We start from the raw sequence: 143,712 nt of genomic DNA on the forward strand, positions 1-143,712 counted from the left end.
CTTCTTCTGGATCATCCAAATGCTCTCTAGCAAACTTCAGATGGGCCTGGACATGTACTGGCTTAAGCAAGGAGACCCGTCTGGCACTGCAGGATTTGAGTCCCTGGCGGCGTAGTGTGTTACTGATGGTAGGCTTTGTTACTTTGGTCCCAGCTCTCTGCAGGTCATTCACTAGGTCCCCCCGTGTGGTTCTGGGATTTTTGCTCACCGTTCTTGTGATCATTTTGACCCCACGGGGTGAGATCTTGCGTGGAGCCCCAGATCGAGGGAGATTATCAGTGGTCTTGTATGTCTTCCATTTCCTAATAATTGCTCCCACAGTTGATTTCTTCAAACCAAGCTGCTGACCTATTGCAGATTCAGTCTTCCCAGCCTGGTGCAGGTCTACAATTTTGATTCTGGTGTCCTTTGACAGCTCTTTGGTCTTGGCCATAGTGGAGTTTGGAGTGTGACTGTTTGAGGTTGTGGACAGGTGTCTTTTATATTGATAACAAGTTCAAACAGGTGCAGGTAACGAGTGGAGGACAGAGGAGCCTCTTAAAGTAGAAGTTACAGGTCTGTGAGAGGCAGAAATCTTGCTTGTTTGTAGGTGACCAAAGACTTATTTTCCACCACAATTTGCAAATAAATTCATTAAAAATCCTACAATGTGATTTTCTGGATTTTTTCCCCTCATTTTGTCTATCATAGTTGAAGTGTACCTATGATGAAAATGACAGGCTCTCTCATATTTTTACGTAGGAGAACTTGTACAATTGGTGGCTGACTAAATACTTTTTTGCCCCACTGTAGATACTTTTGTACCTGTTTCTTCCAGCATCTTCACAAGGTCCTTTGCTGTTGTTCTGGGATTGATTTACACTTTTCCCACCAAATTACGTTCATCTCTAGGAGACAGAATGTGTCTCCTTCCTGAGGGTATGACGGCTGCGTGGTCCCATGATGTTTATACTTGCTTATTGTTTGTACAGATGAACATGGAACCTTCGGACGTTGGATGAACCAGACTAGTGGAGGTCTACAATACATTTTTTTCTGAGGTTTTGGCTGATTTCTTTTGATTTCCCCATGATGTCAAGCAAAGAGGCATTGCGTTGGAAGGTAGGCCTTGAAATACATTCACAGGTATGAGTTTTGAGTTTTAATGACTCCAACCTAACTGTTTGTAAACTTTGACTTCAACTGTACTTAATGTAATCAGTTACAGAACTAATATTGTAAGTATAATTTGCTGAATTTACTCAGTATCGTAATTAATATTATGTGTTTTAGCTACAAATGTTTTTTACTTAGTTACTTATGTTACTCAGGTTAGTAAAATGTATTTAAATTGGGTTCCTACTTCTCAAATATATAATTACAACTATACTTAAAAAGCTGATGCAAATAGTTTCCTCATTATTCTTGGGATAAATAACAAAAAGTATTATTTCTGTACAAGGGAATATGCAAAAAGAAACAGTGTTCAATTTCAAACTTCAACACCTTTATTTAGAATAAAATGTTAACATTTCTTCAAACTTCAATCTCAAATTGCCCCTTAAACCCTACGCTTTGGGCATTTGTGGAGAGCTTATTATTTTGTAATCTGTAAGCATTCTGGGCATAACTACACCTTGCCTCCTTAGGTAAAGTTACATTCAGATAGCTTGCACCTGACAAATAATCCTGAAAGATATTAGTGCACTAGTGCATATGGAGTAAGTTTTAAAACAAAGCAGATTTTTAAACGGGAATTGACAATGTCTCTTATGACTTCATCTGACAAAGAGCATCATGTAAACTGTAGCTCCTATACCACCTAGCAATTAGCTTTTCAGCTTACTGAGTAGGGTTTAGACCACAGCTTCTGAGTGTATCTCTGAAAACAAGTAACTTCATCTTTAGAGCTTGGACCCGTGGAGAGGTCCTGAGATCATCAAGTTCCAAAAATACTTTTTGGAACACCGCAAAGGTTTATTTCAGTTCTTTAGGGTACTTTAGATTAAAGCCATAGATGAGACCCTTAACTTAAGCAATGTACAGCAAGGGCTGCCCCCAGGTGGTGAGGGTAGGTAACAACATCTCCACCCCGCTGATCCTCAACACTGGGGCCCCATAAGGGTGCGTTTTGAACCCTCTCCTGTACTCCCTGTTCACCCACGACTGCGTGGCCATGCACGCCTCCAACTCAATCATCAAGTTTGCGGACGACACTACAGTGGTAGGCTTGATTACCAACAACGACGAGATGGCCTACAGGGAGGAGGTGAGCGCCCTCCGAGTGTGGTGTCAGGAAAATAACCTCACACTCAACGTCAACAAAACAAAGGAGATGATTGTGGACTTCAGGAAACAGCAGAGGAAGCACCCCCTATCCACATCGACGGGACAGTAGTGGAGAGGGTAGTAAGTTTTAAGTTCCTCGGCGTACACATCACGGACAAACTGAATTGGTCCACCCACAGAGAAAGCGTCGTGAAGAAGGCGCAGCAGCGCCTCTTCAACCTCAGGAGGCTGAAGAAATTTGGCTTGTCACCAAAAGCACTCACAAACTTCTACAGATGCACAATCGAGAGCATCCTGTCGGGCTGTATCACCGCCTGGTACGGCAACTGCTCTGCCCACAACCGTAAGGCTCTCCAGAGGGTAGTGAGGTCTGCACAACGCATCACCAGGGGCAAACTACCTGCCCTCCAGGACACCTACACCACCCAATGTTACATGAAGGCCATAAAGATCATCAAGGACAACAACCACCCGAGCCACTGCCTGTTCACCCCGCTATCATCCAGAAGGCGAGGTCAGTACAGGTGCATCAAAGCTGGGACCGAGAGACTGAAAAACAGCTTCTATCTCAAGGTCATCAGACTGTTAAACAGCCACCACTAACATTGAGTGGCTGCTGCCAACACACTGACTCAACTCCAGCCACTTTATAATGGGAATTGATGGAAATTGATGTAAAATACATCACTAGCTACATTAAACAATGCTACTTAATATAATGTTTACATACCCTACATTACTCATCTCATATGTATATACTGTACTCTATATCATCTACTGTATCTTTATGTAATACATGTATCACTAGCCACTTTAAACTATGCCACTTTGTTTACATACCCTACATTACTTATCTCATATGTATATACTGTACTCGATACCATCTACTGCATCTTTCCTATGCCGTTCTGTACCATCACTCATTCATATATCTTTATGTACATATTCTTTATCCCTTTACACTTGTGTGTGTATAAGGTAGTAGTTTTGGAATTGTTAGGTTAGATTACTCGTTGGTTATTACTGCATTGTCGGAACAAGAAGCACAAGCATTTCGCTACACTCGCATTAACATTTGCTAACCATGTGTATGTGACAAATAAATTTGATTTAATTTTGACTGTGTAACACTGGGAATATCAGCCAGGACCTCTGCTCCTTCACACTCTATGTTCGATCCTGATCTGGCTATGCCAAATGTGACTTGGTTCGGGAAACTAGGCATATGTCAAGCGTCACAACTTCACAAGAGAGACACTTGAGCGTAAGCTTTTTTTTAAAAGATGTGTTTTTTGGCAGGAATGTCTTCTGGAACATGTGAACTTTCATGTGCCTTAATAGCAAACTTGTATGCCATCTGTAAATACAAATAAAATTGTTAAATTACGAACCTTGTTGGTTAAGGCACGGAAAAAGTTAGCAACCTTCCCACTAGCCATGATTGGATGGGATAATGACTGGGCTGGAAATACCGAGAGAGGAGTCGGGGTTGGTCTGCCATATTGAAGGCTGCTATCTATTTGAGTTTCTCAATCTGTGTTAGTAATCCTGTTGAACACGGCTTTTTAAAATATGTATTGTCTAGTGGAGCTGCATAAATCTTGCTCTTCATTTTCTGGAGGATCAAGTTTTGAAATAAGTGGAATTAGAGTATGATAGCTAAAGAGAGAGACCTATCTATCTCCGGATTACATCTTCAAATTAAGGGCAACCGTGTTATGGCATTCCGGACAGAGAGGCACTTGTTGATAGTCTAGTGTTTGCTAGCTACATTTTCACATATTACACATTTATGGTTTCATTTATAGTTAAGGTGTACTGTTAGCTAGCTAGCTGACGTTAGCTGGCTGCCTCCCTACCTGACGTTATTATTTGTTTCCCAGAGCCGTTTGCATTTCTAGTTAGAGCCTAATGTTAGCTAGCTGACATTGGACGTGGTTGGTTAGCTCCCAGCACTGTGGCATTGTTGCCACTTTGTTCATTGTTGTTAAACTAGCTAACATTAGCTGGCTGGCTCGTTAGCTAACGTTACGTGACGTGTGTGGTCTTAAACATTGTTTACCTAGCTAGGTTAATTGTTTACCTAGCAAGCTAGCTTTATGTCTTAAGCCTACGTGTACTGTTAGCTAGCTAGCTAACGTTAGCTGGCCGTCTCCCTAGCGGACATTATTATTTGTTTCCCAGAGCTGTTAGATAGATAGACTCTAATGTTAGACAGTGTTGGCACTTTGTTCATTGTTGTTTAACTAGCTAACGTTAGCTGGCTGGCTCATTAGCTGATGTTACGTCACGTGTGTACAACACCCGTTGAATATGGCCTGTGTCGGTAAACATCTGCAAAAAAGCGTAATGAAATTGAGACGAGATGGGTAGGACTAAACTTAAGAGGGCCTCTTCACTAGATACCAAAAGTCAAAGGAGATTTTCTCAAAAGTGAGTTTACAAGTTGGTCAACTTTCAAAGCAGAATTACTTTCCCATTGTTCCTCAAATGCAATGTATAATATACCATTTTCTACTTTTATCCAATGTAAAAAACACCATTTCACATTTTGCTACATAAGACCGAATCCAGGTGGTGAATCACATTTGTGGTTCTCACCTCTGCCTTTGACTTCAATTTGTTACAGTTTGTATCGTGTGTGTGGTTCACACCTTCTATGTGAGTCACTGTACAGATAACGTTTAGGTATGGTGTTTTTACTTTACAGTAATGTTGTTTTATAAATGTCTTAACAGTATACCTTTATATTATTCACCACAGAGTGGAGGATGCAGAGGATTTGGATGATAACGTTTGGGAGCCACCCCTCCCCAGCAAGCACCAAGGTCTTCAACCTCCACTATGTCAATAACCTTGTCTGATGCTTCTTCATCCACTTTTCATAGACCTCTTGGAAAAGAAAATAGGGGCTTGTGGCACCATTCGTCCTGACATAATCAGTTTCCCCAAAACCAAGGTAAACAACATGACAAAGACAGATGAGAGGGGGACCATACTTTGGATCAGGACTAGCAAGCTGCTTTTTGTGAAATGGAAGGACACTAGGGAAGTAATCATGCTCACCACACAGCATAAGGCATTCAATAACGATCATCTCAAGGAGTCTGAAAATTGGAAGAATGTCCCCGTTTCTGTGAAGGACTACAATGCCAGCATGGGGGGTGTTGACTTATCTGATGCTCTGATAGGCTAATACCAGGTCCTCCATAAGACCAGGAAGTGGTATAAGACTTTTGCTACAGTAAATGCTTTCATTCTCAACAAGTAAATGGCCAAAGCAAAAGGTCAAACCCCTCTCTCCCAGTTGGCCTTCCGAGAGCAGCTGGTGTTGTAAATGGCTGAATTGGGGCCCCAAAGCAACCTCACAACCATCACAAGAACCCCCACTCAAGGTGAGCACCACTATCCAACACACATGCCAAAAGACAAAAGGAAGAACTGCAAGTGTTGCACAAGACACAGTGGGGGAAAAAGGGGGAAATGACAGATCTTCTGTCCGAAATGCCAGATCACTTTTTGTTTCTGACTAAGAGGGAACTACTTCAAAGACTATCACGACATGCACAAGCTACACAAGAAAACAAGAATGCCATTTGTAAATAGTTCAGCATTTGTAAATAGTTCCTTTTTAGTGATGGACACTTGTGTAACCAAGTTTGTGTTTGATAAGACATTTTTATATGTTTTTAATTGACTCTACCAGTCAAAAGTTTGGATACACCTAGTCATTCAAGGGTTTTTCTTTATTATTTTACTATTGTCTACATTGCAGAATAATGGTGGAGACATCAAAACTATGAAATAACACATATGGAGTCATGTAGTAACCCAACAAGTTTTAAACAAATCAAAATATATTTCTGATTTTAGAGTATGTGTGCGATGGCGAATGCTGTGGTATCACTGCAGAATGCTGTGGTAGCCATGCTGGTTAAGTGTGCCTTGAATTCTAAATAAATCACTGACAGTGTCACCAGCAAAGCACCATCACCTCTCGTCCTCCTCCATGCTTCCCGGTGGGAACCACACATGCAGAGATCATCCGTTCACCTACTCTGTGTCTCACACAGACACAGGGTTGGAACCAAAAATGGCAAATTTGGACTCATCAGACCAAAGGACAGATTTCCAACAGTCTAATGTCCATTGCTCATGTTTCTTGGCCCAATCAAATCTCTTCTTCTTATTGGTGTCTTTTAGTCATGGTTTATTTGCAGAAATTTGACCATGAAGACCTGATTCACGCAGTCTCCTCTGAACAGTTGATGTTGAGATGTGTCTATTTGAAATCTGTGAAGCATTTATTTTGGGATGGTAACTCTAACTTTTCCTCTGCAGCAGAGGTAAATCTGGGTCTTCCTTTCCTGTGGCGGTCCTCATGAGAGCCAGTTTTATCATAGCGATTAATGTTTTTTTCGACTGCACTTGAAGAAACTTTCAAAGTTCTTGACTGATCTTCATGTCTTAAAGTAATGATAGACTGTCATTTCTCTTTGTTTATTTGAGCTGTTCTTGCCATAATATGGACTTGGTCTTTTACCAAATTGGGCTATCATCTGTATACCATCCCTACCTTGTCACAACCCAACTGATTGGCTCAAACGCATTAAGAAGGAAAGAAATTCCACAAATGTAACTTTTAACAAGGCACACCTGTTAATTTAATTGCATTCCTGGTGACTACCTCATGAAGCTGGTGGAGAGTGCCAAGAGTGTGCAAAGCTGAGATAAAGGCAAAGGGTTGCTATATATAGAAAATATATTTTTACCACATTCGGACACTTGAATGTACATTGGATACCCCATAACACCATTACAATGTTTCTGTGAGGTTGATATGGTTGATATGGTAGAAATTGTGTTTTTCTACAGAAAGAAATTGCATTTAGGAATTGCAAGTATGTACACTACCGTTCAAAGGTTTGGGGTCACTTAGAAACGGTCCTTGTTTTTAATAAATAAAAGTACTTTTTTTGTCCATTTAAAATAACTTCAATACAGTGTAGACATTGTTAATGTTGTAAATGTCTATTGTAGCAGGAAACGGTGCCACGACTCCCGCCGAAGTTGGTCCCTCTTCTTGTTCGGGCGGCGTTCGGCGGTCGACTTCACCGACCTTCTAGCCATCGCTGATCCACTTTTCATTTTCCATTGGTTTTGTCTTCCATCACACCTGGTTCCAATTCCATCAGTTACATGTTGTTTATTTAGCCCTCTGTCCCCCCCATGTCTGTCACGACTTCTGCCAAAGTCGTTGCCTCTCCTTGTTCGGGCGGTGCTCGGCGTTCGACGTCACCGGTCTTCTAGCCATCATCGATCCATTTTTCATTTTCCATTGGTTTTGTCTTGTCTTCCCACACACCTGTTTTCAATTCCATTCATTACCTGTTGTGTATTTAACCCTATGTTTCCCCTCATGTCTTTGTCAGAGATTGTTTTATTGTCAGTGTTGTTTATTTGTTGTGTTGTTGTCGCGACGGGTCCTCGTACCCATGTTTTTCCATGTCTGTACTGTTTAGTGTTATGGAGCATGTTCTGTGGACATTTATTAAAAGACTCCATTTACACTCCATTTTGACTCTCCTGCGCCTGACTTCCCTGCCACCTATACACAGCGCTGACATGTCCTTGTCCGTAATTGTTTGTTGTAGTGCTTGTTCACGGTATGTTGGTATTTACCGGGTTTTGTTTGACCCATTTATTGTATTATTCTGTTGACGGTGGTTTATGGTTATTAAACACAACCGTTGTAAATCAGTTTCCGCTCTCCTGCTCCTGACTTCTCTGCCGCCAGTAGCATCGCATTACAAACGGCTGATTTTGAATGGAATATCTACATAGGTGTACAGAGGCCCATTATCAGCAACCATCACTCCTGTGTTTCAATGGCACATTGTGTTAGCCTTTTAAAATGATAAACTTGGATTAGCTAATTGATCATTAGAAAACCCTTTTGCAATTATGTTAGCACAGCTGAAAACTGTTGTTCTGGTTTAAGAATGAATAAAACTGGCCTTTAGACTAGTTGAGTATCTGGAGCATCAGCATTTGTGGGTTTGATTACAGGCTCAAAATAGCCAGAAACAAATACATTTCTTCTCAAATTTGTCAGTCTATTCTTGTTCTGAGAAATGAAGCCCATTCCATGTGAGAAATTGCCAAGAAACTGAAGATCTCATACAGTGCTGTGTGCTACTCCCTTCACAGAACAGCGCAAACTGGCTCTAGCCAGAATAGAAAAAGGAGTGGGAGGCCCCGGTGCACAACTGAGCAAGAGGACAAGCACATTCGTGTCTAGTTTGAGAAACAGACACCTCACAAGTCCTCAACTGGCATCGTCATTAAATAGTACCCACAAAACACAAATCTCAATGTCTAAAGTGAAGAGGCGACTCCGGGACGCTGGCCTTCTAGTCAGTTCCTCTGTCCAGTGTCTGTGTTCTTTTGCCAAGCTTAATCTTTTCTTTTTATTGGCCAGTCTGTGATTTGGCTTTTTCTTTGCAACTCTGCTGAGTCGCCTCTTCACTGTTGACATTGAGACTGGTGTTTTAATGGATTTCTTTTGTTGCTTTTCTTTCAAAAACAAGGACATTTCTAAGTGACCCCAAACTTTTGAACAGTAGTGTAAATTTCTCCCATGGGCAAAGAAATTCAAAAGGGGTGATCATATTAATTAACAGTAATTTCGATCCAAATGTGCAAATTGTCCAAACATATCATCAAGTTAGATTAATTATTTTAAATATGTTATTGGACCATAAACAGATTTGGCTCATTAACCTAAACGGTCCAAGCTTCTTTGAAAATATATATAAGAATTGATCAACTCTACAAGCAACACTAGACTGTTATTATGGTGGGAGATAATAATAATATGGATTTAAACACCTCTATGGACCATAAAGGAAATAACACTACAAACTTTCACCCTCAGGCACTTAAGGAAATCATGAAAGTCATGGATATATTGGAATTACTGGATATAAGGAGGCTTAAATACCCCAACCTAGTGAGATATACATGGCAGAGGGGACAGAATGCGGTCGGATCATCACATAATTGACATACAGTTGAAGTCGGAATTCTACATACACTTAGGTTGGAGTCATTAAAACTAGTTTTTCAACTTGTCCACAAATTAGGGGGGGATACATCAGGATTATCTACTTCCCCAGAGTCAGATGAACTTCGGCGGTTTGATGGAAGTTGCTAAATAGCGCTAGCGCAATTGATAACTAGCGTTGACTGGAAGTCTATGGGTATTTGCTAGCATGCTAGCAAGTAGATGGACAAGGTAAGATAGCAATCCATGCTTTGATTTTGTTTAGCATTTTTAGCACTAAACCAATGCAAGTGGAAATCCGCAATATAAGCATTTCCATGTTCCGTTTCCTAATCATCCCAAAGTATAAAACAATTATTGTGTAGCTCAATAAAGTTACTTTAAGATGATTTGGAAATGAAATGCGAAAAATGCTAATATCAGGGATATTCACAAACAATGGTTTTGTGCTATACATGCTAAAAAGTTGGAGACAGTGACCAGGTAAACAAAACCCAAGCATAGATTGCGGTCTTATCTCGCTCATAGACTGTTTACAAGGTAAGGAAACCAATATGTAATTTTGTAATTTGTGCAAACTCTACCTTTAGCTCTAGAACCACCATAGGCCAAATGCCACTGATGTTTGATTTTGTAAATTTAAACAAATCTTCCCCCAAAGATTGCTATGTCCTGCGACTTCCCTGATTTTCCTGAATGTTTGTATTTTACACTGCTCATTTGTCAGAATTTTGAAATCACAAACAGAAAGTATTTAGAGCCTTGTTACGCAGGTTTTTTTCACACCTATTGCCGACTTAATATGCTAAGACAGCATTCCGTTGGTACCCAGCCAGGCTCTAATGGTTCTCTCTCTCCTCACTGAATGATTGGCACATTAATGATTTGGGATAATTGTGCACCTTACTTCACAATTGAATTTAAATTACAATTAACTGAATGATAAGGAGGATGAAGAGGTTGATTAATAATTTAGAAAGTCAATAGTGTAATTATGAGTTTGTTATGCCTATTTATCAGCAGCAACAACAAAAAAAATCACTGCACACCTTGCAGGTTTGTACCATTCTCTTTTCTTTATTTAACCTTTGTTTAACCAGGAAAGCCCACTGAGACACAGAGTCTCTTTTTCAAGGGAGACCTGGCCAAGAAGGCGGCAACAATCAATACATTACATTATTAAAACATACAACAATACAATACAACATGATCCAGCCTACAACAAGCATTTACACTCCTCTGTAACAGAGTGTCCCATCAATATTTGAAATTCATTCAGTGGCACTAACATATCTCGATGAAGCATGGATTGTAGACTATTCCATGTGTCTGGTGCACAAGAAGAGGAGGCAGTCTTGTCTAATACTGTGAATGTCCTGGGGACTTTGAGTAGCAACCACCTAGCAGACTGGGTATGGTAAATGCTGGTGGTGAAGGAGAGCAGACTACAGAGGTAAAGAGGGAGTTTACCAAAAAGGGCTTTGTAGATGAACTCATACAAATGTATCTTTCTGCACATATAAAGTGAGGTCCAATGTCCCATTTGGTACAAGGTGTAATGGTGGGTGAGTGACTTGAGTGAAATGAGTGATGAGTGATAAACAGAGTCCAGTCTCTGTAAGACAGAGGAGGCTGCATGCATATACAACAAGTCACCATAATCAATGACAGAGTGAAAAAGTGACCTGAACAAGCTTCTTTCTAGCCATAAGCGGGAAGCAAGCCTTATTACGAAAATAAAAACTCAATTTCAATTTAAGCTTTGTCACAAGATTATCCACATGAACTTTAAAGGATAACTTGTCATCCAACCAAATACCTAGATATTTGTAGGAGGACACTTTTTCAATGGATAAGCCACCAGATATGACAATGCTAACCTTCTTTGAGTTCTAACTGTTAAAGGTCATGAATTTAGTTTTTTGTACATTCAAGACCAGTTTGAGACCATAAAGGGAGGCCTGCAGTGACTGAAAAGCAGTCTGGAGCTCTTCAAAAGCCTGAACCAGAGAAGGAGCACATGTATATATGACTGTATCATCTGCATATAGATGTAATTTTGCCGGTTGCATCCCATTTCCCAAATCATTAATACAAATTTAGAACAACACTGGGGGCTAAAATGGAACCCTGGGGCACGCCTATATTAATCTCAAGAAAGCTAGACTTGTGATTGTCAGTATATACACATTGTGTTCTGTCAGAAAGATAGTTCCTAAACCAATTTACTGCCCCTTCACTGAGACCAATGTTTCTGAGTCTAGCTAGCAACAATTCATGGTCAACTGAATCAAAGGCCTTTGATAAATCCACAAACAAAGCAGCACAATGTTGCTTTTTATCAAGTGCATTAATGATGTAATTTTCCACGGCTATAGCTGCAGTTGTGGTGCTGTGCCCCGTTTATAAAGCCAGACTGAACCCCAGTCAGTATGTTCTTTTTTTTAACTGTGAGTTCATTATGGATTCATAGACTTTGGCCAGGATAGGGAGTTTGGCGATAGGACGATAGTTATTAACATTTGAGGGATCTTCACCCTTTAGCAGCGCTTTTATGTTTTACTTTGTAAAAATAAGATGTTATGTGACTGTTTTATTGACTATAACTCTATTACTAATCAAATATATTGTAAGGCAAACCAGCGCCTGTTTTTAATCAGGAAATGGAAGCGGTTTGGGGTCAGCCAGGATGTTCTGGAGATGGTGTACAGCAGCTTGATGGAGAGTATCCTCAAATTCAATATTGGTTTGTGTTTATTGTCTTATTTCACTGTAGAGCCTCTAACCCTGCTCAATATACCTTATCCAACCCTTCAGTTCCACCACCCACACATTCGATGACATCACCAGGTTTCAATGATGTTTCTAGAGACAATATCTCTCTCATCATCACTCATTGCTTAGGGTTACCTCCACTCTATTCACACCCTACCATACCTTTGTCTGTACATTATGCCTTGAATCTATTTAATCGCCCCCAGAAACATGCTCCTTTTACTCTCTGTTCCGGACGTCCTAGACGACCAGCCCTTATAGCTTTTAGCCGTACCCTTATCCTACTCCTCCTCTGTTCATCTGGCGATGTAGAGGTGAATCCAGGCCCTGGAGTGCCTAGCTCCACTCCTATTCCCGAGCCAGTCTCTTTTGATGACTTCTGTAAACGTACAAGCCTTGGTTTTATGCATGTTAACATTAGAAGCCTCCTCCCTAAGTTTGTTTTATTCACTGCTTTAGCACACTCTGCCAACCTGGATGTCCTAGCCATGTCTGAATCCTGGCTTAGGAAGACCACCAAAAACCCTGAAATCTCTATCCCTAACTACAACATTTTCAGACAAGATAGAACGGCCTAAGGGGGCAGTGTTGCAATCTACTGCAGAGATAGCCTGCAGGGAAGTCAGGAACTAATATACACAGGCAGTTAGGAAAGCCAAGGCTAGCTTTTTCAAGCAGAAATTTGCTTCCTGAAACACAAATACAAAGAATTTCTGGGACACTGTAAAGTCCATGGAGAATAAGAGCACCTCCTCCCAGCTGCCCACTGTACTGAGGCTAGGAAACACTGTCACCACCAATAAATCCGCTATAATTGATCATTTCAATAAGCATTTTTCTACAGCTGGCCATGCTTTCCACCTGGCTACCCCTACTCCGGTCAAACAGCCCTGCACCCCCCACAGCAACTCGCCCAAGCCTCCCCCATTATCCTTCCCCCAAATCTAGATAGCTGATGTTCTGAAAGAGCTGCAAAATCTGGACTACTACAAATCAGCCGGGCTAGACAATCTGGAACCTTTCCTTCTAAAATGATCTGCCAAAATTGTTGCAACCCCTTTTACTAGCCTGGTCAACCTCTATGTCGTGTCGTCTGAGATTCCCAAAGATTGGGAGCAGTTGCAGTCATCCCCCTCTTCAAAGGGGGTGGCAATCTTGACCCAAACTGCTACAGACCTATATCTATCCTACCCTGCCTTTCTAAGGTCTTCGAAAGCCAAGTTAACAAACAGATTACTGACCATTTTGAATCCCACCCTACCTTCACCGCTATGCAATCTGGTTTCAGAGTTGGTCATGGGTGCACCCCAGCCACGCTCATGGTCCTAAACTATTTCATAACCGCCATTGATAAGAAACAATACTGTGCAGCCGTTTTCATCTACCTGGCTAAGGCTTTCGACTCTGTCAATCACCACATTCTTATCGGCAGACTCAACAGCCTTGGTTTCTCAAATGATTGCCTCGCTTGGTTCACCACCTACTTCTCCGATAGAGTTCAGTGTTCAGACGACACCAGTGTTCATATCGGAGGGCCTGTTGTCCGGGCTTCTGGCAGTCTATGAGGGTGCCACAGGGTTCAATTCTTGGGCTGACTCTTTTCTCTGTTTACAACAATGATGTCGCTCTTGCTGCTGGTGAGTCTCTGATCCACCTCTACGCAGATGACACCATTCTGTATACTTCTGGCTCTTCTTTGGACACTGTGTTAACTACCCACCAGACCAGCTTCAATGCCATACAACTCTCCATCCGTGGCCTCCAACTGCTCTTAAATACAATTAAAAGTTTAATTAAATACAATTAAAAGTTGGAAGCACAGAATCATCTAGAATTTCATTGTATGTTGTAGCATTAAGATTTCCCTTCACTGGAACTAAGGGGCCTAGCCCGAACCATGAAACAAATCCCCAGACCATTATTACCCTCCACCAAACTTTACAGTTGGCACGATGTATTCGGGCAGGTAGTATTCTTCTGGCATCCACCAAACCCAGATTTTTCAGTTGGAGATGGTGCCAGATGATTCATTCATCCAGAGAACAGCACTTGGTGGTCCTGTTCTGTGAGCTTGTGTGGTCTATCACTTCGTGGCTGAGCTGTTGTTGCTCCTAGATGTTTCCACTTTCCACTTGCCTAGTTAAAAAAATATTAAATTAAGTAAAATACAATAACAGCAATTACAGTTGACCGGGGCAGCTCTAGCAGGGCAGAAAAGTGTTTTTGTCTGGGGTTACAAGAAAATGTGTGCTGTACTCTAAAACGGAGTTTGTGTCACGATTCCCGCCGAAGTCGGCGGTCGACGTCACCGGTCTTCTAGCCATCGCCGCTCTACCTTTCATTTTCCATTTGTTTTGTCTTGTTTTTCCGCACACCTGGTTTACATCCCCCATCATTCTACGTGTATATTATCCTCTGTTCCCCCCATGTCTGTGTGTGTAATTGTTCGTTACGTTTATTGTGTGACGTGGCAGTCTGGGTTTTTTCGGGTATTGTTTTGAACCTGTGTTATTGTATTGTTGTTCATTATTTGTGCTCTATTCGCTTTTGCCTTTGGCTGGAGTGTTGTGACGCTGTTGCGTCCAACTGATGTGCTTCTGCCAATTAAAGTGTGCCTGTTCACTCTTCTCTGCTCTCCTGCACCTGACTCCAGTTGACCAGTTGCACTCCCAGTCTGACGGTTTGGAACATCTGTGCTTCACCACGGGTAAATTAATAAAGGTTTGGTTTTGATTTGAAGATGTCAATTTACCCACTTACATGGGGTGAACAGCTGCGGTGATTGCTCTCTATACAATAGCATAGACTATGAGACAGATCTGCCCAGCTGCTCAGACTTTGTTTACACAAGACAACACGTTGCACATTTTTTTAAACTTGAGAAATACTGCACCAAACATCTTAGTTAGATGTAGAATTGCGCAACTAAATCATCCTTAGCAAAAATGTAAAAATGTATTACAGATTTCTTGAGTTATCTTAGATTTATTCTGGGGATTTTGAGGAAGTGAAATAGGTTTCCGCAGTGTGTCATGGGGGACAAACATCCTTAACCAAGTGCAGAATCGGTCAGGAAACGCACTTCCAAGACTGAAATCTAATTTTTCTAATGAGCAACAGAAAAACACACATGCCAATCAGCATGTTCAGTGGCTCTTTAAGTAGATCGCTAACTTGGTCCCAAATATGTTTAAGCTCTTGCCAACTCTATTGCTGTTATTGTCAAGCCATACATGTTTGGCATGACAATGAGTGACAAGGATGATGACACAAACAGACTGGCACTCAGGGTAGAGGATTGTAAGTGCAGCACAAATTAACCACTATTCAAACCTTATGAACTACTATTGAAAGCTTATGAACCACTATTAAATCTTATGAAACACTATTCAAATATTCTTCTGGAACAAGGTGACCAGACTTTTGCTGTTGCTTTGTGTGTCTGTGTTCATTTTGTTGTTGACAATGTGAGGCAGGAGCACACGCTCGGTCCTGGGCTCCATCTCGTAGTAAGGGCACACCTTCAGGTGGTCTGACATGGAGGGTACATTGTTGTCAAAACACCATGCTTCTACTGGAGAGAACAGAGTACTGAACTGCCACACCTGGGCGGAGGGGAGGAGTGGAGGGAGAGTACAGGGGAGGGGAGGAGAAGATGAGAGGAGGAAGGAATAGAGAGAAGAGGAGAACAAAGAGGAAAAAGCAAAAAAGAGGAGAGCAGAGAGGAGGAAGGAGAAGAGAGGAGAGGAAATCAACAAAGGAAAATCACCGTAAAAAACTAATTTAGGAACTTCTATCTCGGCTAACTCACCACCTTCTTGGCCTTCCACTTGGCCATGCCAGTCTTATAGGTCTTCTTCTCCCAGAGGAGGGAGACCATCCCCCTGTCGTGCAGCAGAGAGGAACACACCTCCCTCATGAGGTGGGACACCAGGGCCAGTTGGGACAGGGAAAGGCTGTCCAGGAAGCTGGCCATGTGGTACAGCACCTCGTAGGGCAGAGTGCTCAGAGAGTCCTGGTCCCCTCCATCTCCACCCCTCGACCTTCGCCTCCTGAGGTTTGAGACTGGTTCTGGAGCAGGCTGGGACTTGGAGCATTGGGGTTCCTCATTTAGAGAGGCAGGGACCGTGGGTCTCAGGCTGAAGCTACTAAGCTCTTTGCTGGAGGTACAGGTTAGATAAAGTTATTGTCAGGGTCAAGGTAATGGTAAGGGCTGTCTGTATGTTTCTATGAGGGAGCTTTCTTACTTGTAGGTGACGGTGGCAGTGTGTGTGGAGGGCTGGAACCTCCTCTGGCTGTAAGTGCAGCCCAGGTAGGCTAGGGGACACCTCTGCTCAAACCAGCCACTAGCACACATCTGTATGTCGGTGTGCACGTTCCTGAATAATAATGATGAGGAACATAAATTTTATTTGTTTAGAAAACATACTAAAGGATATCAAGCCATATCATATACTACACGACAGCGGGTCAGGTGCGTGAAATGTTTGGAGTACCTGAAGTGTTTGGGGAACTCTCTGCGTTGGAAGGTTTGTCCACAGAGAAAGGTGAAGGCGGAGCTAGACTTGTTGTGTCGGGCTGTCACACCCTTCGCCTGCAGCTGGAGGTGGAGCTGGAGGGGGCGGTCCTCCGTCAGACTGGCCAATGAAGTGTCACGACCGAATGGAGCTGACAGGAAGGCGTAGGTCTGCGTCCCTGTGTCGCTCAGGAGGGCGTCGCTGGACTGTGACTCAGCGATCAGGTGACCCCTCTGCTCCTTCTCCAGAGAACACAGCAGACTGGCCTGGAGGATACATGCAGGAAGGGTTTGGGAGTGATATGCACATCCTAGATTTTTACACTGTTGCTGGACAAGATTAAACGCTGACACCAGTAGAAATCCACTTTTTCGGGCTGAAAGACATTGGCCAGAGCTTACCCATGATGAAAGTCAATAAATCATTGTTTTAGTCAAAGTATGATGCATTTGTGCTTGAAGTGACAGAACCGAACTGTCTGCTTCGTGCATATTTGTGCCAATGACGTGTCTTTTCCTATGAAATGATGTGTAACATTTTTTTTGCCTACATTTAGTTTCAATGCTTGTTTTAATTTGAATGGTACTACCCACTAGCATTGAATTGTTTATTAATCAGAAACACCTGCAAAGTTTTTGTGTCACATCTGAGCTGAGCAATATAATAGATCATCTTTGGCTACTGCAAAGATGGGGGGGATAAATTAAGATAATTTACCATTTTGAAAAAATTGTCAGTTATGTAATTTTGACTGCTCATGAATTCATTTTATTACTATGCTATTTTTTAAGTCATGCCCTCCTCCATCCTTGGCTTTTCCTACATAAGTACATATATATCATGCTGTTGATATGATCTTAATATCACAAACAGAACTGGAGTTATAACCAGCTTTAGTAGGGAATGTTGTATTTGAATGGTTTTCCCCATTGCCCCTCTTCCCAACAGTAGGGCCTGCCACACTCATTCTCCCAACATTGGAATGTTCAGTGCCCAGTTGATAATCACCCCGATAATTGCTTCTAAACTTAACCTAAACTATACCAACACTAATTTCACACATATAACAACATATTTGATACTTTACTTAATGTATGATGGGGAGAAAGGGGGAAATGGGTGAGTTGATGAGCAAGGGGAAGCGAATTATGGATATTTATGTCATCACCAAATGTGAATGTACCCTATATCAGTCCACCAAACCCAAGCAGTTTTATCAGTGTACTCTGGCCTACTTGGAGTACACAGTGAGAGATTTAATGAATTTCTAAGAAGACCAAGAAGAATGGATGCACATGCTGCGTTATTGCTGCTAATAACAAAGGTATGTCAATATTACATAACACCTATTGCCATACATAAACTAATACAATGCTTGAAGTGACAGAACACATGTTTTTCCTATGGGAAAAAATTATCCTAATGTTTTCTACTCTACTGTGTTCCATAGGTTGGTGTGGATGTTTTGGAGGGACTTCATCATGAGTCTGGTATATGGGCTATGTTTGAGACCTATGAGGGCCAAGGCAGCAGCACAGATTCCATGGGAGCCTTTGCGTGAGATAAAATTGCTCACAGCTCCCGGGGAGGAGTCGGTGCCAGGTGGCTAGATGCACAAAGACAGAACCCAAGACACTTGTGTCACCTGCAAGTGATGTGTTTGTGGGAAGTGTGTCAAGCAATAGGTCCACAGACGATAGGTCCACAGACGATGCAGTCGCCATCACACTGCACTATCCCATCTGGACAAGAGGAACACCTTTGTAAGAATGCTGTTCATTGACTACAGCTCAGCCTTCAACACCATAGTGCCCTCCAAGCTCATCATTAAGATTGGGGCCCTGGGTCTGTGCAACTGGGTCCTGGACTTCCAGACGGGCCTCTCCCAGGTGGTGAAGGTAGGAAACAACATCTCCACCCTGCTGATCCTCAACACTGGGGCCTCACAAGGGTGCGTGCTCAGCCCCCTCCTGTACTCCCTATTCACAAATGACTGCGTGGCCAGGAGCATCAAAGCTGGGACCGAGAGACTGAAAAACAGCTTCTATCTCAAGGCCATCAGACTGTTAAACAGCCATCACTAACACAGAGAGGCTGCTGCCTACATACAGACTTGAAATCAGTGTCCAGATTAATAAATGGATCACTAGTCACTTTAATAATGCCACTTTAATAATGTTTACATATCTTACATTACTCATCTCATATGTATATACTGTATTTTATACCATCTATTGCATCTTGCCTATGCCACTCGATCATCGCTCATCCATATATTTATATGTATATTTTCTTATTCCATCCCTTTGCTTAGCTTTTTGTGTATTAGGTAGTTGTTGTGGAATTGTTAGATTACTGTTAGATATTACTGCACTGTGGAACTAGATACACAAGCATTTTGCTACCCACACAATAACATCAGCTAACCATGTGTATGTGACCCCCAAAAAATGTATTTAGCCATGCTGGTTAAGTGTGCCTTGAATTCTAAATAAATCACTGCCAGTGTCAACAGCAAAGCAACTCAACACCATCACACCTTCTCCTCCATGCTTCATGGTGGGAACCACACATGTGGAGGTCATCCGTTCACCTAATCTGCATCTCACACAGACACAGAGGTTGGAACCAAATATCATCAGACCAAAGGACTGATTTCCACTGGTCTAATGTCCATTGCTTGTGTTTCTTGGCCCAAGCCAGTCTCTTCTTATTATTGGTGTCCTTTAGTAGTGGTTTCTTGCAACAATTCGACCATTAAACCCTGATTCACACAGTCTCCTCCTCTCCTCTGAGTGCCTCGAACTCAGGCCCTGTGTGGAGCTAACTTAACCCTCTCTGCCTATTCATCGCCATTTACCCGTTGTTGCTGTCTTAGCTGTTTACCCATTGTTGTCTTAGCCCTCCCAATCAACACCTGTGATTGCTTTATGCCTCCCTCTAATGTCAATATGCCTTGTAAACTGTTGTTTAGGGTAGCTGTCATTGTTTTGTTTTACTGCAGAGCTCCTAGTCCCGCTCTACATGCCTCGGTTAGCTCCTTTGCCCCACCCCCCACATATACGGAGACTGCACCTAGTTTAACTGGTGTTTCCAGAGATGCCGCCTCTCTCATTGTCACTCAATGCCTAAGTTTACCTCCACTGTACTCGCACCCTACCATGCCCTTGTCTGTGCATTATGCCCTGAATCTATCCTACCACGCCCAGAAGTCTGCTCCTTTTACTCTTTGTTCCAAACGCACTAGACAACCAGTTCTTATAGCCTTTAGCCTTATCCTACTCCTCCTCTGTCCCTCTGGTGATGTTGAGGTTAACCCAGGTCCTGTGTGTCCCCAGACGCTCTCATTTGTTGACTTCTGTATACGCAAAAGCCTTGGGTTCATGCATGTTAACATCAGAAGCCTCCTCCCTAAATTTGCTTTATTCACTGCTTTAGCACACTACGCCAACCCAGATGTCCTAGCCGTGTCTGAATCCTGACTTAGGAAGGCTACCAAAAATTCTGAAATTTCCATCCCCAATTACAACATTTTCCATCAAGATAGAACTGCTAAAGGGGGCGGAGTTGCAACTACTGTCAGGAACCAATACACAGTCAGTTAGGAAAGAAAAGGCTAGCTTTTTCAAACAGAAATTTGCATCATGCAGCACTAGTTCCAAAACGTTCTGGGACATTGTAAAGTCCATGGAGAATAAGAGCAACTCCTGTCAGCTGCCAATTGCACTGAGGCTAGGAAACACTGTCACCACATATAAATACACAAAATCGAGAATTTCAATAAGCAGTTCTCTACGGCTGGCCATGCTATCCACCTGGCTACCCCTTCCCCAGCCAACAGTATTGCACACCCCGCAGCAACTGGCCCAAACCCCCCCGCTTCTCCTTCACCCAAATCCAGACAGCTGATGTTCTGAAAGAACTGCAAAATCAGGACCCCTACAAATCAGCTGGGCTAGACAATCTGGACCCTCTCTTCCTAAAATGTTCATATCGTCTGAGATTCCTAAAGATTGAAAAGCGGCCGCGGTCATCCACCTCTTCAAAGGGGGAGACACTCTAAACCCAAACTGTTACAGACCTATATCCATCCTGCCCTGCCTTGTTAAAGTCTTCAAATGCCAAGTGAACAAAGATCGCCAACCATCTCAAATCCCACCGTATCTTCTCCACTATGTAATCCAGTTTCCGAGCTGGTCGGGTGCACCTCAGCCACGCTCAAGGTCCTAAACGATGTCATAACCACCATCGATAAAAAACAGTACTGTGCAGCCATCTTCATCAACCTGACCAAGTTTTTTCGACTCTGTCAATCACTGCATTCTAAATCGGCAGACTCAACAGCCTTGGTTTCTCAAATGACTGCCTCGCCTGGTTCATTAACTACTTATCAAATAGAGTTCAGTGTATCAAATCGGAGGACCTGCTGTCTGGACCTCTGGCAGTCTCTAGGTTTCAATTCTCGGGCAGACTCTTTTCTCTGTATATATCAATGATGTTGCTCTTGCTGCTGGTGATTCTTTGATCTACCTCTACTCAGATGACACCATTCTGTATACATCTGGCCCTTCTTTGGACAATGTGTTAACAAACCTCCAAATGAGCTTCAATGCCATTTAACAATGCCATTTAACACTCCTTCCGTGGCTTCCAACTGCTCGTAAATGCAAGTAAAACTAAATGCATGCTCCTCAACCGATCGCTACCCGCCCGACTAGCATCACTACTCTGGACGGTTATGACTTAGAATATGTGGACAACTGTAAATACCTAGGTGTCTGGTTAGACTGTAAACTCTCCTTCCAGACTCACATTAAGCATCTCCAATCCAAAGTTAAATCTCGAATCGGCTTCCTATTTTGTAACAAAGCCTCCTTCACTCATGCTGCCAAACATACCCTCGTAAAATGGCATAGCAGCTTAGACGTCTTTTGTCCTCGTCTTGTCGTGTCCCGTATATATATATATATTTCCAACTTTTTTTCACATACCTTTTTATATATATATTTTTATTTTCCATAAACTCATCTTCAAAACACTCTCCTGCAACCCGCCTCACCAATTTATATTTATTTTTAAAAAGTATTATTTACCTCAAATCTGTAATCCTCCATAGAAGCTAGCCAGAAACTAGCCAGAAGCTAGCCAGAAGCTAGCCAGAAGCTAATCCAGAAGCTAATCAGAAGCTAATCAGAAGCTAGTTAGCTTCTTTACTGGCTAATCGTTAGTATTCAGCTAACCACGGTTTGTGGTCATCAGCTATCCTTTAGCTCGAAAATCTATCGGCAGTTTTGTACGGCACGGCTCGGAACGGAACATAGCGGACCTATTTTTCTCTCCATGTCCCTGGATTTCAACCGCTAACTCTGGACATTCATACCTGGATCTCACAGCTAGCTAGCTGCTATCCGTGTGACTATCAGCTTTCGTTGATTCCGGAGCAAACATCAATTATTCCGGAGCTAGCCAGCTGAAGAGTTCCATCACTCACTCCTGGGCTAAAATCACCTATCCGGACCCGTTTTACTGCCAACGCGGAGCCCCACCGGGCCTTCACAACTGGACTGCCGACGTTATCTACCCGAAGGAGTTTTCCGGCTGGCTCCTCCGTCGCGACGTTACCTGAACGCCCATCTGCGGTCCGCTAACTGTTAGCTGTCTTATCGGCTGCTATCTGAATAGACAATCGGACAATTTATTTATTTATTATTATTATTATTATATATATTTTTTTTCTTCTTGGGCCTCTATAACTATATCTATTGTTTTTTTTGTTGTTGTGTGATTTGGATTAATCCCCTCTACCACACAGAACCCCACTAATCTACCGACGGAACGCAAGAGGTGGCTAATAACAGACCTCCATCCTATGCTAGCTTGCTACCGATGGCCTGGCTAGCTGTCTAAATCGCTGTGACCCCCAACCAACCTCTCTACTCACTGGACCCTTTTGATCACTCGACTAAGCATGCCTCTCCTTAATGTCAATATGCCTTGTCCATTGCTGTTCTGCTTAGTGTTTATTGGCTTATTTCACTGTAGAGCCTCTAGTCCTGCTCACTATACCTTATCCAACCTATTAGTTCCACCACCCACACATGCAATGACATCTCCTGGTTTCAATGATGTTTCTAGAGACAATATCTCTCTCTTCATCACTCAATACCTAGGTTTACCTCCACTGTATTCACATCCTACCATACCTTTGTCTGTACATTATACCTTGAAGCTATTTTATCGCCCCCAGGAACCTCGTTTTACTCTCTGTTTCAGACGTTCTAGACGACCAATTCTTATTGCTTTTAGCCGTACCCTTATTCTACTCCTCCTCTGTTCCTCTGGCGATGTAGAGGTGAATCCAGGCCCTGCAGTGCCTAGCTCCACTCCTATTCCCCAGGCACTCTCTTTTGATGACTTCTGTAACCGTAATAGCCTTGGTTTCATGCATGTTAACATTAGAAGCCTCCTCCCTAAGTTTGTTCTATTCACTGCTTTAGTACACTCTGCCAACTCGGATGTTCTAGCTGTGTCTGAATCCTGGTTTAGGAAGACCACCAAAAATTCTGAAATTTTAATCCCAAACTACAACATTTTCAGACAAGATAGAACTGCCAAAGGGGGCGGTGTTGCAAACTACTGCAAAGATAGCCTGCAGAGTTCTGTCCTACTATCCAGGTCTGTACCCAAACAATTTGAACTTCTACTTTTAAAAATCCACCTCTCTAAAAACAAGTCTCTCACCGTTGCCGCCTGCTATAGACCACCCTCTGCCCCCAGCTGTGCTCTGGACACCATATGTGAACTGATTGCCCCCCATCTATCTTCAGAGCTCGTGCTGCTAGGCGACCTAAACTGGAACATGCTTAACACCCCAACCATCCTACAATCTAAACTTGATGCCCTCAATCTCACACAAATTATCAATGAACCTACCAGGTCCCTCCCCAAAGCCTTAAACACAGGCACCCTCATAGATATCATCCTAACCAACTTGCCCTCTAAATACACCTCTGCTGTCTTCAACCAAGTTCTCAGCGATCACTGCCTCATTGCCTGCATCCGTAATGCCGAAATTGTTGCCACCCCTATTACTAGCCTGTTCAACCTCTCTTTCGTGTCGTCTGAGATTCCCAAAGATTGGAAAGCAGCTGCAGTCATCCCCCTCTTCAAAGGGGGGGACACTCTTGACCCAAACAGCTACAGACCTATATCTATCCTACCATTCCTTTCTAAGGTCTTCGAAAGCCAAGTCAACAAACAGATTACCGACCATTTCGAATCTCACCATACCTTCTCTGCTATGCAATCTGGTTTCAGAGCTGGTCATGGGTGCACCTCAGCCACGCTCAAGGTCCTAAACGATATCTTAACCGCCATCGATAAGAAACATTACTGTGCAGCCGTATTCATTGATCTGGCCAAGGCTTTCGACACTGTCAATCACCACATCCTCATCGGCAGACTCGACAGCCTTGGTTTCTCAAATGATTGCCTCGCCTGGTTCACCAACTACTTCTCTGATAGAGTTCAGTGTGTCAAATCGGAGGATCCGCTGTCCGGACCTCTGGCAGTCTCTATGGGGGTGCCACAGGGTTCAATTCTTGGACCGACTCTCTTCTCTGTATACATCAATGAGGTCACTCTTGCTGCTGGTGAGTCTCTGATCCACCTCTACGCAGACAACACCATTCTGTATACTTCTGCCCCTTCTTTGGACACTGTGTTAACAATCCTCCAGGCAAGCTTCAATGCCATACAACTCTCCTTCCGTGGCCTCCAATTGCTCTTAAATACAAGTAAAACTAAATGCATGCTCTTCAACCGATCGCTACCTGCACCTGCCCGCCTGTCCAATATCACTACTCTGGACGACTCTGACTTAGAATACGTGGACAACTACAAATACTTAGGTGTCTGGTTAGACTTGGCTTCCTATTTCGCAACAAAGCATCCTTCACTCATGCTGCCAAACATACCCTTTTAAAACTGACCATCCTACCAATCCTCGACTTTGGCGATGTCATTTACAAAATAACCTCCAATACCCTACTCAACAAATTGGATGCAGTCTATCACAGTGCAATCCGTTTTGTCACCAAAGCCCCATATACTACCTACCATTGCGACCTGTACGCTCTCGTTGGCTGGCCCTCGCTTCATACTCGTCGCCAAACCCACTGGCTCCAGGTCATCTATAGGTCTTTGTTAGGTAAAGCTCCGCTTTATCTCAGCTCACTCGTCACCATAGCATCTCCCACCTGTAGCACGCACTCCAGCAGGTATATTTCAAATGTCATCCCCACAACCAACACGCCGCCTTTCCTTCCAGTTCTCTGCTGGCAATGACTGGAACGAATTGCAAAAATCACTGAAGTTGGAGACTTATATCTCCCTCACTAACTTCAAGCATTGTCTGCCAGAGCAGCTTTCCGATCGCTGCAGCTGTACACAGCCCATCTGTAGATAGCCCATCCAACCAACTACCTACCTCATCCCCATATCATTTTTTTCTGCTCTTTTGCACACCAGTATTTCTACTTGCACATCATAATCTGCACATCTATCACTTCAGTGTTAATTGCTAAATTGTAATTGTACTTCTCCACTCTATAGCCTATTTATTGCCTTACCTCCTTACTTCATTTGCACACACTGTATACAGATTTTCAATTGTGTTATTGACTGTTTGTTTATCCCGTGTGTAACTCTGTGTTGTTGTTTTTCTCGCACTGCTTTGCTTTATCTTGGCCAGGTCGCAGTTGTAAGTTAGACTTGTTCTCAACTAGCCTACCTGGTTAAATAAAGGTGAATTAAAAAAAAAAAAAAAAAAAACTGATGTGTCTGTTACTTGAACTCTGTGAAGCATTTATTTGGGCTGCAATTTCTGAGTCTGGTAACTCTAATGAACTTATCCTCTGCAGCAGAGGTAACTCTGGGTCTTTCTTTCCCTATAATGAAACTGGCTCTCATCAGGGCCGCCCTGATGAGAGCCAGTTTCATTATAGCGAATGATCGTTTTTGCGACTGCACTTGAAGAAACTTTCAAAATCCTTGAAATGTTCCGTATTGACTTAACGTAATGATGGACTGTTGTTTCTCTTTGCTTCTTTGAGCTGTTCTTGCCATAATATGGACTTGGTCTTTTCCCAAATTGGACTATCTTCTATATACCACCACTATCTTGTCTCAACACAACTGATTGGCTCAAATGCATTAAGAAGGAAAGAAATTCCACAAATGAACTTTTAAGAAGCCACACCTGCTAATTTAAATGCATTCCAGGTGATGACCTCATGAAGCTGGTTGAGAGAATGCCAAGAGTTTGCAAAGCTGTCAACAAGGCAAAGGAATGGTACTTTGAAGAATCGCAAGTATAAAATATGAACACTTTTTTTGGTTACTACATGATTCCATATTTGTTATGTCATAGTTTTGATGTCTTCACTATTATTCTACAATGTAGAAAATAGTAAAAAATAAAGAAAAACCCTTGAATGAGTAGGTGTGTCCAAACTTTTTACTGGCACTGTACACTCTACAGTAACATAAACTATTGAAAATGCTATTTTGTTATTTGAAATTAGAAAATAAATCTTATTTTAATGCTACCTAAAACCTTCATGAAAACAACCAAATTGTTATTTTAGCAATAGCATATATGAAATATATGAATTACACTGTTAGAATTCTACAGTCCCTCAAGGCCCAGTGGTTCTAGTGTTAATGGGGTGGGTCTCCCATAGACTCAAATGCAATAGCAGATGGGTCTGGTCTACTTAGTTCATTGACTTTAATTGATCCAGAGAAGAACAGCAAGTGGGCTCTCGCTTCCTTTGCTGTAGCCTGCACTTGGCTGCCTGAGCCATGGAGCAAATTAAAATAAGGGGTGTAAACTAATGTTTTTGCACCTCCCTATTTTCAACCATTCCATTGATCCTAAAGAGAAATCTCCACCCACCCGGGGCACCAGTACATGCAAAATGAACTCGCCAATTGTCTCAAGAGTTAGGCTATCCATATTACCAGAGCTTATATTCTTTCTATTTCTATGGCATAATCACAGCCGCAATTTAGATAATGCACTGATATATAGCTTGCTCAATGACATCTGGAATATGACACAGTTTCACTGGAATGATCAAATGGGAAGAGTCAGACAAACGTCAACATGTCAACAGCTTGTTTAGGCATGGTTTAGCTGAGACTCATTTCTTGACAGGTAGGCTGGTAGTCTTTTTAAGAAATTAATGATTTTCAACCGTCTTAAACTGAAATAGTGCTCACATAACTTTCATTGGCCAGCTAAGGTTAGCATACTAGCTGGTTACTCTGACAGCTGTCAGTCAGTATGTTATTTGTCATTATTTCTCTGCTACACATGGAAATCACCACAACGCTCACACCCCCAATTCCTGAATATGTATTAGCTTAAATGAGAATTTCCGCTCTAGGAAAGGAATTACTCTAAATAGGTGCGGCAACTTCCTCTGAGGTGGGCCCAAATTTTCAGTTAGGCATGAATTGATGCTAATAGGAGACTAATAAACTATAATGGGAGACTATTGGTCTGCAACTACTTTGACTGGAGATATCCAAAGAGTTCACCTTGAACTCTCACCTGCACCTCCTCCCAGATAGGCATGTCCTGTGGCTCCACCCCCAGGTCGCTGGTGTCCACGGCCGTATCCACCCTCTTCCGGTGTCCTGGGTTCCTGATGCGTGTGTGTTTGGCCGTGAAGCTGGTGGGAATCTTAAAGGTCCTCACTGTGTTGATTTTCATGGGCTCCAGCTGGCTGTAGTAATACATCTGCTTCTTCTTAGTGCCGGCCAGACAGGCCACACACTGGGGGTTGGGGCGTTTGTCTGTGTGTGTGTGTGTGTCATTAAGTGCTTGTGTCCCTGTGGTGGTCAGGGTCTGTGATTGATGTGACTCCATCTCTTGACCTCTAACTCCTGATGCTTGACCCTGACCTCTGCCCCTTGCCCCTGCCTCTTGGTTAGCCTCAGCTATCATGCAGCCTCCCCTCTCCATGTTAAACATGCGCTCCCAGACGTAGGCCACCGGGCCCTCTGATCCTACCACCCTTCCCCTGGCCAGCTCCTCCCTCTCCTCCTGGGTCAGCTCTCTCTCCTCCTCCCTCTCTCTGTCCCTCTCCCTAACCGCCTCCTGAATATCCTCAGGTAGGGGTCCATACCATCCTCGATTAGCAGGAGACACACAGCCAACCCTGTTAGGGAAAGACCGTCCTCCATCCACTCCCTGTGCCTCCAGGGCCTCCCTCTCCTTCTCTTCCTTCTCCCTCCTCCTCCCCTCCCTTTTCCTCTGCTCCTCCCTCTCCTCCACTTCCACCCTCTCAATCAGCTCAGGGAAGAGATTCTTCATCTTCAGGGAGTGGAACAAATGGTGCTGATCTCTCAGAGCCATGGCCAGGTCCAGCGCCTCACCGTGTCCTCCCCCCTCCTCCTCTTCCTTCACTAGGTTATTCTGCAGGGCCGAATGTGTGTGTGACTGGGCGTCCTCGGCTGGCCAGCGGTTCCACTCCATGGAGCAGCACACCACGCTGGCTGGACAGATCTGCAGGTGGGCCGCCAGCCAGGAACGGGGCATGCTGATTGGACAGCCGAAGCCCGCGTTTAAGCACGGCACCCTCTCATTGGGGCAGAGTAGTGCATGCTCCTCCTCTTTGCACAGGTGAAAGAGGGCGCCACACTGTAGGCGGCAGGGGATGAGCACACATGACACCGAGATCTCCACAGGGGCCTTGCAGCACTGGCTGAAACAGCTGTCACAGTGGCGGTGACCGCTGGGGCGGGAAGGACGAACCTTAGGGGAGGGCAAGACACAGGTTGAGAGGGAGGTAGAGGGAATGAGAGTGAGTGAGAGAGCGAGAAAAACAGAGAGAGGGAAAGAGGGAGGAAGGGAGCGAGGGACAAAGCAAGAGAGAGATAGTCATAGGCAAAGAGTCAAAACTACTCTCAATGAAAAACATAAACTCTGTTTTAATAATTTCCCATTTTATGATTGTCGTTATTTGGTTTCAATAGCTATTGAAATATGATTCATTTTGAGTTCAAATTAATTTTGAACTTACCATATTCACAGAACTTCAGTGTGTCAAATAATTGGTGAATATCCTGAAAAACAAATAATTTATATGATTAGACAATAAAGTTGTTTTGTGTCAACCTCCCTAAAGGTAGAGGTAATAACAACAAACAATAACAGGACAGATATAACACAGACAATCCTCTGATCAGACTATCATGGGAATCACATTAACATTGTTTGCATGTAATCTGTCATTAATCGGCCATAAAGAAATGTAATCATACTGTCATAATATAGTCAATGTAGTGCCCTCCTCCCTCTATGTACACAACCATAAAACAAGAATAGATATTGTCAGCTAGAGGCCTGGGGGTGGTCGAGCGGTTAGTCCCACCACCTCCACGGGTGGTATGGTGTATGGTGTTGGCCATGGTGTTGGGACAAATCTGTCCCACTACCTATTTGACACAACGTCTGTGTTCTTATTATCTACCCTTATCTATTATCTATTCTGGGTAAGGTAGAGAATCGGAATGTAGTCCATGTTTTCTCTTGTCTTTCCTGTTCCTTCACTTTCTATCAACGTAACAAGTAAAAACATGTTTAAAATACAATGAACAGAAATACAAACGCAACATGCAACCATTTCAAAGATTTTACTGACTTATAGTTGAGGAAATCATTCAAATGAAATAAATTCATTAGGTCCTAATCTATGGATTTGTTGGTCACAGAACCATCGGGTTCTTGGTCAGCTCCCTGACCAGGCCCTTCTCCCCCGATTGCTCAGTTTGGCTGGACGGCCAGCTCAAGGAAGAGTCTTGGAAGTTCCAATGTGTTCTTGGGGACCATCAATAATACCGAAATGTTTTGGTACCTTTCCCTAGATCTGTGCCTCAACACAATCTTGTCTTGGAGCTCAACGGAAAATTATTTTGACCTCATGGCTTAGTTTTTGCTCTGACATGCATTGTCAACTATGGGACCTTATATAGACAGGTGTGTGCCTTTCCAAATCATGTCCAATCAATTGAATTTACCATAGGTGGACTCCAATCAAGTTGTAGAATATTGTTTATTCTTCTCCCCTTTCTCTCCAATTTCGATCTTGTCTCATTGCTGCAACTCCCCAACGGGCAGGTGAGAGGCAAAGGTCGAGTCATGCATCCTCCGAAACATGACCCGCCAAACTGCACTTCTGATCACCCGCCCAGCTGCACCAACGTGTCAGAGGAAACACCGTTCAAATGATAGACACAATGTAAGTAACCTAATTTATGTCCCTCTTACTGCTCTGAATGTCTCTGCTGAACCTACAGATATTGTATGCAGTAATATATGCCTATGAACCAGAATTATACTGTTAACACTGAGGTGGTGTGTCCTAGAAGGAAGTCCACTGTGTGCAGCTCACCCTGCACAAATAAAAATAACCCGAGCATGTTTACCTCTGATAATCTTCCCAGTAAAGCAAGAAAAACAATCAAGCATCCCAGAAAAGTGTTAGAAGTAGCCCACATTAACATATGTTGCTTAAGAAACAAGGTTCATGAAATCAATCATTTCTAGTAACAGATGACATTCATGTTCTGAAACTCACTTAGATAATACATTTGATGGTACAGTGGTAGCAATATATGGTTATAAGATCTACAGAAAATATAGAAATGCCATACGAGGGCGGTGCTGTGGTCTATATTCAGAACCACATTCCTGTAAAGCTTAGAGAGGATCTCATGTTAAATGCTGTTGAAGTAATATGTCTACAGGTTCATCTGCCTCACATAATGCCCATTCTGGTGGGAAGCTGCTATAGATCACCAGGTGCTAACAGTCAGTATCTGGATAACATGTGTGAAATGCTTGATAATCTATGTGATATCAATAGAGATTTATAATTTCTGGGTGATTTAAATATTGACTGGCTTTCATCAGGCTGCCCACTCAAAAAAGAAAAAGCTTCAAACTGTAACTAGTGCCTCCAACCTGGTTCAGGTTATCAATCAAACTACCAGGGTATTTACAAACAGCACAGAAATGAAATCTTCAACATGTATTGATCATATCTTTACTAATACTGCAGAAATTAGTTTGAAAGCAGTATCAAAATCCATTGGATGTAGTGATCACAATATAGTAGCCATATCTAGGAAACCTAGTATAGTACTTAACTTCTCTAGGGTAGGGGGCAGCATTCGGAATTTTGGATGAAAAGCATGCCCAAATTAAACGGCCTGCTACTCGGGCCCAGAAGATATGATATGCATACAACTGGTAGATTTGGATAGAAAACACTCTAAATTTTCCAAAACTGCTAAAATAGTGTATGTTAGTGTAACATAACTGATTTAGCAGGCGAAAACCTGAGAAAAATCCATTCAGGAAGTCGTTTTTTTTGTTGGTTTTGTAGTTTTCTATTCAATGCCATTACAGTATCCATTGACTTAGGACTCCATTTGCAGTTCCTTTGCCTTCTACTAGATGTCACCAGTCTTTAGAAATCGTTTCAGGCTTGTATTCTTATAAATGAGGGAGTAAGACCAATCTGAACGAGTGGACCCTACCGTGTCGCAGAGCTTTTTCATGCGCATGTGCATTTCTTGTTTACCTTTTATATTGACAACGTTATTGTCCGGTTGAAATATTATAGATCATTTAAGCTAAAAAACAACCTGAGGATTGAATATAAACATCGTTTGACATGTTTCTATAAACTTTACGGATACGGATTTAGGATTTTTTGGTCTGATTGTTTTGACTGCGTTTGAGCCTGTGGATTACTGAAGAAAACGCGCTAACAAAACAGAGGTTTTTTGAATATAATGAGACTTCATCGAACAAAAGGAACATTTATTGAGTAAATGAATGTCTTCTGATTGCCACCATATGAAGATCATTAAAGGTAAGGGATACATTTTTTCTCTATTTCTGAGTTTTGTAACACTTCTGCTTGGCTGGTTACTGTTTGTAATAATTTGTCAACTGGGCTATGTTCTTGGCTAGGTATGCTTTTGCCGAAAAGCATTTTATAAATATGACACTGTGGTTGGTTTAACAAGAAGTTCATCTTTAAACCTATGTAAAATATGTTTTGTTTTCTGAATTTTTATAATGAGCATTCCTGTATTTGAATTTGGAGCTCTGCAATCTCACTGGATGTTGGCCAGATGGGACGCTAGTGTCCCATATACCCTAGAGAGGTTTTAAGAGTTCAAACAAAAAGTTTTGGAATGATTCCTATGTTGGTCCGTGGTGTGTAATGACGAGCAACCAGATACTACACTTGACACATCTATGAAATTGCCAATCCCAGTTACTATTGTGCATTCACCCATTAAGAAAATTATGGTAAAAACTGTTATATCCACGTGGATTGATGATGAATTGAAAAAGTGAATGGTTGAGAGGGATGAGGCAAAAGAGATGGCAAATAGGTCTGGCTGTACAACCAATTGGAAAATGTACTACAAATTGAGAAATCATGTGACAAAACTGAATAAAAAGAAGAAACTACACTGTGAAACAAATATAAATGACATAGAGAATGATAGTACAAATCTTTGGAGCACCTTAAATGAAAAAGGCAAACTCAGCTCCATCATAAGTCAGCTGGCTCATTCGTCACAAAACCCACTGATATTACCAACTATCTTAATGATTCTTTTTTTATTTTTTTATTTCACCTTTATTTAACCAGGTAGGCTAGTTGAGAACAAGTTCTCATTTGCAACTGCGACCTGGCCAAGATAAAGCATAGCAGTGTGAGCATACAACAAAGAGTTACACATGGAGTAAACAATTAACAAGTCAATAACACAGTAGAAAACAAAGGGGGGGGGGGGGTCTATATACAATGTGTGCAAAAGGCATAAGGAGGTAGGCAAATAATTACAATTTTTCAGATTAACACTGGAGTGATAAATGATCAGATGGTCATGTACAGGTAGAGATATTGGTGTGCAGAAGAGCAGAAAAGTAAATAAATAAAAACAGTATGGGGATGAGGTAGGTGAAAAGGGTGGGCTATTTACCAATAGACTATGTACAGCTGCAGCGATCGGTTAGCTGCTCAGATAGCTGATGTTTGAAGTTGGTGAGGGAGATAAAAGTCTCCATTAGCAAGATTAGGAAACTTAGGCATGACATGCCAGAAACAAAAGCTGACTATACTCATCCAAGTATATCATCCAAGTATATCTGTATATCTGTTTATCTGACCAAATTATGAAAGACAAGCATTGTAATTTTGAATTCCGTAAAGTAAGTAAAATTATTGTTGTCTATCAACAATGACAAGCCACCAGGGTCTGACAACTTGGATGGAAAATTACTGAGGATAATAGCAGACGATATTGCCACTTCTATTTGCATTATCTTAAATCTAAGCCTACTTTCTAGAGTGTCCTCAGGCCTGGATGGAAGCAAAAGTTTTTCCCCTACCTAAGAATAGTAAAGCCCCCTTTACTGGCTCAAATGGCCGAACAATCAGCCTGTAACCAACCCTTAGTAAACTTCTGGAAAAAAATGTGTTTGACTAGATAAAATGCTATTTTACAGCACACTTCTAGAGAAGGACATTCAACAAGCACAGCACTTACACAAGTAACAGACGATTGACTGAGAGAAATTGATGATAAAATGATTCTGGGGGGTGTTTTGTCAGCCTTTAGTGCGGCTTTAGAAATTATCGATCATAGTCTGTTGCTGGATAAAAACGTATGTGTTATGGTTTTACACCCCCAGATATATTGTGGAAAAAGAGTTACCTGTCTAAAAAGAACACAGAAGGTGTTATCTATAATGGAAGCCTCTCCAACAAAGTCCAGGTAGAATCTGGAATGCCCCAGGACAGCTGTCTAGGACCATTACTTTTTTCAAGTAAAGCAAAGCCAATGTGTCTATGTATGCGGATGACTCAACACACTATACACGTCAGCTACCACCGTGACTGAAATGACGGCAGCCAACACTCTACTCAACAAATTGGATGCAGTCTATCACAGTGCCATCCGTTTGTCACCAAAGCCCCATATAGTACCCACCACTGCAACCTGTATGATCTCGTTGGCTGGCCCTCGCTTCATACTCGTCGCCAAACCCACTGGCTCCAGGTCATCAACAAGTCTCTGCTAGGTAAAGCCCACCTTATCTCAGCTCACTGGTCACCTTAGCAGCACCCACCCGTATTTCTCACTGGTCACCCCCAAAGCCAATTCTTCCTTTTGCCGCCTCTCCTTCCAGTTCTCTACTGCCAATGGCTGGAACAAACTGCAAAGGTCTTTGAAGCTGGAGATTCTTACCTCCCTCACTAGCTTTAAGCACCAGCTGTCAGAGCAGCTCACAGATCACTGCATCTGTACATAGCCCATCTGTAAATAGCCCATCCATTCTACCTCATCCCCATACTTTATTTATTTATTTATCTTGCTCCTTTGCACCCAAGTATTTCAACTTGCACATCCTACTATTCCAGTGTTTAATTGCTTTATTGTAATTACTTTGCCACCATGGCCTATTTATCGCCTTACCTCTCATATCCTACCTCATTTGCATATACTGTATATACTGTAGATATGATTAGATGTGCTTAGTAGCAGAGGCTTTATGGCTTCGACATCAACTTGTTAATTTAGCAAACATCATTTGCTTATATTCAGTCAACACATATATTTTAAGAATATAATGGAATATAACAGACCAGTTTTGTTTCTCTTAGAATAAAAACCTTACAGTGTAAGTGTAAGGTTTAGTAAGTAATAAGCTACGGCTATAAGTTACAGCTTTTTCTGACAAAGTAGAAACAAAATAAAAGTTTTTGTTCTAAATTCAGTCACACTCTTCTTCTTCATCCTTATCATTCAGTTAATTCAAATGGAATTATAATACATTTTGTCACTCTTGTTCAACAACTCCAAATCACTTTTGCATGTATTCCAAAGTAATAAATTTAAATAACATAATCAAACGAAAAATGTGATTATTTATTAGCTTAGTGGATATAAGTATTTTAGGCATGTCATGTGAATTAGGCCTCATTTAAAATCATTGTCAAAAGCACAAGAGATATGGAACAGTTTAAACAATACTAAATAAAGTATAAGTAATACCGCCGAGTCTGTTCTAATGAAAACAAATTGTAAAGTCTTTAATACAGCATAACAAAGTTTAAAAACAGACGGATTTGTGAAATTGCTTGATCCAACATTTTGCGATTGTATGAGGCTTGGTAATCACAGAATCAGTAGGATATTAAAACTCAAATAGGCAACAGAAGCAGAAACAGCATAGGGCTCAGTCATTCCTGGCGTTTGTTCAAAATAAGTTACATTATAATGTATGTTAAAGACACATTCTTTCTGATTGTCTTTAGCATGCAGTCTCTCCTCTCACTACAGCTAATTTCATTTGAATTATTATGTGGATTATAATAAATAAATATATTTCTACGGGTGGATGCATTTTTCCTTAGGGCAAATCTGGTCTGTGATATTGAGTTAGAAATGTAAAACTTTAGAGTACTTAAGCATCAGATGCAAGAGAGTCATCTTCAGATGGATGTGTGGTTTCAGAGAGAAGCCAGCTGTCAGCCTGGGACCAGGCACAATGGATAAAGAGTCACCTTCAGATGGATGTGTGGTTTCAGAGAGAAGCCAGCTGTCAGCCTGGGACCAGACACGATGGATAAAGAGTCACCTTCAGATGGATGTGTGGTTTCAGGGAGAAGCCAGCTGTCAGCCTGGGACCAGACACGATGGATAAAAAGTCACCTTCAGATGGATGTGTGGTTTCAGAGAGAAGCCAGCTGTCAGCCTGGGACCAGGCACAATGGATAGAGAGTCACCTTCAGATGGATGTGTGGTTTCAGGGAGAAGCCAACTGCGAGCCTGGGACCAGACATGGTGGATAAAGAGTCACCTTCAGATGGATGTGTGGTTTCAGGGAGAAGCCAGCTGCGAGCCTGGGACCAGACATGGTGGATAAAGAGTCACCTTCAGATGGATGTGTGGTTTCAGGGAGAAGCCAGCTGGGAGCCTGCAACCAGGCAATTTGAATGACATCCTTTTCCTGCACAGTAATTTGAAGAAATGTAGTGATGAATGGACCTTTTTTTAAAGTTATTGTTTTAGTATATATATTTGTTGTCTAATATTAGAAGGTTTTTTAAAGTGATTTGAGTTGTCAAACTGTAGCACAAATTGCATTGTGAAAAAAAGATATCTGTTCTCAATTCATGGCATGTATTATTTTTTATCCAAATGTTAAATAGACAAGCAGACAAATTAATTAATGAAGAAAAAGAGGTATAATAGCCTAGTATTTGTGGTCATAAAAACAATTAGGTATATTATTTTGTTGGGTAATGGATTGGCTCTCGGAAGTCATTGAGGCGGCTTCGATCTTCAATATAATCATTCATTCTGAAGGTTAAACCCATATTAAACCCAAATTATATTACCAGGTTTGTTTTTCATTAGGTTATAATAATCCATGCATTCTGGGAATGTTATAAAGTAAAATAAATGATGGGTGGAGTTAGAAATTTGGCTGTCAGAAGTATTACAATGGGAAATTACACTCACAAAACCGGACTGAAACATTCACACCTCCATGAATTTATGAAAAGATAGTCAATTTGTGCCACAGTTTAGACTACCGATAGATCAGCAACTTCCCCTTCTGATTGTGTGGTGCAATGACAGAATCATGCAATTTACTACAATGTGCCACCATCAAACTCAAACGGTCGCACCCTGATCTGTTTCACCTGTCTTTGTGCTTGTCTCTACCCCCTCCAGGTGTCGCCCATCTTCCTCATTATCCCCAGTGTATTTATACCTGTGTTCTCTGTTTGTCTTTTGCCAGTTCATTTTGTTTTGTCAAGCCTACCAGCGTTTTTCCCGTGCTCCTGCCTTTCTCTAGTTCCTGTTTTCTATTTTTCCCAGTTTTGACCATTCTGCCTGCCCGATCTTGAGCCTGCGTAGCGTTCTGTACCTTGTCACACCAACCTGGATTATTGACCTCTGCCTGCCCTGACCCTGAGGCTGCCTGCCATTCTGTACCTTTTGGACTCTGCTCTGGATTACTGATCTCTGCCTGCCTTTGACCTGTCGTTTGCCTGCCCGCCTTGTTTTTGTAATAAACTTGTGTTACTTCGAAACTGTTTGCATCGGAGTCTACTCCTGAGCCTTGACAGCGGCATAAGCTCCAAATATTTAATTAAGGAACATTTAATTGAGGAACCAGTGTAACTAGCTTAGTTGTAGAAGAACACACATCTGCACAGTTTAATATTGTACATCACTCTGAAGTTTTATGACATGTGCCACTAATTCTGAAAACCCATTCATATGTAAAGCAGCACACTGTCGGAAACCATAACAACGTACAGTACGACATACATCCCATTGTACCATACATAACAAGTATCATCCCCTCAGCTCCTCAATGTCTCAGTCAGTGTAGGCTCCTGAGAACAGGAAGTGGAGGACTATCCTTATCAGTGAATTTCATAAAAATACTAATAGTGAAACTTTTAAAAGTTATCCTTTTGTAGATCAAACTATACTAAATGTCACCAAATAACTTATTAAAATACATTGTTTTGCAATGAAGGTCTACAGCAGGCTCAACAGGACTCAACAGGGTAGCACCATGATATAGCCGGAGGACAACTTTTTTTTGCGCTCCTCTGGGTACATCAACTTCAATACTTAACCTAGGAGGCTGATGGTTCTCACCCCCTTCCATAGACTTACACAGTAGTTATGACAACTTCCGGAGGATGCCCTCCAACTTATCACAGCATGAACTGACATGTTGTCCATCCAATCAAAGGATCAGATAATGAATCTAGCACTGAAAGCATAAGCTGCAGCTAGCTAGCACTGCAGTGCATACAATGTGGTGGGTAGTTGACTTAAAGAGAGTAAAAAACAATAGTTGAACAGTTAAAACAAATTAAGGAGAAGCAGCAGAGAGAGAGATAATTCGTTGTATAATTTTTTTCAGGTTCAGTTTCACTTACGCTAGCTAATCCAGCTAATTAATAACCTATTCAACAACCTGACTCAAATAGAGAAGAGTTACATTTATTTTAGGTAGCTGGCTAAGGCTATCCAACACTTCCAATTCAAGGTAATCTTTCGGGCCCGCCATTGTAACTGCTAAACTGCTTGCCGTACACGTGATTCTACACATGGATTAGATTGTGGGTTTACTAACGCGTTAGTTCTAGTAGCTATGTTGACTCTGACATGATCTAATATGATGACAATGATGTAGGTTGTGTGTAGACATTATGCTATGAAGGTTTGTCTTGGAGTGTTTTTTTTTGCCTGGTATTGTGAAAAAGGGTGGTCATTGTGACCTGATGACTCCTTCAGTCCCCCGACCGGACTTTGTTAACACTGAAACAGGAAGCATAAGAAGAAGGACAAGAAAAGGATCAGCCTGGATCTGCTGAGGAGCAGCATGGCCCATGATACGGATACAGGTGTCCTGCGTGTATTTCTTTTCTCTCCTTCTCCCCTCCTCACAGGTGGCAATCATCATTCTCTAATCAGTCTCGACAGAAGACACACCTGCTCCTTTCCCCTTACCCAATCACATCCCCTTTCCCTTGGTTTAAAAACCCACTCAGTTGTTTTCCCAAACTCACTCTCTCTGTCTCTCTCTTTGGATAAAGCTATCTCTCTTTTGTTTTTGCTCCTACATGTCACATTTGTCTGTTATCCTGTGAGTATGTATTGTTGTGGTGTATGACTGTTTGTTTGTTGGTGGGACAAGGGGATACCAAGCCAAGTCGCCCATGGGCATATATTGCCCTAAGGAAAACATTGTCTAAGAACCCTAGTTAGAACTGGTTAGGTAGCTAGCGGTTATTGAAGCAAGTAAGACTAGCTTAGAGGTTTTTGGATATTTATTATTTCTTTCCTTGTATCCAGCTCAGCCCCCCCCCCCCCTCCCCTTTAACGTGTGTTTAAAAATAAACCAATGGTGTTTAATGGTAGATTTAAGTTGTCTGTGGTTATTAGTTCTCACTGTTCCTTTTCACTGTTTTGCATGAGATATGTTACAGGTCTCGTTTCCATCCCCCCTAGACTGCAGGGCCAAAGGGGTTCGTAACAGCCCAGTTAAAGGCAGGGAGGAAGTGGCAGCTGTGGATGGTATGTATACAGATGTTCCTCTGCCTGAGGGCGGAAGTAAATTCTATATGGCGACATCCCCGTTGAACTCAAGCCCTGGGTTAGAGCTGGTGGAGCTGCCAGATGGCTGGAGGAGCTGCCAGATGGCACGTGGGCCACCACATCGTCAAGTGTGAAGCAGACAATGTGTTACTTTGTCTAGACATCAACTGTAATGGAGATGACGTGTTGTGTAACTTTGCTTAAACATAATGTGTAAAGGGGACAGTATATTATGTAACTTTGCTTAAAAACTCTTAAGGATCCGCCCCTTGTTTTTCAATTTTCACCTAAAATGACATACCCAAATCTAACTGCCTGTAGCTCAGGCACTGAAGCAAGGATATGAATACTTGTGGTACCATTTGAAAGGAAACACGTTGAAGTTTGTGGAAATGTGAAAGGAATGTAGGAGAATATAACACAATAGATTTGGTAAAAGATAATACAAAGAAAAAACAAATGGTTTGTATTTTTTTTGTACCATCATCTATGAAATGCAAGAGAAAGGCCATAATGTATTATTCCAGCCCAGGTGCAATTTATATTTTGGGCACTAGATGGCAGCAGTGTATGTGAAAAGTGTTAGACTGACTGCAACCATTGCATTTCTGTACAAAATTGTGTCAAGACTGCCCAAATGTGCCTAATTTGTTTATTAGTCTAGTTGAAGTTTAAATTGTGCACTTTCCTCAAACAATAGCATGGTGTTCTTTCACTGTAATAGCTACTGTAAATTGGACAGTGCAGTTAGATCAACAAGAATTGAAGCTTTCTGACTATCTGATATGTTTATGACCTGGGAAATGTTCTTGTTACTTACAACCTCATGCTAATCACATTTGCCTACGTTAGCTCAACCGTCTGGTGGAAGGGACACGTTTGAATAATTAATCAAATCCATCAGTTGTGAACCATATCAAATGAATCTGCTCCCTGTACATGTGATTATTAAACACTCTGAATCAAATAAGACGTTTTACTGGTTTTCATTAACCAGTTATTGTGTTGGTTTGAGAAAGCGCTAAGGAGTAAAGGAACATTATAACGACTGTTGGCTAAGGGGCTTCACCTTCAAGGTAGCCCGTTGCCAAACCATATTGTGAGCTCAAGCAGGCAACCAAAGGGGAGCTTGAGGGTAACTGTGTTAAAGGCACACTCAAAGGAGTACTGGGAGTCTAGCCTATAGAGCTTTGTCCTCTACCCATACGAAGTGCTGAACCCCTGCTTTCAGCTAAAGATGATTTAGTTGAAACCCTATACCCGGGACTTAACGAGTGTGAATCACTTGTGAGGGTGTTGTCCGGTCAGTTAGGAAGGGAGGACCAGCCACTGGTAGGAGTGTTTGTGATTATGCCACGCTTATAACAAGTAGTGTAACCCCATCGCGGAACGTACAGCGACAGCAGTGTCGTAAGAGCCGTGCCACGTATTAAAATAGTACATAGTGTACTATAACTAAATATCGCATTGCTTAATAGCATTATATATTAGAATAGCCCCCGCTGACTTATAGTATACCTTGTCACGAACTACCTGTGAAGTGTAATCAGTAGGAAGGAGTGAGGTAACCCCTGTGGCAAGCAGGGATAGACAAAGAGGGGTAACCCGGTTAAAATTTAGCTTGACGCGCTAAACACAATTTAGGCTAGCACGACAGGGAGGCCCCCTCACCGGGAAAGAGGCTTATACCATGGGATAATCCAGGCTGACAAGGTGTGGTGAGAGTTGACCCAACCTGTGAGGTCAAGTGAAGATCCACAGGACTACCCATGCGTGAGTGAATTTAGTAGGATCACCAGGGAGACGATCCATACTAGTCACCTCGACATTCTTGGCGCCTAACGTGGATCTATGGATCTAATCTACAAAGTAACCTAAAGTAATTGGTTAGTAGAATAAAGGTGAGGCGCCAAACTAAAAAGGCCCTGAGAAATAAAGAATAAAAGGTACAAGAACTAAAAAGGCCCTGAGAAATAAAGAATAAAAGGTACAAGAACTGAAAAGGCCCTGAGAAGTAAAGAATAAAAGGTACAAGAACTGAAAAGGCCCTGAGAAATAAAGAATAAAAGGTACAAGAACTGAAAAGGCCCTGAGAAATAAAGAATAAAAGGTACAAGAACTAAAAAGGCCCTGAGAAATAAAGAATAAAAGGTACAAGAACTAAAAAGGTCCTGAGAAATAAAGAATAAAAGGTACAAGAACTAAAAAGGCCCTGAGAAATAAAGAATAAATGCAGAGGTATAAGAACTAAAACTCTAGGAACAGAGTCTTAATTCATTAAATCCAATTAGAGACGTCCAGGCTATAACAGTTAAGTTTTGAGTTTATTGACCTGAGGTAACTGGTCTAAAGACAGCCAGAGTAAAAGATACCTGGTCATCGAAAAAGCAACTTAAAGTAATTTGTTGTGAAAAGAAGCCTCTTAATCTTAGTATGGGACAAAATACCAGAAACAGTAAAAGGAAAGTTAAGTAATGAAAAAATTGACTGTGATACATGGATTAATCTAATGGTAGAATTGAAAGAAGGATAGTTAAACTGGAACCCAGTTAAACCACAGGATAGGCTGTAACTGACCAGAGATCCTAGTTCAGGCTCAGTGGCAGAAGCCACATTAGAAAACTGGGTGGCCTGTTTTACAAAACGTTAGGAGAAGTGAGGGAAACTTAGGGAAAATAATTAGTACCTCCCATAGGATGGATAGATGGCTGGAGGCTCTTGGAAAGTGAATATTCAGACGTGTATGTGGTTCCAGAGGATGTCATGGATAAGACACCCACAATAGTGACACAAGCAGACTATAAATGTAGCTTATACTATGAGAGGGGAGTACCTAGTACAATATGTGGGTATAGTCATTTAAGTAAGTCATACAGTGTTGGAACGGTGAATGACAGGCACTGGGGGAGAGATGGGGGGTCAAGCAGAAACGCAGTATCCCCTTTAATGTTGACTCAGATGATGCCCTCAGACCTGCAATGACATGCAGGCTGAGTACAGTTGCGCAAAAAATGGGATAGTAAGGAACAGTTGGAAACTGGGTGGAGATGTTCAGGGCCAGAATACCTACACCCTGAAGTGTTGGCTCCTCTTTATCTACCACAACTTCCCTCTTACCAAAAAGCAGCGCCTCATGAACACTTTCGGCACCCGCTCAAGAAGAAATGGGAGGCCACAGGCCCGAAAGGTGTGAGATAAAACAGGAGCACCTAGAGGTCTGAACCGTCTCCTCAGAGGTAAAAGAGAGAGGACGCGAGACCGAGGACATGGAGTATGTTTTTAGGTCAGATGAGAGTGAGATAGGGTGTGATTGGGCAGATGTGGAAACGGAAGTGGAAGAGGATAACTAACTGCAGTTTGGGGAGTACCTAGCCCTGGAGCTCTGTCAGAGAGAGTCAATCCGGGCGGACAGCTCCAGGAAGAGTCTGGGTGATTCCAGACTTCTCTCATTGAAGAATGATGGAGGCTCATAGCAAAGGGTCTGAATACTTATGTAAATAAGGTATTTCTGTTTTACATTTTTTATACATTTGCAAAAATGTATACAAACCTGTTTTCGCTTTGCCATTATGGGGTATTGTATGTAGATTGATGATGAAAATGTTTAATTTAATCAATTTTAGAATAAGAATGTAATGTAACAAAATGTGGAAAATGTCAAGGGGTCTGAATACTTTCCAAATTCACTGGATAAAAGATAGATCTCTAATGAGGGAATGCTGCATTTCTCACTTTCAATGAGACTGTATGATCTGTAATTCTAATTCTGTCTACCTTTTTCTTTTTCAACAAACAAATATAATATTGTAATATTATCCTGTTAGCCCCCAACAATCCTTTATTGTTTACTGTAAAAGATAGCAACACCTTTCTTGAATATTTAAACAGAAGGAAGAGATCATAATACATTTTTCTCTGTGATTCAAGTGAAACTGTTGACAACTTTGTGGACATTTAAAAAAATGCCAATGGCATAACACTAATATTTCTAAACCCCCTTTTCCAAGAAAACAGAGAATAGAGAATGTAGTTCTCAGCTGAGGTCCCAGATGTTGTTCAGGAATATTGAGGGGGAAAGAGGAGGGGAACAACTCATTTTAACATGCACTAGCCAATCCAAACTATCATTGAGTCTACAAGGGAACTGTCAGGAGAAAAAGGAGAAATAAAAAGGAAAACAGCAGCAGGTAAACTAGACTATAACCACAGCTAGACTACGACTTCAACTAAACTACAACTTCAACTAGACTATGACTTCAACTAAACTACAACTTCAACTAGACTATGACTTCAACTAGACTACAACCACAACTAGACTACGACTTCAACTAGACTACGACTTCAACTAGACTACGACTCCAACTAGACTACGACTTCAACTAGACTACGACTTCAACTAGACTATGACTTCAACTATACTACGACTTCAACTAGACTACAACTTCAACTAGACTACAACTTCAGCTAGACTACAACTTCAACTAGCCTACGACTTCAACTAGATGATGACTTCAACTAGACTACGACTTCTTCTAGACTATGACTTCAACTATACTACAACTTCAACTAGACTACAACGTCAACTAGACTATAACTTCAACTAGACTACGACTTCAACTAGACTATAACTTCAACCAGACTATAACTTCAACTAGACTATAACTTCAACTCAATCAAATAGGTTTTTTGACTATTGTAGCTGAGAAGCAATTCTCTCTATGACCAGAAAGGTCCAGTAAAAGTGTGAATTGAGCACCAACAAATTGTCTATATCTAGTCTGTCTGTGGCTAGGAGCCAATCCAGAATTGACCTCTAATCCAGAATTTACAGTATATCTGTATAGTATATCTGTATATCTTGTGGTCCAAGAGAGCTGCGACTTGTGGAGGTATTTGTCTCAACCCAACACTAACACACCTGATTTAAATAATCAACTAATTAATCAAGACCTTGATTAGCTGAATATCATGTGTTAATGCTGGGCTAGGACATAACCCTGCTCATACTGCAACCAGGGTTAGGGCATTGTCTTAAATCAGTGTGGCGAACTGAGCTTAGTAGTGTCACCACCTCAATTCCATTTAATTCAGGAAATAAACAAAAATTCCAACTCCCCCCCAAAAAATCTGTGCTTGTATATGAGAAAAAAAATGGAATTGGAATTTCAGTTTACTTCCTGAATTGTCTGAATAGAAATGCAATTGACCTCAACCTTGACTGCAACCCTCCAGAACCAGGAGTTCAGAACAGTGTACTTACTAATCTGACACAGTGTTGTCTTACCAGGGTATGAATGCTGAAGAGTCTTTCTTCTTGTCTCTCTCTCCACTGAGGCTGAGGTCCAGCTATTAGCTTTTATAATAACTATTCAAGTCAGTCACCTCATCAGTCAGACAGTCAGTCATACAGACAGTCGGTCATCCTTGCATGCGTTACAGTCCTGAAAGTTCATTACGAGATTGACTAGGGCAGTTTAAATATAGCCAGGTTGCATTCTGGTCCGCAGGGTGAAGGGGGTCTCTCTCTGGAGCAGTGGAGTCAGGTTACACCGTGAGACAGACAGAAAGAAACCACAGCACATATTTCATTAGTGTTTCAATGCATTATAGATTCAACATGGATGTCATGTTGACAATCAGTTCAGTGTGTCTGTAATGATAAGTGTCAGTGTGTCTGACTGTCTCCCCATGGTGGAAACTGTCATTGGTTAGGCAGGCAGGCTTTCGTGGGTTGGACAGAGTTGCTTGCCATATTGCTTACACCCATTCAGTTGTTTTCAGCTCTACAAGGGGCCATCAAGCCTTGTCTGAGGGGTAGGGCTATACTGTACTAAGAGTGGGAGGCAGGAGTTGATTCCAGCTTTACTTTCATGCTAGTTGTTTTGTAGGAGGACACTGCTGTATATTTTTTATTTTTTTACCTTTAATTAACTAGGCAAGTCAGTTAAGAAAAAAATATTATTTTCAATGACGGCCTAGGAAGAGTGGGTTGTGCCTGAACGACAGATTTTTACCTTGTCAGCTTGGGGATTTGAACTTGCAACCTTCCGGTTACTAGTCCATCGCTCTAACCACTAGACTACCCTGCCGCCCCATAAGTAGTATTCCTCACATGGACTTAGTTAAACATCGCATCTTTGTATCCCATTGGGCAGTGCCATTGAGGCCATCTCCATTTTGAAGAAGTCAGTTTTCTTATTATCCTACTTGAGTTGGTAAACGCACTTAAACACACTGCCACCTGGAGTGTGTTGTTTGAACTGGTATGAAGCCAAGGCTGCCGATTTACTTTCACCTGCAGAGTTATGGAATATTTGCTCACAAGTATAATTCCTTGGCAGATCCCTCCTGATGACCTGGATGTAATTGTGTGATCCTTCCTAAACCCATAGGAAGTCCCACCCAGTTTACTACTTTAAAATGGTGGAAGTCATCAATGGCAATGTCCATGCAAATTTTTTTTTATTTCCAGGCAGTGTTTGTATGTATGTATTTGTTTGTCCCCATTAGCTGCTGGGGTCCAAACACATTAAGTCACGTAATATATTACATATAAAACAAAATATAAAACGGTACATCATATAACATTATTACACCACTACAGAACAAAATGTATAATTCCCCCATACAACAATATTACACTGTACGTGTGTATAGAGTTTGTGTGCTAGCGTTTGTGTGCCTGTGTTTGTGTCTCTTCACAGTCCTCGCTGTTCCATAGGTGTATTTTTATCCGTTTTCTTAATTGGATTCGACTACTTGCATCAGTTCCATGGAGTCATGGCTCTATGTAGTACTTTGCGCCTCCCATAGTCTGTTCTGGACATGGGGATTGTGAAGAGACCTCTGGTGGCATGTCTTATGGGGTATGCATGGGTGTCCAAGCTGTGTGCCAGTACTTTAAGCAGACAGCTCAATGCATTCAGCTTTCCAACACTTCTTACAAAAAACAAGTTGTGATGAAGTCAATCTCTCCTCCACTTTGAGCCATGAGAGATTGACATGCCTCTCACTAATGTTAGCTCCCCGTGTACATTTAAGGGCCAGGCGTGCTGCCCTGTTCTGAGCCAATTGTAATTTTCCTAAGTCCCTCTTGGTGGCACCTGACCAGACAACTGAACAGTAGTTCAGGTGTGACAAAACGAGGGCCTGTAGGACCTGGCTTGTTGATAGTGTTGTTAAGAAGGCAAAGCAGTGGTTTATTATGGACAGACTTGTTGTATCAATATGTTTTGACCATTACAATCCAGGATTACTCCAAGCAGTTTAGACACCTCAACTTGATCAATATCCACATCATTCATTACAAGATTTAGTTGAGGTTTAGGATTTAGTGAATGATTTGTCCAATCATTTTCAATTCAAATTATCAGACCACGGTGGCTTGTCTTTGTTGATAGACAACAAAAACAAATTCACCTCTTCCACACTCACTTTACGGAATTGCGCCTTCTTCACCACACTGTCCGTGTGCATGGACCATTGTATTCGGCGCATCTATCAAATACAATTTGTTTTGATTTGAAGGTTCACCTTCCAACAGGACAACGACCCTAAGCACACAGTCAAGACAACTCAGGAGTGGCTTCGGGACAAGTCTCTGAATGTCCTTGAGTGGCCCAGCCAGAGCCCATACTTGAACCCGATCAAACATATCTGGAGAGACCTGAAAATAGCTGTGCAGCGATGCTCCCCATCCAACCTGACAGAGCTTGAGATGATCTGCAGAGAAGAATGGGAGAAACTCTCCAAATACAGGTGTATTTGCACAAAGGTCTAACCAAAATTTGGGGGGGTTAAGTGCCTTGCTCAAGGGCACAGTGGCAGGCACTGGCAACCCCCCGGTTGCCAGCTCACTTCTGCCAGGTTTTTCTCGTCAGACCTGAGATTCAAACTGACAACCATCCAGTTTCTGGCTCGCCTCCCTAATCGCTAGGCTACCTGCCATTTGGGCCATTTGTTAGAGTAAGAATACAAAATGTTGTCCACACGTTAGATAACATGTCTTGATCTTGGTTAGAACTATTGCACACTCACACGTTTTCAGAAAAGGGTTGATCGACTTTGATATATGCATAAAATCTGGTTTATTTTGCTTTATTTATTTTCTCAATACTAACATATGGAATTGTTTTAAAATGGTCATACCATGGATCATTTAGCTATCTGATTTAGAATTTTAGGACCACTTTTGGTATAAAAAAATATATATATCTAAAAATGATTTGATAATATATTGAATTTTTCCTTTACTACTATAGCCCATAGAAACGCATTGAATAACACATTAATAAATGTGACCGAGAAACTGTCCCTTGAATATTTTGGTACTTACTGGAGAGCTCTTCTTTGTCTACACCCATTCAGCATTGTTCACACCCTCTTAAGCTTTAGCCCCACTCATCTATCTAAGGATTCACATGTGAGGTTTATACTGCGGGTGTGTTCGTAAATTTAATCTAGAGTGCCAGAATGTTCTCTGGGCCGTTCGTAAACTCAGAGCATTGTCAGATTGTCCTTTTCTAAATTCGGAATGTTCAGAACACACACTGGACTCTCTGGCCGAGGAGTAGGGTTGAACCGAGCGCTCTGACCTAACAACAGCAGTCAAGCACCCAAGCTAACTGGCTAGCTTGCTAGCTACTTCAAGACACAAATAAGAGAACATTTCACTCTGACAATTTTACTCGCTCTAGCAGAGCTGATTAGGCTGTTTTATGTTATCCAGAGCATTGGTGACTGAAACTGTGCTGCTGGAAACAATTTAATTACACTTTTTTGCCAACGTTTATTGACACCGGCCATATTCAACGGGTGTTGAGTGGTCGTAAATTCGTCAGATATTCTGCGCTCTGGCACATTCAGATGAGAGTGATCTGAAATCAAAGTAGATAGCCAGAGCGAATTTACCAGCTACATCTATTGACAGTTGTCGCAGTGACATCATAAACATTGTATTGAAATAGTTACTTGCATATTGGGGTCTTTTGTTTAGACATGTAGCTAGCTAAACAATGAACCCTAATCCCAACTCATAATGTTACTACCCTGAATAAATCTGTAGGTAGCTAATCAACCAGGTTCAATGTTAGCTAGCTAGCTAACATTAGGCTATAACTAGCAATGCAAATGTCTCTGAGATACGAATAATATTACTACACAGATCATACACGTAACGTTATCTAGACAGCCAGCTAATGTTAGCTAGCTAGCTAACAGTACAGTTTACCTTGAAATGAATACGACTTTCTGACAAAATTAGAAACGTATAATATCTGAAAATGTAGCTAGCTAGACTATCTTACCCATACACATTGATGGAGGCTTCTCCCACTCTGTCAAGGATGCCATGGTTGCCTTTGGTTTTAAGATTTAATGCAGAGACAGGTGTTTTATACAACAACCTTCTGTGTGTTCTCTGACCAGCTCATGTTATGGACAGAAACGTGCTACATGGCAGACCAATCCAAACTCATCTCTCGGCATGTCCAGCCCACTCATTATCTCAGCCAATCATGGCTAGTGGGAAAGTTGCCGCCTTTTTCTGTAGCTAAACCAACTAGGCTTGTAATCTGGGTTGGCGCCCCCGGCCTTGTCTCAGGATGGTAAGTTGGTGGTTGAAGATATCCCTGGTGTGGGGCTGTGCTTTGGCAAAGTGGGTGGGGTAATATCCTTCCTGTTTGGCCCTGTCTGGGGGTATCATCGGATGGGGCCACAGTGTCTCCTGACCCCTCCTGTCTCAGCCTCTAGTATTTATGCTGCAGTGGTTTATGTGTCGGGGGGCTAGGGTCAGTTTGTTATATCTGGAGTACTTCTCCTCTCTTCTTCTGACTAATGCCCTCCTTGCCTAGTCCATGAGTTTTGGTGGGCAGGCCTCTCTTGGCAGGTTTGTTGTGGTGCCATATTCTTCCCATTTTTTAGTATTGGATTTAATAGTTTAATAGTTCTCTGTGGGATGTTCAAAGTTTGGTATATTTTTTTATAACCCAACCCTAATCTTTACTTCTCCACAACTTTGTCCCTGACCTGTTTGGAGAGCTCCTTGGTCTTCATGGTGCAGTTTTAGAAACGTTTTAGAAACGTCAGAGTGTTTCCTATCCAATGCTACCAAATACATGCATATCCTAGCCTCTGTGCTTGAGTAACAGATAGTTTACTTTGGGCATGTCAGTCATCCGATCTTCCGAACACTGCCCCCTAGCCTTAAGAGACCCACTGTTCTTAGGCCGTCATTGAAAATAAGGGTTTGTTTTTAGCTGACTTACCTAGTTAAATAAAGGTAAAAATAAAATATGTCGTCAGCATTTTTCATGCGGTTTCACTATGGAGAATCCCCTTTTGATTAATGTTACAGCCATCCTGAAAAGACCCCATGTTACGGTTTTCTTCCGTCAAAAGAGAGTCGGACCAAAATGCAGCGTGGTAATCTTGATACATATTTAATAAAGACGAAAAAAACGTACAATAAAAAACAACAAATGTGAAAACCTATACAGCCTATCAGGTGCAAACAAACACAGAGGCAGGAACAATCACCCACGAAACACTCAAAGAATATGGCTGCCTAAATATGGTTCCCAATCAGAAACAACGATAATCACCTGCCTCTGATTGAGAACCGCCTCAGGCAACCATAGACTTTTCTAGACAACCCTACTAAGCCACAATCCCAATACCTACTAAAACCCCAATACAAAAATACACCACAAAATAAACCCATGTCACACCCCATGTCACACCCTACTAAGACCAGGGCGTGACACCCCAGAAAAGGTCTCGTAGTCCAGACCCATTTATAGCAGCTCTACCCTGGTACCCTGGTAAGCCATTATCAGAGACACCTCAGGGCGAGTGTGAGGATCAGGCACAGGACGTACTGGACTCTGGAGGCACACTGGAGGCCTGGTGCGTGGGACCGGTACAGGTGGCACTGGGCTGAAGACATGCACCTCAGGGCGAGTGCGGGGGGGGGGGGGGGGCACAGGACGTACTGGACTGTGGAGGTGCACTGGAGATCTGGAGCGTAGAGCTGGCACAATGCGTCATGCTCGGATGCTCACTTTAGCCCGACAAGTGCGGGGCGCTAGCACAGGATGCACTGGGCTGTGCAGATGCACCGGAGACACAGTACGCAGAGCCAGCGCAGGATATCCTGGTCCAAGGAGGTGTACTGGAGACCAGGAACGCTGAGCCGTCACCATCCGTCTTGGCTGGAAGCCCGGCAAATGCAAGGAGTTGGAATAGAGCGCACCGGGCTATGAATGCGAACTGGAGACACCGTGCGCATCTCTGCATAACACGGTGCCTGACCAGTCACACGCTCCCAACGGTAAGCACGAGGAATTGGCTCAGGTCTCCAACCTGACTCAGCCAATCTCCTCGTGTTCCCCCCCTGTTTAGACAGGCAACTAAACATAGAACAAAAACCCACAAACACAAAATGGAAAATGGCCATCTAAATATAATCCACACTTCAGAGACAACGATAAACAGCTGCCTCTGATTGGGAACCATATCAGGCCACCATAGACATATAAATACCTAGACCTACAAAACCTCTAGACATACGAAAACCCTAGACAATACAAAAACTAGCATACCCACCCTCGTCACACCCTGACCTAACAAAAATATAAAGAAAACAGAGATATTAAAGGTCAGACCGTGACAATGGGACTAATACAATTTGATTTGATCAATAACTATTTATTTTTAAATGAATAGGGACCTGACTATGCAATGTTTAACTATCCTGCGCTGATCCATTCCTCCTGATTAATATGATCTAAATTTTGTTTGTCTTTTCTTTTCCTTATACTGGGGATTGAGGGGTTGAAGTAAATAACTTTCATAAGTGAAGCATGTTTATCATATTTTATTTGAGGGAAATCCATTACACACATGCATTTAGATTTCATTTGACTATAAAATCAGTTACATTTTAGAAACATTGCCACAGTTTCATATTGTCTACAGCCACAGTTTCATTACACTGCATTTTTAACACGGCAAGATCTGTTACATACAGTCAAAAGTTTGGACACCTACTTTATTTTAATTTTATTTTTTATACATTGTAGAATAATAGAAATAACACATATGGAACAACGTAGTAACTAAAGAAAAAAAAATCAAAATGCATTTTATATTTGAGATTGTTCAAACTAGCCACCCTTTGCCTTGTTGACAGCTTTGCACACTTAAACCCAGATTCTTGGCATTTTCTCAACCAGCTGTACCTGGAATGCTTTTCCAACAGTCTTGAAGGAGTTCACACATATAATGAGCACTTCTTGACTGCTTTTCCTTCACTCTTCTCTCCAACTCATCCCAAACCATCTCAATTGTGTTGAGGTTGGGTGATTATGGAGGCCACGTGGTCTGATACAGCAATCCATCACTCTCCTTCTTGGTCAAATAGACCGTACAAAGCCTGTAGGTCTGTTGGGTCATTGTTGTGTTGAAAATCAAATATATAGTCCCACTAAGCGCAAACCATATGGTAAGCCATATCGCTGCAGAATGCTGTGGTAGCCATGCTGGTTAAGTGTTCCTTGAATTCTAAATCAATCACAAACTGTATCACCAGCATAGCACCCCCACACCATCACACCTCCTCCTCCATGCTTCACGGTGGAAATCACACATGCGGAGATCATCCGTTCATCTGTCAGTTGGAAATTTGGACCAAAGGACAGATTTCCACCGGTCTAATGACCATTGCTCGTGTTTCTTGATCCAAACAAGTCTCTTCTTATTGATGTCCTTTAGTAATGGTTTGTTTGCAACATTTCAACCACGAAGGCCTGATTCACGCAGTCTCCTCTGAACAGTTGATGTTGAGATGGGTCTGTTACTTGAACTCTGTGAAGCATTTATTTGGGATGCAATTTCTGAGACTGGTAACTCTAATGAACTTGTCCTCTGCTGCAGAGGTAACTCTGGGTCTTCCTTTCCTGTGGCAGGAGTCATGAGAGCCAGTTTCATCATAGAACTTGAACTTAGCGACTGCACTTGAAGAAAATGTAAAAGTTCTTGAAACTGTCCGTATTGACATACCTTCATGTTTAAAGTAATGATGGACTGTCGTTTCTCTTTGCTTCTTTGAGCTGTTCTTGCCATAGTATGGACTTGGTCTTTTAACAAATAGTTATCTTCTGTATACCCGTATATTTTAATTGAAATGCATTCCAGGTGACTACCTTATGAAGCTGGTTGAGAGAATGCCAAGAGTGTGTAAAGCTGTCATCAAGGCAAAGTGTGGCTCCCGTGGCTTCAACGTCATGACTCCACCATCTCCTGGTTGAGGATGAAAATCACCGCATGGGCACCTGAATATCGGAAGACCTGCTTTTCCTTGTCTTGTAGTTCCACGTTGGTTGAGAGTCCTGTGAGTGCCCTCCAGTCCACCATTCCGTCCTCCCATTTCGTTGTTCCCGTGTTTGGGAACGTAAACTCAGCCAATAAAGAAACACCCTTTTTCAGGACCCTGTGTTTCAAAGATCATTTGAAAAAATTCAAATAACTTCCCAGATCTTCATTGTGAAGGCTTTAAACACTCTTTCCCATGCTTGTTCAATGAACCATAAACAATTAATGAACATGCACCTGTGGAACGGTTGTTAAGTGGACAGGGTCCCTGCTCATCTAAGTAAACGTGCCTTAGGCATGATGCAAGGAGGCATGAGCTCTGCAGATGTGGCCAGGGCAATAAATGTCAATGTCTGTACTGTGAGACGCCTAAGACAGTGCTACAGGGAGACAGGACTGACAGCTGATCATCCTCACAGTGGCAGACCACATGTAACAACACCTGCACAGGATCGGTACATCCGAACATCACACCTGCGGGACAGGTACAGGATGGCAACAACAACTGCCCGAGTTACACCAGGAACACACAATCCCTCCATCAGTGCTCAGACTGTCCACAATAGGCTGAGAGAGGCTGGACTGAGGGCTTGTAGGACTGTTGTAAGGCAGGTTCTCACCAGACATCCCCGGCAACAACGTCGCTGGACCAGACAGGACTAGCAAAAATTGATCTTCACTGACGAGTCACAGTTTTGTCTCACCAGGGGTAATGGTCAGATTTGCGTTTATCGACGAAGGAATGAGCGTTACACCGAGGCCTGTACTCTGGAACGGGACCGATTTGGAGGTGGAGGGTCTGTCATGTTCTGGGGCGGTGTGTCACAGCATCATCGGACTGAGCTTGTTGTCATTGCAGGCAATCTCAACGCTGTGCATTACAGGGAAGACATCCCCCTCCCTCATGTGGTACCCTTCCTGCAGGCTCATCCTGACATGGCCCTCCAGCATGACAATACCACCAGCCATACTGCTCGTTCTGTGCGTGATTTCATGCAAGACAGGAATGTCAGTGTTCTGCCATGGCCTGCAAAGAGCCCGGATCTCAATCCCATTTAGCACGTCTGGGACCTATTGGATCGGAAGGTGAGGGCTAGGGCCATTCCTCCCAGAAATGTCCAAGTACTTGCAGGTGCCTTGGTGGATGAGTGGGGTAACATCTCACAGCAAGAACTGGCAAATGTGGTGCAGTCTTTGAGGAAGAGATGTACTGAATGCAGCTGGTGGCCACACCATATACTGACTGTTACTTTTGATTTTGAACCACCCACCTTTCTTCAGGGACACATTTCTGTTAGTCACATGTCTGTGGAACTTGTTCAGTTTATGTCTCAGTTGTTGAATTTTGTTATGTTCAAACAAATATTTACACATGTTAAGTTTACTGAAAATAAACTCAATTGACAGTGAGAAGACGTTTCTTTTTTTGTTGAGTTTAAATATGGACATCCGCCAGGCTCTGGAGAGGGAACCCATGCCTGCTACCTGCCCTCCTGAATACATCTACGTCCCCACGGAGGTGAGGGATTGGCTGTTGACCTGGGCACATCCCTCATGGCTGGACACCCAAGTACTACTCACACTATTTCATCCATCTCTGCAAAGTACTAGTGGCCCACCTTGGCACATGACGTCGCCTGCTGTTTCAATTCATGAATGAATTCACGATGAAAATAAAACCTAATATAACTCAAACGGAAAGCATTTGCATTTTTGCGCAGTCCAGGCAGTGCTGAGAGGGATAGTTTGGCCTGCTATTTGTCTGGTTCTGGTTGCTTTAGTAAACTCTCACTCCACTTGCTAACATTGAAAGTCAATATATATAAAAAATATTTAAATAAATAAAAAGAGTTCTTAACAGGGCGTGTTTTTTTCCAACCAGAACCAGACAAATAGCAGGCCAAACTATCCCTCTCAGCACTGCCTGGACTGCGCAAAAATGCAAATGCTTTCCGTTTGAGTTATATTAGGTTTTATTTGGATAAAATGTTGTTCCTTAACCTTAAGTGAACAAACATTTGCTGCTACCCAAGAGAAGTTCCTGGAAATCGAAATTGCTTCAGTTTTAAGTCTTTTGTAAGGAACATTTGTATGAACAATATTTTCCAGTTTACATATGTGCTGAAACAAAAACTCCTTCCCCTTCCCATGCCTCAACGGCCTTGGTCCCATTAGTCCATAGAGTTCATGACTGATCTCCCTCTGTCTGATGGGTTCAACACTATTATGGTTGTAGTGGACAGATTCTCTAATTGCTGAGGCACAACAGGTGTTCTGGCACTATGGCATTCCGGAAGAAATTGTCTCCGACTGTGGCATGCAAATCCCCTCATGGGTATGGAAAGCCTTCATGGGGAAGCTGGGGGTCACGGTCAGCCTCACTTCTGGGTACCAGCCTTAGTCTAACGGGCAGGTGGAGAGGATGGTCCAGGATCTGCGGAGGTTCCTGCAGGGGGAGTGGGCCAGGACCGGCAGGGGGAGTGAGCCCGATTCCTTCCCTGGGCGGAGTACGCTCAAAATTAATTCCATCACCCCTCCACCGGGCTGACTCCCTTCTAGTGTGTTTTGGGTTTTCAGCCAGCCCTTGCTCCCTGGACCCTGAGCCAGACTGAATCTCCTGCGGTGGATGAGTGGTTCAGGCGTGTAGAAGAGGATTGGAACAATGCCCAGGTGAGGCTCCAGTACGCTGCCTGCTGCCAGAAGGAGCAGGTGGATCGCCACCGCAATGAGGCCCCTGTGTTCCACCCTGGTGATCTCGTCTGGCTCTCTTCCAGGAACGTCCAACTCTACCTACACTGTAAGAAGCCCCCAGTTTGTGGGGGCCCAGCTAGGTAACAGAGATTACAGCTCCCCACCAACTACTGGATCTCACCCAATTTTCATGTTCATTTCCGTCCTAAGGCCGGTGGTTCCTGGTCCACTGGCTGAAGCCGTCCCCCACGATGCCCCGTCTATGCTGTCAGATCCCTCCTGGACTCCCGATGTTGTGGGGCTGGTTCCTGTAACTGGTGGACTTGGAGGGGTACGGTCCAGAGCAGCGGTGTTGGGTTCTGGTGGACTACATTCTACAGTATATCACAAAAGTGAGTACTCACTACTTTACATTGGAGCAAAGTGTAATTTCTTCAGTGTTGTCACATGAAAAGATATATTCAAATATTTACAAAAATGTGAAGAAAGTGTACTCACTTTTGTGATATACTGTATATCCCAAAATCATCTGAGAATTCCGCCTTAGCCTTCCACCTTCCACCTTCGCCGTCCTCACCCTCGGGGCCGTCGTCCTGGCCAGCGTCGTACTGCGGCTGGAGCCACAGTTAGGGGCTGGGGGGATGGGGGGCTACTGTCCCTCTCCGGCGCTCAATGTCACCGGTTTACTTACCACCGGTCCTGGTAACCCATCATGAGGGACATCTGGACTTCATCACTACTCTGATTATTCCCCCTTTATCTAGCACTCCCTAGCATCACTCTTCAGGCAGTGTTGTTTGTGTGTTCATATCCAGGTGCTCTCTTGTTATTATTAAACTCACTACCTTCTTCCTGACTCCGAGCGTCATCGTTACACATAGTGGTAATTAGAAACAAATTCTGTATCACCAACTCGAAAACCAATAGCTTTGTGAAACATAGCCTTCATCTCCAAAGCCAAAAAACTTTGGTCAGATTTCCAACAAAGTTGAATAAGTGGCTTTTAATTCAGATTCACCAACCCAATATCCACAGCGTAAAACAGTTTGCTCACTCTTTTGATCGAGGAGTTTTCCCCGATTTCTCTTAACCTTTGTACAATGTATGGTTCTTCCTTGAGATCACACACAATTGTTTCAACTGCCCCTTGGACAGTGGTGGAAAACCAAAAGCTTTCAGAACCCTGGCCAAGACGTGTTTTAGTCTTGTTGTAAAAAGTTATTGTGCGATGTCCTCAAAGTACTGTAGAATTTAAAAAAATAAGCTTCTAGTTGGCTAGGATGGCCACCTTGATTTATGCATGATTTATTTAGCTGGATCGCATTGATATGTTCCAGAATAAGAGCCATCGTTGCCTTGATAATCTTTACAAAGGTGGTGGTGAGACAACTGTCCGCATTGTTTTGTAGGTATGTTAGATTCAAAGGTCCTATTTCTGAAGCAATCTGATCGAGCCAGTGGTAGTTCATTCACAGAAAATAATCCAGAGTTGCATGTTTTTGGTAAAGGTATGAGTCAGGATAGCCGCTCTCTGCGTTGTCATCCAAGGCCTCACAACACCAGTCACTAGATCCACGGTCTTGGAGGTCACATTGTGGATCATCTTGAGACATACTCCTCAATTGCTGGAAGCAATGGTTGTCTTCCCTGTTTTTAACCTGTTGTTCTGGTAGATAGATGCAGGGGCGTAAGTGCTACCACCCACAGTCACACTAATTGATCTTCAACATCCGACGGGATTAACTCTGATCTGACAGCCTCAACCCTTCAATACGTTTCTATTCTATTAGGAATATCTTTTGACTGAGACACACAAAACACACCCTCCGTTCACTTGAGGTAAAATCTACCTTATGTCTTACAAATTCCTTGCCTTCATTTCATTGAGTAAAATGTAAGCATAGGTTGTGAAGGCATGAAAACACCACCAATACGACCATCTGAACATTTCCACTCATGCCCCAACATGTCTGGATGTATTTGAAGAATTTGTGTCAAATTAGGCATTGGTTTCTTGGGCGATGACACAATCTTTGCGTCTTCATTATCCGGATGGACCTTCTTGGTGGCCTTAGTAGACTAGACCCTTTGATAGATTTCTCGGGTGTTTGAATCTACATGGTGGGTACTTGACCAAGCCCCATAGCTGTTTGACTGGGTATATCTTGTTTCACTCAGACATGTCTGAACAAATAACCCTACGTTCTGTGACGTATATATAGCCAAAATGGATTAAAAAAATTAAAAGAACAGAGCATGTTCGGATCAAAGTAATCATATCATGGCGATCCCACAGTTATAACATTTTATAACCAAATTGTATTACCTCCTGCCATGCCCCCCTCATAAGTCCTTCGGCTTCATCCATTCAATCAAGACACTATGCAGTACAATATTCCCAAGCCAAGCCTCATCTGTATCCCCCCTCTCCCCAATATTGGTGTGTGTGTGTGTGTGTGTGTGTGTGTGTGTGTGTGTGTGTGTGTGTGTGTGTGTGTGTGTGTGTGTGTGTGTGTGTGTGTGTGTGTGTGTGTGTGTTTGTGTGTGTGTTTGTGTGTGTGAGGGAGGGAGGGACAGGACGAACGCATTGTGAGTTACAAGCCAGTCATTGTCTTGTCTCTCGCTTTCTTTTGCTCAATCTCTTTATTCATCAATCTCATACAATGTTTACCATGACAACCACAGTGACAGGCAATAGTGATGATGATGGTGAAAAAGAAGCTGATGATGATGTGGATGAAGAAAAGCAAAAGGTCCTGAGGTGTTTTCATAGTTCTGCGACCAGCTTCTGGGAGGAGTCGCGGATGTATTCTTCCATGGTACTGTTTTTCTCAGCTCTGTTATTCCCTCTATCTTTCTTTCTTTCTTTCAATTTGTTTTTTGTCTGTTTTTTTATTTTGTGCCATGAACATGTAACGTCGTCAGTAAGCACTTGAGGACCGGCCCAGAATCCTGCCTTGACTAGCCTGATTAGTGGAACTGGGAGGGGCAAGGGAGAGGAGGTGTAGGAGAGGGGAGAGAAGAGTGGGAAGAAGAGTAGGAAGTAGAACAAGAAGAAGAAGAAGAAGGAGAGGAGGAGTAGAAGAGGAGGGATGAAGGTGGTTCCTGCTCAGTGCTGAATCCTCCTGATGGACTGGATCTGAGGGGTCTGGGCATGGGAGCCAAACTCACGGTAACACTTGTACTCTCCTCCGTGGCAGTCACACTCCATGATGTACTGGTGGCCACGGTAGCCGGGGAACTGGTAGCACACGAAGCTACAGGGAGAGACGAGAGCAGGCCAATCAGATACACTGTTACTGTGAGGTGAGTCTGTGCTAGAAATGTACTAGCAGTAGTAGCACGAGTTGTAGAAGCAGTCATTATTAGTAGTAGAGATTGGTCTGGGTCGGTAGTGTACAAGTAGTAGTAGAGTAGTAGTAGTCGGCGGCAATTGTGTACAGAAGTAGCAGTGGTAGTATATTTGGTATGAAGTGGCAGTGTCCCTGTCATGGCATTAGTATACTTACGCTCCGCTCTGGATGTGCATGGATCCAACCTCATTGTTGAACCAGCCCATGGCCTGCAGGGAGGGGTAGTCATCACACATCTCAAATTGGCGGCCAATCATGTTCTCCTTCTCATAGATGGTTATGCGGGACTCCTTGTGGCTCTGATAGAGATGGAGAGAAGGAGATAGATGGAGAAAAGAGGGATGGTGAGAGCGATGAGCGATAGAGAGATGATGGGATGAAAAGAGAAAGACATTTTAACACACAGTTTACATTCTTATAGTATTTCATATATTGTTATTGATAATTTAATGTATCATAAGGTTATACAATGTTATGCAGTGTAAATATAATCTGGTAACATTGGCATGGTAATATGATGGTATGTTATGTTCATTATGTAGTAAAGTAAAGATATTGAAGTGTGATTTAATGTATTGTAGATACTGTTGATAATGTTACCATGATAATGTGATGATCTGTGATAATGTGGAGTGACTCACAGCGGAGCAGATGGGTCTGAAGGAGATCATCCTCTCGATGCGGTAGGAGTTGCTGCCGCTGTAGGCCTCGAAACGGGGGTAGTCTCCCTTCTCCAGGACAAACTGCTGGCCACTGAAACTGGAGTGCTCATAACCCACCCAACTAGAGGGGGGGGGGGGGGGGGGGGCGAAAGGGAGATGGAAAGAGGGAGATAGTGATGGAGGGAGATGGAATGAGAGAGAGGGTGATGTAGGGAGACAAAGGAAGGTAGGGAGAGGGAGGTAAAGAGAAAAGAGTGAGATTGAAATCAAGGAAGGAAAGACAGTGATGGACAGAGAGAGAATTGAAGGAAGAGATGAATAAGGAGAGAGAGTGATTAGTTAGTGCCCACTGTAAAGGGTTTTGGGACTACTTACGCTCCACACTCAACCTTCAGGGATCGGATGTTCTCCATGCCACACTCCATGATGTTTTGGCAGCAGGCGGTGAACTCCATACGCTTTCCCTGGAAGTACTCCTGGTCGTACACTGTGATCTTCCATGGGCCCATGGGCATGGTATTCATAGGTTTGGTCAGAGCCATTACGTCCTTCTGTCTCAGTGCTGACCTGGAGAGAGAGAGGAGGGAGGGAGACGGGGAGGTGAGTTTAAACGAATAAACATCATCATCCATACTTACATTCTTCTCTAAGCATGTCTCTGCACATAGACATTCATCACTGTCTAAAAACATAGAAGCTCTCACGGAAATAGTCTGAAATACATATAGATAATTCAGTTAATTCTTGACAAAACATATTTTAGGACGTCTACACCAAGAAATCCCACCCTGTCTTGAAGTTCGCATAGCCTCTGGTCCACTGACCTGTAGCTACAGAACAACACAGTTCATTGAATCATGAGGTAAAGCCTTAGACAGATGCCTGACCAGCCCTATTAAATAAACAGAGTGATCTATGCATAATGACCAGTCATTCATACCTCTCCACTGAAGCTCCCTGTCATCAGAGCCTCAATGGTTGTCAGACTATTTTATACCACGATCCACCTAAACTGAAGCCTTTCAAATAGTAATATTGTAATCCTCCAAATAAAACAAAACGAAATGTATCTTGATACTAACAAGTCTTCAGTGAGAACTCCCAGTCACCACCTACCACTGGTTCCAGACACATCATTTGGGAACACTAGCCTGTAGTCCCGTTCTAACTAAGCTAAGCCCCGCGAAGCTCTATCACACAGACAAACAGAAGTCTATGGGCCGGCTTCCGGGACATAGATCAAGCCTGAAGCCTAACGTCCTGTACTAAAAAACATGTTCAACGGAGAATCTCCAATAAAACAGCTTTATAGTTCATCTTTTAAAAAAAAAAGCTATGTGTCAAAGCCCATCAGATCAGACCTATCCAAACAGATAGGACTAAATTAAGTCTGTTAGATAAACATGGAGCTATGTGCTAGCAGACCTACCTAAAACGTAAGCTGTGTGTGTCACAGGGTTCCACTGAGCGGTCTGCCAGAGAGGTGTGTGCGTGGGTATATATACATCCCGGGGCCTGGGGCTAGGGGGTCAGCCACACCCGATTCACTGTCAGCACTTTGCTTTGGGATCCATTGTTACTGAGCCTGAACCTGCCTGACATGAGGTTAACACACATACATATGCATACATGGGCGTACGCAGGCACACACACAGAAATAATTAAGGCAGGTCTTCATACCTTAAGAGTGTACATATATGGATTAATTGTGTATTCAGTAAATTGACATGCACACACACACACACATTTGCTCACAGAGACACACTTACAGACACATACAGTCACACCACTGTAGATACAGGTGTGGGGGGGGGGCAACTCAATATTAGGAGGATGTTGCTAATGTTTGGTATACTCAGTGTATAAAAAATATGATTATGATATATGATATAGTTTGGGTCCTGGATGCTGATTGATTGAAACAGCATTTCAGCTGTGTGTATATCAGACAATAGAACATGGGTATGAAACAAATAATACTTGTTTACTGTTCTATTGATGTTGGTAACCAATTTATAATAGCAAAAGTCTTTGCGTCGGACAGCCCTTAGCCTTGGTATATTGGCCATTATAAACTGGGTGGTTCGAGGCCTGAATGCTCATTGGCTGACAGCCGTGGTATATCAGACCGTATACCACGGGTATGACAAAACATTTATTTTTACTGCTCTAATTACATTGGTAACCAGTTTATAATAGCAATAAAGCACCTTGGGGGTTTGTGGAATATGGCCAATATACCACAGATAAGGGCTGTATCCAGGCACTTCGCCTTTCGCCGTGCGTAACAACAGCCCTTAGCCGTGGTATATTGGCCATATACCACTCCCCCTCAGGCCTTATTGCTTAAGTAACTAACTCTTTATTATGATAACAGTGTAATATAACTTTACTTTACTATGCATTTTTATCTCAGTGTAACAGTGTTGGTCAAAAATACACTTAATGGGTCATTTGTGAATTACATAACTGATCAGTATTTTGGTAATAGTAATTTGTTACGATGAGGGGACAGTGGTACAATGCCAGGGGGGTAATGAGGGGGCAATATAACCCTGGTCTCTGCAATGGAGGATAAAGGTTGGGTAGATCTATGCACTGATAAAGTCTGGTACAGTTTACTGGTACTGACTGGTTATTTCTGATCTCTAGTGAGAATGGACCATGATTTAATAACATATCAGATGTGGGGGTGGTATAAAAGAGAGAGAAAAATAAGAGATCTTGTTGCCATGGATACAGTGAAAAAGAAGAGCTCTTGTTGCCATGGATACAGAGAGAAAAAGAAGAGCTATTGTTGCCATGGACACAGAGAAAAAGAAGAGCTCTTGTTGCCTTAGATACAGAGATAAAGAAGAGCTCTTGTTGCCATGGATACAGAAAGAAAAAGAAGAGCTCTTCTTGCCATGGATACAGAGAGAAAAAGAAGGGCTCTTGTTGCCATGGATACAGAGAGAAAAATAGATTTGTTCTTCTCTGGAGAATGTTTACATTTTTGGATGAGATTCAGAAGAGTTGTTTTTCTATGTTACTCACTGTTAACATAGGCATTGTTCATTTGTTTGTGTTTTAAAGTAGTGCATAGTTAAGTATGTAGCTAATTATTTACATTAGCAACAACATTTCATTCGTATTCAAGATTCTTCCTAGATGTATTTTGTTTGTGTCTATATGCTTGTGTATGTAACCTCTCTGTCCTAAGTAAATGCACGGATGTGCTGAAAGCAGTGACAAACTGTGTCTGTGACTAGTTTCTAGAAAGCATGCATTTACCAATATGCTGGAGGCAGAGCAATTTTCCATCTCCTTTTTACAATCAATCTAAATGAACATGAATTGTGGAGCTGTCATTATTTCCATGTACAGTACGGTGTACATCCACACTTAAGGCAAAGCAGGCACGCTCTCTCTGGTACAATGGGAGATCAGACAAGACAGAGCTATAGTAAAATGCCTATTCTAAATCTCTATGGCTCTATGCCTCTCTCCCCTGTATGTCATTGTGCTGCTAAAGCAAACAACCAGAGATGGGACAAAACAGTATAGCGAGAGACTGGTGGAACTGTAGAATGCTTAACATCTAACAGAGGCTACAGCATCCATCCATCCACTCCTCTCACCAAACAATGAACTCGTTGGGAACAGCTTACTGAGGTCAGCAAATTGCCCAGACTTCTGTGTGTGTGTGTTTGTGTGTGTTTCTCAGTGAATGTTGGTCTATGCATATGTTTTGGATGTTTCGGTGTGCAGCGGCTTTGTTGCTAGCATGTGTATAAAGCATATCAATGTGTGTGTGTCTATGTGTGCGCGTGTGTGTGTCTCTGTGTAAGTGTGTGTGTGCGTCCGTGTGACACCCTTAGCATGTATTCCTCTGTGTGTGTGTCAGTGAGTGTTTCTGCTGATGTTAGCAGCCCAGAAGTGACAAAGAGACAAGCACTGTCAGCAAGCCTATGGGAGGAGCTCTCTGTGACCATATATACTCTACCATATACAGACATCAGCCATTCAACACACACACAAGCGGCACAGACACACACACGCCTTAGACCTGTGCTAAGAAACACAACCACCTTATCAGATGAAAATGTACACAGGTTGCTGTTTGTTTAGGATGAACAGATTTTTCTCTTGCTGCAAACATTTTTGGGGGGTGAAAAAGCTCAACATAATCCACAAAGAAAAGACTGCTAATAATTCTCCACAATCATAGAGTCCGCCCTTTTCTTTTGCAGTGTTCTCTTTCCGTTATTGCACCTTTTATGGAAATGTATTCTAGTAAACAAACTCAGCAATGTATTTTTTACAAGTGGACTTCAGGAAAAATGTGAAAATGCTCCTTTTCAGCCTTGATGACAAAGCAAACCATGACAAACCCATCCTGAAATGTCCACTGTGACTGGCGCTGCAGTAGAGGCAGCTGGCCTGTAGGATGCAGCATTTCCTCATGGATGAGTGAGAACTTGTGGAACAACTGTGACATTCCAGAATGTCTGGGATATTCACTGGAAATCTCATGGACTAGACTCTATGCCATTGGCCATACTGGCATAGGCCTGTCCATTTTACCATATGGTACATTTTAATAACCATACACCTACCTTCTCACCGATCTGAAAGAACAGGCCAGCCAGATGAATGCAAACCTTTTGCAAACCTTTGGCATTTGCTTTATTGCAGAGGCAAGGAGAGGCACTTTATTAATACGCAACCTATGACCATATAGGAAATAACCTCAAATGATGTATAGACTGCTGTCTAGTCCAGTGACACTACACGGTCTGGTCAGTACAGGGTAGGGTACTAATAGGCTGTGGTATCCAATGAAATACTAGTCTTGGAAAGTCAAACCCACTCTCCACAGGTTTTCAAGGGTACAGTATATTCAACCTAACTTCAATTTCCCCTGAAAAATGGAAGTGGGAACTCCGTTTAGGTATCTTTTTACGCCTGCTACCTGCTACCTAGGCAAGCTGGAATATTGGTACATTGTGTGAGGTAACCAGTACGTCTAGAGAGACAAATTAAATACTACTAAGGCATTCAGTGTTGTGGTTCTGACCTATTACTCAATTGCACTTCCTAATGCGCCTGCTGCAAATAATGAAAGAATCTGGAGAAATTTAGGCTATATAAGTTTATAGGCCTACCCCACATGATTAATGTATCTGTTTGGTCCTCTGACAAACCAATAGGCCTAATTGACTTCTCTTGATGGAAATCAGCAGGCAGTATCCTTTCAGCTGACATGGCAAAACATTTTTGGAGTGACATCCAAATGGACCATACATAATTGAGAGATAGGGGTAGCGCCCAATAGGGATCAAACAAAATATTATATCAGATCTCGAAATCCTTGCATTGTTTTTAAATGCGACATGTTAGTGGAGAAGCTGCAGTTTGGGCATTTGGATCTCAACCAGTGCCACTTCCCTCGTTCCAATTACGACGAAAAGGCACAACGCTCACTTTGCCTTGCAATCTTTACGAGGCAGCTGCAAGCCCGCAGACGACCCCACCAGGGACTGTTTCAGCCATACACTGCGCTGTAGGTGGATTTGTTCGGTGTTAGGAGGAGAGAGAGCAACTCTATAGCAGTATCATCTCCTGCAGACGGCAGACTTCAACTCAGAAATAAGAAGGGCTTTGAATTAAGCACCAAGGAGCTACAGACAGCAGCTGTGCAGGCTTTGGAGAGGGCGGGAGGGAGGATGACTGTTTTGTATCTTACAGGCATCGGCTAGGAGAAGGGGGAGGAGGGACAGAGAATGAGCTATTCTTGCACCAGCAGAAGCAACAGCCGGGACCGTTGAGCGCTAAGAAGTCCACCGGTAATAATCCTGGCAGTTGCTGTGTCAGAAGAGATACCGGAGGAAGCAGCAGTAACAACATCAACGGCCACTGCGAGCCCGAACGCAAACCAGAACCCAACAGCAGCAATGAAAGTAAAAAAAGGCAGCAACTCAACGGATGTGGGGGTACCGGCGACCACGGAAGAGGAACTGCTCGGGAACATGGCGATCACTCCCGAGGACGTATTGGGCTTGCAGAAGATCACCGAGAGTAAGTTCGATAGTCCATACACCACACTAGGCTTACCGATTGACTGGCTGCTTTTGGTAGCCCAGTAATAAGACACACATAAAACCCCATTCATTCAGTGAATGAAGTGTGAAGAGGCCTAAGCAAAGTGTTGCAAAGAGAGTGTTTCTTTTATTAGACAGTTTCCTTCCCTTCCACGCTGTTCATGCATTCATTGCAACAATGTAACCACGTTCCATCTTATCTGGTTAATCAATAGATTGTCAACAGCTGATGCTTACTGGAAACTGCCCAGCTAGCACAGTGGATTTGGGCCGATTCCGGCTGAGAGTCAGACTCGGCCGACGTCAGGTGGTCCGAGTCTGGGCCGCCTTCAGCAGTATTACTTATGGCTCGGATGTGGGGATTGAGCTCGGGCCGATTCAGGTGTGAGTTATCTGTCCCAAATGTATTACTTGGGGCTCGGGCAGATTGGGGCTACTCTCTGGCAGATGATTACACGGGCTGCTTTATATAATTAACATTTCATTATTTATTTTTCCATATTTTCTCAATGTTTCTGTGAACAAAAAATACATGTAACATTTAAATGAAATTCTTTAAGAGGCCTGTGTAATATTTTAGTATTTTGATACTTTGTGTACGGCAATTGATAAGCATTAAAAACTTTATAGAAGGAGCCTCTTGAGTGGCGCAGTGGTCTAAGACACTGCATCGCAGTGCAAACTGCGTTGCTACAAATGCTGGTTCGAGACCTGTGCCGGCTGTGACCGGGAGACCAATGAGACCACCCGCAATTGGACCAGCATCGTCTGAGTTAGTGGAGTGTTTGGCTGGCCGGGATGTCCTTGTCATGCTGTAGTGGAAAAGATTAAGGTTTCTGAATACTTTTCGAATGCATCGTGGAGAGAGAGTGGTTTAGCAGCTATATCTATCCATCTCTGATGCCCTAACCCCACTAACCTCCAGGAAGTTAGGTAACAGGTGGCCTCTAGGGCCCTTGACTATTTTAAGTAATACCTTCTTACACAACAGGTGATGTCCCAAATGGCACCCCGTTCCTTATATATGTAGGGAATTGGGAGCCATTTGATGCCCATCCAAACACCCTCCATCCCCTCACACGTAGCCCTTCTTACGTCAGCTGATATCTCAAAGTGCTGTACAGAAACCCAGCCTAAAACCCCAAACAGCAAGCAATGCAGGTGTAGAAGCACGGTGGCTATGAAAAACTCCCTAGAAAGGGCAGAACCTAGGAAGAAACCTAGAGAGGAACCAGGCTATGAGGGGTGGCCAGTCCTCTTCTGGCTGTGCCGGGTGGAGATTATAACAGAACATGTCCAAGATGTTCAAAGTTCATAGAGGACCAGCAGGGTCAAATAATAATAATCACACTGGTTGTCGAGGGTGCAACAGGTCAGCACCTCAGGAGTAAATGTCAGTTGGCTTTTCATAGCCGGTCAATCAGAGTGTCTCTGCTCCTGCTGTCTCTAGAGAGTTGAAAACAGCAGGTCTGGGACAGGTAGCACATCAGGTGAACAGGTCAGGGTTCCATAGCCGCAGGCAGAACAGTTGAAACTGGAGCAGCTTCTGTTCCTCTGGATAGCATTCTGACCTCCAGCCAGCCACTTATAAATTGGGATTCTTCCTCTGCACAACAGGGATGAGAGTTCCTCATGGAACAAGTTTTATCCAGAACATTTTTTTAACACCTTCTCTATTTTAACTTTATTTAACTAGGCAAGTCAGTTAAGAACAAATTCATATTTTCAATGACGGCCTAGGAACAGGGGCAGAAGGCTACCCTGCCGCCCCAATTTTCATTCTAGAAAATTGTTATTTGTTAGGTGAAAAGGTTCTACCTGGTCAGAGAACCCTTTCTTATACAGTGCTACTGCCATAGAAACAGAACAAGAGTAGTGTTGAACAATGTCCAGCTGGGAATACCCTAATGAGCCCAACTCCCAGGCCGGGACACGCTCCAACTCGGGGGGTGTCGGGACGAGAGGGGAGTCATGCTTGGATGGCTGCAGCATCTTGGAAAATCTCTCCATGGTTACAGCAGCCTATCTCTCTGTGGCCTAACAGGAGCACACACACACAGACAGTCCTCTCTGTGTCAGGAGGAAGAGTCTGTCTCTCTCTGTCTATTCGTCCGCCTGGCTGTCTGTTTGCCTGCCTCGTTGGCTTGCTAGCTGGCTCATTCGCTGTCTGCCTGTCTGCTGGCCTTGTGTCCTCTGTCCCCTGAAGAACAAAGGGATCTCACTCTTTCAGAGGCTGGCACCATTTCTTCCAGTCAGAGAGAAAGAGGGAGACCGACAGAGAGAGAGAAGGACGCCTTACAGTCAGTGTTTGTGTGTGAGTTTATTGAGTTCTGACAGAGCACACAATGGACAAGACAGGAGTCTGACAGTCAGTGACTTTCATTTAGTTCTGTGACGACCCTCCCACTCTGTCTGCCGAATTCTTTCTCTTTGCTCTTGTTTTCCTTATTAGGATGTCGGTGGGCGGAGCTGGGAGGGTCATCAGCGAAATGGGACACACCCGGGATAAATACACCTTCTCCCCATTCATTGAGGAGACTCTCTCCATGCAGACACACTGTCGGATTTTGGTTGTGGCATTTTTGTGGCATTTTTGGTTGTTTGCTTTGGCACCTTTCAACACGTCTCATTATCACATCTATGTACGCAACCACTCACTTACACTACTGATTACTGACTACACACCCCATTGTTAATTGTATTTAGGTTACCTCAGTTAATAAATATATTTTGTTATTCCTTATCTCCACAATGTCTCCCTTTTTGTTACGGACTTCGAGCTGGTTCGTGACAGTTCACTGTCCTTGTCCTTTAAAGACATGCTGCGGGACTTTAGCAAATTGGGCTAAACTACATTAGTATGTTTTAAACATTCCGCTTTAGGCTGGATATATCAATGTGTAGTTCATACATGCATCATCTATGAGCAGAATTACTGTTTTACCTTTAACAAGCCATGAAATCCCTCATTTGAAAGCGACTGTTTTTTGGAAAATGTGTGGCGCAATTTTCCCATTCAGGGAATCTACACACATTTTGGTGACGTACTGCAAGCTTGGGCCTGCCCGCTAGCGATTTGAGTTCCAGCCCCTTGCTATTATCTTCAACATGTCAACCAAATAAGGTTTACAAGCTATGCATAGTGTTTTTATGAACAGTGATTTACGAACTGATGTATTTATAACATAACTGTTTGCTAGTCGATAACTGTTTGCTAGTATAGCCAGAGCCATATATATATATATATATATGAGAGAGAAACACGAAATAAATGGCTCTGTAGTAGCTATGTAGCTAATGCAAATATTCTACTGATAAAGCTACAGGATTAGCAGTACCCATTCATAACTTCAGTAATTACTTGCAATTTACATATAACATTTAAAAAACAAAAGTATATTAGTAGCTTGCTTCCTATATTGATAATCCATTTTTTAAATGTGTTGCTCATCATCAGACTAGCCGAGGGAAAGAACATGATCTACGGATAAAGGTGCTCCCCTGGGCCAGGCTCGAGTTGCACAGGTGTCGACGTTCAGTAGAGGGGCTGGAATAGATGGTCCAAGTCTAGGGCCGAGGAGAGACAGGAGCAGATGGTGACGCAATAGGATAAGAATTTCGCTCAGCATAGCAAAATGTCAAAAGATAATGTTGCAACCACAAGGTTTCTTTATCGAATCCCCGAGCCGACAAGGTAAAGATCTGTCATTCTGCCCAAGAGCAAGGCAATTAAACCCCACAACAACTGCTCCCGGGAGCCGATGATGTTGATTAAGGCAGCCCCCTGCACCTCTCTGATTAAGAGGGGATGGGTTAGATGCGGAAGACACATTTCGATTGAATGCATTCAGCTGTGCAACTGACTAGGTACAGTGCATTCGGAAAGTATTCAGTCCCCTTCACTATTTCCACATTTTGGTACAGTACAGCCTTAGTCTAAAATGGATTTTAAACAATCCTCAGGAATCTACACACAATACACGACAATGACAAAGAGAAAACAGGTTTTTAGAAAAAATGTGAAATTTATTACAAATAAAAAACACATCTTATTCACTTAACTATTCAGACCCTTTGCTATGAGAATCGAAAAAGAGCTCAGGTCCCTCCTGTTTCCATTGATCGTCCTTGAGATGTTTCTACAACTTGATTGGAGTCCACCTGTGGTAAATTCAATTGATTGGACATGATATGGAAAGGAACACACCTGTCTATATAAAGTCCCACAGTTAACAGTGCATGTCAGAGTGAAAACCAAGCCATGAGGTTGAAGGAATTGTCCGTAGAGCTCCGAGACAGGATTGTGTCGAGGCACAGATCTGGGGAAGGGTACCAAAAATGTCTGTAACATTGAAGGTTCCCAAGAACACAGTGGCCTCCATCATTCTTAAATGGAAGAAGATTGGAACCACCCATAATCTTCCAAGATCTGGCCGCCCAGCCAAACTGAGCAATCAGGGGAGAAGGAACTTTGTTAGGGAGGTGACCAAGAACCCAATGGTCACTCTGAAAGAGCTCCAGAGTTCCTCTGTGGCGATGGGAGAACCTTCCAGAAGGACAACCATCTCTGTAGCACTCCACCGATCAGGCCTTTTTCAGTAGAGTGGCCAGACGAAAGCCACTCCTCAGTAAAAGGTAAAAAGCACAGCCCGCTTGGAGTTTTCAAAAAGGCACCTAAAGGACTCTGACCATGAGAAACAAGATTCTTTGGTCTGATGAAACCAAGATTGAACTTTTTGACCTGAATGCCATGCGTCATGTCTGGAAGAAACCTTCCACCATCCCTACAGTGAAGCATGGTGGTGGCAGCATCATGTTGTGGGGATGTTTTCCAGCAGCAGGAACTGGGCTCCAGAGCGCTCAGGACGTCAGACTGGGGCGAAGGTTCACCTTCCAACAGGACAACGACCCTAAGCACACCAACACAGCCAAGACAACGCAGGAGTGGTTTAGGGACAAGTCTCTGAATGTCATTGAGTGACCCAGCCAGAGCCCAGACTTGAACCTGATCAAACATCTCTGGAGAGATCTGGCTTCGATCTGGCTCTGATGCCACGGTGCCAGGACCGGCTGATAACCTAGTACATACTGAAAAGGAGATAGGTTAGTGGAGGAGTGGTGGAGGGAGTTTTGGGCCATCTCTGCCCAGGGGATGAAAGCCGACCACTCCCCTGCCGGTCCTGGCAATAGGACCTCAGAAATCTACCCACATCCTGGTTACCTCTCTCCACCTGCCCGTTGCTCTCGGGGTGAAAACCTGAAGTGAGGCTGATCGAGACCCCCAGGAGTTCCATAAACGCCCTCCAGACCCTCGACGTGAACTGGAGACCCCACTCAGAAACTATATCGTCAGGCACCCCGTAGTGCCGGAAGAGGTGGGTGAACAGGACCTCCACAGTCTGTAAAGCCGTAGGGAGACCGGGCAAAGGAAGGAGACGGAGGAAGATCCGTCACGAAATCCACCGATAGGTGTGACCATTTGTGGCCGTTGTGGAACGGGTAGGGGTTGTAATTTCCCAACCGGAGGTGCTGGGGGACGGAACTGACGGACCCGGATGTCCGTGGGAGACCAACAGGTTATCCAGCCGGATGGAGAGGTCCACCAGCTGGTCAAAGGTAAGGGTGGTTCCCCTGCAGGCTAGCTCCCTACGAACATCCTCGTGTAGACTACACCTTTAGTGGTCGATCAGGGCCCGCTCATTCCATCCCGCGCCGGCCGCCAGAGTTCAAAAGTCCAGAGCGAAGTCTTGTGCACTCCACATGCCCTGTCTGAGATGATACAAGCATTCCCCCGCTGCTCTCCCTTCAGGTGGAGGATTAAAAACCGCCCGGAAGCGGCGGGTGAAATTTTAATAGTTGTCCAACGTTGGTCGTTCCCTTCCCCAGATGGCGTTGGCCCATTCCAGGGCTTTACCAGTCAGACAGGAGATGAGGGCGTTCACACTACCGCGTCCCGAAGGAGTCGGGTGAACAGTTGCCAGGTAGAGCTCCAGCTGGAGTAGGAACCCCTGGCACCCGGTAGAGACAACTTGACAACAATAAACACGCACAAAACTATGATGGAACCAGAGGGTTAAATAGGGAATAAATTATAATGTAATGGAAACCAGGTGTGTACAATCAAGACCAAACAAAAGGAAAAAGAAATGTAGATCGGTGAAAGCCGGTGACGTCGAACGCCACCCGAACAAGGAGAGGCACCAACGTCGGCGGAAGTCGTGACAGAATACTTATGTAAATGTATATTTTTTGTATTTTATATACATTTCTAAAAAACTATTTTTGCTTTGTTATTATGGGGTATTGTGTGTGTAGATTGATGAGGGAAAAAAACAATTTAATAAATTTTAGAATAAGGCTGTAACGTAACAAAATTTTGAAAAAGTGAAGGGGTCTGGATACTTTCTGAATGCACTGTATCCCCTTTTCCTTTTCGCTGTGTGTTTTCTTAGCGAGGTACACAATCATATAATATTGGCCTTTAAAATGTGTATAATTTTCACATGGCACATTACAAAGTTATTAGAGCTTACTGCAGCCATAGCTTCATAGAAGCCTTGTTGTATTATGAAAACTCATGTTGACATTTGTCTGTGTGAAAGTTCAAAAGTCCACTGTTTTTTAAAATTAAGTTGAAAAAAAACGGAATAGTATTTGCATTTTTTACATAATGTGCTTCTTGCTCGAGGATGGCAACTCCAATACAGAAGTTGTTTGAGACTCAGTGTCTCAACCAACTCCTCTATAAGAGTTGCCATCATCAAGCAAGATGGTAAGGGGGATTGCCGAGGCCACAGGAAGGAAAGCCACAGGAAGGTCAGGGTGTGGTGGATGCGTGGCTGGTGGGTCAGCCACGCATCCACCAGGGCGTACATGTATCAACTTTCACAGTGAATGTTTTTGTTCAAATGGTTTGTGTGCGTATTAATTGAATATTACCAAATGCATAAGTAAAAAAGATTGCACCTATTTAATGTAACCCTTGCCGTTTGGAAATTAATAAGTTAACTTTTGCATCCATAGCATTAAAACACATCTGAAGTGCAAGTGCACTGTTTAGCTCAAATCTGAAGGCTGGGGGACATTTAGGACGTCTACTGCTGATCACTAAAATATCCTAATGATTATCACACTTCCTCAAGCCAAATATTATGGTGACACTATACCAAAGATGGTTTGGTATGGTTTTGAAACCAAGCTCGAGTTATCAGTGTAGCCCTGATAACCAATCCACAGATGGTGTTGGGATCCAGAATGTCCTCCACTTGAACCCAACACCGCTCCTCTGGGCCATACCCCTCCCAGTCCACCATGTACTGGAGCCATCTTCCAAGATGTCGGAGGTCCAGCAGAGATCTGGCGGCATAGGCCGGACCCCCCCTCAAAGTCCAGGGGGGACAGCATCAGGGGACCCGGAACCACCGGCCTGAGAAGGGAGACATGAAAAGGTGAGATACGATAGTCACTGGGAATCTGTAGCCTATATGTCACCTCGTTCACCCTTCGGATAAACTTGAATGGCCCCACAAACCGGGGGCTCAGCTTCTTGCTGGCAAGGCGGAGTGGGAGATTCCTGGTAGAGAGCCAGACAATCCCCAGGGTGGTACATGGGGGGGGGGGAGCACTGGTGGTATTCTTCCTGCTCCTTCTGACGGTGGATGGCATGCTGGAGTCTCACGTGAGCATCGCGCCACACTTTTTCTGCACACCTGAACCACTCATCAACCACAGGAGCTTTGGTCTGGCCCGGGGTCCACGGAGCCAGGGCCAGCTGAAAACCCAGAACACACTGGAAGGGGGTCAACCCAGTGGAGGAGTGAGGTAGCAAGTTCTGGGCGTACTCTGCCCATGGAAGGAATCGAGCCCACTCTCCCTGCCGGGCCTGACAGTAACTCCTCAGGAACCTCCCCCTGGTTCATCCTATACCTGGAAGTGAAGCTGACTGTGACCCCGAGCTTCTCCATAAATGCTCTCTATACCCGTGGTGTGAATTGAGGCCCATGGTTGGAGACGATGTCCTCCGGATGGCCATAATATTGCAAGACCTGTTGGAATAGTGCCTCATCAACCTGGAGAGCAGTAGGGAGACCAGAAAGAGGGATTAAACACGATTTTGAAAGTCTATCCACAACCACCAAAATGGTGGTGAAACAGTCAGAGAGGAGATCAGTAACAAAGTCAATGGATAGATGGGACCAGGGATGCTGAGGCACAGGAAGGAGTTTTCCTGCTGGAGAGTTCCGGGGGGATTTAGTTTGGACACATACGGAACAGGAGTTGACGTAGCGAATGACGTCCTGCGCCAGGGTGGGCTACCAGTACTTCTCGGGGATAGACTGGGTAGTGCAAGAAATACCTGGATGTCCAGCGACGACAGCTGTGTGTGCCCAGGTCAGCAGCCGGTCCTTAATCCCTGTGGGAATGTAGGTGTGCTCGAGAGGACAATTAGTTGGTGCGGACTCCCTCTCCAAAGCCTGGCGAATGTCCACCTTGCTTGGCACAGATTCAGCCCACCTCTGAAGCGTCCACCTCCACCACAAAGGATATCGTGTGATCTGGGTGTTTGAGTAATGGGGCGGAGGTGAAACGTCCCTTGAGGAGACGGAAGGCCTCGACTGAGGAGAGCGGTGAGAGGGGCAGCAATGGAGCGGAAGTTCCTGATGAAACAGCGGTAGAAGTTGGCAAACCCAAAAGACAGTTCTAACCCCTTTATGGTGGTTGGGACTGGCCATGACCTGACCACATCTACCTTCTTGTCATCCATCCTCACTCCCTGCAGGCTGATTTGGTAGCCTAAAAAGGAAACAGACTTCTGATGAAATTGGCACTTCTCAGCCTTGACGAACAGGTGGTTAGCAAGGAGGCATTCCAGGACTGCTCGAACGTGAGAGATGTGATCCTCCAGGGTAGCCGAGTATACCAGGATGTCATCACACCTGGCATCCAAGCATTTATATTTTATTTTTTTATTTCACCTTTATTTAACCAGGTAGCCTAGTTGAGAACAAGTTCTCATTTGCAACTGCGACCAGGCCAAGATTTTTTTATTTTTTTTATTTTACCTTTATTTAACCAGGTAGGCAAGTTGAGAACAAGTTCTCATTTACAATTGCGACCTGGCCAAGATAAAGCAAAGCAGTTCGACAGATAAAACGACACAGAGTTACACATGGAGTAAAAACAAACATACAGTCAATAATGCAGTATAAACAAGTCTATATACAATGTGAGCAAATGAGGTGAGAAGGGAGGTAAAGGCAAAAAAAGGCCATGATGGCAAAGTAAATACAATATAGCAAGTAAAATACTGGAATGGTAGTTTTGCAATGGAAGAATGTGCAAAGTAGAAATAAAAAAATAATGGGGTGCAAAGGAGCAAAATAAATAAATAAATACAAATTAAATACAGTTGGGAAAGAGGTAGTTGTTTGGGCTAAATTATAGGTGGGCTATGTACAGGTGCAGTAATCTGTGAGCTGCTCTGACAGTTGGTGCTTAAAGCTAGTGAGGGAGATAAGTGTTTCCAGTTTCAGAGATTTTTGTAGTTCGTTCCAGTCATTGGCAGCAGAGAACTGGAAGGAGAGGCGGCCAAAGAAAGAATTGGTCTTGGGGGTGACTAGAGAGATATACCTGCTGGAGCGTGTGCTACAGGTGGGAGATGCTATGGTGACCAGCGAGCTGAGATAAGGGGGGACTTTACCTAGCAGGGTCTTGTAGATGACATGGAGCCAGTGGGTTTGGCGACGAGTATGAAGCGAGGGCCAGCCAACGAGAGCGTACAGGTCGCAATGGTGGGTAGTATATGGGGCTTTGGTGATAAAACGATAGCAGTGAGATAAGATAAGATAAGATAAGATAAAGCAAAGCAGTGTGACACAGACAACAACACAGAGTTACACATGGAATAAACAAACAAACCAATAGCACAAACAAGTCAATGGCACAGTAGAGAAAGGAAAGTCTATATGCATTGTGTGCAAAAGGCATGAGGAGGTAGATAGGCCATAGGAGCGAAAAATTTCAATTTAACAGATTAACACTGGAGTGATAAATGAGCAGATGAGGATGTACAAGTAGAGATACTGGTGTGCAAAAGAGCAGAAAAGTAAATAAAATAAAAACAGTATGGGGATGAGTTAGGTAGATTGGGTGGGCTATTTACAGATGGACTATGTACAGCTGCAGTGATCGGTTAGCTGCTCAGATAGTTGATGTTTAAAGTTGTTGAGGGAAATAAAAGTCTCCAACGTCAGCAATTTTTGCAATTTGTTCCAGTCACTGGCAGCACTGGGGATGATCAGTGAGATATACCTGCTGGAATGTGTGCTACGGGTGGGTGTTGTTATCGTGACCAGTGAACTGAGATAAGGTGGAGCTTTACCTAGCATAGACTTATAGATGACCTGGAGCCAGTGGGTCTGGCGACGAATATGTAGCGGGGACCAGCCAACTAGAGCATACAGGTCGCAGTGGTGGATGGTATAAGGTGATTTCGTAACAAAACGGATGGCACTGTGATAGACTGCATCCAGTTTGCTGGAAGCTATTTTGTAGATGACATCGGCGAAGTCGAGGATCGGTAGGATAGTCGGTTTTACTAGGGTAAGTTTAGCGGCATTAGTGAAGGAGGCTTTGTTGCGAAATAGAAAGCCGATTCTAGATTTGATTTTGGTTGGAGATGTTTAATATGAGTCTGGAAGGAGAGTTTACAGTCTAACCAGACACCTATGTATTCATAGTTGTCCACATATTCTAGGTCGGAACCGTCCAGGGTGGTGATGCTAGTCGGGCGTGCAGGTGCGGGTGCGGGCAGCGAACGGTTGAAAAGCATGCATTTGATTTTACTACCGTTTAAGAGCAGTTGGAAGCCACGGAAGGAGTGTTGTATGGCATTGAAGCTCGTTTGGAGGTTAGTTAGCACAATGTCCAAGGAAGGGCCAGAAGTATACAGAATGGTGTCGTCTGCGTAGAGGTGGATCAGGGAATCTCCCGCAGCAAGAGCGACATCATTGATATATACAGAGAAATGGTCCCCCTGCCATAATTGAAGTAGGCGCTCACCCCTCTCTCTGCCCTCCGGGGAATGATCGAAGATGAATTTGAACAGAGTCTTGAACCCCTCATATAAATCTAGCATGTCCTCTCCTCTATCCCAGATGGCCGTAGCCCCATTCCAATGCTTGCCCGGTCAGCAGAGAAATAACTGTGGCAACATTAGACCTCTCGGTGGTGGGGGACCCATGTGGTGCGTAAAGTAGAGGGAGCACTGAAGCAGGAAGCCATGGCATTTAGATGGGGTGCCATCATATTTAGCGGGGAGGGACAAATGGGCATCGCTGACCTGAGTGGGTTGCTGAATGGGCTGTTGTGCTGGCTCTCTGGGTCAACTGGTTGTAGAATATTCTCCGCTAGTTGACAAGAACGACTCCCGCGTGTGTTCAAGACGTTGCACATTGCGAAGAACCTCTTCCATAGCCATCCCTTGTTGTGCCAACTGGTCATAGTGTTGACATAGAAAGTATCTCTGCTCGTCGACCTATTCTGTTTTCTTGCTACTTCCGTTGTTTGAGTCAGTGTTCTGTAACGAAGAAGCTGAGAGTCGAGAAGCAGGTGAAAGGTTTAATAAAACAATAAACATGGAACGAGACAACATAACAGCACGCAAAAACACAGGAATAATACTGACTGGGGAAAGAACCTAGGGGTGTGCCAGATATAGGGGAGGTAATAAGTGAGGTAATGGAGTACAGGTGTGCCTCATGATGACGTACAATTGTGCGTAATGATTGATGTTAGGTGTGCGTAATGATGGATCCCAGGACCGGTGGTTAGTATACTGGCGACGTCGAACACTGAAGGGGACGAGCAGAGAATACGTGACATTGAGGAGAGAGCAAACCCCAGCTTAATTAGGTCTGTAATCAACAGCCTAACTGTTAAATGTGCCTGGCTTTATAAATCCTCCACATACAGTACCAGTCAAAAGTTTGGACACACCTACTCATTCAAGGGTTTTTCTTTATTTGACTATTTTCTACATTGTAGAATAATAGTGAAGACATCAAAACTATGAAATAACACATATGGAATCATGTAGTAACCAAATCAAAATATATTTTAGATTCTTCAAAGTAGCCGACCTTTGCCTTTATGACAGCTTTGCACACTCTTGGCATTCTCTCAACCAGCTTACGTACACCTTAGCCAAATACATTTAAACACCGTTTTTCACAATTCCTGACATTTAATCCTCGTAAAAATGCCCTGTCTTAGGTCAGGTAGGATCACCACTTTATATTTAGAATGTGAAAAGTCAGAATTATAGTAGAGATAATTATTTATTTCAGCTTGTATTTCTTTCATCACATTCCCAGTGGGTCAGAAGTTTACATACACTCGATTAGTATTTGGCAGCATTACCTTTAAATTGTTTAACTTGGGTCAAACATTTTGTGTAGCCTTCCAGAACCTTCCCACAATAAGTTGGGTGAATTTTGGGCCATTCCTCCTGACAGAGCTGGTGTAACTGAGTAAGGTTTGTAGGCCTCCTTGCTCGCACACGCTTTTTCAGTTCTGCCCACACATTTTCTATGGGATTGAGGTCAGGGCTTTGATGGCCACTCCAATACCTTGATTTTGTTGTCCTTAATCCATTTTGCCACAACTTTGAAAGTGTGCTTGGGGTCATTGTCCATTTGGAAGACACATTTGCGATCAAGCTTTAACTTCCTGACTGACGTCTTGAGATGTTGATTCAATATAGCCACATGATTTTCCTGCCTCATGATGCCTTCTATTTTGTGAAGTGCACCAGTCCCTCCTGCAGCAAAGCACCCACCCACAACATGATGCTGCCACCCCCGTGCTTCACGGTTGGGATGGTGTTCTTCCGCTTGCAAGCCTCCCCCTTTTCCCTCCAAACATAACTATGGTCATTAAGGCCAAACAGTTCTATTTTTGATTCATCAGACCAGAGGACATTTCTCCAAAAACTATTAACTTTGTCCCCATGTGCAGTTGCGGTTTTGGAGCAGTGGCTTCTTCCTTGCTGAGCGGCCTTTCAGGATATGTCGATATAGGACTCGCTCTACTGTGGACATAGATACTTTTGTACCTGTTTCCTCCAGCATCTTCACAAGGTCCTTTGCTGTTGTTCTGGGGTTGATTTGCACTTTTCGCACCAAAGTACGTTCATCTCTAGGAGACAGAACTCGTCTCCTTCCTGAGCGGTATGATGGCTGCATGGTCCCATGGTGTTTATACTTGCGTACTATTGTTTGTACAGATGAACATGGTACCTTCGGGCATTTGTAAATTGCTCCCAAGGATGAACCAGACTTGTGGAGGTCTTGGCTGATTTCTTTTGATTTTCCCATGATGTCAAGCAAGAGGCACTGAGTTTGAACGTAGGCCTTGAAATACATCCACAGGTACACTTCCAATTGAATCAAATGATGTCAATTAGCCTATCAGAAGGTTCTAAAGCCAATGCATAATGTTCTGGAATTTTCCAAGCTGTTTAAAGGCACAGTCAACTTAGTGTATGTAAACTTCTGACCCACTGGAATTGTGATAAAGTGAATTATAAGTGAAATAATCTGTCTGTAAAGAATTGTTGGAAAAATTACGTGTCATGCACAAAGTCAATGTCCTAACTGACTTGCGAGAACTTTAGTTTGTTGACAAGAAATTTGTGGAGCGGTTGAAAAACGACCTAAGTGTATGTACATTTCCAACTTCAGCTGTATGCTGAGCACTTGTTGGCTGCTTTTCCTTCACATTGCGATCCAACTCATCCCAAACCATCTCAATTGGGTTGAGGTCGGATGAGGGTGGAGTCCTCGTTATCTGATGCAGTACTCCATCACTCTCCTTCTTGGTCAATAGCCCTAGCACAGCCTGAAGGTGTGTTGGGTCACTGTCCTGTTGAAATACAGAATGCTGTGGTAACCATGTTGGTTAAGTGTGCCTTGAATTCTAAATACATCACAGACAGTATTACCAGCAGAGCACCCCCACACCATCACACCTCCTCCTCTATACTTCACTGTGGGAATCACCTGCTCTGCGTCTCACAAAGACACACCGGTTGGAAACAAAAATCTTACATTTGGACTCATCAGACCAAAAGACAGATTTTGGTCTCATGTCCATTGCTCGTGTTTCTTTGCCCAAGCAAGTCTCCTCTTTTTATTGGTTTCCTTTAGTAGTGGTTTCTTTACAGAAATTCAACCATGAAGGCCTGATTCACTCAGTCTCCTCTGAACAGTTCATGTTGAAATGTGTCTGTTACTTGAACTCTGTGAAGCATTTATTTGGGCTGCAATCTGAGGCTGGTAACTTTAAACATCTTATCCTCTGCAGCAGAGGTAACTCTCCTTTCCTGTAGCGGTCCTCATAAAAGCCAGTTTCATCATAGTTCTTGATGGTTTTTGCCGACTGCACTTGAAGAAACGTTCAAAGTTCTTGAAATTAATGATGGACTGTCGGTTCTCTTTGAGCTGTTCTTGCCATAATATGGACTTTGTCTTTTACCAAATAGGGCTATTTTCTGTGTACCACCCCTACCTTGTCACAAGTCATGAACTAGAATGTATTGGCCTGAACGTTACACTGTCTCCCCAAATGTCTTTTACCCTTATTGGGATGTATAGGCCACCTTCCACCAAAAGTGTGTTTTTTGATCAGTTTAATAACATGCTTTGGGAATGTGATTTTGGGAAAGAGGTCATCTTAATGGGAGATTTAATATGAAGACAGGTCTTGTAGGAAAACTCTCAAATGGATCACTAATACCTTTGACCTTACACATAAAGGACCATCCAGAGTGACTTGTTGCTCTAAAACACAGATTGATTTGGTGTTCAGTAATAAACTAGAGAGAGTGACTAAATCATTCAATATGGTTACTGGGCTATCTGATCATAATCTGACACTTATAGCCAGAAAGCTGTCTAAGAGCAGGTTTAACCTCTCTACTGTTAGAAAGCCGGATCAACTAAGAATACCTAAGAGTGAATTCAACTATTTTTAAAACGCAATTAAGGGAATTAACTGGAATGATCTCTTGTCCTATACAGACGTGGAAGCTGATAGTCAGGTTTTTCTATCCACAATCCAGACTACAATAAATGGTTTCCTAAAGAAAATCAAATCCAAACCTGGCCAAAAGAGCACTCTTCCTTGGCTGAATGTAGAAATCTGGAAATGGATGAAAGAACGAGATTATGCTCTAAAAATAGCCCTAAAATCCAAATTAGAGCGTGACAGACGTAGGTTTACCATGTTGAGAAATAAGGTGATGAAAGAAATCAGACAGGCCAAGGCAAACGTTTTTATTATCATAATTGGTGAAGCAAAGGGAAATTCTAAACTGATCTGGGAGAATCTAAAAAAGTGAACAGGGAAAGACCATAGTAACACTGCAAAAAAACTAGAAATCATGGTGAATAACAATCTAACACAGGATGCAGTCGAAATAGCAATAACCTTCAATTCCTACTTTATTGACTCTGTCAGGGTACTGACACAGAACCCCTCCTCTGGTTTCTTGGGCTCAGTGAATGACGCTCAACCTGTCTTCATCATAAGGGAGGTTTATGAGTCAAAGGTGAACAAGGTGATTAGCTCACTAAAGAACTCTAAAGCCAAAGATGTGTTTGGGCTGGACTCTACCTTTCTTAAAAACTACAAAGAGACACTTATTGGCCCCATTACTAAGGTCACCAACACATCTATTGGTCTCGGTGTGTTTCCAAGGGTGACCCTGCTGACGTGAGTAACTACAGGCCCATTAGTATACTGGGTAGCCTAGTGGTTAGAGCGTTGGACTAGTAACTGGAAGGTTGCAAGTTCAAATCCCCGAGCTGACAAGGCACAAATCTGTCGTTCTGCCCCTGAACAGGCAGTTAACCCACTGTTCCTAGGCCGTCATTGAAAACAAGAATTTGTTCTTAACTGACTTGCCTAGTTAAATAAAGAATAAATAAAAATACTACCTGTGGTGTCAAAGGTTGTTGAAAAGTGTGTAGCAGAACAACTGATTGCCCACCTCAACAACAGCCCCTTCACATTACATTCCATGCAGTTTGGCTTCAGAGCGAAACAATCCGCTTTCTCTGTGAGACCTTCCCATGTCTGGAATACACTGCCATCAGACACACATAACTGCACCACATATCACACTTTCACAAAATGCATGAAGACATGGCTAAAGGTCAATCAGATTTGTGAACATAAGCCCTAGCTGTGTATTGCCGCTTTCCATGTTGTCTGTTGTCTGTAGCTTGTGAGGTGTGCTTTTATGAATTTTGTCTTGCTGCTTTTTGTTCTATTTTGCTCTGTCTGTATGCTATGTCTTGCTTGTCCTATGTTGCTCTGTCTGTATGCTATGTCTTGCTTGTCCTATGTTGCTCTGTCTGTATGCTATGTCTTGCTTATCCTATGTTGCTCTGCATGTGTTCACTGCTCAATGATTGTCTATAGTGTAATTGTTTTTAATAACCTGCCCAGGGACTTCGGTTGAAAATTAGCCGGCTGGCTAAAACCAGCACTTTTACTGAAACGTTGATTAATGTGCACTGTCCCTGTAAAAAATAAAATAAACTCAAACTCAAACACAACTGATTGGCTCAAATGCATTAAGAAGGAAAGAAATTCCACAAATTAACTTTAAACAAGGAAATTGAAATGCATTCCACCTTATGAAGCTGGTTGAGAGAATGCCAAGGATACTTTGAAGAATCTCAAATATAATATATATTTATTATATTAACACTTTTTATTTAACCAGGCAAGTCAGTTAAGAACAAATTAGTATTTTCAATGACGGCCTTCCCCGGCCAAACCCTCCTCTAACCTGGACGACGCAGGACCAATTGTGCCCTATGCAACTCCCGATCACGGCCGGTTGTGATACAGCCTGGGATCGAACCAGGGTCTGTAGTGACTCGTCTAGCACTAAGATGCAGTGCCTTAGACCGCTGTGCCCCTCACGAGCTACTCATTCGTCCTACCCTCTGTAGCGCCTTGCAGTCAAATGCCAAGCAGTTAACATACCAAGTCAAGATGCTCTCAATGGTGCAGCTGTAGAACTTTTTGTGATGTGGACAACCCGCTCCACAATAGTTCCGTCGATGTGAAGGGGGACTTGCTCGGCCCTCCGTTTCCTGTAAGCCACGATCAGCTCCATTGTCTTCTTGACATTGAGGCAGAAATTGTTGTCATGGCACCACACTGCCAGATCTCTGACCTCCTCCCTATAGGCTGTCTCAGGGCCCTCTGCGATCAGGCCTAGGTTGTCAGCGAACTTAATGATGGTGTTGGAGTCTTGCGTAGCCACCAGTCGTGAGTGAACAGGGAGTACAGGAGGGGGGGAATAAGCATGCACCACTGAGGGGCGCCGTGTTGCGGTCATCTTGGTGGATGTGTTGTTGTCTACCCTCACCACCTGGGGCGGCCCATCAGAAAGTCAGGATCCAGTTGCAGAGGGAGGTATTCAATCCCAGTGTCCTTAGCTTAGTGATAATCTTGGAGGGCACGATGGTGTTAAACACTGAGCTGTAGTCAATGAACAGCATTCTCACAAAATAATTCAAATTTGACAGTAAACAAGCACAGCACTTACACAAATAACTGATGATTGGCTGAGAGAAATTGACACACAAACAAGGAGGTGATTCCACCTCGGGAGGAATCGCCAGTGGCAGTAGGAGAGCATGCCAGGCGTGGTCAAGCCACTGTTACGTGTTCAGCCCCATACACAAGCTTAGACAGACCATAGGTCAAGAACATCTTTTCATTTATTTGGGCATGGTCTTGAATCCGAACCCGGCTTGTTAGCCTTCGTCGTTTTGGTTGCGTTAGCCATCTTAGCCACTTAGCCAGGCTAAACAGGCCTAAGAATAACTAATAGATTCAGCAGGAAACTCACAAAACCAGAAGGATGAGCACACTCTCTTTAAGTGGGACAGTTAAGTTGCAGTAAAGGCTGATAGATTTCACCTTTACATGTTTATTTTGTGTGAAATTGTTCTGCTCAGCTCGAGGTGAATAGCGGAAGAATTTAAGGAATTTATATGTGCCTCGGTTATCACCTGTGGAAGGCGGGGCTTCCGGTGAGGCACAGTGTTCATTGGCCTTGTGAATGTTATTCAGTAGAGGGCGCTAGCGCAAACTCCCCAAAGCTGTGTTGTACCTAGTTGACCCACTGAAATGGAACTGAACAACAACCTTTGCTTTAGACTCAGGTGTCAAGTCTCTAAGATGCTGGCCAAATGAATATACTCTGCCTTTGTTCTGTGGGGGTTCTCTCGCTCTGTCCCCTGCTTCCATCTGTCTGCCTGCCAGCCTGCTTGTCCGTCCATCTGTCTGTGTAGCGTTGCGGTAGAATGAAGTGACCCATCCTCTGATTGGAGAGGACTACATGGTCACACCATGACAACATCATGGATCACCTAGCCCTGGGGAGTTAGTGTTCAGAGGCAGGGCTGGACATATACTACATGCCACTGTTACAAACATGTCAAAATAGTAATTCCCTGTTACAAACATGTCAAAATAGTAATTCCCTGTTACGAACGTGCCTGTTACGAATGTGTCAAAATAGTAATTCCCTGTTACGAATGTGTCAAAATAGTAATTCCCTGTTACGAATGTGTCAAAATAGTAATTCCCTGTTACGAACGTGCCTGTTACGAACGTGCCTGTTACGAACGTGCCTGTTACGAACGTGTCAAAATAGTAATTCCCTGTTACGAATGTGTCAAAATAGTAATTCCCTGTTACGAACGTCTCAAAATAGTAATTCCCTGTTATGAAGATTGTATTTTGGCAGCAGACCACCATACTGTACCCTCCTTCCCTCCCCCGTCACTCAGATCTTTCCAACCCTGCCTACCTACCTCACCTGCTCCCTCCCTCTACTAACCATACTGTGTCCCCCCTGCCCGTCTGGTCCTAAACCTTCTCCCCTACCCCCTCTCTTGCTCCCCCCACTCTCCAGTGAGTGATAAAATGGATATGCTTCCTTGCGAGTCACTAAACCGGATTAGTCCCGTTGAGCTGTGTTGACACGCAGTGGCTTCCTGCTCATTCCTGATTGGCTGTTCAAACAGACCTGAGTGGTCACTCTGGCTGCACACGTATTCTTTTATAATCCTGTTTTATTCTCCTCTCCTTTGATGGCTAGAGAGTGTCACGTAACATGGTCATCATGATCCTCATGGTAATCTATTGAGTGTTAAGGAAAAGACAGGCTATTCTCCATTCAAACTAAGCTTAATGTGATGTTAGTTTTGAGAAATACAACTTTGTTATATGTCAAGCTCAAAACTGTAACCTACATTTGAAAAGAGAACACTCAAATCTTCACTCCCCACAACTCCAGTTCAAACCTCCACTGTTTCCTTTGTGGCATGCTATATGTATTTAGCCTTCAGACAGTGTATGTCTGTTTTATTATATCCATACACAACTAAAAGCCAAACGCTGTAGTTACAGTGACACAGACTCTGCTCTGACGTTAATTTCACAACTCTGTTTTATGTAATCCCTACTGTATGTATTTACAGCCACATCCTGATTCGCATCCTGATTTGCTCAGTGGAGAAAGAACAAGCCTTCATTGGTCAAAGGCCGGGACAACTGTGATGATGTCAGGGTGATGATGTCAGTTAATGGTATCATCATCATCATCATACTTTACATCTCCAGGTGGGGGGTTTGGATAGAGAGGTGAGGTGGCCAGTGTGAGCAAGTGATTCGAGGGCAGGGGACAGACACTTAGGTTTCCATGGTAACGCTGCTGCCAGTTTCCAGTGATTAGAAGGCCACCCATCACTGTGAGAGTCAGTTGGCTTTTTCAGGATTGTCATGGTGATTAATTATACAGTCCAGCTGATGAGGACTGGGTCAAATGTACCTACAGTTTGGGGTCATGTACAGCTATGTGGGCTGTATGGATAAGTGGGTCTTGTTATTGTATGAAGCCTATAGCTTACATAGTGAATGGACTGATGGTGATTTAAAATATCAGCCTTCTATACAAGCATTTTGTTAACTGTTAGGTGCACATATGTGGCCGTTCGAATGGTAATGAGTGGAAATGTCATTTCAACTGCTGTTGTGTTGGTTTCCTTTGGTACAGAACCTGTCTTCTCTGCTATGTTCTGCTCTCCTCTCTTGCTTTTTTCCGGTTCCCATCCGCTCCTCCCTTGTGCTCTGTTTTTTCTCTCTCTCTCACTCTCTTTCTCTAATGTCAATGTTTTCTATTCTCAAAACACACACACACCCTACTAATCCCCAGGAGGCTAATCTGAGATCGAGGATTAGTGTCTAAAGAAAGGCACCATCGTCCCTCAGCTTTCTGTCCCCATATTCCACCGTCACATGACATCACCCACATGACCCAGGCATCCCACTGCTTGCCTCTGAAGCTAAACATGGTTGGTCCTGATCCAGATATTGGTAAAAGGGATGTTGGAGGGCCAGTAGGAGGCACGTTAAACAGGTGTCCTGACTCTCTGTGTTCATGGTAAGAGTAGGGGTGTTAACCCTGGTGTCCTGGCTAAATTCCCAATCTGACCCCCCCCCCCCCCCAATCTGACCCAGCTCCTCAGTAAAAGGCACAAGACAGCCCGCTTGGAGTTTGCCAAAAGGCAACTAAAGGGCTCTCAGACCTTGAGAAACAAGATTCTCTGGTCTGATGAAACCAAGATTGAACTCTTTGGCCTGAATGCCAAGCGTCTCATCTGGAGGAAACCTGGCACCATCCCTACAGTGAAGCATGGTGGTGGCAGCATCATGCTGTGGGGATGTTTTTCAGTGGCAAGGACTGGGTGACTAGTCAGGATCGAGGGAAAGATGAACGGGGCAAACTACATAGACATCCTTGATGAAAACATGCTCCTGAGCGCTCAGGACCTCAGATTGGGGCGAAGGTTCCCCTTACTACAGGACAATGACCCAAAGCACACATTCAAGACAACGCAGGAGTGGCTTCGGGACAAGTCTCTGAATGTCCTCGAGTGGCCCAGCCGGAGGCCCGGACTTGAACCTGATCAAAAATCTCTGGAGAGACCTGAAAATAGCTGTGCAGCGACGCTCCCCATCCAACCTGACAGAGTTTGAGAGGATCTGCAGAGAAGAATAAGAGAAACTCCCCATATGGGGCGGCAGGGTAGCCTAGTGGTTAGAGCGTTGGACTAGTAACCGGAAGGTTGCAAGTTCAAACCCCTGAGCTGACAAGGTACAAATCTGTCGTTCTGCCCCTGAACAGGCAGTTAACCCACTGTTCCTAGGCCGTCATTGAAAATAAGAATTTGTTCTCTGACTTGCATAGTTAAATAAAAGGTAAAAAATACTAATACAGGTGTGCCAAACTTGTAGCGTCATACCCAAGAACACTCAAGGCTGTAATCGCTGCCAAAGGTGCTTCAACAAAGTACTGAGTACAAAGTCTGAGTCCTTATGTAATTGTGATATATCTGTTTTTAATTTTTAATAAAGGCCACTCTAAAATGTGCCACAGATGTCTCAAGTTTTAAGGGAGCATGCAATTGGCATGCTGACTGCCGGAATGTCCACCAGAGCTGTTGCCAGATAATTTAATGTTAATTTCTCTACCATAAGCCACCTCCAATGTTGTTTTAGACAATTTGGAAGTATGTCAAATGGGCTCACAACCACAGACCATGTGTACCCGTGCAAGCCCAGGACCTCCACATCCGGCTTCTTTACCTGCGGGATGGTCTAAGACGAACTAGTTACAGTCTTGTCTCATCGCTGCAACTCCCTAACAGACTCGGGAGAGGCAAAGGTCAAGAGCCGTTTGTCCTCCAAAACACAACACAACCAAGCCACACTGCTTCTTGAAACAATGCCCACTTAACCTGGAAGCCAGCCACACCAATGTGTCAGAGGAAACACCGCACACCTGGCAACTGTGTCAGCCCGCCACAGGAGTCGCTAGTGCGTGACAGGACAAGGACATACCTGCCGGCCAAAACCTTGTGCGCCACCCCATTGGTCTCCAAGTCGCAGCCGGCTGTGACAGAGTCTGGACTTGAACCCAGGTTCTCTAGTGGCACAGTTAGTACTGTAATTCCGTGTCTTAGACCACAGCACCACTCAGGAGGCCAAGCAATATTTTTACCAAAAAATAAACAATCGTTAGTTTTATAACTGAAAATGTAAAATTATTTGTGTAAGGCTAGCATTGAAATACGACTCTGGCTTAAAAACAGAAGTCCAAACTCTCGCGGTACAGTAGTTGCATGGTAAGAAACGGAAAGAAAAAAAACAGCTCAATCAAAACCGTCTAACCAAAAGAAGAGCACTTTCGACATACCCACTCCTTCCGACACGCCCAGTACTTTCCTTCCGACACGCCCAGTACTTTCCTTCTGACACACACTCCCCCATACTTTGACCCCTTGACTATTTCCACATTATGCTACATTCATCTTGTTAAAAAAAGATAAACAATACCCCATCATTTTTTTTTACATTTTCAGAAATGTTATTTATATAAGTATTCAAACCATTTGCTATGACACACAAAATTGGACTCAGGTACATCCTGTTTCCATTGATCATCCTTGAGATGTTTCTACAACTTTATTGGAGTCCAACTGTGGTAAATTCAATTGATTGGACATGATTTGGAAAGGTACACACCTGTCTATATAAGGTCCCACAGTTGACAGGTTAATTTGAGATTCTTCAAAGTAGCCACCCTTTGCCTTGATGACAGCTTTGCACACTCTTGGTATTCTCTCAACCAGCATCATGAGGTTGTCACCTGGAATGCATTTCAACTAACAGGTGTGCCTTGTTAAATTGTGGAATTTATTTCCTTCTTAATGTTTTTGAGTCAATCAGTTGTGTTGTGACAAGGTATGGGTGGTATACAGAAGATAGGCCTATTTGGTAAAAGACTAAGTCCATATGTGACCAAATGCCTTGATTCAGTCTTATGTAGCAAAAATCGAAATTGTGTTTTTTACATTGGATAACAGGCACAGAGCAACAAATTGGCATATCATCCACAGCATTTGAGGAACAATGGGAAAGTAATTCTGCTTTGAAAGTTGATAAACTTGTAACCTCACTTTTTTTGGAACCTACTGGAGAGCTCTTCTTTGTCTACACCCATTCAGCATCGTTCACACCCTCTTAAGCTTTAGCCCCCACCCAAACTCTAACCATTTTACTCGCCCTAGCAGAGACGGTTAGGCTGTTTTCATGTTATCCAGAGCATTGGTGACTGTAACTGTGCTGCTTACAACAATTTATTACGCTTTTTTGCCGACGTTTACTGACACTGGCAATGGATGTTGAGCGTTCGTAAATTCATCAGATATTCTGAGCTTTGGCACACTCAGATGAGTGCTCTGAAATCAGAGTAGATGGCCAGACTGAATTTACGAACCAACCTGAAATGGTTACTTGCACAGTGGAGTCTTTTGTTAAGACATTTAGCTAGCTAACTAGCTAGCTAACTAGGTAAACAATGAAACGTAATCTCAACTCATGACGTTACTACCCTGCTTGAATCTGCAGGTAGCTAACCTACCAGGTTCAATGTCAGCTAGCTAACATTAGGTTATAACTAGCAATGCAAATGGCTCTGAGATACGAATAATAAGATCATACACGTAACGTTTGCTAGTGAGTCAGCCAGCTAATGTTCGCTAGCTAACAGTACACTTACCTGTATTCATCATGGATGGACACGTCTCCTGTCACAGATGCTATGGTTGCACTTAGTTTGAAGATGTAATCTGGAGACAGGTGTTTTTGCTATCTCCTTAGCCATCACTCTAATTCCACTGATTTCAAAACTTGATCCTCCAGAAAGTGGAGAGCAACACCTATGCAGTTTTACTACGCGATACATTAACACAAAAAGTGTTAGACAGGATTACCTACACATACTGACCAGCTCAAATAGTCAGAAGCGTGCAATATAGTAGACAAATCCAAACTCCTCTCTCAGCATGTCCAGCCCACTCATTATCTCAGACAATCATGGCTAGCAGAAGGTTCCTGTCTTTTTCTGTGGCTAAACCAACTAGGCTCGTAATTTAACAATTTTATTCGTATTTACAGATGACATACAAGTTTGTTAAGGCACATGAAAGATCACATTCGAGAAGGAATTTCTGCCAATTAACGCATTTTGATCAAAGAAAGTTTACGTTGAAACGGCTCTCCTAACAAACGCCTAGTTTCTTGAAATGGGCCACATATTATGGCATGAACAGCTCAAATAAGCAAAGAGAAATGACAGACCATTACTTTAAGACATGAAGGTCCGTCAATCTGGAAAATGTCAAGAACTTTGAAAGTTTCAAGTGCATTCACAAAAATCATCAAGTGCTATGATGAAACTGGCTCTCATGAAGACCGCCACAGGAAAGGAAGTTCATTAGAGTTAACAAGCCTCAGAAATCAGCATTTATCTGCACCTCAGATTGCACATTAAAGAGTTCAAGAAACAGACACATCTCAACATCTACTGTTCAGAGGAGACTGTGTGAATCAGGCCTTCATCATAGAATTGCTGCAAAGAAACCACTAAAGGACACCAATGAAAAGAAGAGACTGGCTTGGGCCAAAAGACATGAGCAATGGACATTAGACCGGTGGAAATCTGGTTTTTGGTCTGAATGAGATTTTTGGTTCCAACTGCCGTGTCTTTGTAAGACGCAGAATAGGTGAATGATGCTCTCCGCATGTGTGGTTCCCACCGTGAAGCATGGAGGAGGAGGGGTGATGGTGCCTTGCTGGTGACACTGTCTGTGATATATTTAGAATTCAAGGCAACATAACCAGCATAGATACCACAGCATTCACTGTATATTTGGCCATTGTATAATACAAACAGTATGCATGTATTGGAATATATCTATTCTGGCTTCCTTTTTACTCTGTCATGTAGGTTAGTATTGTGGAGTATCTAAAATGTTATTCTATCCTCAGTTTCCTCCTATCACAGCCATTAAACTCTGTTACTGTTTTAAGTCACCATTGGCCTCAAGGTGAAATCTCTGAGTGGTTTCCTTCCTCTTTGCACCCTAACCGAGAAAGAAAGCATCTGTTGGAAGACACACACAAAAACACTCACCAAATAAAAACATGTAGCACAGACAAACATGCAAGCAAAAACAGGAAACTGACTAAAGGACAAACCGCTACAATAAGTCCCTTTCTCACACACACACTGTACATACAGTTAGGTTGGAGTCATTAAAACTAGTTTTTCAACCACTCCACAAATTTCTCATTAACGAACTGTTTTGGCAAGTCGGTTAGGACATCTACTTTGTGCATGACACAAGTCATTTTTCCAACTATTGTTTACAGACAGATTATTTCACTGTATCACAATTCCAGTGGGTCAGAAGTTTACATACACCAAGTTGACTGTGCCTTTAAACAGCTGGTTGTCACGAACCTCAAATCGAGCAGACCAAGGTGCAGCATGTATTGCATTCCACATCTTTTTAATACAAAGTGAAACTAGAAACAAAACTTACAAAGACCGTGAAGTCATTGTGCCCAAACACACTAACACAAACAATATCCCACAAAGCAGGTGGGAGATAGGACTTCCTAAATATGATCCCCAATTAGAGGCAATGATTATCAGCTGCCTCTAATTGGGAACCATACAAAACCACCAACATAGAAATACACATTCTAGAATGCCCCCTAGTCACACCCTAACCTAAACCACTATAGAGAATCCAAGGGCTCTCTATGGTCAGGGTGAGACACTTGTAAAATTCCAGATAATGATGTTATGGCTTTAGAATCTACTGATAGGCTAATTGACATCATTTTAGTCAATTGCGGGAGGTAGCCTAGTAGTTAGAGCATTGAACTAGGAACCGGACGGTTGAACGATCAAATCCCCGAGCTGACAAGGTAAACATCTGTTTTTCTGTCCCCAACAAGGCAGTTAACCCACTGTTCCTAGGCTGTCAATGAAAATAAGAATGTGTTCTCAACTAACTTGCCTAGTTAAATAAATTTAAAAAATAGAGGTGTGGATGTATTTCAAGGCCTACCTTCAAACTCAGTGCCTCTTTGCTTGACATCATGGGAAAATCTAAAGAAATCAGCCAAGACCTCAGAAAAACGTTGTAGATCTCCACAAGCCTGGTTCATCCTTGGGAGCAACATCCAAACGCCTGAAGGTACCACGTTCATCTGTACAAACAATAGTACGCAAGTATAAACACCATGGGACCACTCAGTTGTCATACCGCTCAGGAAAGCGATGCTTTCTGTCTCCCAGAGATGAACGTACTTTGGTGTGAAAAGTGCAAATCAGAACAATAGCAATGGACCATGTGAAGATGGTGGAGGAAACAGGTACACAAGTATCTATATCCACAGGAAAATGATTCCTATATCGACATATCCTGAAAGGCAGCTCAGCAAGGAAGAAGCCACTGCTCTAAAACCGCCATAAAAAAGCCAGACTACGGTTTGCAACTGCACATGGGGACAAAGATTGTACTTTTTGGAGAAATGTCCCGATGGTCTGATGAAACAAAAATAGAACTGTTTGGCCATGGTGACCATCGTTATGTTTGGAGGAAAAAGGGGGATGCTTGCAAGCCGAAGAACATCATCCCAACCGTGAAGCACGGGGGTGGCAGCATCATGTTGTGGGTGGGTGCTTTGCTGCAGGAGGGGCTGGTGCATTTCACAAAATAGATGGCTTCATGAGGCAGGAAAATGATGTGGCTATATTGAAGCAACATCTCCAGACATCAGTCAGGAAGTTAAAGCTTAGTCGCAAAAGGGTCCTCCATATGGACAATGACAAGCCTACTTCCAAATGTGTGGCAAAATAGCTTAAGGACAACAAAATCAAGGTATTGGATTGGCCATCACAAAGCCCTGACCTCAATCCTATAGAAAATGTGTGGGGAGAACTGAAAAAGTGTGTGCTAGCAAGGAGGCCTACAAACCTGACTCAGTTACACCAGCTCTGTCAACTTATTGTGGGAAGCTTGTGGAAGGCTACATGAAACATTTGACACAAGTTAAACAATTTAAAGGCAACGCTATCAAATACTAATTAAGTATTGACCCACTGGGAATATGATTATTATTCTGACATTTCACATTCTAAATATAAAGTGGTGATCCCAACTGACCTTAGACAGGGCATTTTTATGAGGATTAAATGTCAGGAATTCTGAAAAACTGAGTTTAAATGTATTTGTTAAAGGTGTATGTAATCTTCCGACTTCAACTGTATAGCCACCCTGCCCTGCCTTTCTAAAATCTTCGAATTCCAAGTTAACAAACAGATCACCGACCATTTCGAATCCCACCGTACCTTCTCCACTATGCAGTCTGGTTTCCGAGCTGGTCATGTGTGCACCTCATTCATGCTCAAGGTCCTAAATGATATCATAACCGCCATCGATAAAAGACACTACTGTGCAGCCGTATTCATCGACCTGGTCAAGGCTCTCGACTCAATCACCACATTCTTATCGGCAGACTCAATAGTCTTGGCTTCTCAAATGACTGCCTCACCTGGTTTACCAACTACTTCTCAGACAGAGTTAATTGTGTCAAATAGGAGGGCATGTTGTCCGGACCTCTGGCAGTCTCTATGGGGGTGCCACAGGGTTCAAATCTCGGGCCGACTCTCTTCTCTGTATACATCAATGATGTTGACTTGCTGCAGGGGATTCTCTGATCCATCTCTACGGAGATGACACCATTCTGTATACTTCTGGCTCTTCTTTGGACACTGTGAAAACTAACCTCCAGACGAGCGTCAATGCCATACAACACTCCTTCTGTGGCCTCCAACTGCTTTTAATTGCCAGTAAAAAAGAACCAAATGCATGCTCTACAACCGATCGCTGCCCCCACCCTCCCACCTGACTAGCATCACTACTTTGGACAGTTCTGACCTACAATACAGTGGGGCAAAAAAGTATTTAGTCAGCCACCAATTGTGCATGTTCTCCCACTTAAAAAGATGAGAGAGGCCTGTAATTTTCATCATAGGTACACTTCAACTATGACAGACAAAATGAGAAGAAAAAAAATCCCAAAAATCACATTATAGGATTTTTAATGAATTTATTTGCAAATTATGGTGGAAAATAAGTATTTGGTCAATAACAAAAGTTTATCTCAATACTTTGTTAAATACCCTTTGTTGGCAATGACAGAGGTCAAACGTTTTCTGTAAGTCTTCACAAGGTTTTCACACACTGTTGCTGGTATTTTGGCCCATTCCTACGTGCAGATCTCCTCTAGAGCAGTGCTGTTTTGGGGCTGTTGCTGGGCAACACGGACTTTCAACTCCCTCCAAAGATTTTCTATGGGGTTGAGATCTGGAGACTGGCTAGGCCACTCCAGGACCTTGAGATGCTTCTTACGAAGCCACTCCTTCGTTGCCCGGGCGGTGTGTTTGGGATCATTGTCATGCTGAAAGACCCAGCCACGTTTCATCTTCAATGCCCTTGCTGATGGAAGGAGGTTTTCACTCAAAATCTCACGATACATGGCCCCATTCATTCTTTCCTTCACACGGATCAGTCGTCCTGGTCCCTTTGCAGAAAAACAGCCCCAAAGCATGATGTTTCCACCCCCATGCTTCACAGTAGGTATGGTGTTCTTTGGATGCAACTCAGCATTCTTTGTCCTCCAAACACGATGAGTTGAGTTTTTACCAAAAAGTTATATTTTGGTTTCATCTGACCATATGACATTTCCCAATCTTCTTCTGGATCATCCAAATGCTCTCTAGCAAACTTCAGTCGGGCCTGGACCTGTACTGGCTTAAGCAGGGGGACACGTCTGGCACTGCAGGATTTGAGTCCCTGGCGGCATAGTGTGTTACTGATGGTAGGCTTTGTTACTTTGGTCCCAGCTCTCTGCAGGTCATTCACTAGGTCCCCCCGTGTGGTTCTGGGATTTTTGCTCACCGTTCTTGTGATCATTTTGACCCCACGGGGTGAGATCTTGTGTGAAGCCCCAGATCAAGGGAGATTATCAGTGGTCTTGTATGTCTTCCATTTCCTAATAATTGCTCCCACGGTTGATTTCTTCATACCAAGCTGCTTACCTATTGCAGATTCAGTCTTCCCAGCCTGGTGCAGGTCTACAATTTTGTTTCTGGTGTCCTTTGACAGCTCTTTGGTCTTGGCCATAGTGGAGTTTGGAGTGTGACTGTTTGAGGTTGTGGACAGGTGTCTTTTATACTGATAACAAGTTCAAACAGGTGCCATTAATACAGGTAACGAGTGGAGAACAGAGGAGCCTCTTAAAGAAGACGTTACAGGTCTGTGAGAGCCAGAAATCTTGCTTGTTAGTAGGTGACCAAATACTTATTTTCCACCATAATTTGCAAATAAATTCATAAAAAATCCTACAATGTGATTTTCTGGATTTTTTCCCCCTCATTTTGTCTGTCATAGTTGAAGTGTACCTATGATGAAAATTAAAGGCCTCTCTCATCTTTTTAAGTGGGAGAACTTGCACAATTGGTGGCTGACTAAATACTTTTTTGCCCCACTGTATGTGAACAACCAGAAATACCTAGGTGTCTGGTTTGACTATAAACTCTCCTTCCAGACTCACATTAAACATCTCCAATCCAAAATGTATCTAGAATTGACTTCCTATTTCACAACAAAGCCTCCTTCAAAGACTCCTTGCTGCCAAACATACCCTCGTAAAACTGACTATCCTATCGATCTTTGACTTCGGCGATGTAATTTACAAAATAGCCCCCAATACTCTACTCAGCGAACTGGATGTAGTCTATCACAGTGCCATCCGTTTTGTCACCAAAGCCCCATATACTACCCACCACTGCGACCTGTATGCTCTCGTTGGCTGGCCCTCACTACATATTCGTCGCCAAACCCACTGGCTCCAGGTCATGTATAAGTCTTTGCTAGTTAAAGCCCTGCCTTATCTCATCTCACTGGTCACCATAATAACACCCAACCGTAGCACGTGCTCCAGCAGGTATATTTCACTGGTCATCCCCAATGCCAACACTTCTTTTGGTTGCCTTTCCTTCCAGTTCTCTGCTGCCAATGACTGGAACGAATTGCAAAAATCACTGAAGCTGGAGTCTTATTTCTCCCTCTCTAACTTTAAGCATCAGCTGTCAGAGCAGCTTACTGATCACAATACCTGTTCACAGCCAGTCTGTAAATAGCCCACCCAACTACCTCATCCCCATATTATTACGTACCCTCTAGCTCTTTTGCACCCCAGTATCTCTACTTGCACATCATCATCTGCACATCTATCACTCCAGTGTGAATGCTAAATTGCAATTATTTTGCCTCTTTTGCCTGTTTATTGCCTACCTCCCTACTCTTCTACATTTGCCCACACTGTACATTGATTTTTATTTTTTCTTCCCTTTCTATTGTGTTATTGATTGTACATTTGTTTATGTATAACTCTGTGTTGTTGTTTTTGTCGCACTGCTTTGCTTTATCTTGGCCAGGTCGCAGTTGTAAATGAGAACTTGTTCTCAACTGGCCTACCTGGTTAACTAAAGGTGAAAAAAATGAATTTACCGGTTTATCAACTTTCAAAGCTAAATTACTTTCCCATTGTTCCTCAACTGTATTGTGTGATACAATTTTGTAGCTCTTTTATCCAATGTAAAAACACAATTTCAAATGTTGCTAGATAAGACTGATTTGAGCCGGTCGGTCACATTTCGGTCGAGTTAATACACAGTGTAAAATATGATATTTGAAGGTCACTCTACTAAGGACATGGACGAATGACTCATTACTTAATAACTGTATATAATTTATAAAGCACTTTTTACAGTCCCCAAAATGTAACATTTTGGATTTAAAATAAATTGTTGTAATAGAATGAAAGTGTTCCAGAACGTACTAGCCGATCAGGGTAACCAAATAAAAGCTACAGGATCCAAATCATACAGGGAATATGTGAAGGCGCCCTAGGTCACCTAACGTTAGCAAACAACATGTTTGGCAAAATTATATAACAATAGTGAAGCACAAAACAGCCTGAAAATAGCTAGTTGTTAACACTATCCCAAAACACACACTTGCGAGGCTGGCTATGTAGCAAGCAAACTTTGAGCTAACATAAGCTAAACCACACAGACTCAGTGGTCCCCCTTTTCATCAGTGATGTTACTTTATTAGCTAGCTAGGTAGGTAGCTAGCTAACTTTACAACATATCTCTTAGCTCAATTTCTGCTGGTCCTAGACAGGTGCGGGACATCCCTCAACAGTTGGTGTAGCTGTTTTCTACAAATATGTTTTTTTTTTACCAAGGATTTTTCATGCCATTTACAGAAGTCGTCAATGGCGAAATGCTCACTACAAACCCATAGATCCAAAACACAAAGTCTGTGGATGGGAGTGTTGCATCTTTGCAGAACACCTAGCCAAAGCTTCAGTAAATCTGGGTCATCCAAAGGAAGTCTGTGAAAAGTTATCGGACTAGCTAGGTTTTATCATTGCATTGTCAGATGTTGGGATTACATATCGGTGAACCAATTTCCACAAAATTCAGCAAAAATTACTTCAGTCCCCTTGTTATTGCCAGGCTGATCTTGTGAGGGAGTGAATGACAACGTTACTAGCTAGCTACCTAGTACCTGTGCCGGTAGCATACCCCTTATTTACAAATTATCACTTGAGTTCAACTAAATGGATTATAACATTCGGTATAACACATTTTCATGTGTATAAGATCTAAAGTCCTGGGTTACGATACTGAGAACTTTGTTGTTTGTAAAAGGACGTATTTGGGTGTTTTTGGAGCCCTGGAACTCCAGAATGAGGCTAACAAGTGAGATTGTAAGAAAACTGTCTAACCTTCTATAACATGCCATTTATATAAAAAATACTGATTAATACAAATTGTGGAATTCTCATTTAAGTACCCTACTGATTGATTGTTTTCAATTAAAATTGTGAAAAATAAAAAGCTTTTTAGCAAAAAACTATTTCTCAAGCAAGAATTTTGCTAGAACATTCTGTGAGTGGTGGGGAGGGGAAAACTAGCTGTTTTTGGCAGAAAGGCTTCTTATTGGTCTATTAACTAATTTACTGCCTGGTGTGACCAAAACTCAAACAGCTCTTACGCTAAAAGGGCATTATCATCCCTTTCACAGTATTATTCCAACCTCATAGTGTGGAAATGTATATTAAACACAGGAAAAATTGCATTTTTTACTGCCCTGAGCCTTTAATTCGTAGACTGTCTGAAATTGGCCTGTGGCAGGCAGCCTGCAATTAGTTTGAAAACCACCTGACAGACAGGACACAATGTGTTTCTTCTGATGGTGTTAAATCACGTTTCCTAGATATTACCAAAGGTGTCCACCAAGGGTCGATTTTGGGCCCCGTACTTTTTATTATCGCTAACCAGGTTTCCATCCAACCTTTTTATGCAAGTATATTACATGTCGGAAACAAAATATGACAGGCCTGATGGAAACAGAAAATTTGTCAGTAAACTTTACGAATGTCGACAAAACAAAATACACTAGACATGGTGGGATCTTTTTGTGTCTGTAAAATTAATTATGCGAGAAATGTCAGTGGAAATGCTTTTATGCGCAAATAATGTTGTGTGCTCCTCCCACTATGACTCATCGGGAAAGCATGCAGTTTATTAGGCTACAGATAAAATAAGTAATGATGAACTTCACAGTGTGGTGAAAGTGCAAGGTGATGAGCTTGATGGTCCTTTCCAATAAAGGAAATCTTATTGTGGTGACATGATAATCGATACTTAGCTACCATTTGACAAATACAAATAATCTTGCTCTTTTGTCCATAAAAATTCATAATAATTGTGCTTTCAAGACAACTGGGAACTCTGGGACAACTGGGGGAAAAAAATAGATCAAATCATAAAGTCAGAGATAATCAAGTCGGTAAGTCGAAACTCGAGTTCCCCACCTGGAATTCCGAGTTGGATGACCGGTTAGAACAACTTTTCCCAGTTCCGAGTTGACTTGAACACACTGAAGTCGGAAGTCGGAGATTTCCAAGTTCCGACTTCCCAATTGTTTTGAACACAGCATAATCATCATGGCTAAACAACTCTCACCATACGAGATCCAGAGACTGCTGGTTTTCTTTTCATAATTAATTGCACACACTTGGTTTCCCAGGTCTAAATCGGTCCCTAATTTCAGGGGAACCAATGCGCAACTCAATATTAGAAAGGTGCATTGCTTGCTGTTTGAGAAAGGTGCATTACCTGCATTGCTTGCTGCATTTACCTGCACTACATTGCTTGCTGTTTGTGGTTTTAGGCTGGGTTTCTGTACAGCACTTTGAGATATCAGCTGATGTACGAAGGGCTATATAAATACATTTGATTTGATGATTTTGATTTGATTTGTTAATTTTTTGTCTGGGTAATCTGGATTGATGAAAAGTTATCTTTCAAAAAAGCATACTGATGAATAAGTTAAGAAGTTAAGAATTAAAATGGGCCTCCTTTATAGGAATAGGGCATGCCTTTCGTTAAATAGCAGAAAACAAATAATTCAGTCGACATTAATTCCGGCTTCAGATTATGGCAATATGGTCTATATGAATGCAGCTGTCACTGTATTTAAGCCATCGGACACAGTTTATCATAATGCACTATCCTTTATTGCGGGTGATAGGTTCCGTACACATCACTGAATTCTTTATCAGAGAGTAGGCTGGACCTCTCTTAAAACTCGCAGATCAATGCGCTGCTCTCTTTTTGTTTCTAAAATCCTTACTTCATTATTGAATGACAGACATTTGAGTCACCAGGCCCGATCACAGGCATGGCTAACTTTGGAGATCCCTTCGGTCTCCACAGAGTTATGTTTAGATTTTTTGCACCTCACTAGTGGAATGATCTCCAGAACTCTCTAAAGGTGGATGTTTTGGTGCCACTAGGGGCAGTTCAATGCTTGTTTTTCATGATTAGATTTTGTAAGTTATTTTTCTTACATTTCTTGTAAATATAGTTTTTCTTTACTTTGCTATTGTGAATTTATATGATTGTGTGCCGGGCTCCCTTGTAAAATAAGCTTTGGTCTCAATAGGATGTCCCTTTGAATAGAATAGATAGAATATTGAATAGATATAGATTGAATAGAATAAATAGAATATTGCTTTGGTAATCTCCTGCCTGTGTATTCCTAGTAACCTAACCTATTTACACTGTATGTGTGATCCTCAAGGTTATTGTTATGCACTCAGCATTGGCAACCATTTATTTAAAGACTTTACAGAAACAGAGGATCAGTAGATGAAGACTTCATTTCTTCTATAAAGAAAGAAAATAAATAGTTTATAATTGTGTTTATATTAACATCCTCTCTTTCTCTCCTTTTCCCTCCCTTAACACCCCCTCTCTTTCCCTCCCTCCCTCCCTCTCCCTCTATCAGACTACTTATGTGGGCCAGGTGAGAATGTGTACAGCATTGACTTCACCAGGTTCAAGATCAGAGACATGGAGACAGGCACAGTGCTGTTCGAAATCACCAAACCTCCTCATACAGGTGAGACACACACACACAGGGGTCTGATTGGCCTATTATGACGAGTGTTACCTTTGAGTGTTGTCTGTCTGTCTGTCTGTCTGTCTGTCTGTCTGTCTGTCTGTCTGTCTGTGCGTAGATAAAGCAGGAGATAAAAGCGTCATTGATACAAACGCCGGGAGGTTTGTCCGCTACCAGTTCACCCCCGCCTTCCTCCGGCTAAGACAAGTTGGCGCCACGTAAGTCTAACCCATTAACTCACAAAGAGGTCTGTAACCCTAATCCCCATTTTACACAGAAGTCTAACCCTAACCCTCAATGTACACACAAGTCTAAACCTAACCCTCAATTTACACTGAAGTCTAATTCTAACTCTACAAAGAAGGACACATTTTAATCCCAAGGAAATTGCCTTTCCCCCCCACTCTTTCTGCCTTTTTCTCACCATCCTTCCCCTCTCTCAGTGTTGAGTTCACCGTAGGAGACATGCCCATAGAGAACTTCCGGATGATTGAGAGGCACTACTTCAGAGAGAAGCTGCTCAAAAGCTTTGACTTTGAGTTTGGCTTCTGTATGCCCAGTAGCAAGAACACTTGCGAACACATCTATGAGTTCCCCCCTCTGTCTGAGGATATCAGTGAGTACACACACACACACACACACGCACACACACGCACACACACAGCAAGAGAGAGAGAGGCCTGGGAAATGTGCTGACAGACAGTAGTAGTGTCTGAATACCCATATTATTATTATTATTAATAAAAAAATTGGTTTAATAGTATGCAACATTTCCAAAATCGAGCATACTTTAAATGCCTGGATGTAATTTATTTCGGCTTTGACAACAGCTGATCAATTAGATATGGGGATGTGCTACTGAAATCAATGAATAGCAGGAAACAATGCAATTGCACATGACGCATTCTCAGTATGCGAAAATAGAATTATAGTTATAGTTTGTACATTTTCCAAATTCGAGTATGGTATAAATGCCAGGATGTTATAATCATTTTGGATCTTCGTCTAGAAGAATTCGATGCACACTTTTCCACAATACATTGGAAGAGGTGGGCTGCGAGTGATAGGACATAGTTCTCTTCAAGTAGCCAAACAACAAAACTAGGCTACTTAATTGGGAAGAAGCCGAATAGCAAAGCTTCTGCACGGGTGTTCAAATGTAGGCTAAGTAGTTTTGTTCTCCTTAACATGATCACAAGTATTGCATCGTAGCCTACTTGAAAACAGAAGTCTATATATGTTTTGTTTTACCCAAAGTGGATTTCTGTTTTCTCATTGAAAAGTGTTTCTGGTTTTCTTCATCAGAGCTTCAAATAGATTAAATGAAGATTGTTTTGGTCAGTGTTTACACACAATACCCCATAATGTCAAAGTAGTTTTTTAAATTTTTACAAATTAATTACAAAAGAAAAGCTGAAAGGTCTTGAGTCAGTAAGTAAGTATTCAACCCCTTTGTTATAGCACGCCTAAATAAGTTCAGGAGTAAAACCGTGCATAACAAGTCACGTAATAGGTTTCATGGACTCACTCTATGTGCAATAATAGTGTTTAACATGATTTTTGAATGACTACCTCATCTCTGTACCCCACACATACAATTATCTATAAGGTCCCTCAGTCAAGCAGTGAATTTTAAGCACAGATTCAAGCACAAAGACCAGGGAGGTTTCCCAATGCCTCGCAAATAAGGGCACCTATTGGTAGATTGGTAAAAATGAAAAAAATCTGACATTGAAGTTATTAATTACACTTTAGATGGTGTATCAATATACCCAGTCACTACAAAGATATAGGTGTCCTTGCTAACTAATTTGCCGGAGAGGAAGGAAAACGCTCAGGGTTTTCACCATGATGCCAATGGTGACTTGCCTGTGATCCAATACAACACATTACTGAGTATAACTCTCTATATTTTCAAGCATAGTGGTGGCTGCATCATGTTATAATGGGTATGTAATCGTTAAGGACTGGGGAGTTTTTCAGGATAAAAATAATCCTAGAGGAAACCTGGTTTAGTCTGCTTTTCACGACACTGGGAGATTAATTCACCTTTCAGCTGAACAATAACCTAAAACACAAGGCCAAATCTACACTGGAGTTGCTTACTAAGAAGACAGTGAACGCTCCTGAGTGGCCGTGTTTTGACTTAAATCTTCTTGAAAATCTATGGCAAGACCTGAAAATGGTTGTCTAGCAATGATCAACAACCGATTTGACAGAGCTTGAAGAATTGTTTAAATAATAATGGGAAAATGTTGCACAATCCAGGTGTGGAAACTCTTAGAAATGTACCCAGAAAGACTGTAATCGCTGCCAAAGGTGCTTCCACAAACTATTGACTCAGGGGTGTGAAAATTCAGATGTTTGATTGCAAATGCAGAGGGAGTCGAAAAGAGAACACAGAATTTTCACAAAGTTTGCTGCTTCAGTGTCTTTAGATATTTTTGTCAGATGTTACTATGGAATACTGAGGTATAATTACAAGCATTTCATAAGTGTCAAAGGCTTTTATTGACAATTACATGAAGTTGATGCAAAGAGTCAATATTTGCAGTGTTGACCCTTCTTTTTCAAAACCTCTGCAATCTGCCTTGGCATCCTGTCAATTAACTTCTGGGCCACATCCTGACTGATGGCAGCCCATTCTTGCATAATCAACGCTTGGAGTTTGTCAGAATTTGTGGGGTTTTGTTTGTCTACCCGCCTCTTGAGGATTGACCACAAGTTCTCAATGGGATTAAGGTCTGGGGAGTTTCCTGGCCATGGACCCAAAATATCAATGTTTTGTTCCCCGAGCCACTTAGTTATCACTTTTTCCTTATGGCAAGGTGCTCCATCATGCTGGAAAAGGCATTGTTCGTCACCAAACTCTTCCTGGATGGTTGGGAGAAGTTGCTCTCAGATGTGTTGGTACCATTCTTTATTCCTGGCTGTGTTCTTAGTCAAAATTGTTAGTGAACCCACTTCTCACTGGCTGAGAAGCAACCCCACACATGAATGGTCTCAGGATGCTTTACTGTTGGCATGACACAGGACTGATGGTAGCGCTCACCTTGTCGTCTCCGGACAAGCTTTTTTACGGATGCCCCAAACAATTGGAAAGGTGATTCATCAGTGAAAATGACTTTACCCCAGTCCTCAGCAATCCAATCCCTGTACCTTTTGCAGAATATCAGTCTGTCCCTGATGTTTTTTGTAGTATCTGGGATCTACATCTGTTTATATTAGTTACTGTGCTGTTACTAAGCAGTAATGCATTACGGCAGTGTTACGTTACTACACCTAATAGGAAATGCACATGCGCACTGGAATGCCGGGAACTGTAGAGCTCGAGGGGTTTTGACTAAACGAAAACTAACTGTACTCCCGTCTCCTGCCTGGTCATTTCTCCACAACACAAATATTACAGTGGCGATGAGGTGATTAAACTACATAAACGGACATTGCTTGAAGGGAAGAATGTTGCGTGAGTCATGAAACTCAAAATAATTATGTATTTTATTTTATTTTATTTTACCTTTATTTAACCAGGTAGGCAAGTTGAGAACAAGTTCTCATTTACAATTGCGACCTGGCCAAGATAAAGCAAAGCAGTTCGACAGATAAAACGACACAGAGTTACACATGGAGTAAAAACAAACATACAGTCAATAATGCAGTATAAACAAGTCTATATACAATGTGAGCAAATGAGGTGAGAAGGGAGGTAAAGGCAAAAAAAGGCCATGATGGCAAAGTAAATACAATATAGCAAGTAAAATACTGGAATGGTAGTTTTGCAATGGAAGAATGTGCAAAGTAGAAATAAAAAAATAATGGGGTGCAAAGGAGCAAAATAAATAAATAAATAAAAATTAAATACAGTTGGGAAAGAGGTAGTTGTTTGGGCTAAATTTTAGGTGGGCTATGTACAGGTGCAGTAATCTGTGAGCTGCTCTGACAGTTGGTGCTTAAAGCTAGTGAGGGAGATAAGTGTTTCCAGTTTCAGAGATTTTTGTAGTTCGTTCCAGTCATTGGCAGCAGAGAACTGGAAGGAGAGGCGGCCAAAGAAAGAATTGGTCTTGGGGGTGACTAGAGAGATATACCTGCTGGAGCGTGTGCTACAGGTGGGAGATGCTATGGTGACCAGCGAGCTGAGATAAGGGGGGACTTTACCTAGCAGGGTCTTGTAGATGACATGGAGCCAGTGGGTTTGGCGACGAGTATGAAGCGAGGGCCAGCCAACGAGAGCGTACAGGTCGCAATGGTGGGTAGTATATGGGGCTTTGGTGATAAAACGGATTGCACTGTGATAGACTGCATCCAATTTGTTGAGTAGGGTATTGGAGGCTATTTTGTAAATGACATCGCCAAAGTCGAGGATTGGTAGGATGGTCAGTTTTACAAGGGTATGTTTGGCAGCATGAGTGAAGGATGCTTTGTTGCGAAATAGGAAGCCAATTCTAGATTTAACTTTGGATTGGAGATGTTTGATATGGGTCTGGAAGGAGAGTTTACAGTCTAACCAGACACCTAAGTATTTGTAGTTGTCCACGTATTCTAAGTCAGAGCCGTCCAGAGTAGTGATGTTGGACAGGCGGGTAGGTGCAGGTAGCGATCGGTTGAAGAGCATGCATTTAGTTTTACTTGTATTTAAGAGCAATTGGAGGCCACGGAAGGAGAGTTGTATGGCATTGAAGCTTGCCTGGAGGGTTGTTAACACAGTGTCCAAAGAAGGGCCGGAAGTATACAGAATGGTGTCGTCTGCGTAGAGGTGGATCAGGGACTCACCAGCAGCAAGAGCGACCTCATTGATGTATACAGAGAAGAGAGTCGGTCCAAGAATTGAACCCTGTGGCACCCCCATAGAGACTGCCAGAGGTCCGGACAGCAGACCCTCCGACTTGACACACTGAACTCTATCAGAGAAGTAGTTGGTGAACCAGGCGAGGCAATCATTTGAGAAACCAAGGCTGTCGAGTCTGCCGATGAGGATATGGTGATTGACAGAGTCGAAAGCCTTGGCCAGATCAATGAATACGGCTGCACAGTAATGTTTCTTATCGATGGCGGTTAAGATATCGTTTAGGACCTTGAGCGTGGCTGAGGTGCACCCATGACCAGCTCTGAAACCAGATTGCATAGCAGAGAAGGTATGGTGAGATTCGAAATGGTCGGTAATCTGTTTGTTGACTTGGCTTTCGAAGACCTTAGAAAGGCACGGTAGGATAGATATAGGTCTGTAGCAGTTTGGGTCAAGAGTGTCCCCCCCTTTGAAGAGGGGGATGACCGCAGCTGCTTTCCAATCTTTGGGAATCTCAGACGACACGAAAGAGAGGTTGAACAGGCTAGTAATAGGGGTGGCAACAATTTCGGCAGATAATTTTAGAAAGAAAGGGTCCAGATTGTCTAGCCCGGCTGATTTGTAGGGGTCCAGATTTTGCAGCTCTTTCAGAACATCAGCTGAATGGATTTGGGAGAAGGAGAAATGGGGAAGGCTTGGGCGAGTTGCTGTTGGGGGTGCAGTGCTGTTGTCCGGGGTAGGAGTAGCCAGGTGGAAAGCATGGCCAGCCGTAGAAAAATGCTTATTGAAATTCTCAATTATGGTGGATTTATCAGTGGTGACAGTGTTTCCTATCTTCAGTGCAGTGGGCAGCTGGGAGGAGGTGTTCTTATTCTCCATGGACTTTACAGTGTCCCAGAACTTTTTTGAGTTAGTGTTGCAGGAAGCAAATTTCTGCTTGAAAAAGCTAGCCTTGGCTTTTCTAACTGCCTGTGTATAATGATTTCTAGCTTCCCTGAACAGCTGCATATCACGGGGGCTGTTCGATGCTAATGCAGAACGCCATAGGATGTTTTTGTGTTGGTTAAGGGCAGTCAGGTCTGGGGAGAACCAAGGGCTATATCTGTTCCTGGTTCTAAATTTCTTGAATGGGGCATGTTTATTTAAGATGGTTAGGAAGGCATTTTTAAAAAATATCCAGGCATCCTCTACTGACGGGATGAGATCAATATCCTTCCAGGATACCCCGGCCAGGTCGATTAGAAAGGCCTGCTCGCAGAAGTGTTTCAGGGAGCGTTTTACAGTGATGAGTGGAGGTCGTTTGACCGCTGACCCATTACGGATGCAGGCAATGAGGCAGTGATCGCTGAGATCTTGGTTGAAGACAGCAGAGGTGTATTTAGAGGGGAAGTTGGTTAGGATGATATCTATGAGGGTGCCCGTGTTTAAGGTTTTGGGGAGGTACCTGGTAGGTTCATTGATTATTTGTGTGAGATTGAGGGCATCAAGTTTAGATTGTAGGATGGCTGGGGTGTTAAGCATGTTCCAGTTTAGGTCGCCTAGCAGCACGAACTCTGAAGATAGATGGGGGGCAATCAGTTCACATATGGTGTCCAGAGCACAGCTGGGGGCAGAGGGTGGTCTATAGCAGGCGGCAACGGTGAGAGACTTGTTTTTAGAGAGGTGGATTTTTAAAAGTAGAAGTTCAAATTGTTTGGGTACAGACCTGGATAGTAGGACAGAACTCTGCAGGCTATCTTTGCAGTAGATTGCAACACCGCCCCCTTTGGCAGTTCTATCTTGTCTGAAAATGTTGTAGTTTGGAATTAAAACTTCAGAATTTTTGGTGGTCTTCCTAAGCCAGGATTCAGACACAGCTAGAACATCCGGGTTGGCAGAGTGTGCTAAAGCAGTGAATAGAACAAACTTAGGGAGGAGGCTTCTAATGTTAACATGCATGAAACCAAGGCTATTACGGTTACAGAAGTCGTCAAAAGAGAGCGCCTGGGGAATAGGAGTGGAGCTAGGCACTGCAGGGCCTGGATTCACCTCTACATCGCCAGAGGAACATAGGAGGAGTAGAATAAGGGTACGGCTAAAAGCTATGAGAATTGGTCGTCTAGAACGTCTGGAACATAGAGTAAAAGGAGGTTTCTGGGGGCGATAAAATAGCATCAAGGTATAATGTACAGACAAATGTATGGCAGGATGTGAATACAGTGGAGGTAAACCTAGGTATTGAGTGATGAAGAGAGAGATATTGTCTCTAGAAACATCGTTGAAACCAGGAGATGTCATTGCATGTGTGGGTGGTGGAACTAATAGGTTGGATAAGGTATAGTGAGCAGGACTAGAGGCTCTACAGTGAAATAAGCCAATAAACACTAACCAGAACAGAAATGGACAAGACATATTGACATTAAGGATAGGCATGCTTAGTCGAGTGATCAAAAGGGTCCGGTGAGTGGAGAGGTTGGTTGGTGATTTAGACAGCTAGCCAGGGCATCGGTAGCAAGCTAGCATAGGATGGAGGTCTGTTAGCCACCCCTTACGTTCCGTCAGTAGATTAGTGGGGTTCCGTGTGGTAGAGGGGATTAATCCAAATCACACAACAACAACAAAAATAAAAACAATAGATATAGTTATAGAGGCCCAAGAAGAAAATATAATAATAATAATTTAAAAAATAATTTAAAAAAAATAATAATAAAAAAATTGTCCGATTGTCTATTCAGATAGCAGCCGGTAAGACAGCTAACGGTTAGCAGGCCGCAGATGGGCGTTCAGGTAACGTCGCGACGGAGGAGCCGGCCGAATAACTCCTTCGGGTAGATAACGTCGGCAGTCCAGTTGTGAAGGCCCGGTGGGGCTCCGCGAAGGCAGTAAAACGGGTCCGGATAGGTGACTGCAGCCCAGGTGTGATTGATGGAACTCAGGAGTGATTGACGGAGCTTGCTAGCTCCGATGGTCACACGGATAGCAGCTAGCTAGCTGTGAGATCCGGGTATGAATGTCCAGGGACATGGAGAGAAAAATTGGTCCGGTATGTTCCGTTCCGAGCCGCGCTGCGCCGTACAGAACTGGCGATAGATTTTCGAGCTAAAGGATAGCTGATGACCACAAAACGATTTGCCAGTAAAGGAGCTAACTAGCTTCTGAACTAGCTTCTGGATTAGCTTCTGGCTAGTTTCAGGCTAGCTTCTTGGAGTTTCTGGCTAGCTTCTTGGAGGATTACAGATCTGAGGTAAATAATACTTTTTTATAAATATACATTGGTGAGGCGGGTTGCAGGAGAGTGTTTTGAAGATGAGTTGATGGAAAATAAAAATAAAATGTATGTGAAAAAGTTGTAAATATATATATATACAGGACACGACAAGACGAGGACAAAAGACGTCTGAACTGCTATGCCACCTTGGAGAATATGTAATTCGTCAGTTATATTTATTTTCTTTCGCCAGTAGAGAAGGCTAACCACTGCTAGCACTGCTAGTACAGTATTCAGGAGCTGCCAAGTAGCAAGACTATTGGAGTCCAGAATAGCGACACTGCCCTCTGGTGGTTAAATAAAAGAAACTGTCTCATTGAACCCATTGAAATTAGGCGATCGCAGTGGAGAAATATTGGCAAGAAGAAAGAAAAAAAGGAAGAAGGAATGTAACACGGTGTGTACATTAATACAAATGAGTGCAGTGAATGAAATAATTGCAGAAACTTCTGAAGTGAAGAAGTAGATGAATATTCAGAAAATTAAGGAATATAAGGAAACTGAACAATTAACTGTGAAAATGGCAACCATTGGTCGAGTACCAGAGTTTGAGGCTACAAAAGAGGATTTTGATTCCTATTTGGAGCGTTTTGAGCGTTGGCTGGCTGCAAATGAAATCAAAGATGGAAAGAAAGCAGACGTATTTCTCAGTGTTTTGGGTCCAACTGAGTATGGATTGCTGAAAGGTCTCATTGAACCAATGAAAGCAGTGGAGTTGAACTATGCAGAACTGACTGAAACTCTTTCAAGGTATTTCAAGCCTAAGCCAATTCTCATTGCAGAACGTTTCTGCTGCACCTCTTCATCCATGGTCCTGGGCTGCTACACCTTGGGAACGCATCCATGTGGATTACGCCGAAATTGACAAGCAACATTTCCTTGTTGTCGTCGATGTCCATTCCAAGTGGATGGAAGTGTTCCCTACTCAACTGACCACAGCTGAGAAGACCATCAATCTTCTCAGACACCTCTTTGCATCCTTTGGACTAGTCAAGGAGCTCGTATCGGACAATGCCCCCCCGTTCACGTCAAACGATTTTGAAATGTTTCTCAAGAACAACGGAGTAAGGCACATCCTGTCACCACCTTACCATCCGGCATCAAACGGAGCAGCGGAGAGAGCCGTGCAAACCTTTAAGAAGGCCTGGACTAGACTCGAGGTTCAGTCTGTGCCCATCCACCAAAGGCTTCCCCGGTTCCTGTTTACTTACCGTAACACCCCACACACAGTAACGGAATGTACACCAGCTGAACTGTTTCTGAAACGCCAACCACGTACCCGCCTGACATTGTTGAAACCAGACTTGTCAAGCACTGTGGCAAAGCACCAGCTACAGCAGAAGAAAGCTCATGACAGACACTCAAAGACTGTCAGAGAATTCAAAGAGGAAGAGAGGGTGATGGTACGTGATTTCAGACACCCCAAGCGCCTGTGGAACTCAGGTGTGATCTTGCAACGCAGAGGACCTCTGACTTACCAAGTCCAAATTGGTCATCGCCAGGTCAACGTTCATGTGGATCATCTGCTACGGTCCAACGCCCCAGCAGAGACATGCAGAGAGAACAAGAACAATAATGACCCCCAGGACTATTCTCCTGACTGTGGACGTACGGGAGAGACAGAGCCTGACCTACCACCCGAACCTGGCCCACCACAGGAAGCCCAGGAGGAGCGGAGATATCCTATTCGACAGCGAAGGGCACCTCAAAAGCTTGACCTGTGAGTTGAGCTGGTTAAGGAGGTAACGGACAGTAAAACAAACACTTTAATATGTCCTAGATAAAAGGAAAGAAAAATGACATTACCTGGGTTAGTTATTAGGACACAAACTCCATCTTCGGGGCAGAATAATCCCCTGGATTTGTGCTGGGCTCTGAAAAGTCTGCTTCAACCCAGTAGTTGAAAAATGTTTAAGAATGCATTGTTCAGATATTGCATTAGTAGTTACCTAACATATTTACCTTGTTCTCTGGGAGTTAAACACTATGGGGGAGGAGTGTAGTATCTGGGATCTACATCTGTTTATATTAGTTACTGTGCTGTTACTAAGCAGTAATGCATTACGGCAGTGTTACGTTACTACACCTAATAGGAAATTCACATGCGCACTGGAATGCCCTTAAACTGTAGAGCTCGAGGGGTTTTGACTAAACGAAAACTAACTGTACTCCCGTCTCCTGCCTGGTCATTTCTCCACAACACAAATATTAAATTTTTCCTGGAGAGAAGTGGCTTCTTTGCTGCCCTTCTTGACACCAGGCCATCCTCCAAAAGTCTTCACCTCACTGTGCGTGCAGATGCACTCACACCTGCCTGCTGCCATTCCTGAGCAAGCTCTGTACTGGTGGTGCCCCGATCCCACAGCTGAATCAACTTTATGAGACGGTCCTGGTGCTTGCTGAACTTTCTTGGGCGCCCTGAAGCCTTCTTCACAACAATTGAACCGCTCTCCTTGAAGTTCTTAAATGGTTGATTTAGGTGCAATCTTACTGGCAGCAATATCCTTTCCTGTGAAGCCCTTTTTGTGCAAAGCAATGATGACGGCACATGTTTCCATGCAGGTAACCACGGTTGACAAAGGAAGAACAATGATTCCAAGCACCACCCTCATTTTGAAGCTTCCAGTCTGTTACTCGAACTCAATCAGCATGACAGAGTGATCTCCAGCCTTGTCCTCATCAACACTCACACCTGTGTTAACAAGAGAATCACTGACATGATGCCAGCTGGTCCTTTTGTGGCAGGGCTGAAATGCAGTGGAAATGTTTTTGGGGAATTTAGTTAATTTGCATTTGCAAAGAGGGACTTTGCAATTAATTGCAATTCAACTGATCACTCTTCATAACGTTCTGGAGTATATGCAAATTGCCATCATACAAAATGAGGCAGCAGACCTTAGCTACATGTGGCTGGCGAGTGGTTAAAGCATTTCTTTCACATGCCCCATCAATTTAGCAAGTGTGTCTGTGTTCACAAAAATGCATAAACAACATCAGGGGATGACTTTTGATGTCTGGGAAAAATCTAAGAAACGTAAATTTTTGAGAGTAGTTGCCCTTAATTTAGTGGGCATGCCCTACACTGTTGTTTGGTTTACTGTGCTTCTGTAGCGGAGTAAAGCGCACATCTGATGAGTTTGCAAATCAAGTGGCCACTTTTATTTATTGTAATATAATTTTTTTGTAGTTGTTCACTTTTTAGAGTTGAATATGTTGGGGGAATACTTTCTGAAGGAACTGTATAACTCTATTCCTATTCTATTCAGAGTTTAGAGAGAAAATCTAATTGGATATTAGCTATTATCCAAGCTATACTGACATATGGAGTTGTTTTAAGATGGTCATACTATGCATTATTTAGCTATTTGATTTGGAGTTTTAAGATCTTAGGATATGTAGAAAAATGATTTGATAAAAATATTGATTTTGGCCTTTACTACTAACACCCTTAGAAACGCATTGAATAACACATTCATAAATGGCGAAAAAGGACAGTCAAAAAATACATCATAATAAACTATTTTGGAAATGTCTGTTCTAAATGTAGGAGATGTAAAAAAAAATGTTTAAAAAATCATTGTTTTTAACCAGTACCGGTAACCTTCAGATGAGAACACCATTGTGTTCATTAGAGTCTCCCCTTTTCACAGTGGGGTCCCATTAGTTTGTAACCCAAACGGTTCGGACGCTACCAAACAGAAGTTGGCACATTGATGGTACTGACTTCAGCCGAGTCTCCTGACACTTGTGGGGGCCGTAGAGCAAAACGGTGAACACCATTGTGTTTGTGAGAGTTCCCCCTTGTGTTCTGCGCATTAGGGTGATAGTGTCTGGGAATGAGATTAGGTGTAGTGTGACTAACATGACTTCACTTTAGAGCATGTGCTATCCTTCAGCACAACATGTCACCCATTATTAAGGACATTATTAAGGACATGTTTATATCATATTCGACATAGTGGGTTATGTCACATTTGACATGGGTGATTATGTCACACAGTTATGCCACATTTATGATACTAATATTTATTTTCCACCATAATTTGCAAATAAATTCATTAAAAGTCCTACAATGTGATTTTCAGATTTTTTTTTCTAATTTTGTCTGTCATAGTTGAAGTGTTCTATGATGAAAATTACAGGCCTCTCATCTTTTTAAGTGGGAGAACTTGCACAATTGGTGGCTGACTAAATACTTTTTTTGCCCCACTGTATTTTTACCCATCTACCAATAGGTGCCCATCTTTGTGAGACATTGGAAAACCTCCTTGGTCTTTGTGGTTGAACCTGTGTTTTAAATTCACTGCTCGACTGAGGGACCTTATAGATAATTGTGTGGGGTACAGAGATGAGGTAGTCATTCAAAAAAATCACGTTAAACTCTATTATTGCACACAGAGTGAGTACATAAACTTATTACGTTACTTCTTAAGCACATTTTTCCTCCTGAACGTATTTAAACTTGCCATGACAAAAGCGTTGAACACTTATAAGACATTTCATCTTTTCCTTTTTTATTATTTTGTAAGCATGTCTAATAACATAATTCCACTTGGACATTGAGGGTTACTGTGTGTCGGCCATTGGAACTAAATCTAACTTGAATCCATTGTAAATGCAGACTGTAACACGACAAAACGTGGAAAAAGTAAAGGGGTGTGAATACTTTCTGAAGGCACTGTGTAACTCTATTCCTATTCTATTCAGAGTTTAGAGATAAAATCGAATTGGATATTAGCTATTATCCAGGCTGGTTAATGAGAAGTTTGTTGAATTTGAAGAAAAAAAAACACCCTCACTCGGCCCGGCCCCGCTCCACCTTCTCAGCCAATCAGGATCCGCTAGTCCATTGTGGGCATGGCATACTGCATGCTTCTTATTGAACAGTATGTGCTATATAGTATGTAACGATGAGTACAAATTACGCAGGTTAAGTATGTAGTACGCTAGTATGGGTATTCGGACACAGCCACAGTGTTGTTATGTGGTGATTTTGATCTGTTTGGTAATTAAAAACCCAATAATGTTGTTGGTCCATCAGACCCGTGAACATTGGGTGAACAAAAACATGAACACCACACAAGGGTTACAGTTATTTTCAATTGCTAACATGCATTGGTCAAAACTGAAGTCACATTGTCAAAACTCTTCACACAGTCAGCGAAACAGAACTGTATGTGGAAAAACGGTGAATAATTTTTCATTGCTTTCACAGAAAATACATTCAATGACCACATTCTCAAAAATCCATGACCTCTTTTCTCATTCATACTCCACCACCTACTAAACTATATATGCAGCACATGTTTTCAAATGCTAACACGCTGTTTCCAAAACGGTTAAAAACACATTGGAAACAAAATTATGGCAAATGTTGTGCATTTCTGCAGTAACCAGATTGAAACATAGACAATCTCAGAAGAATATTTAATCGTTCCAAACACAGCTGATTGCAATTTCATCTGATAGCCTACCCAAGTCTTAGTCTTGTTACCAAACAGACAAAAGAGGACGGCTTCGGAATGATTTTGTTTGGAAACATGGATCAAGGAAGACAGGCAGGTGGTGGGGAAAGAAGAGTGGCAGGGAGAGGGAGAATGCGTGGATTACAAGCGAGAGGAAGACCAAGAGCGGTGGTCTCTGACGAGTTAAGGGCCACAATTATTGACCATGTTGTAAACCATGGTCTCTCCTTGAGAGAGGCCGGTTTAAGGGTCCAGCCAAATCTGCAGTGTTCAACAGTTGCATCTATAGTACGAATTTTCCGGCAAACAACTGGTGAGATGTGCATCCTTCAATGACAATTGAACTACATACTACAGTACAATACAGTATGTTCACATTTTTGTTCAGTATGTTCACCACCGCTAAACATCAGTCTCAACATCAACAGTGAAGAGGTGACTCCGGGATGTTGGCCTTCTAGGCAGAGTTTAAAAAAATTAAAAGCCATATATCAGACTGGCCAATAAAAAGATGAAATGGGCAAAAGAACACAGACACTGGACAGAGGAACTCTGCCTCTTCACTGTTGACATTGAGACTGGTGTTTTGCGGGTTCTATTTAATGAAGCTGCATGTTGAGGACTTGCGAGGCGTCTGTTTCTCAAACTAGACACTCTAACATATTTGTTCCCTCGTTCAGTTGTGCACCAGGGCCTCCCATTTCTCTTTCTATTCTGGTTAGAGCCATTTTGTGCTGTTCTGTGAAGGGAGTAGTATATGGCGTTGTACCAGATCTTCAGTTTCTTGGCAATTTCTCACATGGAATAGCCTTCATTTCTCAGAACAAGAATAGACTGACGAGTTTCAGAAGAAAGTTATTTGTTTCTAGCCATTTTGAGCCTGTAATTGAAGCCTCTGATACTCAACAAGTTATTTGAATGGACAAAAAAATGTATTATCTTTAAATATCAAGGACTTTTCTAAGTAAGTGAAAAGTTGTTATTTGTATTCTATAATGAAATACTGATTGATGTGAAAAATAATTCACACTTCAAAGAGAACATCATTTATGTAATGCTCCCTGTTGTTAGTGTTTTTTAGGTCAGTGTGTTATGAGTGACAATGTATGCTTTCTGAGTGAGAATTGTTGCCGGTGTTATGGTCGAACAAGCTTATTTTGAGAAATGGACAGTATGAAGTGTTTTGGTGGTTTGAGTGAGTTTTGGAGGTGAGATTAATTGTTCGGCCAAGATGCGTGTTGGTAATGCAGACTGTGTGAACAGTTTTGAAAAAGTGGCTTCAGTATTGACCAATGGTTGTTAGCAATTGAAAAAAATGAATATATATAATGTGTTGTGTCTCTGTTGCTCCCTGCAGTGCGAGAGATGATCCTGCACCCGTACAAGACACAGTCCGACAGTTTCTACTTTGTGGACAACAAGCTGGTGATGCACAACAAGGCAGACTACTCCTACAGTGGCGGCCCATAGAGGATGGAGGACCAACCAGGCTCTTGCAGACAGACAGACAGACAGACAGACAGACAGAGGGACCATGTTACTCAGTGTTAACAACCTACTGATCCCATGCTCTCATCCTCCCTCTCAGCCCTATGGAAAAGCTACAGAAACACCACTGAACAGGCCCAACTCGAACCCAGTTGCTGTGTGTGTGTGTGTGTGTGTGTGTGTGTGTGTGTGTGTGTGTGTGTGTGTGTGTGTGTGGCTTGTCTGGGAACACATACACCAACACACAAAGTGACAGAGGTAATAACACCAGCAAGTTTCTGTATAGGACCAGTAGAGGCTAAAGAAGAAACGTGTGTGTATATAAAAATGTCTCTGTATATTTATTCTGTGGGTGTGTGTATGATTGTGTGTACAAGTCTGTATGTTTGTTATGACTGTGTGTGTGTGTGCGCATGCATGTGTGTCTGTCAGTGTGTACAACATGTGAGTTTAAAACTTAAATGAGTTAACTGATTTTGAAAAGTGTTTCAGTTATACTCTTCGTCCATCACTATAACTCCGTTTTACTGCATAATATCATATGACTGGTAAATATACATAGATTTGACATCACATATCATGGTAAATATACATGTACATTTCACTTATATTTTATGTTTATCAACAATAGGGAATTTTTATGGAACTTTATGGACAGAGGACTTTCCAAATACTAGTTCATTTGGAATAGTGCCTTCAGAAAATATTCACAACCCTTGACCTTTTCCACATTTTATTGTGTTACAGCCTAAATTTTAAATGGATTAAATTGAGATTTTGTGTCACACACAATACCCCATAATGTCAAAGTGGAATTATGCTGTTAGACATTTTTTACAAATGAATAACCCTTTTGTTATGGCAAGCCCAAATATGTTCAGGAGTAAAAAATGTCTCAACAAGTCACATAAGTTGCATGGACTCTTTGTGCAATAATGTTTAACATGATATTTTAATGACTACCTCATCTCTGTACCCCACACATACAATTATATGTAAGGTCCCTCAGCCGAGCAGTGAATTTCAACCACAAAGACCAGGGAGGTTTTCCAATGCCCCGCAAATAAGGGCACCTATTGGTAGATGGATAAAAAATACAAAAAGCAGATATTGAATATTCATTTCAGCATGGTGAAGTTATTAATTACACATCAGATGGTGTATTTTTTAACCTTTATTTACTAGGCAAGTCAGTTAAGAACAAATTCTTATTTTCAATGACAGCCTAGGAACAATGGGTAAACTGACTTGTTCAGGTGCTGAATGACAGATTTTTTTTTATCTTGTCAGCTTGGTGATTTGAGCCTGCAACCTTTCAGTTGTTAGTCCAACACTCTAACCACTAGGCTACCTGCCATCCTGCCCCATGTATCAATACACCCAGCCACTACAAAGATACAGGCTTCCTTCCTAACTCAGTTGCCGGAGAGGATAGAAACTGCTGACCCGGGATTGCCCCATGAGGCCAATAGTGACATTAAAAAAGTTACAGTTAATGGCTGTGATAGGAGAAAACGGAGGATGGATCAACAACATTGTAGTTACTCTACAATACTAACCTAATTGACAGAGTGAAAAGAAGGACGCCTGTACAGAATATAAATATTCCAAAATATGCATCTTGTTTGCAACAAGGCACTAAAGTAATTCTGCAAAAAATGTGGCAACTCAATTGACTTTTTGTCATGAATACAAAGCATTATGTTTGCAAATTCAATACAACACATTACTGAGTACCACTCTCCATATTTTCAAGCATAGTGGTGGCTGTATCATGTTATGGGTATACGTGTAATCATTAAGGACTGGAGAGTTTTTCAGGGTTAAAAAGAACAGTCAAAATACTAGAGGAAAACCTGGTTCAGTCTGCTTTCCTCCAGACACTGGGAGATGAATTCACCTTTCGGGAGGACAACAACCTAAAACACAAGGCCAAATATACACTAGAGTTGCTTACCAAGACGACATTGAATGTTCCAGAGTGGCCTAGTTATATTTTTGACTTAAATCGACTTGAAAATCTATGGCAAGACTTGAAAATGGTTATGTAGTAATGATCATCAACCAACTTGACAGAGCTTGAAGAATTTGTGCAAATATTGTACAATCAAATCAAAATCAAATGTATTTATATAGCCCTTCGTACATCAGCTGATATCTCAAAGTGCTGTACAGAAACCCAGCCTAAAACCCCAAACAGCAAGCAATGCAGGTGTAGAAGCACGAGGTTTGCAGAGCTCTTGGAGACTTAACTAAAAAGATACAGCTGTAATCACTGCCAGGTGATTCTAACATGTATTGACTAAGTGGTGTGAATACTTATGTAAATTAGATAGTTCTGTTTTTTCTTTTTGAATAAATTTGCTAACATTTCTAAAAACACGTTTTCCCTTTGTCATTATAGGGTTGTATGTGTGTAGATGGGTGAGAGAGAAAAATATTGAATCCATTTTGAATTCAGGCTGAAACTCAACAAAATGTGGAATAAGACAAGGGGTATGAAAACTTTCTGAAGTCACTATATAAGATAGCCAATAGATTAGTAGTGTATCCATTCAAAACAAAATTATTATATTTACCATGCATACAGTACCAGCTAAAACTTTAGACACACCTACTCATTCCAGGGTTTTCCTATATTTTTCCTATTTTCTACATTGGTGAATATTAGCAAAGACATCAAAACTATTAAATAACACATATGTAGTAACTAAGTGTTAAACATATGTAGTAACTAAGTGTTAAGCAAATCAAAATGCATTTTATATTTGAGATTGTTCAAAGTAGCCACCCTTTGTCTTGATGACAGCTTTGCATACTTTTGGCATTCTCTCAACCAGCTTCATGAGGTAGTGACCTGTGCATTGTTAAAAGTTAAAAGTTCATTGGTGGAATTTTGTGTTGTGTTGTGACAAAGTATGGGTGGTATACAGAGGATAGCCCTATTTGGTAAAAGACCAAGTCCATATTATGGAAATAACAGCTCAAATATGCAAAGAGAACTGACAGTCCATCATTACTTTATTCAACTGCAGTCGCAAAAACCATCAAGTACTATGATGAAATTGGCTCTCATGAGGACCGACACAGGAAAGGAAGACCCAGAGTTACCTCTGCTGCAGAGGACAAGTTCATTAGAGATACCAGCCTTAGAAATTGCAGCCCAAATAAATGCTACACAAAGTTCAAGTAACAGACACATCTCAACATCAACTGTTCAGAGGAGACTGCGTGAATCAGGCCTTTATAGTCAAATTGCTGCCAAGATACCACTACTAAAGGACACCAATAAGAAGAAGAGACTTGCTTGCGCCAAGAAACACGAGCAATGGACATTAGACCGATGGAAATCTGACCTTTGGTCTGATGAATCCAAATTTTAGATTTTTGGTTCCAACTGCCATGTTTTTGTGGGATGCAGAGTAGGTGAACAGATTATCTCTGCATGTGTGGTTCCCACCGTGAAGCATGGAGGAGGAGGTGTGACGGTGTGGAGGTGCTATGCTGATGACACTGTCTGTGATTTATTTAGAATTCAAGGCACACTTAACCAGCATGGCTACCACAGGATTCTGCAGCGATATGCCATCCCATCTGGTTTGTACTTAGTGGGACTATCATTTGTTTTTCAACACAACAATGACCCAACACACCTACAGGCTGTGTAAGGGCTATTTGACCAAGAATGAGAGAGATGGAGTGCTGCATCAGATGACCTGGCCTCCACAATCGCCCAACCTCAAAACAAATGAGATGGTTTGGGATGAGTTGGACCGCAGAGTGAAGGAATAGACCCCAACAAGTGCTCAGCATATGTTAGACCTCCTTCAAGACTGTTGGAAAAGCATTTCAGGTGAAGCTGGTTGAGAGAATGCCAAGAGTGTGCAAAGCTGTCATCAAGGCAAAGGGTGCCTACTTTGAAGAATCTAAAATAAATGTTGATTAGTTTAACACTTTTTTGGTTACTACATGATTCCATAAGTTATTTTTCATAGTTTATGTGTTCACTATTAGTCTACATGTAGAAAACAGTACAAATACAGAAAAACCCTTGAATGAGTAGGTGTGTCCAAACTTTTGACTGGTACTGTATATCAGGTATTTTGTACTTTTCCTTAGCAATCATTTAAAGCACAACACCTTAGTTTATCCATTGTCATCATGGGAGAAAAACTAACATTTTACAACGTTACTATACCAACAGACCTGTCCAGTCAGTCTTTGTTTTCACTGTGTTATTGTCAGCACTATGAAATTGGGGCTAGTTCAGGGTCTTTCTTTCAGGTAATTTTGAAAATATATTTTGAGAATGTTCAGACGTTTCTTTGTTATGAAACATTTTGCAAAACGATTCATATGTAGCAAATATACTGGATACTTTTCTCCCTCTTTCTTTCTCTTTCATTCTTTGCACGTATCATCTGAGTTCCTCTTACTCTCTTTTTTGTCTTTCCCACATCTCTCCATTCCTCCTCTCTCTCTCTCTGCCTCTCCCTCCCTCTCACTCTCTCCCACTGTCCCGACACATCCATCTCGGTCTCTCACGTTTCCCTCCTCTCTTTCTATCAGAAACACATTCCAGTGAGTTAAGCAGCATACAGGTGTCATGTTCCCCAGTAAGATCAAATGGATGAACTGGAATGACCATGTTAGTCAAACAAGTTCAACAGATTTTGTGATTCATTCATGATTTAGAAAATGAACTGATAAATATGTAATGTTTTTGACCATTCTATTGCCAGTCTGGGTGAACCAAAAATAAATACAGTTTTATGTGATTTTTTTTTTGATGAAGTTGAAAGTGAAAATTATGTGCCCTGTCTGCACAGATTCTCCAGATACAGTACAGTACCTCTAGATACAGTAAAGAAATGTTATGTAAACATCTGTTTGCAGTGTTAATTGATTAAAAATAAACAAGCGCATGAATGGTATATTATATACAACATATTATTTTTTCTTTTTTTTTGACAGGGACAACCCAGCAAACCAAAATTGGTTCTGTGAAAGTTCGCAGAAAATAGTTCTCATAACACAAAACATGTTTGCCTGCAAGAACATTCCCAGAACGTTGCGCTCACGTTTTGTAGTGGCAGTATGTTCTAAAAACATTACTTGTGTTATTACTTTACCTGGAAACCCACTGACAACATCTGTGGTGGTTATCACAACATTTGAGTGAATTTTAGGAGAATATTCCCAAATATATTTAATTTAAACATTTTCTGAAAAACAACAACGTTTTGATATCAAAAACATTATCCTAATGTCACAACTAATGTTCTAGGACTGTTCCCAGTTTTCTGGGAATGCAAATCAATCAACATTTCTGTAAATGTGCCAGATTTAGACTTCTGGCTAGTTTTAAACTGTAGTTCCTGGGCAGGTCGATATATGTGACCCACTTCAGGAAACCAGGCATATGTCACGGGTCACTACTTCACAGGAGAGCTGTTAGAACGTAAACTTTGTTTTTAAATGTAAATTTGTTTTGGGGGTAGAAATGCCTTCTCGAACATGTCAACTTTCATGTTTATTTTATTTGTTTATTTCACCTTTATTTAACCAGGTAGGCAAGTTGAGAACAAGTTCTCATTTACAATTGCGACCTGGCCAAGATAAAGCACCTTACAACTTCTTGTCACTCCCCATCCCGGGTCCGGGAGCGTAATCATCGACCTGACACTAATTAGCATAACGCAACGGACATAAATCTTCCTAGAAAATCTTCCTATTCATGAAAATCACAAGTGAAATATATTGGAACACAGCTTAGCCTTTTGTTAATCACCCTGTCATCTCAGATTTTCAAAATATGCTTTACAGCCAAAGCTAGACAAGCATTTGTGTAAGTTTATCATAGACTAGCATAGCATTATGCCTTGCTAGCAGCAGGCAACCAAATCAGAAAAGCAATCCAATTAAATCGTTTACCTTTGATGAACTTCAGATGTTTTCACTCACGAGACTCCCAGGTAGATAGCCAAAGTTCATTTTTTCCCCAAATATTATTTTTGTAGGCGAAATAGCTCCGTTTTGTCTACACATTTGGCTGAGAAATCGCGCAGAAATTGCAGTCACGAAAACAGCAAAAAATATTCCAAATTAGCTCCGTAATATCGACAGAAACATGACAAACGTTGTTTATAATCAATCCTCAAGGTGTTTTTCAAATATCTATTCGGGACAATTAGTCGGGACAATTCATTTTTCAGTAGGACCGATTGGAGTAATGGCTACCTCTGTATTTTACGCGAGAGTCACCCTGGGAGCCATCAGGTGACCACTTACTCAATGTAGCCGCCTACGGCTATTCTTCAACATAAATGCGTAAAACTACGTCACAATGCTGTAGACACCTTGGGGAATACGTAGAAAGCGTAAGCTGGTTGATAGCACATTCACAGCTCAATAGGGACTCATTGGAACGCAGCGCTTTCAAAATATGGGGCACTTCCGGATTGGATTTTTCTGAGGCTTTCGCCTGCAACATCAGTTCTGTTATACTCACAGACAATATCTTTACAGTTTTGGAAACGTTCTAGCAATTATATTCATATTCTAGCATCTTGTCCTGACAAAATAACCCGTTTAAAACGGGAACGTTTTTTTTCCAAAAATGAAAATACTGCCCCTAGAGTCGCAACAGGTGTACCTTAATATCAAACTTGTATGTCATCTGTAAATATGAATACATTTGTTAAATTACCAGTCTAGTTGCTTTAGCCACAGAAAAAGTCAGCAACCTTCCCGCTAGCCATGATCGGCTGAGATAATGGCTGGACATGCTGAGAGATGTATTTGGATTGGTCTGCCATATAGCATGCTTCTGTCTATTTGAGCTGGTCAGTATGTCTAGGTAATCCTGTCTAACACTTTTTATTTTATTTTATGTATCGCGTAGTAAAACTTTATAAGCTGTTAGGGTTCCTTCCTTACATCCTTGTCAATCATTGGTTCATTGGTGAAATTAGCATTATGACAATATCTTTAATTAAATAATTCAAAAACCTTTATTAATGCAATTTCAGACAGAAGTTGACAATCTGGAACATAGCACGCAGGTTCCCGAGTAAGTTCTGCATCAAACAAAAAGTCTCCAGTTGTTTTGTTACACCCTCAGTCTATCCTGGTGATGTCATTACCTACGTCATTACCTTTTTACTCCTGAGACCAAAACCCTATATAAACAATGGCTTTTAGTGTTATCTAAAACTTAGCAGTAAAGTTGATTTATTGTGCAATGTTTGACTAGTCTTTATTTATTTATTTCACCTTTATTTAACCAGGTAGGCAAGTTGAGAACAAGTTCTCATTTACAATTGCGACCTGGCCAAGATAAAGCAAAGCAGTTTGACACATACAACGACACAGAGTTACACATGGAGTAAAACAAACATACAGTCAATAATACAGTATAAACAAGTCTATATACGATGTGAGCAAATGAGGTGAGATAAGGGAGGTAAAGGCAAAAAAAAGGCCATGGTGGCAAAGTAAATACAATATAGCAAGTAAAACACTGGAATGGTAGATTTGCAGTGGAAAAATGTGCAAAGTAGAAATAAAAATAATGGGGTGCAAAGGAGCAAAATAAATAAAATAAATACAGTAGGGAAAGAGGTAGTTGTTTAGGCTAAATTATAGGTGGGCTATGTACAGGTGCAGTAATCTGTGAGCTGCTCTGACAGTTGGTGCTGAAAGCTAGTGAGGGAGATAAGTGTTTCCAGTTTAAGAGATTTTTGTAGTTCGTTCCAGTCATTGGCAGCAGAGAACTGGAAGGAGAGGCAGCCAAAGAAAGAATTGGTTTTGGGGGTGACCAGAGAGATATAGGAGTCTTATCTCCTCCACTCCCCTGCAGAGCTCCTGCTTCACAGTCATACATTCTCAGAGGGACCTTTTTATAAGAAAGAGAGAACTAAAAACAATTGTGGAATACTAAACCTCTACAATGAATATCTATTGTTAATCTGGTTTTACAACCCCTCCACTTTTATTAACATTACATAAGAATAATCAATTATTCTAATACATCAAACATTTTGGTACAACCCTGTTCGTGAACCCCGACAAGCCTAATGTCAAGTTAAAGTGTACTGTTAGGTAGCTAATGTTAGCTTGCTGGCTTGCTAGCTAACATTACGTGTATGCTCTCCACTTTCTGGAGGACCGAGTTTTGAAATCAGTGGAATTCGAGTATGACAGCTAATGAGATGGAGAAAACACTTGTCTCTGGATTACATCTTCAAACTAAGGGCATAGCATCCGTGACAGGAGACACATCCATCCATGATGTATACGGGTAAGATAGCTACATTTTCAGACATTAAATGTTTCTAATTTTGACAGAAAGTGGTTTCATTTCAAGTTAAAGTGTACTGTTAGCTAGCTAACATTAGCTGGCTGGCTGGCTGGCTCGCAGGCTAACATTAGGTGTACTATCTTATTATTCGTATCTCAGAGCCATTTGCTTGACTAGTTATAGCCTAATGTTAGCTAGCTGACATTGAACCTGGTTGATTAGCTAGCTGCAGATTCATGCAGGGCAGTATCGTATCGAGTTGAGAATATGGTTCATTGTTTACCTAGCTAGCTATCTAACGTTATCTGGCTAGCACGCTAGCTAACGTTACATCTATGACCTTATTATTCAAATCTCTGAGTCATTTGCTTGACTAGTTATAGCCTAATGTTGATCCTGGTTTGTTAGCTAGCTGCAGATTCATGCAGGGTAATAACGTCATGAATTGGGATTATGGTTCATTGTTTAACGTAAACTCACTCACTTTTGTACATCGCCTTGGTCCGTACAATTGACCTTATTATAGCGCCCAAAAAACGTAATACTTCCAGATCAACTGTAATATCAATAGCATTGTAAAGCACAATTTCTCCCCTTTCCAACTAAATCAATGACGAGCCCTTCATGATGCCCATCTCTGCATAATTCAAGAAAGCAATGAGCTTCGTCTGGTCTTTTTAAAAATGTCGAGTGGGGAGCGAGGCTACATAGTGATCTTGAAAGGGGGACATATGTTGTGTGAAGAAACAGTTTTTTTTCACCCGATTTGTTCAACTAATCAACTTTAAAATGTAAATAAAACATAAACAGTTTATGTAATGTCTCAAAACATACCTGTTTGAAGGTTTGTGCCGAATTTGAAGAGGTATTTAGGGCTGCGCTAACGTTAGCCTCACAAGTGAGTGATTTTGATGATCTCAACCCCATAGAACATCTTTGGAGGGAGTTGAAAGTCCGTGTTGCCCAGCAACAGACCCAAAACATAACTGCTCTAGAGGAGATCTGCATGGAGGAATGGGCCAAAATACCAGCAACAGTGTGTGAAAACCTTGTGAAGACTTTGACCTCTGTCATTGCCAACAAAGCGTATATAACAAAGTATTGAGATAAACTTTTGTTATTGACCAAATACTTATTTTCCACCATAATTTGCAAATAAATTCATTAAATATCCTACAATGTGATTTTCTGGAATTTTTTCTCGCATTTTGTCTGTCATAGTTGAAGTGTACCTATGATGAAAATTACAGGCCTCTCTCATCTTTTTAAGTGGGAGAACGTGCACAATTGGTGGCTGACTAAATACTTTTTTGCCCCACTGTACATGTCTTGACAAAATACTCTCGTCTGAGTGTGCCAGAGCGCAGGATAACTGATGAATTTACAAACGCTCAACATCCGTTGAATATGGGCGGTGTCAGTAAAAGTCAGCACAAACGCGTAATTCAATTGTTGCCAGCAGCACAGTTACAGCGCAGTCACCAACGCTCTGGATAACATGAAAACAACCTAACCAGCTCTGCTAGGTTGAGTAAAATGGTCAGAGTAAGGTTCTCTCTTATTATGTGTCTGGAAGTAGCTAGCCCATGTTAGCCAGTTAGCTTGGGTGCTTGACTGCCGTTGTGAGGTCAGAACGTAAGAATCAACCCTACTCATCGGCCAGAGCTTCCAGTGTGCGCTCTGAATTTACAAATGGACAATCTGACATTACAGTTGCAGTCACCAACACTCTGGATAACATAACAGCCTAACCAGCTCTGCTAGGGAGAGTAATGTTCAGTGAGCTGTTCTCTCATTTGTGTCTGGAAGTAGCTAGCAAGTTAGCTTACCTACTTTGAATCTGTGTATAATTAAGGTCTTTACTGGGGTCCTTGCCAGATGTTGTGAGTACAGAACGCTCGGAACAACCCTTAAAGAGATGGGTGGGGCTAAAACATAAGAGGGTGTGAACAATGCTGAATGGCTCTCCAGTAGTAGTACCAAAATATTCAAAGGCCATTTTCTCAAAAGTGAGTTTACAAGTTTATCAACTTTCAAAGCAAAATTACTTTCCCATTTTTCCTCAGCTGTAGTGTATGATATACCATTTTGTAGCTCTGAGTCTCTACTTTTATCCATGTAAAATAAACCATTTCAAATGTTGCTACATGAGACCGATTTGAGCCGGCCTGTCACATATGCAACAGCATGGTTAGAGAGGCACTGTAATAATTATTATTATACCAGAGTTAGAACAGCAGTTGCTTATTGTGTATTCAATAGGACTGTGACTGCGTCCCAAATGGCATCCTATTCCCTATTTAATGTACTACGTTTGACTCTGGTCAAAAGTAATACACTATATAGGGAATAGTGTGCCAATTGGGACACACCCTGATTGTTGTTGAGGAGCCATAAATATGATCCATAATAAGGAAGTTCTAAATGTCTTAATTATCGTCCTCTCATATCTCAGATGCTCAGATTAAAGTCAAACTGAGGACAAATTCCCTGTATTTACCCATGAAATCACCATCCTATTTTACTCACCACTCAACACACCTCCACACCCCACACCCTATTCCACTCACTTACCCATATATGTTCATATTATGAACATTTACTATTGAGAGACTTGCGTAGGCTTTCCTCATAAGCCCTGTCTTCATATCACAATGCTTGTCCTCATGCCAGAAGTCTTGTTCGCACATATCGTCAGGCTTGCCCACATAATCCAAAACTCGTGCATCAATTGTAAAGTCTTCTCCACGCAAGGCACAATGCTGGTCTCCATATCGCCAGGCAAGTCCTCACGTTGACCAGTTAGAGGGCAGGAGCTGCAGAGAAACCCCTCCCCAAAGAAGAGGAGCACTGTGGTGATAAATCCCACGTAGAGCGATCACCCATCTCCATCTCACCCGCTTGGTTGCTGTAGCGATCTTGGCCCTGGGCGATTTTGATGGTTACCCAGGCAATGAGGATGAGGAGCCCCAAGAAAATGAAGAGGACCCCATTAGTGAAATCTTTCCCCTCGCCATCCTCGCCAGTAGTCTATGTAGGATATTTTCTGTCACAAATGTTATGAGGGGAGATGTATGGGTGTGGTGGTTATTGTCTACTCTTTCACACTCCCATGCTAGACTGGCAGGGGAATTTAATTATACGGTACCCCAATTTCTACTATCCATGAGCCTCAAAAAATGGGAATATGCTAGCTAACTACCTATCAATGGATAGCAAGGGATTGTACTCAAAGTGTGTTGAACTCTATTGTCATGGTCTTTTTGTAGTGATGATGTATTTATAGTGATGCAGGCTAGTTAGTTACTAATCATAGGCCCTTGTTTTTTTCCATATATACTGAACAAAAATATAAACACAACATGCAACAATTTCAAAGATTTTACTGAGTTACAGTTCATATAAGGAAATCAATCAATTTAAATTAATTAATTAGACCCTAATCTATGGATTTCACATGACTGAGAATACAGATATGCATCTGTTGGTCACAGATACCTTAAAACAAAGGTAGGGGCGTGTATCAGAAAATCAGTCAGTATCTGGTGTGACAACCATTTGCCTCATGCAGCGCAACACATCTACTTTGCATAGAGTTGACCAGGATGTTAATTGTGGCCTGTGGAATGTTTTCCCACTCTTGGCTGTGCAAAGTTGCTGGTTATTGTATGGAATTAGAACACGTTTGTGTACAGACCTTGCGACATAGGACCGTGCATTATTATGCTGAAACATGAGATGATGATGGTGGATGAATGGCACTACAATGGGCCTCAGGATCTCGTCACGGTATCTCTGTGCATTCAAATTGTCATCGATAAAATGCAATTGTGTTCATTGTCCATAGCTTCTGCCTGCCCATACCATAACCCCACCACCACCATGGAGCACTCTGTTCACAACGTTGACATCGACAAACCGCTCACCCACAGAACACCATACTGTCCAGTACAGTTTAAACCGGGATTAATCTGTGAAGAGCACACTTTTCCAGAGTGCCAGTGAAGGTGAGAATTTGCCCACTGAAGTTGGTTACGATGCCGAACTGCAGTCAGGTCAAGGTCAAGACCTGGTGAGTTAGTGCAGAAATGATTTGGTTATGCAAACCCACAGTTTCATCAGCAGGTCTCTGACAATCCCGCAGGTGAAGATCGTGGACTGCCCTGGGCTGGCATGGTTACACGTGGTCTGAGTTTGTGAAGTTGGTTGGACGTACTGCCAAATTCTCTAAAATGATGTTGGGCTTATGATAGAGAAGTTAACAATAAATTCTCTGATAACAGCTCTGGTGGATATTCCTGCAGTCAGCATGCCAATTGTTGACAACACACAACATCACTGGGTTCATGGGGACATATTCATTAATTTCTCAATAACCAACCTACACACCACAGTGAAATAAGAAAATAGGGAGTAGTTGTATTTCATGTCTGTGCATGATCCAATAACAATTCAAAAGCTGAAGAATGAAAAATCAGGGGATTTAAACACGGACGCATTTTACATTAAGTTTAGAGAATTTTCATCAATAAACCAAGAATGGTTTGAATAAATTGTAACATTTCCCAAACTGCTTTCCCACCTGGTTTCAACATCAAGCTAACTTGAAATTCAATCTCTGCTTTCTTACACAATTCAATGTCAGGGGTAGCCAGGGGGTGGAGGTGTTGACACAAGGCCTCCTGAAGTTTGGTTGCTTGATCAAACTCTGCAAGGATCGCCTCCATTTCCTTCCCATGAGGTAGCCCAAGTCCAACAAGGCTTTTTGCACACATGGCATGGCTACCTCAATGAATTGGGGAACTTTTTAAGCCCCGCAAGTTTGAGATATGATTCTCATGGCTCCTACAGGCTGCTGTGGCGGTGTTGTGAGGAGATTGAATATTCGCCCAGATGATCCTACCACAGACGATTTAAGGTCAGATTAAATAAAAAATACGATCTTTTGCATATAATATAATTTGCCGTTCATGTGTTCACATGATTTTGTGGGCTTCTGTTGATTCGGGTCAGCGTTGCCATGTAGAGAGGTCAGGTTCAGGTGCAGCTGTCATTGACAGTCTTCAGTAAGAAAAAGAAAGAAACGTTTTATAAACATTTTGAAATGGTTGAATTGTTAAATTGCTGATTTGTTAAATTGTTGCACTGTAGCGTCTGTTGGAAGTAGAAGTTCTGAAAGCTCTCAACATTCAAGCTTTTATGTCAGCCCGCTACTTTATAAGCTTTACTTATGTGACTGATCTTATGTAGCAAAATTTGAAATGGTGTTTTTCACATTGGATAAGAGTAGAGATTTGTATATCATACACTACAGTTGAGGAACAATGGGAAACTAATTCTGCTTTGAAAATTGATACATTTGTAACCCTAATTTTGATAAAAATGGCCCCTGAATGTTTTGGTACACCTACTGGATTCCTTGTCTACACCCATTCAGATTCGTTCACACCCTCTTAAGCCTTAGCCCCACCCATCTGTTTAAGGATCCACGTGAGGCCATGTGCTAAACATAGAGTACGGTAGTGTACTTAACAACCAAAGATTTCAAGACTAAAGGCTGGTTTCTACTGGAGTCTGGTTTTAGGTCTGTAGACAGTTGTCTCAGTGACATCATGAACATTCTATTGTCATCCGACATCAAACTTGTCATTGTTGTTATGAAAAATTATAAACACTAAAATGACAGGCTGCATGACATCAGCAGTCTGGTGGTCCAACATTACACCAATAAACCCATCCATATAAAAATGAATTTAGTATATGTCAATATAGCAAATCAGGCAACTAAAAGCAACTTTCTAAACAATGTTTTGGTTCATTTCTAGCTTATTAGCTAGCTATCTAACGTTAAGCTAGCTGGCTAGACAGCTCAAATAATGGCCATATCATAGCTGACGATATCTTAAATATAGCTAATTTGTAATCATTATTACAGGAAAGTAAATTACAGAAAGGTTGTGAGTATGATAAAATAAAAGCAAGGCATTCTACTGGAGACAGTGTGACTGAGTAATCAATCCCAAAATCTTATCTTAACCTATTACAAAATATGGTTTGGTATGAAAACTCTGTGCCATTACTACGTGGAATGTTTTTGTGTTCATTGTTTGTATTTTTAATATCTTTGGCAACAACCAATACACCTGAAATGTTTAACAACAAAGACATCACCAGATTCTACAATGGTCTTCCCTCTGCGTGTTTTTTTAATCATTTTGACATACCTTTCCATAGCATGGGCTGCCTCATGATCAGTTCTCACTCCTTCTGAACAACTCATTAGTGTGCTGATGAAGCAGCGTCATGGTCTTCCTCACAAAGAGTTGGCCTTAAATGTTAGTGCTGGGATCATTCAACACAATCTCACATTCAATTTGTGCATACATGTACATAATGTATTTCAGCAGATTTAGTGCGATTGTGTGGCTTAAGTCGTGAGAAAAGACACAAATTCATGTGCTACTTAATCCGTGCAAAAAGACACAGATTTAACCAGTTGGCTAAACAAGCCTTTGCAACAACCATAGACACCTATATTTCTATCTTTTTTTACGTTATGGAAGATCCTTGCAGACTGGCGGCTCCTTGCAGACTGGCGGCTCTGGAAGATCCTTGCAGACTGGCGGCTCTTCACAGGCGGGAGACTCTGGCAGCTCTGGACAGACGGGAGACTCTGGCAGCTCTGGACAGACGGGAGACTCTGGCAGCTCTGGACAGACGGGAGACTCTGGCAGCTCTGGACAGACGGGAGACTCTGGCAGCTCTGGACAGACGGGAGACTCTGGCAGCTCTGGACAGACGGGAGACTCTGGCAGCTCTGGACAGACGGGAGACTCTGGCAGCTCTGGACAGACGGGAGACTCTGGCAGCTCTGGACAGACGGGAGACTCTGGCAGCTCTGGACAGACGGGAGACTCTGGCAGCTCTGGACAGACGGGAGACTCTGGCAGCTCTGGACAGACGGGAGACTCTGGCAGCTCTGGACAGACGGGAGACTCTGGCAGCTCTGGACAGACGGGAGACTCTGGCAGCTCTGGACAGACGGGAGACTCTGGCAGCTCTGGACAGACGGGAGACTCTGGCAGCTCTGGACAGACGGGAGACTCTGGCAGCTCTGGACAGACGGGAGACTCTGGCAGCTCTGGACAGACGGGAGACTCTGGCAGCTCTGGACAGACGGGAGACTCTGGCAGCTCTGGACAGACGGGAGACTCTGGCAGCGCTGGAGAGGAGGGCTCTAGCAGCGCTGAAATGGAGAGACAGCCTGGTGCGGGGGGCTGCCACCGGAGGGCTGGTGCGTGGAGGTGGTACTGGATAGACCGGACGTTGCAGGTGCATTGGAGCTCTTGAGCACCGAGCCTGCCCAACCTTACCTGGTTGAATGCTCCCGGTCGCCCTGCCAGTGCGGCGAGGTGGAATAGCCCGCACTGGGCTGTACTGGCGAACCGGGGACACCATGCGTAAGGCTGGTGCCATGTACGCCGGCCCAATACATTTGGAGAAATGTATTCAGTCATTGTAGTCTTAAAATATTGTTGGCTGACCAAAACGACCAAAAGTAAGCACCTTTTCACAAGAAACTATCTTGGGTTAAAATTACTGACCGTGCGAAATAGCTAGAAAGCTTTTGGATTTCCACTGGGCTGCACTATGGTTATGAGAGTGATGAATCATGTGCAATACCTATGTAGACCTGTGATGAGCTGCAAAACAAGCTTCTAGCCTACTGGAAAGTTAAAAGAATAACAAGAAGAAGAAAAGTTACCTCATCCGGTCATGTGACATTTATTGTTTATAGAGTTTACTCCCACACCAGAGGTCTGGACCCTGGACAGATAACAGGTAGGTCGCCAGTTCGTCCCTTGTTGTCAGAAATACAGCATGCATACAAATTTGTTTTGTGTTTGTTAAAGTGTTTGGTTTAAAAAACATGTTAAACCAGTAAGAAAGGTTACGTAACTAAGGTGAATAAAGAAAGTTGCAACACAACATAGAATGTGTGGATATTTTGTTGCATTACTTGCGTATATTTGGATATCATTCTCACTTATTACTTTAGCCATCTATACATTAGGCTATATATTCACCTTTTTCCTCTTTGCATCTTCAAAAGAAATACACATTGCTACTCAATCTGTATTCATCTTGTGACCTCTCCTTGGAAGCAGGAGAGAGGGACCATTGAAGGGACATAAAGGAGTTGATGAAATCCTGTTAAGGCATAGACAATCAGATGAGAGGAAGTCTGAACTTGTCAATGACCTACATTGATTGGTCATATATAAGGGAGGAGACAATGTAGACACTGTAGACACTAGCCTTTTATACAATGGGTGGGTCTAATCCTGAATGATGATTGGATAAAACCACATTCCAGCCGGTGTCTATTTCACAAGTTACCCCCGGCTAAATCTATGAAGTTGAAATGCCTATTTACTCTGTTCCATCTGACAGGAAATGTATAAACTTGATCTCCACCATAAAAAGCATCTAGACATTATCTCCCATTTCTTTTAGACTAACATTTGGTTTTCAACAGCAGAGATTTCTATAAACCTTGCTGTCTGTCACTCCAAACTTTTCAATATTGTTTAAATATTGAATTGCGATCTCCAACATACAAAGCTTTTCTCAGTTGACTGACTAAAGCGATGCTTTGTTGTGAAAACTAAAATGGATTACTGGAACATTATTTGTATCTTTTTGGCAGCATGACTATGGATGAATGGGAAAATGGAAATAATACCCGGGCAGGCAGATTTGGAGGATACTGCATTGAATGACCTAGAGAAAAGCCGCAACAACAAAAAAACACAGTTAAGAGTACAAACTGGGCTGTGCATTGCAGGGCTGAGAGAAGAGAAGAAAAAATAAGAAAAAAAGTTGTTGACTTCAAAACGGTCACTAAGGAAGAGTTTTTCATGTTCGTGTTCGAGCAGCCGGAGAACCCACTATGCCCGGTGACATCACTGGAGAAATTCCCGGAGAACACCCTTGCATTTGATCTCCACCCAAGGAGAGGAGAGTGTATCGGGGACTCGATCTGGTACACGTCAGAGCCAATGGGCGTGAACTATCTGGCAGCACTTCTACCCAAGATCTGAAGGGCAGCGGAAACATCTACATACACAAATCACAGCATCAGGACCACGACAGTCCGGAAACTTGTCTAATGCTGGTTTAGAAGTGAGGGAGATTATGTCAATGAGTGGACATCGGTGTGAAGGTTCGCTCCATAGCTACTGGCGTCCATCACTGACACACAGAAAACGCTGGAGCAACATCCTGACCGAAAACAAAGTGAACACTGCAGCACCATCAACACCCAAAAGGATGAAGCAAGGCAGCAGAAGTAGTAGCACAGACTCTGACAGATATTTCAACCAATGCACAATCCAGGGGAATGTACAGATAAATGTGACATACAGTAAGTAGCTATAGCTACGTCAGCTGTGGTGGATAACAAAGGGAATGTATGGTTTCATTTATTAAAATCAGCTCAAATGAATGTCATGGATTGTCTTTCTTTTGTCTGAACAGTGTCCTGACAAGAGAGCAATTTTTTTCTGCAGGGCAAAGTCACACATCATAAGCTCATTGTTATGGATGTATTCAAATAAATCTTAGCTGGAAAACAGATGCAAATGCAGCTATTTTGCTATTATTCTGGCAGCACTTTTGAAGTGACTGTTAATTAGCCATAGTTGGCTAGCTAGCTAGCAAGCTACCAGTCAGTATGGCAAAGGAACATAGATCAAACGACTGGGTCGTGTCGCCCGCTCTGTCTGTACAGCACTTTGGCAGTAAGAAGGGTTATATAAATACATTTGATTTGATATAGATACAGAACAAAAAGAACAAATGACTGGGTCGAGTCCATAGGTACAGAACAAAATAACGAACGACTTGGATGTGTCTCCAGATCATCCCTAGATTTGTGTCAGATTTGTGCCAGGACTATATCTTGTGGAAGGATGAAACAGTACGAATAAATTCATCAAAATAATGTTTGTTGTCACGCCCTGATCTGTTTCACCTGTACTTGTGATTGTCTCCACCCCTTCTTGGTGTCGCTGATTTTCCCCAGTGTATTTATCCCTGTTTCCTGTCTCTCTGTGCCAGTTTGTCCTGCTTTTTGCTAATCTCCTTTTTCTAGTCCTCCCGGTTTGACCCTTGCCTTTTTCTGGACTCCTTTTTTCCCGCCCGCCTGATCATTCAAATCAAATCAAATGTATTTATAAAGCCCTTCGTACATCAGCTGATATCTCAAAGTGCTGTACAGAAACCCAGCCTAAAACCCCAAACAGCAAGCAATGCAGGTGTAGAAGCACGGTGGCTAGGAAAAACTCCCTAGAAAGGCCAAAACCTAGGAAGAAACCTAGAGAGGAACCAGGCTATGTGGGGTGGCCAGTCCTCTTCTGGCTGTGACGGGTGGAGATTATAACAGAACATGGCCAAGATATTCAAATGTTCATAAATGACCAGCATGGTCAAATAATATTAATCACAGGCAGAACAGTTGAAACTGGAGCAGCAGCACGACCAGGTGGACTGGGGACAGCAAGGAGTCATCTTGTCAGGTATTCCTGAGGCATGGTCCTAGGGCTCAGATCCTCCGAGGGAGAGAAAGAAAGAGAGAATTAGAGAGAGCAGGACAGGAGAAGTACTCCAGATATAACAAACTGACCCTAGCCCCCTGACACATAAACTACTGCAGCATAAATACTGGAGGCTGAGACAGGGGGGGTCATGAGACACTGTGGCCCCATCCGATGACACCCCTGGACAGGGCCAAACAGGAAGGATATAACCCCACCCACTTTGCCAAAGCACAGCCCCCACACCACTAGAGGGATATCTTCAACCACCAATTTACCATCCTGAGACAAGGCCGAGTATAGCCCACATTCTGCCTGCCTTGACCACGAGCCTGTCTGCCACTCTGTACCTCCTGGACTCTGAACTGGTTCTGACCTTTTGCCTGTCCACGACAATTCTCTTGCCTACCCCTTTGGATTCATAAACATTTTAAGACTCCAACCTTCTGCCTCCTGTGTCTGCTTCTGGTTCTCGCCTAGTGTCATGATAGTTTGTAATGAAAATTTGTTTCGCTCATTATTTGAATATGTTGGTAACCCGTTGTATAAAAATGATAATGCCCTCGATGCCGGTGTTTGTTAGATATATTGACTTTGTCTCGGGCCTAACAACAACCGTGCCAATATATATAACAAACACCGGCTTTTCAGGCACGGTCACTTAAGTAGACACCGTAGCCTTTAAAAAATTTTTGCAAGGTTTAAATGGTGTAGAGAAAAAAAAGATTTCATTTGTCTACTCTGGTCAAACAAGAATACATGGGTCTGCCCAATTTCCAATTGTATTATTGGTCAGCACAAACTCGTAATTTGCTGTCTTGGACAGACAGGACTCACTATGGGTTCAGATTGAAGCTCAATTTAGCCACCTTTTTCCTCTAAAGAATCTTATGTTTGTGAATCTGTTTCAACATATTTGTGATTACAATAAGACCTTTTAGTATGTACAACACATTAATGACATGGGCAAAATGTAGAAAGCACTTAGGTATTTCAAACCCATATTCTTTACTTGTGCCTATCTCTGACCTGCCCAATGTGTTCTTAAAGGTCAACCTCTATAGATGGTGCTTGCTGGGTCTTAGGAGATTTGCTGACCTCGGCTTGTCACCAAAAGCACTCACAAACTTCTACAGATGCACAATCGAGAGCATCCTGGCGGGCTGTATCACCGCCTGGTACGGCAACTGCTCCGCCCTCAACCGTAAGGCTCTCCAGAGGGTAGTGAGGTCTGCACAACGCATCACCGGGGGCAAACTACCTGCCCTCCAGGACACCTACACCACCCGATGTTACAGGAAGGCCATAAAGATCATCAAGGACATCAACCACCCGAGCCACTGCCTGGTCACCCCGCTATCATCCAGAAGGCGAGGTCAGTACAGGTGCATCAGAGCTGGGACCGAGAGATTGAAAAACAGCTTCTATCTCAAGGCCATCAGACTGTTAAACAGCCACCACTAACATTGAGTGGCTGCTGCCAACACACTGACACTGACACTGACTCAACTCCAGCCACTTTAATAATGGGAATTGATGGGAAATGTAAATATATCACTAGCCACTTTAAACAATGCTACCTTATATAATGTTACTTACCCTACATTATTCATCTCATATGTATACGTATATACTGTACTCTATATCATCGACTGCATCCTTATGTAATACATGTATCACTAGCCACTTTAACTATGCCACTTTGTTTGCATACTCATCTCATATGTATATACTGTACTCGATACCATCTACTGTATCTTGCCTATGCTGCTCTGTACCATCACTCATTCATATATCCTTATGTACATATTCTTTATCCCCTTACACTGTGTATAAGACAGTAGTTTTGGAATTGTTAGTTAGATTAGTTGTTGGTTATTACTGCATTGTCGGAACTAGAAGCACAAGCATTTCGCTACACTCGCATTAACATCTGCTAACCATGTGTATGTGACAAATAAAATTTGATTTGATTTGACCTGATCCATATTGGATCTAATACAATGAAGTAATTTATCGAAATCCGTACTAAATAAAACATCCCTGTTACAGATTTTTTTTTAGATATCTTCAAATCAGAAATGCTGAGATCACAGTTATCAGAAGTTGAAGAATTAATAAATACATCTATGCCTATCAAAGGAATGATTGCTAAGATGTACCTGACATTAAGACAATGTGAATCAGATTTTATCCCTCTTCAAAGGATGTGAGAAAACAATTTAGGTAAGGAATTTGAGGAGGTCTGGCTTGAAATCTGTAATAAGATACACTACCCACTTTTAACAGTTTGAATATTTTGATTTGATACATTAGGATCCACATTAGCCAACGCCAATGGCTGAAGCGGGGTGCGTAATTGATGGCAGAGAAGTCAGGTGCAGGAGCGCCTGTAACCTCCTGTTCCGAGGACGTGAGGACGACGGTCTTATGTCAGAATGGTTCAGATAATAACTACAGAATGAAGCCAATATCAGCGTGAGCTTCGGTTGCGAATGGTATGAACTTTGAACTCTTATTCACTACAGAAGTAACACCTCCTAGCCGTAGAGTAAGCAACAGTAGATGCAACCGAGGGTTAGGAAGGAACAGACAGAGTATCCCGTCTATCACCCAATGACATTACTACAACGTATCCAATTGACAACCAGAGACATTCTTCAAAGGACTCGGTTGGGCAACACGGCCTCCCATCTACCACCAACCTTCCGAAGTGCAGCTCATAGTAAATATTTATTGCATTTTCCTTTTCTAAATGGGCGGTAATTTAGAATGCATAAGATACTGTATTTACAATAGCACAACTTCTTCCCTTTGTTCTCCAGTCTTTCACTCAAACCCAGACCCTTTTCTTTTGTGTAACAAGCTGTCATATCTGTTCCACCAGCTAGGGACGTTTTCCTTTATGACTGTCACGCCCTGGTCTTAGTATTTTATGTTTTCTTTATTATTTTGGTCAGGCCAGGGTGTGACATGGGTTTATTATGTGGTGTGTTTTGTCTTGGGGTTTTTGTAGGTATTGGGATTGTGGTATAGTGGGGTTATATAGAAAAGTCTATGGTTGCCTGAAGTGGTTCTCAATCAGAGGCAGGTGTTTATCGCTGTCTCTGATTGGGAACCATATTTAGGCAGCCATATTCTTTGAGTGTTTCGTGGTTGATTGTTCCTGTCTCTGTGTTAGTTTGCACCAGATAGGCTGTTTAGGTTTTCACGTTACGTTTGTTGTTTTGTATTGTTCGTGTTTTCATCTTTATTAAAGATGTATACAAGTAACCATGCATTTTGGTCCGATCCCTGCTACACCTCCTCTTCAGAGGAAGAGAAAGAAAACCTTAACAATGACGTAATTTGTAATCAAGTTATGATTTAATTATGTGTATGTGTAATTCTGTGTGATTAGTTAGGTATTTAGTAAATAAATAATTAAACCCAATATTGTGTTGCTGATTCAACTTGTTAGCCAGGGTTCGTGCAGATAACCAAGAATTTACAACTTTCAGATGAGACTGAATTAAGATGACGATTAATATTGACTTCTATTGATGTAAAATATTACTAGGTCTTTAGGAGTTTATTTGGAAGATAACAGCTCTATAAATATTATTTCATGGTGCCCGACTCTAGTTAATTACATTTACATGATTAGCTCAATCAGGTGATATTAATTACAGGGAAATTATTTTATGGAATAGCATGTCATATCACTTAATCCGGCATAGCCAAAGACACGACACTCAACCTGCTCCACTACAGCCCCGTCGATGAGAATGGGTGCTTGCCCGGTCCTCCTTTTCCTGTAGTCCACAATCATCTCCTTTGAATTGATGATGTTGAAGGAGAGGTTGTTGTCCTGGCACCACACTGCTAGGTCTCTGACCACCTCCCTACAGGCTGTCTCGTCGTTGTCGGTGATCAAGCCTACCACCGTTGTGTTGTCGGCAAACAATGATGGTATCATGCTTGGCCTTGCAGTCATGAGAGAACAGGAGGGGACAGAGCACAGGAGGGGAATGAACACACACCCCGAGGGGCCCCTGTGTTGAGGATCAGCGTGGCGGATGTGTTGTTATCTACCCTTACCACCTGGGGGTGGCCCGTCAGGATGTTTAAGATCCAGTTGCAGAAGGAGGTGTTTAGTCCCAGGGTCCTTAGCGTAGTGATGAGCTTTGAGGGCCCTATGGTGTTGAATGCTGGTGGGTGTTATTTCATAGTTCCAACCTAGAATATGTGGACAACTATAAATACCTAGGTGTCTGGTTAGACTGTACACTCTCCTTCCAGACTCATATTAAACATCTCCAATCCAAAATCAAATCTAGAATCGGCTTTCTATTTCGCAACAAAGCCTCCTTCACTCACGCCACCAAACTTACCCTAGTAAAACGGACTATCCTACCGATCCTCAACTTCGGCAATGTCATCTACAAAATAGCTTCCAATACTCTACTCAGCAAATTGGATGCAGTCTATCACAGTGCCATCCGTTTTGTTACCAAATCACCTTATACCATCCACCACTGCGACCTGTATGCTCTAGTCGGCTGGCCCTACATATTCGTTGCCAGACCCACTGGCTCCAGGTCATCTATAAGTCTATGCTAGGTAAAGCTCCGCCTTATCTCAGTTCACTGGTCACGATAACACCCACCCGTAGCACACATTCCAGCAGGTATATCTCACTGATCATCCTCAAAAGCCAACACCTCATTTGGCCGCCTTTCCTTACAGTTCTCTGCTGCCAGTGACTGGAACGAATTGCAAAAATCGCTGAAGTTGGAGACCTTTATTTCCTTCACCAACTTTAAACATCAGCTAACCGATCACTACAGCTGTACATAGTCAATCTGTAAATAGCCCACCCAATCTACCTACCTCATCCCCATACTGTTTTTATTTACTTTTCTGCTCTTTTGCATACCAGTATCTCTACTTGCACATCATAATCTGCACATTTATCACTCCAGTGTTAATCTGCTAAATTGTAATTATTCGCTACTATGGCCTATTTATTGCCTACCTCCTCATGCCTTTTGCACACACTGTATATAGACTTTCTTTTTTTTCTACTGTGTCATTGACTTGTTTTTTGTGTTATTGGCTTGATTATTGTTTATTCCATGTGTAACTCTGTGTTGTTGTCTGTGTCACACTGCTTTGCTTTATCTTGGCCAGGTCGCAGTTGTAAATGAGAACTTGTTCTCAACTAGCCTACCTGGTTAAATAAAGGTGAAATAAAATACAAAAATATAAACAATTCTACAATGTAGAGATTTTTTTAATAAACAAAAACCCTTGAATGAGTAGGTGTGTCCAAACTTTTGACTGGTACTGTGTCTATACAGTATTTAATTCCAAACTAGCCTACAAATGAATGACCAACTTCATCATAACGAATCAGTAAACCGGTAGAGCACGATACATAAACCGGTTGGTTCCCTCAATAAATGTGGCTCTATGGCTTAGTTTGTAGCGGTATTTATTAGAGAGGGTAAAGAAAGATTTTGTTCGGGCGCCAGGCACGTATTAACCATGCCGAAAGGAAAAGAGTAGAATAGAGAGAGTACCACTACCAGACACACACACATCAGCAGAAGAGACTGCCTAGAGTGTAGCCTGTTTACCAGATAGCCAGTGGAGAGAAGAGAATACACACCATATAAAACCCACATCACAACACAGGGGTAACCCAAACAAGAATACCTCATACAATAATACTAATACTAATAATGGCAGAGCAATTCAACAGCAACTTCATACAAGAACGAACCCAGTCATCAACATAGGATTTGCAATAATCTGTATTATTATTTTCTAGTGGATGAGTGCAGAGGGTATGAATGTGGGGGGTGTTCATCGACACAACAAAGGACTTTAAAATGTCCAGTCTTCACGGCCACATGTCATTAGTACACCCCACCTCAATACAGTTCACATAATATACAAATTGCAAGCAACCTACTAAAATGTCCCTCCAAACACTTCTGGCAGGGAAATAATAGTCCAGCTCTAATGAACTTCAATGGGAAGTGCATTTGAAAAATAGAGAGTCTGTTGCAGAGTAAAGCACTGGAATGAGAGGGAAGAGAAAGAGAAAAAGATAAGAGAGATCTTAGCTGTGGTCTTCAGGCGTGCAGGTGTACTGTCTGACTGTCCGATGGTTTGTTGGTTGGTATGTTAAAGCTTCGCAACAATGTTGCTACTAATCCATGCGATCCATAACGGGCGCGGTCCCAATTGAAAACAACCACGACCTAGAGCGATTACACCGATGATTGTGTTATATACTCTATAAACTACACACGCTGAAAACAAACAAACTTCTGCAGCACAGCACACACAATCAAACTGTCGCGCCACCCAAGAGCCCCTCCCAAAGAGCTGAACTGAGCTCTCTTTATCTCCTCCTTCCTTACTGCTCATGCGCTCTTAAAGTGGCAGCGCACGGTGAAGGCTCCAAGCAGATTTCGCCACAAGTTGGTTAAATCCTTTTGTTGATTACAGTCACTTATTGATGTTTTGATATGTGACGTTATACAAACTGAAATAAGACATAGTTTGTGCTTACAGCCTCTCACCAATTAACGCGTGGGAGAAAAGATTGTAGCACTGTCTGTAGCCACTGAAGTCAGAATATTGAAGATATCAGTAATTGATTGTATATATATTTGTTGATTTCATTTACAGAAACCTACTACATGGAGTTTCATTAGTCAACATCTTCATGTGGAGCTAACACTACTTTTTTTCACAAGGAACAGCTTTGAATTAAATATTGTTTTGGTAATATAATTTATACTTCTCTTTGTTAAGTTGAGTAGCCTGACTTGTTTGCTACCTTTTTTGCATAATTTCTTTGAACCATACATTTTGTCAATTCATAATCGATCCAGGGGGCTCTAACAGTTCTCACTGCTGGTGCATGCTTGTCAACAATTGGCAAGTACAAGTGCTGCATCAGGATTTTCCTCCTTATACATATCAGACCAACATACATTGTTGACATCTTCAACAAAAGAGTCCTGAGAAAAGTCTCCACTATAAAGGATGTCATCCTGCTTGCTTAGCGAGTACCGATTCCCCCCGATTCAAACCCCAGTTCGACTTGGGACCTTAGTAACACATGACCGTCCTCCCTCAAGTGTCTTAGCCGATCGCGCCATCTCAAAAACTAGCTGCTTCTGGTAATAAGGCACATGGCTCTCCTCTGTTTGCCTCCATGATCTTCGTCATCACTCTCCTCTCCCTCCTGAGGTGCTCCTGTCCCCATGTTGTTTTCTCTCAAAAGGAGCACTCAAGCTGTTTCCACTCACATAAAGGATACTCTCCCGCCACCCTGTGGTGAAGTGTGGAGTTTCATGGTCTAGAACTTAAAATAGCGTCAGTTGAGCTACTAGCACAAAAGCTTAAATAAATCGCTAAATACGTATATACAATATCGGCAGATACATTGTATTGTTTAATATTTGTAGGTCCCAACTCTTTTATGCTACCAGGAGCCTGTCTATGAATACCTGAGAATGCAGTTTGTGCAGGAAAGTCATCACAGCTAATATGCACACACTAGGCCTTGAGTGTGCATCAGCAACCACAGTACTTCTTGAAGCCAGATCGCGGGTCCCTTCATGCGACGTCCAGCTCAGACAAGAATACTGGTCTCCAGTGTAACAGATGTTATCGTACAGTCTAACTGGTGAGGCCTGAACACACATGCATCATACCATCTTCTCCCCCCCCCCCCCCCCCCCCTCCAGGTTTGCGTTCAGTGTGTCATAAACATGGCAGTCAGGGTGGGCGATGAACAGGAAGTTCATGGGTAGCGTAAATGTTTAGACAAAACTGTTGTAGTCAAACCAGGTCTCTAAATAACAAAATAGTTAGGAGCACAATAATATATATTTGTTTTAATTTATTGACTTATAGCATATTGGGCCTACATGAATTCCAGCTCCATTTGAAGCACGTTGTGCTCTAGAAACTAATATATAATGTCATCATGTCAACCTAACTAAATCCAAACTATTCAAACCAGAAACTCAATGGAACTGATGCAAGCCCTCGCCGCCTCGCCACCATACACGTTTTGACTGTACAAATGGTGCTACAGAATTACCTGCCAGTGACTGTTGGCCTACCATCTCACAGCCCTCTCTCCAGGACAACTGTAACTTTGTAACACCCCCCCCCCCCCTTTTCTATTGATTGTCATAGAAACATAAAAACAATAGCTAAATATTCAAAAAAAGGTCTGACCTACATTTACAACATTTGATTTGCATTAAGGTAGGCCTTGAAATACATCCACAGGTACACCTTCAATTGACTCCAAGCTGTTTAAAGGCACAGTCAACTTAGTGTATGTAAACTTCTGACCCATTGGAATTGTGATACAGTGAATTATAAGTGAAATAATGTCTGTAAACAATTGTTGGAAAAAATGTCTTGTGTCATGCACAAAGTAGATATAGTTTGTTAACAAGAAATTTGTGGAGTGGTTGAAACGAGGTTTAATGACTCCAACCTAAGTGTATGTAAACGTCTGACTTCAACTGTATCAGCTTAAGCAAATACAGCTCTTCTTACACACTAATCATTAGATTGTTGGTCTCATTGTCATCTACAAGACAGACTACTCACAAATGCTGATGTTAAAAATGAAAAATGAAAGTCACTCAGGAAATGCCCAAGATGAACAGATTTATGTTCAAATATATTTTATAGAGCTTTGACTTAAAGTAATGAAGCCCAGTTCATATATAACAGCAGAGATGAGAAGAGACGAGATACATAGATACATTAGATGTCACGTTCTGACCTTTATTTCCTTTGTTTTGTCATTATTTAGTATGGTCAGGGCGTGAGTTGGGGTGGGCAGTCTATGTTTGTTTTTCTATGATTTTGGGATTTCTATGTTTCGGCCTAGTATGGTTCTCAATCAGTGGCAGGTGTCATTAGTTGTCTCTGATTGAGAACCATACTTAGGTAGCCTGGGTTTCACTGTTTGTTTGTTGTGGGTGTTTGTTTCCGTGTCTGCATTTTTCACCACACCCTACTGTTTTGGTTTTCGTTCGTTTCACGTTTATTGTTTTTGTAGCAGTTGTGTTCATGTTGAGTATTTCTTATTAAAAGAACCATGGACACTTACCACGCCGCATATTGTTCACTTCAGACGAAGAGGAGGAAATCCTTTACATTAGAATGTTGTGTTGTACAACAGCTGACATTTCACGTTCTTAAAATAAAGTGGTGATCCTAACTGACCTAAGACAGGGAATTTTTACGAGGATTAAATGTCAGGAATTGTGAAAAACTGAGTTTAAATGTATTTGGCTAAGGTGTATGTAAACTTCCGACTTCAACTGTATCTATATATCTTTAGAGTAGTCAGGAGATAGTAACTTGTTAAATAAGTTTTCCTGTGGTGCCCCAAATTTCTAATGAGTTAGTTGTTACATGATTAATTTAATTCAGTAACAATTAAACGTAGTTAATTGATTTGATAAATAACAGTCATTAATGATAGTCATGTCATGACACATGAAATGCATGCAACAAACAGGTTACGCTTTTAAAAATATATATATATTTTACCCCTTTTTCTCCCCAATTTCGTGGTATCCAATTGTTTTTAGTAGTTGCTATCTTGTCTCATCGCTACAACTCCCATATGGGCTCAGGAGAGACGAAGGTTGAAAGTCATGCGTCCTCCGACACACAACCCAACAAAGCCGCACTGCTTCTTAACACAGTGCCATCCAACCCGGAAGCCAGCCACACCACACCACACCAGGAAACACTGTGCACCTGGCAACCTTGGTTAGTGCGCACTGCGCCCGGCCCGCCACAGAAGTCGCTGGTGCACGATGAGACAAGGATTTCCCTACCGGCCAAACCCTCCCTAACCCGGACGACGCAAGGCCAATTGTGCTTCGCCCCACGGACCTCCCGGTCACGGCCGGTTACGACAGAGCCTGGGCGCGAACCCAGAGTCTCTGGCGCCACCCGGGAGGCCCCAGGGTATGCTTTTTAACATGTCAAATAAATATCAGCAAGTCAGGATAGCTATGTAGAGCAAAATAACTAACTAGCTCTCTGCTTGGCTAGCTATCTAGCTGAACACAGAAAATTAGCGCGTTGTTCTTTGATTGGCTAAATGGATCCGTCTCGTCACAAGACTTTGTCTAAAGTTTTGACATTTTGAATCATGAATAGTGCATCCGATGACACGTAGACTTTCTAGAACTATGACCT

At 42.4% G+C, this 143,712-nt stretch overlaps 2 protein-coding genes and 1 pseudogene across 2 annotated transcripts; 1 reads left to right on the forward strand and 2 right to left on the reverse strand.

Annotated features, from left to right (window-relative positions):
• Positions 1-14,021: 14,021 nt before the first annotated feature.
• LOC109867662 (F-box only protein 40-like) lies at positions 14,022-44,308 on the reverse strand. Its single transcript, XM_031802192.1, has 7 exons — positions 44,147-44,308; positions 28,719-28,761; positions 27,245-28,450; positions 16,606-16,892; positions 16,357-16,488; positions 15,921-16,269; positions 14,022-15,714 (listed from the first exon to the last, which is right to left on the reverse strand). The coding sequence occupies exons 2-7, from the start codon at positions 28,719-28,721 to the stop codon at positions 15,499-15,501; spliced, it is 2,193 nt and encodes a 730-aa protein (XP_031658052.1). The 5' UTR covers positions 28,722-28,761; positions 44,147-44,308; the 3' UTR covers positions 14,022-15,498.
• A 13,227-nt stretch (positions 44,309-57,535) lies between these two features.
• On the reverse strand, positions 57,536-60,476 carry LOC109866775 (beta-crystallin A1-like). Its single transcript, XM_031801688.1, has 5 exons — positions 60,369-60,476; positions 59,315-59,506; positions 58,919-59,060; positions 58,434-58,576; positions 57,536-58,181 (listed from the first exon to the last, which is right to left on the reverse strand). The coding sequence occupies exons 2-5, from the start codon at positions 59,479-59,481 to the stop codon at positions 58,034-58,036; spliced, it is 600 nt and encodes a 199-aa protein (XP_031657548.1). The 5' UTR covers positions 59,482-59,506; positions 60,369-60,476; the 3' UTR covers positions 57,536-58,033.
• A 2,472-nt stretch (positions 60,477-62,948) lies between these two features.
• Positions 62,949-116,937, forward strand: LOC109867750 (protein unc-119 homolog A-like; annotated as a pseudogene).
• The last annotated feature ends 26,775 nt before the right edge of the window (positions 116,938-143,712 follow it).

Source organism: Oncorhynchus kisutch, linkage group LG22 (assembly GCF_002021735.2).
Source record: "Oncorhynchus kisutch isolate 150728-3 linkage group LG22, Okis_V2, whole genome shotgun sequence".
Taxonomy (NCBI): domain Eukaryota; kingdom Metazoa; phylum Chordata; class Actinopteri; order Salmoniformes; family Salmonidae; genus Oncorhynchus; species Oncorhynchus kisutch.

Bases quoted from the DNA above. Each gene is read 5' to 3' on its own strand.
- LOC109867662 (XM_031802192.1), bottom strand. The intron at 16,893-27,244 runs GTGAGAGTTCAA...TGTATCCTCCAG, and splicing joins CTATCTGGGAGGAGGTGCAG to GCCAGTCTGCTGTGTTCTCT. The intron at 16,270-16,356 runs GTAAGAAAGCTC...CTGTACCTCCAG, and splicing joins ACTGCCACCGTCACCTACAA to CAAAGAGCTTAGTAGCTTCA.
- LOC109866775 (XM_031801688.1), bottom strand. From the start codon at position 59,481: ATGGCTCTGACCAAACCTATGAATACCATGCCCATGGGCCCATGGAAG. The intron at 59,061-59,314 runs GTAAGTAGTCCC...CCCCCCCTCTAG, and splicing joins CTGAAGGTTGAGTGTGGAGC to TTGGGTGGGTTATGAGCACT. The intron at 58,577-58,918 runs GTGAGTCACTCC...CATCTCTATCAG, and splicing joins TCAGACCCATCTGCTCCGCT to AGCCACAAGGAGTCCCGCAT.